Source organism: Pseudophryne corroboree, chromosome 3, assembly GCF_028390025.1.
Source record: "Pseudophryne corroboree isolate aPseCor3 chromosome 3, aPseCor3.hap2, whole genome shotgun sequence".
NCBI lineage: Eukaryota > Metazoa > Chordata > Amphibia > Anura > Myobatrachidae > Pseudophryne > Pseudophryne corroboree.
Window position 1 is genome coordinate 70,023,129 of NC_086446.1, and position 144,179 is coordinate 70,167,307.

Genomic DNA, 144,179 nt, shown 5'->3' on the forward strand with positions numbered 1-144,179 from the left:
TTCTCTGTTCACTTTGTGTTTATTTTGTTACCCTATCACCTTCTGTGTACGTAATGTCATATTCCCCAGTCTGTCTGTGAGTTCATTTGTTTTGCATCCCTATCCGTTCAGACACCAGTACATTCCTGCAGGCACTGGTGTGCATAACAGTTCAAACACCAGTACATTCCTGCAGGCACTGGTGTGCATAACAGTTCAGACACCAGTACATTCCTGCAGGCACTGGTGTGCATAACAAGGAACAAGTTGACGTTTGCGAGATGCTGCTTCTGTTGCCGCTGTTGTTGTTGCTGCGAGAGGCCATACATCTAATTAACACAGAAATTTGTTAAAAACCAGCGCTCCTCAAAGGTAAGGAAAACCAAGAGTATAGAGACTTCATCCTGATCAGCAGTCAGGTGTTCTCACACTTATGGAAAAACACTCACTTTAGTATTCAATCTCACTTTCCCATAAAGGTATCTTTAGTGGAAAAACTGCTGGCTGCTCGTCTGGAATGTTAAGCTTACAAAGTGAAATTTACATTAAAATTCTGTCTCGAGTTCGTTGAGCGGTATCTTTAAGCCTCCCACACTTGCAGATATGTAGAGGACAGATAGGAGTCAGGAGTTTTTTCACAAAATGAGATGATTTAATATTCCAATAAAAATGATACAAATTCAATTAAAAAAACGGATTCAGGCCCATATCCTCGGAACGGCAGGTGACACAGCCAAAGTCCTGTATAATCTCCTATTCAGGTAAGATTTAAAGGTGTCGTCACACACGTCCTGTAATGGGTACGGAGTCCGTCACTTGGTTAGCTTCAACTTGTTTCGGGGTTCGCTCACCCCTTCTTGATAAAGGGTACTTACTGGGTACGCGGCAGTCACTACAGAAGTGGACAGTGGTACTTTCCAGCGGAGAAGCAGTTGGTGAAAGAACTCGGAGAACTTTCATTGTTTGCTTGCATTGTCCATTTGGTGTTTGTGTTTAAAAAGTCCACAATGGGAGCCAAATGCACAAGTGAGAAACGTTCGGCAGCCAGGGTTCAGGCTGAAAGTCAAGGGCTAAAAGGGTCCGCTGGTTACATAAAGTGTGGGAAATAGGGTCCATACACAGAGGTTTTTTGTGATGAATGGGTACGAATGATTGCTGATGATAGGGCATAATTTCCAAAGGTTGGTAGTTTTGAACCAGAGGTGCTGCAGAATGTTAGAAATAGGATATGTCTGATCAAATCCAAGAAACACAGGATCAGACATAACGACTGTTTAAACATATGGCAACAAGAGGGAGAAATGCAAAGGGAACTTGCTGGTATAGCAAAGTCCAAACCAGACAGGAATGTGAATGCGAGTGCACCACCACCGCCATATGTCGATGGAGAGAAGGCTGCTACAACCAATAGCATACCAGGAAATGATAGGAATTCACTTAGTAATTGTATTAACCCTAACCCATGCAAACTGTACCCTGTCCTAAATTCTATCAAGGATTATGGTTCAGAGGAGGACGATGAGCCTAGCATGATCTCAGCCCTCAGGCAACCACCATGCAGGAAACTCAGGTGGGCCCAGCCCAACCGGTAAGAGCAGTGGCTATGTCTTCCACTGGAGGGATGGGTGAGATCATAGCCACCGGTAAGTATGGGACTGTTCATTATGCAGAGACAATAGCTCCCCGCACTGAGACAAACAAGAGTAAGGTGGTTGGGTTAAACCCTGTATGGGTAATAGCAGTTCCCAATGGAAGAACTGATAACCAGGGAGTAACCCCCATCAAGAATATTGCCATGTATTACCTGTGGTCCAGGTCTGAACTGCGGTCAATCATGTCAGAATTCCCCGATCCCAGGAGAGATTTAATCAGATGCCAGAAGTTTTTAAAGACCTGGGCAATGCCCATGAACCCACAAACAAAGATTGGCGGACAGTGTTAAGAGTGTGCCTACCCCCTAATATTGACACCAAAAAATTCATAACAGATTGTAAGATAGAGACAGACAGTCCTCTGACTGATGAATACAATCAGGAGAATGTGAGACAGATTAATATACAACTAGTATTGTATTTTCCCACAGTTGCAAAGTGGAATAAGATTTTCACAATTAAACAGAAAGAAAGTGACCTGGCATCTGAATATTTCCATAGAGCGTTACAAGATATGGCTAAATACACTGGGACAGAGGATATAAAGAATGATGCAAATCACCGGGAGGTGGCTGTCTCTGTTTTAATGGATGGGCTCAAAGAGGCATTGAAAGTCAGAGTACAGACTTCTATGCCGAATTGGAGGGGGATTACGGTAGATGCCCTGAGAGAATCCCCTATTAAACATGGAATATCATCAAACACAAAGAATCGCAAGCGGAAAGGTTGATGGTGGTAAGTATACAGGCACTTGGAGGGATGACCAACCAACCGAAACCCTAGACCTTTGAAGAGAACTGGAGAAGGTCAATAAAACGTTACATTTGACAGATGGAGGGACATTTTGCTAGAGATTGTAGGAACACAGGGACACATAGTAAGTATAGACCCCCTAGACAAGAACATGAGCCACATTATCAGACACATAGGCGGGATCAGGGAACATATAGAAGGAATTACGAACCACACAGGGGGGAAACAAGGAGGTACCCACCAAGGAAGGACTGGCAAACCTCCGAAACCTCACACATATCTCCCTCACACATAGTAGCTGCCAATGCTCTGCTGGAAAGCCCAAATCTAAAATAGAGGTCAGGTCACACCTGTATTCTGCAGCCAGTGAAACTGACTGCTGGCCTTGGAGATGAACCTGAGGTCATGGTCAATGTAGCTGGCACACCACAACCTTTCCTTGTAGATACAGGGGTGGCCAGATCTGTATTAAACTCTTAAATAGGTATAATGACCATGGGCAAAACGATATCGGCAATGGGAGTAATGGGAAAAGTGCAGCAGTATCCTTTGACTAACCCTGCAGAGGTTAAGATAAGGCCCTTGCATACCAAACATTCTTTCTTGTTGGCTGCATCGGCTCCGACTAATCTACTTGGCAGAGATTTATTATGTAAAATACGGTGTGTCATATATTGTACCCCTGAGGGTGTGTTTTTAGATATCCCTGAGAACCATGCGCAGGAAGTACAAAATATGTTAGACACCCCTCAAAGGATAGTGTTGCAGTCTGCCATTCTAGATACATGTCCATAAACAGGTAAAGGAAATGATCTCACAAATACCGGGTTGCCTTTGGACCAAAGATGGACAGGACACTGGATTGATGGCAAATGTAGCCCCAGTAGTAGTGCAAATTAAAGATGGCAGGATAGCTCCAAAAATCCCCCAGTACCCTCTGAAACCAGAGTTGGAATTAGGAGTATACCCTGTCAAAGAACGGCTGCTACAGCAGCACAGCCAATAGTCCCATCTTCCCTGTGAAAAAGAGTCGGGGAGGAGTTACAGGCTAGTGCAGGATTTAAGGGGAATAAATAAAATAGTCAACAGCCAATTCCCCGTAGTGCCCAATCCAGCTGTCATCCTCATGCAGATTCCCTCCACCTCTAAGTACTTCACTGTGATTGACCCCTGCTCTGCTTTCTTTTCTGTTCCTTTTCACCCTGACAGTCAGTACCTTTTTGCTTTTACCCACAGGGGAGTACAGTACACCTGGACCCGTATCCTCCAAGGTTTCATTGACAGCCCAAGTATTTTCTCCCAGGCCCTACAAGACTGTTTGCAATCCTTTCAACCTGAGAATGGGTCAGTGCTGATACAATATGTTGATGACTTGTTATGCTCTGATTCATTTGAGTCGTCCTTGGCAGACACCAAACAACTTCTGTTTCACCTCTCCCAGGCAGGACACAAGGTTTCTAAGGATAAATACAGTTGTGCCGGACAAGGGTTAAATACTTGGGACACTGCTTGACACAAGGACTAAGACACCTGACCAAAGACAGGATACAGGCCTTCCGTGACGTGACTCTACTGCAAACTCAGCAACAAATTCGCACATTTCTAGGAATGTGTGGGTATTGTTGGAATTGGATTCCAGGGTTCTCTATTCTGGCACTGCAACTGCAAGAAATGGTCTCTTCAAGCAAACCAGAACGGGTCTCTCATACTGAGGAGTCCGAACTGGCATTTGAGAGACTAAAAGAGTGCTTGTCTCAAGCACCAGCATTGGGGATGCCAGATTATTAGCAGGGGTCCTAACACAGAAACATGGTGATGCCAGCAGGCTGGTAGCCTACTACAGTGCACAGCTGGACACTGTAGCATGGTCTCTCCCCACTTGCCTATGAAGTGTTGCCGCCATAGCTTTGTTGGTAAGTAAGAGTGGAGACGTAGTGCTAGGACATGACCTGACAATCCATACACCTCACGCAGTATCAGCCTTGCTAAACTCCGCCCAAACCAGACATGTCTCATCCGCTCGGTTTACAAAATGGGAACTATCACTGATGGCCCCTGTACACATCACCATAAAAAGGTGTAGCACACTAAATCCTGCAACTTATTTTCCAAGTGTGCCTTGTCATGCACAAAGGGTGGAGGATGAGAATAATGGTGAAGGAGGACTTAGTACAGACACTGATACGCATGATTGTATGGAATACTTGAACCAAACCTTCACTGTGAGACCTGACATCAGTGACAACCCACTAGAAGACGTAGACTTTACCTTCTACATGGATGGTAGTTGTCAAAGACAGATGGACTCAGGAGACCTGTGCACTGGATATGCAGTTGTAGATGACAAATATATCATAGAAGCTGGACCCCTTGGTCCACCTCACTCAGCACAAGTCGCTGGGCTGGTAGCACTGACCAGAGCATGTGAGTTGGCAAAAGGTAAGACAGCTAATATATACTAGAACTCTAGTTATGCTTTTGGAGTAGTGCATCATTTTGGGGCCCTGTGGCGGCTCAGAAATTTCATGATGGCAGCTGGCACACCTGTGGCGCATGCGTCACACATTAAAAGACTGCTGATGGCCATACAGGAACCTGACAGAGTGGCTGTTATCAAGTGTAAAACACACACCTACAACCAAGACCCAATTTCACTTGGTAACAGCCGGGCGGACGAAGCTGCTAAATCAGCAGCAAGCACCACCACACAACTGATGACATTCAACACAGTAACACAGTAAATACACAACAGTCAATTGAAATGCAAGATTTGTGTTCCCTACAGGAGAAGGCAGTCTGGAAGGCGAAGGGATATGGTCAGGAGTCCTCAGGACTCTGGAGAGATGGACAAGGTGAGCCAGTGGCTCCCAGAGCGTATCTCCCAAGCCTAGCTGAGGCAGCACATGGTCTGACTCATCTGGGCAAGGATGGTATGTGCAAATTGCTAAGAGTTTACTGGAGTGCACCAGGGTTCTCTTCTCAGGCAAGCAAGAAAGCAATGACATGTCTTACTTGCTTGAGGAAGAATACTGGTAAGACAATACCGATGGAGCCATCCCATATCCCTCCTACAGACGGACTTTTCCAGGTAATACAAATCAACTTTATACAGCTACCACCCTGTAGGAATTTGAAATATGTACTAGTAAGCACTGATGTCTTCTCAAACTGAGTAGAGTCATTCCCTGCCACCACAAATACTGCTGTGTTTACAGCAAATATAATTGTGCAGGAAATTATGTGTAGGTATTATATCCCTCAGATTATTGAGAGTGATAGGGGTACCCATTTTAAAGGGGAGGTCTTTCAGGTCATGTGCAAACTTATGGGTATTAATAGTAAGCTACATACTCCCTACCGGCCACAGGCCAGTGCAAATGTGGAGAGAATGAATAGCACTATTGAGAACAAGCTGAACAAAGTAATGGCTGAAACTGGACTGTTGTGGCCGGAGGCACTGCCACTAGTATTGTACAGCATCAGAACCACTCCCAGGTCACCGCTTAACCTATCACCCTTTGAAATTTGGTCTTAAACCAAACAGAATGCTGGGTCTGCTCACAAGTACAGAGTAAATCAGGATTAGTGCCATACCCATTAACAGTTTATGAGGTACTTGAATTGCATGGGGGGACACCGGTGGACAGAAAATACAATATATCTAGGCCCCCTAGCCTAAAGCTCCACCAGTACCACGTAGATAGATCACTACTGTGTTTCAACGTAACCAATTTCCGGAAACCAGGAAATTGGGAAGTGACTTGGAACAATCAGACAATGACCTTTTCTCTATGAACTAATACGTGGGATAGCCGCAAGTGGGAGGTATTTCCAATGCAAGTATACACGTGGAATTAAAACCATGTGGTCTGGAAAAGTGTCACAGGGATATTGTACGCACATCATCCAGCCAGATACTTGTGTCAAACAGATGGAAAAACTTTGGACAGGTTTCTTTGTAAGGATTATCTGTGATATGATACTGATGCATTTTGTCCCCTATGTTCTCCCCGATGATGCTTATTTCATATATGGAAGGAAGGCGTACAAGTGGCTTACTCCGAGCTCTGAAGGGTTGAGTTACATAGGCAGAGTACTACCAGAACTCCAGAAGTCATGACCATTGCACATGACAAAATGAAAGACATTCACCACAGCGCTCTGCCTCCTTATACTCACATTCACCGCAAACACATTTTCAAGAGACACCTCATAGACAGGAGAGAGCACGCAGCCTCCAATTTGATTCATGAATCCACCGGGATTCAGATTCTTCTTGCATTAGATATCACCCATACTGCCAGAGGAATCATAAATTATAGGTATATCCATGCGCTAGTGAACTTGATAGATAATATCACTGAGATGTATGACGACACCTTCAGGTATACGGGTAGGGAACTATAGGCCTACAAAAAGGAACTGGTCCAACACCGGATGGTCTTAAATTACATCACAGCCATAACAGGTGAGTATTGTGTTATCCTAGCAACTCAATATGGTGTGAAGTGCTGCACGTATATTACGAACAGTACTGAGGACCCAACGGAGATCATTGATCAAAAGATGGAGGAGATCTTGCAGTTGAAATGAGAGTTTAGAAGGGGACACAATCTCACTTTAGCGGCTGTGAGTAATTAATTGACTGGATGGGCCTCATGGTTGAACCCACTCAAATGGATCTCTGGGTTAGGAAAGTGGGCACAAGGAATGGTTGCAAATGTGGGGAAGTTTCTCCTCTGTATCCTGGGTGTTCTCATAATTATCAGCCTTATATTTACATTGTTCGGATTTTGATGCGGCGAAAAAGGCATAATACAAATTTGATGAGTCTAAGGAGTGTCGTAAATGTGATAAAGATACCTTTATAAGTGGAACTTATCTTCATAGATTGTGAGTTTGGTACGCACTAATGTGTAGATTCCGGACGCAGATGAGCATATCCACAATTTTTAATGGAACATTTTACACTATGATTTTGTATCTTCTGTTTTTTTTCTCATATATGAATGGTGACCCAATTGGGAGGAACAAGATATACATCACTGTTGAGAAAAACAGAAGATTTCGTCATTCAAGAATAATATGGACATATGTATCAAATATTGTAAATTTTTTGTGTGAATCCACATTCAGCGCCTGACTTTGGGAATTTGTTGTTTTTGTACTCTATAGGTTGAATGTCATCCCACACCCAAACAGTGGTCCCTTGACCGGTGAGTGCATAAAGAGGTTGTCTCATCCTCCTCCCTGTCTTCCCCAACCATAGTCAATGGCTGATTTGTGAAATAAGTATATACGCGTGTCTAGGTTACCAATTATGCGTTTTGACATATTTTCTTTTGTTAGTAATTTATGACAGTTATTGTTTACTGTCAAAGGGTGGACTGTCGAAGTCGAAAATATTACACACACACTCCACGTGCAAACACCATACAGAGTGGCCTCTGTGCGTGTGCATTCTCACCGTGCGTATGCATACACGCACGCTACATACATTGGTTTCCGAGCCTTGCGTATTGGCGCTTGGTATGGGTATATATGGTAGCATATGCATTCGCACAGAAAAGCTACAAAGACATATTCAATATTCAATTCATATAGTGCACAATTTACACATAGTCTCTACATACATTGCCAGCAAGTTACATTTACTCAAAGGGTAGAACAATAGAGCTATTCAGCTTTACAGGATGTGAGGGGACAGAGCAAGGTTAGAACTTAGTGTTTGGTATCCAGATGTGCAGTATTGTGAGATCTACATTCCAGTTGTTCAATGCAGTTAATTGCATGTTTCTGCACATAGATATGCGCAGAATTTTAATATTCATAAATACTGTAAATACTATACTCTTGATATTCGGCGGGAACCCGGTGGCAGAGACCTGCAAACACACCTGGACCAAGCATCGCCCCCTCATTCTAACCAACCTATGACCACTGATGTACTGTAAATTACCTGCCCCATGGCCTATGGAAGAAGAGCTTACATTTCGCATTGTATTGTATTTGGACCCATTGTATAAAAGAAAGGCTTCCTGACCAGGCTCAGGCTATTCTCTGAAGGTCATCTTGCTAAGACTGACTGAGTCCTGGGTCCAGGAGCACTCGCGAACAAACGTATGTACTATTGGTTGTAGCTCTTCTCTGTAATATTGTTGTATCTTTTATCTGTATCTTTTGAGTAAATATTGTTGATGCGTTGGACCACAACATAATATTTAACTACTGGTGTCGCATTCCATTCTTGTTTGGGGAATAAGGTGTATTAAGTCAGACGTGTCACAGCATTATGCGCACAGCGTGCAGGCGTGTTTACGCAACATGCATACACATTGTAGCGGTTATTGTTTACGTTATGCAGTCGCAGCGGCCCAAACCACAGTGTGATTAGATATTGCTTTTCCTTGTTAGTAAATCAAACTTCACAGGACGCTCAGACGCTGCCCAGCTTCCTCCTTCCTGCTCCCCCTGCGCAGCATGAGGTCACACTGCACCGCCAGCCGTGCACTGAGGGAGTGCAGGAAGAGATCCCCACCTGCCCGTCCTCGGTATACGGATAGTAATGTGTGCGGGGCGGGTGGCTGAGGCGGGGTGGGGCGAGTGGGCGGCCACACACTTAAAAACCAATCCCGAGATTGGCCATTTTTCATTCCCGATACCCGGAATTGAAAAAATGGCCCGGAATTGGCTTCCCTAACAGCTACCTATTTGTCCTGCATCACGGAGTGATCTACTAAGGTGCGGATGTTGTATAGAGTTTTGGAAGTCAACTGAGTGCTGGAAGTACATTGCTTGTATGTATATATATATATATATATATATATATGTACTGTCCTTTGTACGGCGCTGCGAAACACATGTGGCGCCTTATAAATAAACTGTAATAATAATAAAATATATATATATATACATATATATATATATATATATATATATATATATATTAGTGATGTGCACCGGAAATTTTTCGGGTATTGTGTATTGGTTTTGGGTTTGGTTCGGCGGCCGTGTTTTGGGTTCGAACGCGTTTTGGCAAAACCTCACCGAATTTTTTTTGTCGGATTCGGGTGTGTTTTGGATTCGGGTGTTTTTTTCAAAAAACACAAAAAAACAGCTTAAATCATAGAATTTGGGGGTCATTTTGATCCCATAGTATTATTAACCTCAATAACCATAATTTCCACTCATTTTCAGTCTATTCTGAACACCTCACACCTCACAATATTATTTTTAGTCCTAAAATTTGCACCGAGGTAGCTGTGTGACTAAGATAAGCGACCCAAGTGGCCGACACAAACACCTGGCCCATCTAGGAGCGGCACTGCAGTGTCACGCAGGATGGCCCTTCAAAAAAATACTCCCCAAACAGCACATGATGCAAAGAAAAAAATAGGCGCAATGAGGTAGCTGTGTGACTAAGCTCTGCGACCCAAGTGGCTGACACAAACACCTGGCCCATCTAGGAGTGGCACTGCAGTGTCAGACAGTATGGCCCTTCAAAAAAATACTCCCCAAACAGCATATGACGCAAAGAAAAAAAGAGGCGCAATGAGGTAGCTGTGTGAGTAAGCTAAGCAACGCTAGTGGCCGACACAAACACCTGGCCCATCTAGGAGTGGCACTGCAGTGTCACGCAGGATGGCCCTTCAAAAAACTACTCCCCAAACAGCACATGACGCAAAGAAAAAAAGAGGCGCAATGAGGTAGCTGTGTGACTAAGCTAAGCGACCCTAGTGGCCGACACAAACACCTGGCCCATCTAGGAGTGGCACTGCAGTGTCACGCAGGATGACCCTTCAAAAAAATACTCCCCAAACAGCACATGACGTAAAGAAAAAAAGAGGCGCAATGAGGTAGCTGTGTGACTTAGCTCAGCGACCCAAGTGGCCGACACAAACACCTGGCCCATCTAGGAGTGGCACTGCAGTGTCAGACAGGATGGCCCTTCAAAAAAATACTCCCCAAACAGCACATGACGCAAAGAAAAAAAGAGGCGCAATGAGGTAGCTGTGTGACTAAGCTAAGCGACCCTAGTGGCCGACACAAACACCTGGCCCATCTAGGAGTGTCACTGCAGTGTCACGCAGGATGGCCCTTCAAAAAAATACTCCCCAAACAGCACATGACGCAAAGAAAAAAAGAGGCGCAATGAGGTAGCTGTGTGACTAAGCTAAGCGACCCTAGTGGCCGACACAAACACCTGGCCCATCTAGGAGTGGCACTGCAGTGTCACGCAGGATGGCCCTTCAAAAAAATACTCCCCAAACAGCACATGACGCAAAGAAAAATGAAAGAAAAAAGAGGTGCAAGATGGAATTATCCTTGGGCCTTCCCACCCACCCTTATGTTGTATAAACAGGTGTTAGGGTCTTCTGCCCTGTGCTGCCACGTCGTCATGGCAACCGGGAGGCAAGTGCTAGCGGAGTAACCTGAGCGCAGCTGATACTCCGGTTCGGGTCTTTTGCTATGCAGTGGTTACAGGCTCTGTGCACGGCAGGGGATCCGGTGCTGGTTTTTGTGCTCACAATCTGTGAGGTCCGAGTGGGGCGTGGACAGCACCTGCTTTATAAACCCTCCTCTCAGGTTAGGCAGATGCTGCTGAATCTTTGTTGGTTAGTCAGTTCCTGAAAGTTAGCTAGTACTGTGTAACTTTGTATTTGCTTGTTGTTTACTGCAAATAGGCCTTTGGATTTGGTACTACACTCTGCCAATCCAGACCTAGCAGTAAGACTGGAGTCAGTCGTTTAAAGCAGTAAGACTGGAGTCAGTCGTTTAACCTGCTGGGGTTCTTTTGCTACTCTGTGAACCTAGCAAGTTTGCGGCTGTATTCTCAGACTTGCCTGCCAAAATCCTCTCTCACTGTGCAAGGTGTCCAGGTGTCAGTTTAGTGGCAGTAAGCTGAACCGGTGCACTGAAAGTGAGGACAAGGATTGTGCAGACTCTCCTTGTGTCTATTATTCCATGTTAGACCAAGGAGTTTACTGCCACACCCGTTGGTAACCCTTTAGGGTTTTGCTGTTGCCCTTAGCAACAGCATTTCGGGTTCTCTACGTATTAAATCACAACATCTCGCTTCTTTCCATCTGAGCATTCCTAATACTAGGGAGACACCCAGTTTCTTAGCCGTTGGGCTTCTCTGTTCACTTTGTGTTTATTTTGTTACCCTTTCACCTTCTGTGTATGTTATGTCATAATCCCCAGTCTGTCTGTGAGTTCATTTGTTTTGCATCCCTCTCCGTTCAGACACCAGTACATTCCTGCTGGCACTGGTGTGCATAACAACAGGACATGCACACTTTAACGAACCCATCATTTCAGCGACAGGGTCTGCCACACGACTGTGACTGAAATGACTGGTTGGTTTGGGCCCCCACCAAAAAAGAAGCAATTAATCTCTCCTTGCACAAACTGGCTCTACAGAGGCAAGATGTCCACCTCATCATCATCGTCCGATTCATCACCCCTTTCACTGTGTACATCCCCCTACTCACAGATTATTAATTCGTCCACACTGGAATCCACCATCTCAGGTCCCTGTGTACTTTCTGGAGGCAATTGCTGCTGGTGAATGTCTCCACGGAGGAATTGATTATAATTCATTTTAATGAACATCATCTTCTCCACATTTTCTGGAAGTAACCTCGTACGCCGATTGCTGACAAGGTGAGTGGCGGCACTAAACACTGTTTCGGAGTACACACAGGAGGGAGGGCAACTTAGGTAGAATAAAGCCAGTTTGTGCAAGGGCCTCCAAATTGCCTCTTTTTCCTGCCAGTATACGTACGGATTGTCTGACGTGCCTACTTGGATGCGGTCACTCATATAATCCTCCACCATTCTTTCAATGGTGAGAGAATCATATGCAGTGACAGTAGACAACATGTCAGTAATCGTTGGCAGGTCCTTCAGTCCGGACCAGATGTCAGCATCAGCAGTCACTCCAGACTGCCCTGCATCACCGCCAGTGAGTGGGCTCGGAATTCTGAGCCTTTTCCTCGCACCCCCAGTTGCGGGAGAATGTGGAGGAGGAGATGTTGATGGGTCGTGTTCCGCTTGACTTGACAATTTTCTCACCAGCAGGTCTTTGAACCTCTGCAGACTTGTGTCTGCCGGAAAGAGAGATCCAACGTAGGTTTTAAATCTAGGATCGAGCACGGTGGCCAAAATGTAGTGCTCTGATTTCAACAGATTGACCACCCGTGAATCCTGGTTAAGCGAATGAAGGGCTCCATCCACAAGTCCCACATGCCTAGCGGAATCGCTCTGTTTTAGCTCCTCCTTCAATGCCTCCAGCTTCTTCTGAAAAAGCCTGATGAGGGGAATGACCTGACTCAGGCTGGCAGTGTCTGAACTGACTTCACGTGTGGCAAGTTCAAAAGGTTGCAGAACCTTGCACAACGTTGAAATCATTCTCCACTGCGCTTGAGACAGGTGCATTCTACCTCCTTTGCCTATATCGTGGGCAGATGTATAGGCTTGAATGGCCTTTTGCTGCTCCTCCATCCTCTGAAGCATATAGAGGGTTGAATTCCACCTCGTTACCACCTCTTGCTTCAGATGATGGCAGGGCATGTTCAGGTGTTTTTGGTGGTGCTCCAGTCTTCTGTACGCGGTGTCTGTACGCCGAAAGTGGCCCGCAATTCTTCTGGCCACCGACAGCATCTCTTGCACGCCCCTGTCGTTTTTTAAATAATTCTGCACCACCAAATTCAAGGTGTGTGCAAAACATGGGACGTGCTGGAATTTGCCCAGATGTAATGCACGCACAATATTGCTGGCGTTGTCCGATGCCACAAATCCCCATGAGAGTCCAATTGGGTTAAGCCATTCTGCGATGATCTTCCTCAGTTGCCGTAAGACGTTTTCAGCTGTGTGCGTATTCTGGAAAGCGGTGATACAAAGCGTAGCCTGCCTAGGAACGAGTTGGCGTTTGCGAGATGCTGCTACTGGTGCCGCCGCTGCTGTTCTTGCAGCGAGAGGCAATACATCTACCCAGTGGGCTGTCACAGTCATATAGTCCTGAGTCTGTCCTGCTCCACTTGTCCACATGTCCGTGGTTAAGTGGACATTGGGTACAACTGCATTTTTTAGGACACTGGTGAGTCTTTTTCTGACATCCGTGTACATTCTCGGTATCGCCTGCCTAGAGAAGTGGAACCTAGATGGTATTTGGTAACGGGGGCACACTACCTCAAGCAATTCTCTAGTTCCCTGTGAACTAACGGTGGATACTGGACGCACGTCTAACACCAACATAGTTGTCAAGGCCTGAGTTATCCGCTTTGCAACAGGATGACTGCTGTGATATTTCATCTTCCTCGCAAAGGACTGTTGGACAGTCAATTGCTTACTGGAAGTAGTAAAAGTGGTCTTCCGACTTCCCCTCTGGGATGACGATCGACTCCCAGCAGCAACAACAGCAACGCCAGCAGCAGTAGGCATTACACTCAAGGATGCATCGGAGGAATCCCAGGCAGGAGAGGACTCGTCAGACTTGCCAGTGACATGGCCTGCAGTACTATTGGCTTTCCTGGGTAAGGAGGAAATTGACACTGAGGGAGTTGGTGGTGTGGTTTGCGGGAGCTTGGTTACAAGAGAAAGGGATTTACTGGTCAGTGGACTGCTTCCGCTGTCGCTTAAAGTTTTTGAACTTGTCACTGACTTATTATGAATGCGCTGCAGGTGACGTATAAGGGAGGATGTTCCGAGGTGGTTAACGTCCTTACCCCTACTTATTACAGCTTGACAAAGGCAACACACGGCTTGACACCAGTTGTCCGCATTTCTGTTGAAATAATTCCACACTGAAGAGCTGATTTTTTTGGTATTTTGACTAGGCATGTCAATGGCCATATTCCTCCCACGGACAACAGGTGTCTCCCCGGGTGCCTGACTTAAACAAACCACATCACCATCAGAATCCTCCTTGTCAATTTCCTCCCCAGCGCCAGCAACACCCATATCCTCATCCTGGTGTACTTCAACACTGACATCTTCAATTTGACTATCAGGAACTGGACTGCGGGTGCTCCTTCCAGCACTTGCAGGGGGCGTGCAAATGGTGGAAGGCGCAAGCTCTTCCCGTCCAGTGTTGGGAAGGTCAGGCATCGCAACCGACACAATTGGACTCTCCTTGGGGATTTGTGATTTCGAAGAACGCACAGTTCTTTGCTGTGCTTTTGCCAGCTTAAGTCTTTTCTTTTTTCTAGCAAGAGGATGAGTGCTTTCATCCTCATGTGAAGCTGAACCACTAGCCATGAACATAGGCCAGGGCCTCAGCCGTTCCTTGCCACTCCGTGTCGTAAATGGCATATTGGCAAGTTTACGCTTCTCCTCAGATGCTTTTAATTTTGATTGGGTCATTTTACTGATCTTTTGTGTTTTGAATTTTACATGCTCTGTACTATGACATTGGGCATCGGCCTTGGCAGACGACGTTGATGGCATTTCATCGTCTCGGCCATAACTAGTGGCAGCAGCTTCAGCACGAGGTGGAAGTGGATCTTGATCTTTCCCTATTTTTTTTAACCTCCACATTTTTTGTTCTCCATATTTTAATGCGCACAACTAAAAGCCACCACAGGTATACAATGTAGATGGATGGATAGTATAGTATTATATTACTTATGGACTACGAGTGCACTGACGACACAGAGGTAGGTACAGCCGTGGTCTACCGTACTGCTATATATATATATATATATAATATACTGTATTGTCAAAGTCAGAAAAATATCACTATGCACACTGCCATATTTGCACCTCATACATGTCCGCTCTGCGCATGCGTACACTCTCCCGTGCGTGCGCATACCCGCTGTTACGTGCACCCGCAGGTGCACGGTATGCGTATTTACGGTAGAGTTTATGTGTTCGTAGCGGGCGACTCAATCGTTACATATTTTAACTATATAATGTATTTTGTAGATCATGGTCCCTTTGATAGATTCTGAAAGTTTAGTTAATGTAGCATGTTCCTGGACAAAGAGATCCCTCTTTGTTTGATACGAAGGGTCCGACACGGGTCATACAGTGGTGTTTAGTATCCATCTGAAGAGTATTTAATTAGCAATATTCCGGTGTTGGTTTGGAGCGGATTAATCGCTCGTGCGAATAGTTATGGACATAAGAAGTTTATGTCCATTTACTATTATTTACACTTACTTATCCATGCGGCGGAAAACCTAGTTTCCCACCCACCTGAGCAGTTGGAAGTAGACACAGCCCACCTGTATGAATCAACCTATGACCTTTTGTTATAATGCGAAGACGAATTCCTGTGTCCAATGAACAATGAGATTGTAGAGACCATTGAATTGTATTGTGTGTGGGGCATAAATAGACAAGCCGATCATATCCAGCTCACTCTCTTCAACGGTTCTCATTGCTGATAATCGGGAGCTGGATATCGAGGCGCATGCGATCGTTCCCCTTGTGCGTAAGTTTTCTCCGCAATCATATTGTCTTTATTGTTATTGTGAGCCATTTCTCTCTCTCTCTCTCTCTCTTCTCCTTTCTCTCTCATTTTCCCTTAAACGTAATTGTATTGTATTTCCTGTGTAGTTATCTGGTTAGTTAGTCTATGTTATATTGTAGTGTATGACTTGTACTGTATTATTCTTTTTGCAAGTATAACATTCATATAAGGCGTTAGACCCTAAGCACGGTATCTGTGTATTTCTTATAGTGTTAAGTATTCTCAGAGCGTCGGTGACGCTCGAACAGCTTTTAAGTTAATAAGGTTACACTGTGTTGCATTTACACTATATCACTACACTAAGGTTTTACTGCATATTACATTGTTTATGGTTTAGATATAAAGGTTTAACATTGTGAGCGTCTGCGCCGCTGGTGATCTCCTCGTGGTCCCGAGCGTCCGCTACGCTATAGCGAATCATTACGTTAGACGGCAGCCAATAGCGTGCCTGCCTGTGTTCTCTTGGCCGTGAGCGAACGTGGCGCTTGAGCGTCTCGACTACGGCTAAGCGATTGTTACGCAACGTGCGTACCCGTACGGTACTCCATACGTAAATAGCGTATAGTGTTCTTAGACCTCTTAAAGGATATAAATAAGATAAATATTTAGCTTTAGCAATTGGCTGCTCGTCCAGTCCTTCACATATCTCTGCTAGGTAATTTCAGCAGACATTATCCATCAGCAAAGGGCGGGAGATCATATTCCTCATAGTGCTGTTTGGATAAACATCTGCTTCGCTTAGTAAAGGGTGCTGAGGGAATCCGGAACCGGAGGTAAGAACAATACAATAGTGTCTTTTAAAACTGTTTATTTCTGTCTTGCATACACACGAACGCATATATCTGCATTTCTTTTTCATTCGTGTATTTTCATATATCACTCTCCTGTTTGCCATTTTATAATTGATAAACGTGCTAAGAGAGATTTGTCGCTATTTAATAGTTAAAGTGTAAAAGTAATACATTAAGGGATAAATTGCAAAGCTCACACGCAGCTCTACCTAAAGGTACAAGGAGAGATTGGTGTGGTGCTCGGTAGACGATCGAGGATCATCTACATTGATAAACGTGTTAGTTGTGTTACGGTGGACATTTGCTTTGTGTACACGTGTCTCTAACAAAGGGCTGAGACTCGCGTACGCAAAGGCCGACGCACGCAGCGTAAATTACGCAACGGAGCGTCCGGGTACGCCCACGTAACTCAAATCACACGATAAGTGTTATTTTAGCAGGCGAAGAGGTGGCAACGCGATAAATAGCGCAAATCTATTTTAGTGTCCGAAATTTAGATTAACAGATCCTTCTCCAAATTTACAACACATCTGGTCTAAAGAAAAATTTCTGCGCAGAAATAGAAATAGAAACAAAAGTGTACATGTGGTGAGTGAGTGTGTTATATACAATTTTGAGGTTGAACCACAGGAAGTCGGGTTCCCGCAGGGTACATACGTGTAAGTGACGTACATGGTGGCTAGGGAGGCATCCCTTGTTAAACATAAATCAGAGCATTAGAGCATAGCAGACCAGGAGGTCATACTGTAGCACAGACCAGGAGGTTCAGAACAGACCAGGAGGTCCAGGTACAGCAGACAAGGAAGTCCGCTATAAATAGAGAAAAGAGCACAACCCCGGGGGTTGATGCAGAACCCATATAGGTCATAAAGCTCTTGCTGAAGGAATTCGCAGCCGAAATTTTCGATTCCGTTGGTCGCTCCGTACATAAGATTAGTTGCTTATGTACTGAACGATTGTACCGCACGTAATTGTGTGCATTAGTAAACCTGACCAGTACCATTTGCGTACCATTAAGGGTCATAAACGCTATTTGTACATTCTGACGTGATTTGTGTAATTTTTTATTTTTCTAAAGGGAAGTTCGCTGGTCACTCAGGAATTGTCCAACAACCAATAGTTACTGGAAAGAGTAAGTGTTCTGCGGATAACCCTCGCATGTTCCAGTAAATAGAGGTTCAGGTCAGGGGCCCTGGGTCGAGTACGCCAGCACTAAGGCAGTGTGTAGGTCGTATTGGTCGGCGTGGGCGAGTGAGTGGGGTACTCGGTAAACCGCCACCGTTGGCCTATCGTGAACATTTTGGTTTGTTTGTAAGGGTTCGCTAAGTGCAACGCCTGCAAGTTATGGGGGCCAATTGTTCAGGTAGGGGACGATCAACCTCGGTTCGGGTTGATTCAGTGAACCGACCAATTGGGTCGGCAAGGTATGTAATGTGTGAAAAATACGGTTCACACACAGAGGTTTTATGTGATGAATGGGAGAGAATGACTGTACATGACGGGGAGAAATTCCCAAGAGTAGGCAGCTTCAGCCCAGTAGTGTTACAAAATTTAAGAAGGAGGATATGTCTCATTAAATCAGCAAAGAAACGAATCAAACATTATGATTATTTGCAGTTATGGCAACAGGAGGGTGAAATACAGAGAGGCTTGGCTCAGGCGGCGGGATCTAACCCTATCAGGAAACTGATAGCCACTGCCCCACCGCCACCATATATATCAGGAGAGAAATTGGTTGCGGAGAATGACGCACTAGGGTGTAACAAACAAACACTTAGCAACTGTGTAAATGTTAATAAGTTAACCAATGCAAGTATTAACCCGTGCAAGTTGTACCCTGTTTTGAACTTTCCCCAGGAGTGTGATCAAGAGGACGAATCGGCAACAATATCAGCGCTCTCTCTAGCAGCCACCATAGCAGAGACAACAGTAGGCACGGCTCCACCCCCGAGATTAGTAACAAAAGCCCCTAGCGGAGGGATAGGTGAGGTCGTATCAACGGGTAAGTACGGCACCATACACTATGCTGAAACTATTTCACCACAGGCTGTAGAATCTACACAGAATGAGATTGCTAGAATTAATCCTGTTAGGGTAATAGCAGTACCAAATGGGAAAACGGACACTTCAGGAGCCACTCCTATTAGGAACATTGCCATGTACAGCCCGTTTTCCCGAATGGAATTAAGAACCATAGTGTCTGAATTCCCTGACCCTAGGAAAGATCTGGTTGCTAGCCAAAAATACATCAGAGACCTAGGTAACACTTTAGAGCCCAATAACAAAGATTGGCAGATATTGCTGAGGGCTTGTTTACCCTCCAATGTCGACGCAGCTCAATTTTTAGCTGACTGTGGATTAGATCAGGATGTACCTCTTACAGATGTGTACAACAAAGATAATGTAAAAAGAATAAGCTTACAGTTAAAGGAGTATTTCCCAGCGGTAGTTAAATGGAACAAGATATTCTCCATTAAACAAAAGGAGTCAGAAACAGCTGCAGAGTATTTTCACAGGGCATTATTAGAGATGGCGAAATACACAGGCATAGAGGACATTAAAACAAACATAAACCATCGAGAAGTAGCAGTATCTGTACTAATGGATGGTTTAAAAGAGGCATTAAAGACCAGGGTACATACCACGCAACCATGTTGGCGAGGTCTGTCGGTGGCTACTTTGAGAGAGGCTGCTATTGATCACGACCGGAATATCACCAGACACAGGGAACTACAAGGTGATAAATTAATGGCCGTAAGTATACAGGCCCTGACCACAAGGCAGCCTTTGTATAAATCACCAAACCCTGTGGGTAAGTCAAATGTGGTAACCTGTTATGTTTGTCACAGAGAGGGACACTTTGCACGAGACTGTAGATCAAGAAATATACAAAAATCTTATCAACCCCCTAGAAAACGACACAACACACGACATTGGGATCAGGGTCCACAGAGACGGAGTTATGAGCCACATACAGGGGAAACAAAAAGATATCCCCCAAAAGGAGGCTGGCAAGCTTCTGACAGTTCCCAGTTAACCCCTTCACAAATAGTTGCTGCCAGCGGGATTCAGGGAGGTCACCATACCCAATAGGGGTGTGGCCATACCTGTAATCTGCAGCCAGTAAAATTGATTGCAAGTCTTGGAAGTGAACCCGAAATTGCAATTGATGTAGCTGGTAAAACCTTAAACTTTCTTGTAGATACGGGGGCGGCCAAATCAGTGATAAATTCGACAGTGGGCATGAGAACCACTGGTAAGACAATTCCAGCCATGGGAGTAACAGGAGTAGTCCAGCATTACCCTGTTAGCAAACCAGCCGAGATTACAATAGGGCCTTTACATACCAAGCATTCCTTTTTGCTGGCTGCATCGGCACCGACTAATCTCCTGGGAAGAGACTTATTGTGTAAAATGGGGTGCGTCATTTATTGTACTCCTGAAGGTGTATTCTTGGACATACCTGAGAATCACGCTCAGGAAGTGCGAGACATGTTAGACTCCCCATCAAAATTAATGTCACATACCATTATGACAAATAGGACTCCATCCCAAGTAGAAGAAATGACATCTCAGATACCAGAGTCACTTTGGACTAAAGATGGACAGGACACTGGATTAATGGCAAACGTAGCTCCGGTAGTTGTACAAGTAAAAGATGGTAGGATAGCTCCAAAAATCCCACAGTACCCTCTGAAGCCAGAGGTGGAGTTAGGAGTGTATCCCGTAATAGAGCGCTTGCTACAACAGGGCATTCTGGTAAGAACGTCCAGCACTGCCAATAGTCCCATCTTCCCTGTTAAAAAGAGTGGGGGGAGGGGTTACCGGCTAGTGCAGGATCTAAGGGGGATTAACAAAATAGTTGAGAGTCAGTTCCCCGTAGTGCCAAATCCAGCTGTCATCCTTATGCAAATCCCTCCCACTGCGAAATTTTTCACTGTTATTGACCTCTGCTCCGCTTTCTTTTTGGTACCTCTGCACCCTGACAGCCAATATTTGTTCGCATTTACATACAGAGGAGTCCAATACACATGGACTCGATTACCACAAGGTTTCATAGATAGTCCAAGTATATTTTCCCAGGCTTTGCATGATTGTTTACAGTCTTTCCAACCAGAGAGTGGATCAGTACTGATACAGTATGTGGATGATTTACTGCTGTGTTCAGATTCACTGGAAGCGTCCCTGAAGGATACGAAACAGCTCCTGTTTCATCTTTCAGACACAGGACACAAGGTTTCCAAAGACAAGTTGCAATTATGCCAAACTAAAGTAAAATATTTGGAACACTGCCTAACACAAGGACTGAGACACCTGACCGCTGATAGAATCCAAGCAATTAGAGACATGACTCTGCCACAAACTCAGCAACAGATCAGAACATTTTTAAGAATGTGTGGGTATTGCCGTAACTGGATCCCAGGATTTTCCATTCTAGCGTTACCTTTGCAGGAGATGGTCTCCTCAAACAAATCGGATCGGATTTCGCATACAGACGAGTCCGAAATGGCATTTGAGAGATTTAAACAGTGCCAAACGCAGGCACCAGCATTAGGTATGCCAGACTATGGGAAACCCTTTGAGCTGTACGGAACAGAAAGTGCTGGTTGCGCGGCAGGCGTCCTAACCCAAAAGCACGGTGATGCCAGCAGGCCGGTAGCATACTACAGCGCTCAGCTAGACACGGTAGCGCGATCCCTCCCCACATGCTTGCGAAGCGTTGCTGCGATAGCATTGCTAGTAACGAAAAGCGAAGATGTAGTGCTAGGTCACAACCTCACAATTCATACACCACATGCAGTGTCAGCCTTGCTAAATTCTGCCCAAACCAGGCACGTCTCATCAGCGCGGTTTACAAGATGGGAATTGGCACTAATGGCCCCCATAAACATCACCATAAAGAGATGCAGTGCATTAAATCCTGCAACATATCTCCCAGGTGTGCCTGGACAGGCACAAAGGGTGGAGGATGAGAGTGGTGGGGAGGGAGGATTTAATACAAAGGAAGACACACATGATTGTATGGAATATTTAACCCAAAATTTCACGGCAAGGCCTGACATCAGTGACAACCCACTGGAAGATGTAGATCTGACTTTCTACATGGACGGTAGTTGTCACAGACAGTCAGACTCGGGAGACTTGTGTACTGCATACGCAGTCGTAGACGACCAAGGCACCATAGAAGCGGAACCGCTAGGCCCACCTCACTCAGCCCAGGTTGCTGAACTGGTCGCCCTAACCAGAGCATGTAAATTGGCTAAGGGCAAATCAGCCAACATCTACACCGACTCTAGATACGCCTTCGGGGTAGTCCATGATTTCGGAGCCCTATGGCGCCTCAGAAATTTCATGACGGCAGCTGGTACACCGGTAGCGCATGCAGCTCACATCAAAAGGCTTATAACAGCGATACAGGAACCCGACAGAGTGGCTGTTATCAAGTGTAAAGCACACACATATAGCCAGGACCCAGTATCACTTGGTAACAGCCGAGCAGACGAAGCTGCTAAGTTAGCAGCTGGTACCCCCAGACAGACAGACACCACACAACTGATGGTATTTAATACCATCAACACACAGAAGCTGTGTGAAATGCAAAATTTGTGTCCCACACAGGAAAAGGCAGTTTGGAAGGCAAAGGGATATGGCCAGGAGTCCTCAGGACTCTGGACGGATGGACAAGGTAAACCAGTGGCCCCCAGAGCATATCTTCCATGTTTAGCTGAAGCAGCTCACGGGCTGACTCATCTGGGCAAGGAAGGAATGTGCAAGTTGGTAAGAGCATATTGGTGCGCCCCAGGATTTTCATCTCATGCAAGTAAGAGAGCAATGTCATGCCTTACCTGTTTGAGGAAGAATATCGGAAAGGCAATACCAACAGAACCATCTCATATCCCACCTACAGGCGGTCCTTTTCAGGTAATACAGATTGACTTTATTCAATTACCCCCTTGTCGAAATTTGAAATATGTACTTGTTTGTATAGATGTATTCTCAAATTGGGTCGAAGCATTTCCTGCGGCCACAAATACCGCTATGTTTACTGCTAAGAAAATTGTGCAGGAATTTGTGTGCAGATATGGTATCCCTAGAATAATCGAAAGTGATAGGGGTACCCATTTTACAGGTGATGTCTTTCAAGGAATGTGTAAGTTGATGGGAATTGATAGCAAGCTGCACACTCCATACCGTCCACAGGCGAGTGCGAAGGTGGAAAGAGTGAACAGCACTATTAAAAATAAACTGAGCAAAGTTATGGCAGAGACAGGATTGACATGGCCAGAAGCTTTACCCATTGTACTGTACAGCATCAGAACCACTCCCAGGTCCCCTCTTAATCTGTCCCCCTTTGAAATCTTGTTTGGTCGACAACCGCATGTTATGATTAACCCTCAGGATGATTTGAAGTGTAACAATGAAGTGACTGTGAAATACTTGATTAACATGAGTAAACAGCTAAGGAATCAAAATGATAATTTGAAGTTAGTGATTCCTGATTTACCAGATAGTAATTGTCATGACATTGAACCTGGGGATTATGTAATGATACGGAATTTTCTACGCTCAGGTTGCCTTATTGACAGATGGGAAGGACCATACCAAGTCTTATTGACTAGCACTACAGCATTGAAGGTTGCCGAGAGAGAGACTTGGGTTCATTCGTCCCACTGTAAGAAGGTTGCTGATCCAGAGAGGTCCCGTGATAAGGAACAGACGGTAGAGGAAGTTGTATCACTGGAGTGTCTGTTCCAGGAGGACTGAGGCGGCACCTGAGCATTGAAAATCACAAGATCAAAAGCAGTTGTCGATCCCCTGTTCCCTTTTATTGTTTTTCTCCAACTTCCCATCCCATCTCCCTCAATTATTTCTTTCCCCCTTCTCATTCTTCTCCGTTTCCTCCTATAAGATGGACTTGCCCCAAGAGACTGTGATCCGGATTTTCCTGTTGACCATGATGTTGACCAGAGCAGTCTGTTCCGGCGAGAGTACCATGGAGGTCGGGAGAGGTTTTGGAATGGGTTCTGATGACAAAGATGGAGGCGTAGTTTTCCAAGAACAACTTAACCAACAAGTAAAGGCGAGTATCAGAAAACGATCCGATAGCATTGACAATAGAAGGAATTGTGAAGGATTGTTAGCTGAAGAAAACTGTATCTGTAGGCTCTGTGACAATGTAGTTGAGGATGGGTGCATTAAGAAATGCCAATCCAGTTTTAATATCCATATGGACCGGCATCCATTGAGTGACTATCACTCCTTAGTGGGTAGTGTGTTAAATCAAACAGATTGTTGGGTATGCTCTCAAGTACCTCAAGGTCATAGCAAATCAGGGCTAGTACCATTTCCTTTAACGGTAGGGGAGGTACTTGAGCTAAAGGGTGGGAGACCGGTGGACAGGAGGTTTAATATCTCCAGTCCTCCTAGTTTGAAGCTCCACCAATATCATGTGGATAGATCCCTAATATGTTTTAACATTACCAATCCCCGAAAGCCGGGAAATTGGGAAGTGACATGGAGTAACCAAACCATGACCTTTTCATATAGAGCAGATAGAATGCCGACAGATACAGAACTTATACGCCACATAGCCAGTAGAGAAAAATCTTTCCGATATAGGTATACCCTAGGAAGTAGGATTACGAGAGTTGGAGAGGTATCACCAGGATACTGCGCACATATCGTACAAACTGATACGTGTACTAAACAGATGGGAGCATTAGGGTTAGGAGATTTCACATGGAAGATGTGTAATATGGTTATGTCCTACTCCGTCCCATATGTCCTCCCCGATGATGCATATTTCATATGCGGGAGGAAGGCGTATAAGTGGCTTGCCCCAAACTCTGAAGGATTGTGTTATATTGGAAAAGTACTGCCTGAAGTAATGACTGTATCACATGCCAAAATGAAAGATATACACCGTGGTGCCCAAGCTCCTTATACTCACACCTACTACGCGCACGTAGTTAAAAGGCAACTGACAGAAAGGACAGAGCATCCGGCCTCTGATCTGATCCATGAATCCACCGGGATTCAGGTCCTGCTGGCGTTAGATTTCACTCGCACCGCTCGAGGAGTGATGAACTATAGATACATATCTGCGCTTGCCAATTTGTTAGACAATATCACGGAAATGTATGATGACACGTTTAGGTATACTGGAAGAGAACTTCAAGCTTATAAAACAGAACTGGTCCAGCATAGAATGGTTCTTAATTATCTCACAGCAGTGACAGGTGGATATTGTGTCACACTGGCTACGCAGTACGGCGTGAAATGTTGCACATATATTACGAATAGCACCGAGGACCCGGTCGAGGTCATAGACCAAAAGATGGACGATATTCTCCAATTAAAGTGGGAATTTCGCAGGAGACACAATCTCACTCTTGCTGCTGTGGGTAATGAGCTGACTGGTTGGGTGTCATGGTTGAACCCGCGAAATTGGTTCTCTGGTTTAGGAGAATGGGCTCAAGGAGTCATAATGGATGTTGGGAAGTTTCTTCTATGTATCTTAGGTGTTGTCATATCGATTGGTTTGATATTTATGCGGTCAGGCTTTAATGAAGTGCAAACGCCGTACCAGGGTAATGAGTCTGAGGAGTGAGGAAACTGTAATTCCAATGGATTTGATTTATGACCCAACGGTAGAAACAATGATGTGATGAAAATGCGATTATACGGTCCGTTTCTTTCACCTGTTTTTCCGGTTTTTCCAAGGTAAAAAGCCCCACTTTTGACGAGGAATTTGATGATCCTGTATACAGACGACGGATGGATTAAAGAAGAAGTTTTGACAACCTTATACACAGATATTTGATAAACTATGCCATAGACCCCCAGTTTCCCTAGAAATTTTAAAATTACGCTAGCCCAACACTTTTGTAAGTCTATGGACATTGACAAAGCTTTTTGCTCGCACCTTATGGGCAAAAGCACAAAGAAGACTGCATTCAACAGACACCGAACAAGACTTCAACCAACAAATGCTCATTAACCTGACATAGAATACCACTGCATTTACCATAAGTGTTCTTTATCTTCATTTCTACAAACCTCAGGTAATGACACACATAGTCGATAGGGAATACAGGCACAGATATCAGCAATCACATACCTCCCCCATTCATGTATCATCAACTAAAATGTGCTCCCCCATTTTGTTGCAACCACAGCCGAAAAGAGCTCGGTAGAGTTTGACAGCCCATCCACAGACCCTTAATACGGGATAAGAAGGAATTCAAATGTATACTTCGCAATACCTCGAAGCTTGATGTACAACACGTACGGCACGATGATACATGACCCCCCAAACATGGATTCATACACACATGCTTCCACTATCTCACTAGGTCATACCCTTTTCACACCTTCTTCTCTCCTCCCTTACCCAACCATGGAAATGTATTTACACCTGACATATATTTTTCTCTTTTTGAAATGTTTTAGGAAGTGGCAGTTATTGTTGACTGCCAAAGGGTGGACTGTCAAAGTCAGAAAAATATCACTATGCACACTGCCATATTTGCACCTCATACATGTCCGCTCTGCGCATGCGTACACTCTCCCGTGCGTGCGCATACCCGCTGTTACGTGCACCCGCAGGTGCACGGTATGCGTATTTACGGTAGAGTTTATGTGTTCGTAGCGGGCGACTCAATCGTTACATATTTTAACTATATAATATATTTTGTAGATCATAGTCCCTTTGATAGATTCTGAAAGTTTAGTTAATGTAGCATGTTCCTGGACAAAGAGATCCCTCTTTGTTTGATACGAAGGGTCCGACATGGGTCATACAGTGGTGTTTAGTATCCATCGGAAGAGTATTTAATTAGCAATATTCCGGTGTTGGTTTGGAGCGGATTAATCGCTCGTGCGAATAGTTATGGACATAAGAAGTTTATGTCCATTTACTATTATTTACACTTACTTATCCATGCGGTGGGAAACCTAGTTTCCCACCCACCTGAGCAGTTGGAAGTAGACACAGCCCACCTGTATGAATCAACCTATGACCTTTTGTTATAATGCGAAGACGAATTCCTGTGTCCAATGAACAATGAGATTGTAGGGACCATTGAATTGTATTGTGTGTGGGACATAAATAGACAAGCCGATCATATCCAGCTCACTCTCTTCAACGGTTCTCATTGCTGATAATCGGGAGCTGGATATCGAGGCGCATGCGATCGTTCCCCTTGTGCGTAAGTTTTCTCCGCAATCATATTGTCTTTATTGTTATTGTGAGCCATTTCTCTCTCTCTCTCTCTCTTCTCCTTTCTCTCTCATTTTCTCTTAAACGTAATTGTATTGTATTTCCTGTGTAGTTATCTGGTTAGTTAGTCTATGTTATATTGTAGTGTATGACTTGTACTGTATTATTCTTTTTGCAAGTATAACATTCATATAAGGCGTTAGACCCTAAGCACGGTATCTGTGTATTTCTTATAGTGTTAAGTATTCTCAGAGCGTCGGTGACGCTCGAACAACTTTTAAGTTAATAAGGTTACACTGTGTTGCATTTACACTATATCACTACACTAAGGTTTTACTGCATATTACATTGTTTATGGTTTAGATATAAAGGTTTAACATTGTGAGCGTCTGCGCCGCTGGTGATCTCCTCGTGGTCCCGAGCGTCCGCTACGCTATAGCGAATCATTACGTTAGACGGCAGCCAATAGCGTGCCTGCCTGTGTTCTCTTGGCCGTGAGCGAACGTGGCGCTTGAGCGTCTCGACTACGGCTAAGCGATTGTTACGCAACGTGCGTACCCGTACGGTACTCCATACGTAAATAGCGTATAGTGTTCTTAGACCTCTTAAAGGATTTAAATAAGATAAATATTTAGCTTTATCAGTATAATAATAACGGACCTGGTGGACACTGTCAGCAGACTGCTAAACTAGTATGAAGAAAAAAAAAGCCACCACAGGTATACAATGTAGATGGATGGATAGTATAGTATTATATTACTTATGGACGACAAGTGCACTGATGACACAGAGGTAGGTACAGCCGTGGCCTACCGTACTGCTATATATATATATATATATAATATACTGTATAATAATAATAACGGACCTGGTGGACACTGTCAGCAGACTGCTAAACTAGTATGAAGAAAAAAAAACCACCACAGGTATACAATGTAGATGGATGGATAGTATATTATTATATTACTTATGGACGATGAGTGCACTGACGACACAGAGGTAGGTACAGCCGTGCCTTACCGTACTGCTATATATATATATATATATATATAATATACTGTATAATAATAACGGACCTGGTGGACACTGTCACGACTGCTAAACTAGTATGAAGAAAAAAAAACCCACCACAGGTATACAATGTAGATGGATGGATAGTATAGTATTATATTACTTATGGACGACGAGTGCACTGACGACACAGAGGTAGGTACAGCCGTGGCCTACCGTACTGCTATATATATATATATATATATATATATATATAATATACTGTATAATAATAACGGACCTGGTGGACACTGTCAGCAGACTGCTAAACTAGTATGAAGAAGAAAAAAAACACCACAGGAGTGTTTTTCAGGCAGACAAACGTATACTGGACTGGTGGTCACTGTCAGCAAAACTGTGCACTGTACTCCTGCTATAACTGCTCCCCAGTCCCCACAATTAGGCAGTGTGAGCAGTGCACTCAGCACAGATATATCATGCAGCAGTGCAGCACACTGAGTGAGCACAGATATGGTGGAGCATTTTTTTCAGGCAGAGAAACAACGGATTAAACTCACTGGTGGTACCCTGCACTGTACTCCCTAACAGCTGCTCCCCATCCCCAATCCTCCCCAAAATTATAACTAAGTCACTCAGTCTTTTCTACTATAACGGAGAGGACGCCAGCCACGTTCTCTCCCTAACAATCTCAATGCACGTGTGAAAATGGCGGCGACGCGCGGCTCCTTATATAGAATCCGAATCTCGCGAGAATCCAACAGCGGGATGATGACGTTTGGGCACGCTCGGGTTAACCGAGCAAGGCGGGAGGATCTGAGTCGCTCGGACCCGTGAAAAAAAAAGGTGAAGTTCGGGCGCTCATCACTAATATATATATACATATATATATATATATATATATATATATATATATATAGATGGGTCCAGCAGGGGATTAAGTCAGTCGGCCCAGTCTCAGTTAATCCTATTAAAGGTCAAGATAAACATGGACCCTTGCTGCAACGCCATCTTGCCAGTTCGCTTTCCCGTTCCAGCGCAGATACTGTACATGAGGGTCCGGCGGTAGATACATGAGGAGGGCCGACAACGATGTTGTGACTGTGGCCTTTCAGCAGTGCGGAGTTGTGCGCTATGACAGCCGCGGCCCTGGCCATGTGATCCCTCTGCTCCATCAGGGAGGACTGGCGCTCACAGATGACATCGTTGCAGGGGGAAGTGGTGCTCGGACCCTGTAGTGCCAGTGGCGGCGGGGGAACTCCCTGGAAATGCTGGGTTACCGCGATTGTGGGTCGGGGATGGAAGCTCTGGGAGCATGCGACCATCCTGGCACCCACCACACCTGTTTTCAGTAATGGGTGGTGGCAGGCCACATGCGGCCCGGGCCCTCCACTCTTTCTCAGAGCATCCGGACCTGGGACGGTTGTGCCCCCAGCACCCCCTTGGTGCACATGTGTATTTACTGGTTGACACATTTTCCACTGTTGGAACTAATTATTTAAATTGTTAAACTGTGGAGATCTAGAAAACATGCACTGCTATGGGTCTCTGAGGACTGGAGTTGGGAAACTCTGCCTTAGATATTCTAGTCCAGTCAAGAGAAATCCAGTTGAACTGGAAAAGGGTTCTTCTTTATCCAGCATCTACTTCTGTGGACTTGATGTTTAAGACTTGGTGGGCACCCTAATGACTCCATGTCTGCCGCCTAATGGAACAAAGCCGCAGGTAACGGGAGATAATATTATTAAATAGCCGATTACCGCTACACTCCAGCATTGGCCTCATCGTAGGGTACCCTGACTTCATTGACTGCGGCAGTGGCAACTGAAAAGTGAGTGGGTGAGATGTACTAAACGGAAATTGCTGTAAACTCCCATTTACCGCATTTTCCTGATGTACTTAGCCCTGCCCGGCAGGTGAGCACAGCGGTGGGGTTCGCCAGCTTTTGCTGGCGATACCCCATAGAGGACTATGGGCTTCTCTCTGCAGCGCTGTGTGAGGGATCCGATGGTATCCCTCCCAGCATGCCTCGCACCCACCCAATTCACTCTGGCTCCCGGGGCCAAATCATGGAATTCAGGCAGCCGCTGCGCATCGCGGAGGACAGCTTTTATCGGAAAAGCTGTCCGCCGTAATGCTGATCGCATATGTAAGTACATATGCGATCAGCATCGTGGCGATGTGCGGCGATGTGCATTAGTACATCCCGGCCCATAGTGTGCTGGCAGAGCTGGCTCTTGGCATAGGCAAACTAGGCAACTGCCTAGGGCATTTGACGTGCCTAGGGGCACAAGCAGCTTCTGCTGATTAAAATGATATGTGGCATTGCTATATTCTGTGTGTACCATTTCATATGCAGATACAGCCACAGTCGCACACAGTATATAGGCATGCAGCATATCATTTTAATCAGCAGAAGCTGCTTGTGCATCCTAACCACATATAATAATAAGATACATTATCACAAAATGCACCTGCCGTTAGCAGAGTTGCCAGCTGACTCACGCCAGGCATCTCCTGCTGCATGGTGCACTGAGGCAAGATTTTTGAGGACACATCTGTATCCAAGCAGAGGCAGAGGTCACAGTGTTAGTGGCCATGTGAGTGCTGTGTTTGTTTGTGTGAGTGGGTAGGTTGTGTAATAGTGTTCGGCATATGTGTAGGGGTCAATAAGTGTGTCATATGTATAAATGCATTAATAATGTGCAGCATATGTGTAAGGGGCACTATGTGTATAAGGGCATTAATAATGTGTGGCATATGTGTAAGGGACATTATATGTATAGGGGCATTAATAAAGGTTGGCATAATGTGTAAGGGGCATTACTGTGTAGTATTATGTGTATAAATGCATTACTAATGTGTGGCATTATGTGTATTTGATGCTCTACTGTGTGGTGTAACATATAGAAATGGCACTACTGTGTGGCCTAATGTGAATAAAGAGCAATACCTGTATGTTGTGGTGTAATGTGCATAAGAAACAATTCAATGTGATGTTATGTGAAAAAGGGAGTAACGTTTATAAGGTAAGTGGTACTACTGTGTGATGTAACATGAATTACGGACACTATCACATGATAACTTGTAAATAAAATTGCAGTACTGTGTGTCATAATTGGAATTGGGGGAACAATTGTGTGGCCATGCCCCTTGCCAGCAAAAACACATCCCTTTTTGGGCTGTGCGCCAAATGTGCGCACTGTTCCTGTTTAAAATATAGGGATTGGGAACACCAAAATAAGGAATGCTATGGGTGAGGGTTGATGGTGCTGAGAAAGGGGTGCAGGGTTAGAGGTGGATCCAGCAGTGGTGCTAGGGGGCACCAGCCAAAATCTTGCCTAGGGCATCATTTTGGTTAGGGCCAGCTCTGTGTGCAGGCACGTTTCTTATCCAGTGCAGACCTCACTAACAGGCCCATTAATCATTGTATATTTGCGGCTTAATCCCAGAAAAAAATAGTATTTCTCTTACGTCCCAGAGGATGCTGGGGACGACATCAAGACCATGGGGTATAGAAGGGATTTGCAGGAGACATGAGCACTCTAAAGACTTTTCAATGGGTGTGAACTGGCTCCTCTCTCTATGACCCTCCTCCAGACCTCAGTTTTAGAAATGTGCCCAGGTCGACTGGATGCACTCTGAGGAGTGCTACTGAGTTTCTCTGAAAACACTTATGTTAGGTTTTTTATTTTCAGGGAGATCTGGCATCAGACTCCCTGCTTCGTGGGACTGAGGGGGCAGAAGCAGAACCAACTTCCTCAGAGTTTCATGGCTCTGCTTCTGGCTGACAGGACACCATTAGCTACTGAAGGGAACTGAACGCTAGCCATGTCTAGATGCTCACTCCCACAGCACGCCGTCACCCCCCTCACAGAGCTAGAAGTCAGAAGAAAGGTGAGTATGACAAGAATGATCTTCAATCAAGTAAGTGACGGCTGAGGTGCGGTGCTGCTTGCGGGAGCGCAACGCGCCATTGCTGCCCACACACACAGGCACTGCAGGGTGCAGGGCGCTGGGGGGGGGGACATACTGTGTTCACAGGCAATACTGGCGCTGGGTTTGTGAACTGGCTGCTCCTATCCTGTGCCCCTCTGACAGATTTTACTGTGGGTATGTCCCCAAAATAAGTCCCAGCGTGTCTGTGAGTGTGGTGTACACGTATGAGGCATGTCTGAGGCAGGGAGTTCCCCCCCAGAGGAAGCCATTTTAGGGAAACAGAGTTGTAATGTGGTGGTGCTACCGGCACACCAAGAGCCTGCATGGGTGAAAGAGCTACGTGACAGTATTCATCTGATTAACCGTAGACTGGATAAGTCTGAATCTAAGGCTGCATGCTGGAGAAAATCTGTGGAAGATGTGATTTTTCAGGATGCTGTTATTCCTTATGCGGGCGGCCTTTCTGGGTCACATAAGAGACCATTTGCAAATGTTGTAAACACTGATACCGACACAGATTCTGATTCTTGTGTCGACAATAATGAATCCAGAGACATAGATCATAAATTGGCAAAAAGTATACAATATATGATTGTGGCTATAAGGGACGTGTTGGAGGTTACAGAAAGCACTCCTGTACCTCAGGAGAAAGCTTATTTATGTAAGGAAAATAAATCCAAAGTCACGTTCCCTCCACATGAACTAAATGCTCTGTTTGAAGGGATGTGGGTGAATCCTGATAAAAAAATTCGTATTCCCAAAAGAATTCACATAGCTTATCCTTTCCCGGTTGAAGACAGGAAAAAATGGGAGTCACCCCCTGTGTTAGACAGTGCACTTTCCAGTTTGACAAAGAAGGTAATTGTCCCTGCTCCTGGAACGGCTTCTCTTAAAGAGCCGGCAGACCGCAAAATGGAAACGACATTGAAATCCATTTATGTTGCCAATGGTACACTGCTCAGGCCCACTATTTCATGCGCATGGGTGAGTCGCGCTATTGAAAAATGGTCAGAAAGCGTGTCATCAGAATTTGACACGATTGATAAAGATGAGATACTCCTTAAGTTAGGGAATATCAAGGACGCTGCCGCCTACATGCTGGAAGCAATGAAGGATATTGGACTCTTGAGTTCACAAGCCGCTACCATGGCAGTATCGGCTAGGCGGGCGTTATGGATTCGCCAATGGAACGCGGATGCAGATTCCAAAAGAAACATGGAGGCTCTCCCATATAAAGGTGAGGCCTTATTTGGCGATGGCCTGGATACGTTAGTCTCGGCGGCTACCGCAGGTAAGTCAACATTTTTGCCCCCTGCGCCTGCACCGGTAAAAAAGACCTATCACCTGCAAATGCAGTCCTTTCGGCCCAATAAACACTAAAAGACGAGAGGTTCCCCCTTCTTTGCAGGTAGGGGAAGGGGAAAGAAGCCCACACTGGCTCCAGGTTCCCAAGAGCAAAAGTCTACCCCTAATTTTGACAAATACCCAGCATGACACTGGAACTCCCTTGCGGGAGGCTGCTCCGGTGGGGGCACGTCTCAAACTCCTCAGCTAGGATTGGATTCTGTCTGGCCTGGACCCCTGGGTGTTGCAAATAGTATCCCAGGGATACAAACTAGAGTTTCAAGACGTTCCCACATGCCGATTCTTCAAATCGACCATGCCAGCTTCTCCGCCAGAGAGAGAAGCAGTAACAGCGGCAATCCAAAAATTATGTCAAGACCAGGTCATAGTCCTGGTACCATTGTCACAACAAGGGTGGGGTTTTTATTCAAGCCTCTATGTTGTTCCGAAGCCGGACGCCTCGGTCAAACCGATCCTAAATCTAAAATATCTGAATTTCTTCATGAAAAGGTTCAAGTTCAAGATGGAATCACTTCGGGTGGTGATTGCCAGTCTGGAGGAGGGGGACTATTTGGTGTCGGTGGACATAAAGGATGCTTACCTGCATGTTCCCATTTATCCTCCTCATCAGGTTTATCTGAGATTCGTGATTCAGGATTGCCATTACCAATTCCAGTTGTTACCTTTCGGTCTCTTCACGGCGCCGAGGGTATTCACCAAGGTGATGGCGGAGGTGATGGTCCTCCTTCGTCAGAAAGGAGTCAATATAATCCCTTATCTGGATGACCTCCTGATAAAAGCGAGATCCAGGGAGCAATTATTACAAAACATATCCCTCTCCCTGTCAATACTCTAACAACACGGGTGGATCATAAATTATCCAAACTCATGGTTGGAACCGATGACAAGGTTGTCTTTCCTCGGGATGATTCTGGACAGAGAAGTTCAGAGAGTATTCCGCTGGAAAAGTCTCTGGAAATCCAGAAAATGGTAAAACAGATAGTCGGTTGTTGGGGAAGATGGTGGCGGCCTACGAGGCCATACAGTTTGGCAGGTTCCATGCCAGAGTATTCCAGTGGGACCTGTTGGACAAGTGGTCGGGGTCACACCTACACATGCACAGAAAGATAATCCTGTCATCAAAAACTAGGATTTTGCTCCTGTGGTGGTTGCACAGCTCTCACCTGCTAAAGGGACGCAGGTTCGGGATTCAGGACTGGTTCCTAGTAACCACGGATGCAAGTCTCCGAGGCTGGGGAGCAGTCTCTCAGGGAGAAAACTTCCAGGAACATTGGTCACAACAGGAAGCCTGCCTTCACATGAACGTTCTGGAGCTAGGAGACATTTACAACGGCCTTCAACAAGCGGTACATCTTCTTCAAGACAGTCCCGTGCAGATCCAGGCAGACAATGTAACAGCAGTCGCATACATAAACAGGCACGGCGGAACGAAAAGCAGAGCGGCAATGGCAGAGGCGACAAAAAAACTCAGCTGGGCAGAAAAACATCTACAAGCTCTGTCGGAAATATTCATTCCGGGAGTAGACAACTGGGAAGCAGACTTCCTCAGCAGACACGATCTCCATCCAGGAGAGTGGGGCCTCCACCAAGAAGTCTTCGCAGAGGTGACAAGTCTTTGGGGAGTTCCTCAAATAGACATGATGGCGTCTCGTCTCAACAAGAAGCTTCAGAGATACTGTTCCAGGTCGAGAGACCCTCAAGCAGTAGCAGTAGATGCACTGTGGATCCATCAGTGTATGTTTTCCCTCCACTTCCGCTGATCCCAAAAGTACTCTGGATCATAAGAAAGACAAGGGTTCGAGCAATCTTCATTGACCCAGACTGGCCAAGAAGGGCTTGCTACCCAGATCTTCAGAAGTTACTCATAGGAGATCCTCGGCCTATTCCTCCTCAGGAGAACCTGCTGCAGCAGGGGCCATGTGTGTACCAAGACTTACAGCGGCTACGTTTGACGGCATGGCTGTTGAGCGCTGTATCCTAGCCAGGAAGGGTATTCCTAAGGAGGTCATCCCCACCCATATTCAGGCCAGAAAGGGAGGAAGGACGTGTTGTCCGAAAAGCTTTAGGTGCTGGTGAGACCAATTCCAGGGATCAACATCACTATATCCACCATTTACCAGACGAGGTGAAAGAATCCCGGGCTTTCGGTCTCTGAACCCCAATACAATCTGGGACGGACAATATTGCACTAGACTTCGTTGTTCTTCTTTTTTGAGTTTGAGAACTTGTTTCTTGGTCGCTGAACCCTGATTTGGGACGACTAATAGAAGGGGACCTGACATCTGTGACGATCCCTACCCATTGATTGTGGTGACAGGCTTGTTTTTATGATTTCAATGTGAGTTCAATTAAATACACTCTGCTCATTTGATCAGACAATATTGCACCAGATCTGTCATTTCTTCTCTTTGAGATTAAGAATTCATCATCCATACTGAGGAGAATTGACCCACTACATGATAAAAGAAGTTGTGGACCTATTTCAAATAATTGGAGTAAGGACTTTTTGAAAAACACTTTTTTGAAAAATATCTTTTTCTGATATGCGCCATTGTGAGAAAGAATATCTATATACAGAAAGGGAGTAACGTCAAAACATTACCACCGTATTTGGAGAAAATATGTGTCTTGGTGTGAATCCAAGAAAGCTCCTACGGAAGAGTTTCACTTAGGACGTTTTCTCCATTTTTTGCAGGATGGTGTGGAGACGGGCCTACGATTGGGATCAATCAAGGTCCAGATTTCGGCCTTGTCAGTTTACTTCCAAAAACAATTGGCCTCTTTTCCAGAGGGTCAGACCTTCGTGAAAGGGGTTCTGCACATCCAGCCTCCATTCAGTGGCACCATGGGACCATAACGTGGTATTGCAGTTCCTTCAATCGGATTGGTTTGAGCCTCTACAAAAGATAGAGTTGAAGTTTCTCACTTGGAAAGTGGTGATGCTTTTGGCTTTGGCATCCACAAGGCGGGTGTCTGAATTGGGGTCCTTGTCTCACAAGAGCTCTTACCTGATTTTCCATGAAGATAGGGCAGAGTTGCGAACTCGCCAACATTTTCTTCCGAAAGTGGTTTCTGCTTTTCACATAAACCAACTTATTGTGGTGCCAGTAGTTACTGACACATTCACTGATTCAAAGTCTCTAGATGTGGTTAGAGCTTTGAAAATCTATGTTGCGAGAACAGCTCGTATACGGAAAACAGAGGCTCTGTTTGTCCTGTATGATCACAACAAGATTGGCTGTCCTGCTTCCAAGCAGACTATTGCACGTCGAATTAGAAATATGATTCAGCAAGCTCATACTACGGCTGGCTTGCCGTTACCGACGTTGGTAATAAAGGCCCACTCCACTAGGAAGATGGTCTCATCCCGAGCAGCTACTTGGTCAGGGTCAAACACATTTGCTAAGTACTACAAGTTTGACGCCTTGGCCGATGAGGACCTAAAGTTTGGTCAATCGATGCTGCAGGGTCATCCGCACTCTCCCGCCCGTACTGGAGCTTTGGTATAGACCCCATGGTCTTGATGTCATCCCCAGCTTCCTCTAGGACGTATGAGAAAATAGGATTTTGATAACCTACCGGTAAATCCTTTTCTCCTAGTCCGTAGAGGATGCTGGGCGCCCGTTCCAGTTCGTACTTTACCTGCAGTTTAGTTATTACAGTTACACAAGCTGTGTTATCTTGGTTTCAGCATGTTGCTGCAATTAGTTCATGCCTGTTGGAGTGTGTTATGTTGAATGCCATGTGTGCGGCATTGTTGAGGGTGTGAGTTGGTAGATATCTCACCACTAGTTAAGTAATTCCTTTCCTCGAAATGTCAGTCTCCCTGGGCACAGTTCCTACAACTATAGTCTGGAGGAGGGGCATAGAGGGAGGAGCCAGTTCACACCCAATGAAAAGTCTTTAGAGTGGCCATGTCTCCTGCGGATCCCGTCTAAACCCCATGGTCTTGATGTCATCCCCAGCATCCTCTACGGTCTAGGAGAAAAGGATTTACCAGTAGGTTATCAAAATCCTATTTATTTACATATCCCCTGAAGTAACGTAGGAGGGATCACAGCAGATATGTCCGATACTTGCTATGATCCATCCATTCCTGCTGGCAGTCGCATTCACGATAGGTTTCTATGCTGCCAGATTTACCGGATTGGCCGCTGCAGCTGCCACCATCTGAAGATGGGCTACGGGCTACACACCGCAGATGTAGTTCCCAAGGAACCCTCCACAGAAATGGCAGCTGTGCATGTGGTCAGTGGGACCGCACATGCGCAGGAGTGCCGGCAGCTCATTAAGCACATTGCAAGGACGGGGTCCTTTCAGAGTCCCTGTCCCTGCGGGTGCCCGATGATACATCCCACCATTATAATCACATACTGTAATACGATTCTGCGCACTAATATTGCATCTGGGTCGCATTGAATATGTGATTAAAGATAAATGGGCCCCTAAGGATATTGAGGTAATCATTGTAGATAATCAGCTGATCAGGACTGTATATAGGCCCTCATTCCGAGTTGTTCGCTCGCAAGCTGCTTTTAGCAGCTTTGCACACGCTAAGCCGCCGCCTACTGGGAGTAAATCTTAGCTTATCAAAATTACTCGGCATCTGCGATCAGTTCCGTGCTTGTCGTTCCTGGTTTGACGTCACAAACACACCCAGCGTTCGCCCAGACACTCCTCCGTTTCTCCGGCCACTCCCGCGTTTTTCCCAGAAACGGTAGCGTTTTTTCACACACTCCCATAAAACGGCCAGTTTCCGCCCAGAAACACCCACTTCCTGTCAATCACATTACGATCATCAGAACGAAGAAAAAACCTCGTAATGCGGTGAGTAAAATACCTAACTGCATAGCAAATTTACTTGGCGCAGTCGCACTGCGGGCATTGCGCATGCGCATTAGCGACTAATCGCTCTGTTGCGAAAAAAAAATAACAAGCGAACAACTCGGAATGAACCCCATAATGTGCTGGTCAGTCACTCATGCTGTCTTCATACTATACTCGGCAGCCCAGGATTCTGTTCCCACTCTATGGACACCTACGAGTGGGAATAGTCCTTGTTGGTCGGCATGCAGACCGTCGGGATTGCGAGGGGGCGGGACATAGGGGGAGGTATTGGGACTGGCGGTCTCCTGACCGCCGGTCACATAACTACATTCTTCAAAGGAAGAGAATTATTAGAACTCGAGGACATACACTGAGACTGGAGGTGGGGGCAAGGTTCAGGGGAAATGTAAAGAAAAAATACTTCACAGAAAGGGTAGTGGATAAGTGGAATAGCCTCCCATCAGAGGTGGTAGAGGCTAAGACTGTAGAGCAGTGTAAACATGCTTGGGATAGGCGTATGAATATCCTTACAAATAATTAAGGTTTAAAAAGGGTTGAGATTACCGAAAGGATAAAAAAGGGGCAGACTAGATGGGCCAAGTGGTTCTTATCTGCCGTCACATTCTATGTCTCTATGTCTCTATGTTACATCCCGGTCATGCATCCTTTACAGCATAACTACTTATTTGGGACAACAATTATTTTTAATGAAGCTATTTTATGGGTATGGGTCGGTGGGTCGACACAACTTACGCCGACAGTCATTTGGTAGACCACTATAGGTCAACATGCATTAGGTCAACAGGGTCACTAGGTCAACAGGTCAAAAGGTCGAGATGAGTTTTTTTACTTTTTTGGGTGTCGTTTTCTTCATAAAGTGACAGGGAACCCCAACTAGTACACCGTGTCCCCTCGCTTCGCTCGCCATGTTTCGGGTAAGGTGCCTCGCTCCGCTACCGCTGCACCCGGCACAGGTTACCATTCCCAGTTGTAGTCCACGTGGATCGTAAAGTATGAAAAAGTCCAAAAATTTAAAAATACCCCAAATGACAGCGCATTAGCCCCCAGTGTCGTATATAGTATCCGCCAGTGTCTAGAGCATTGTCCATCTGGTATATAATAAGCATACTGTATATTGCATTTAAGTTCTAACCTATCATCTTGTGAGCTGAATATTTTGTGTACACGTGTGAAAAGATGACAGTCTCTGGTCTTACACCCTCCTTCCTTTTGGTAAATGTAATTGTATTTATTTATCCTTTCCCCACATCAAATACAGCTACTATTACTGCTTCATCCCATGGAAACAATGACTCCGAGGTGCACGCAGATTATGTGCCACTGCGATTTCTCACAGATTCTCAAGTGCCAAAATATGCAAATGCCAGTGTAAGCATACCGCTTGTGCACCACCGTGCAACGGACTGAGCACACTGCCACGCCCACTTTGCATATCTGAGCAATGGTGAACTACTCACCAGACGATTCACTTTCTCCATCATCACTGATGGAAATCCTGCAACATGACCCACTCCATTAGGTACAAAATGCTCTGTTCCTGGACTTCCTTTCCAGTGGCGGTTCAAGAGGTGGGGCTGCAGCATAGTCCAAAATTCAGATAGGGGAGCCACACCAACTGACACCCAAACTGCCAAACATTGCCTGCCGCGGCTTATTGGCAGTTGGTGTCGTCCTTCCTATGTACTGTTTCCCACAGCTGCATTCTATCATATACAGTAAGTGACGTATGTGGACTTACAGTTCAAATAATCTTTTATCTTAAATGTTTCGCTATTCGTATAAGATGTAAATTCTGTAGTGTTCTTATGGGGCAGGTGTACATGTTTTACACGTCTGTATCCCACATACATGCAATCCTTCCGGTTTCTTGGGAATCCATGTACATTTAGTCATCCTCTTGTTGAAAATGACTTTTACTAATTTCTCTTTTATACCTAAATCGTGGGTCACAGCTGGGAGCCTGACACGGAAGCTACCCGGCTGCGACCCTCGTCAGCCCCCTTTTCCACCGAAGTCACCAGCCTGGCATATTGTCGGATTGGTGACATTGATGGTGACGCGACAGGGGTAGCGCTTGAAAATCACATGATCTCAAAGCACCGCCCATCCATTAATTGTAAACGGGAAACCAGGTCGTGCGATCCGGCTCCCGTTTTCACTGCACAGTTTGCCGGGTTGTTCAACCCCACAAACTACCCGAGTTGGAATACCAGGTCACTCAATCCGGATTATTCCAACTCTGCCCTTTTACACCGAGCAGCAACACGGGTTATGCACGCTCATGTGCAATAACCCGTGTAATATGCTGGCGGTGTAAAAGGGGTATTATTGTGACTGTACATGATTAGATTTCCTAAAGATAACCGTACCGTTAAGGTCCACATTTTCCCTAAGAACATTATGTAATCTCAATAATGAGGAATTTTTCTTAATAATAGATTTCATTTTATATGCACAACTATTGTACTTTGTGGGAAATAATGCAGATTTTGGGTGATTGGTAACACTTTAACCCCTTTGATCATACTGTATTCTATTATTTGAGCAGTTGTTTGTAACATTGTCCATTTCATCTACTTCTTTAAAGGTCCTTTGGAATAACTCCATAAGATACCCGTGTTCCAAAAAGGACTTATATAATTAATTATATATATAAGTGGGAATAAAAGTCATTTGTCGGGATCGCGGCTGGTGGCCTTTCACCGGCTGTCAGGGTTCCGGCGTCAGTCTCCTGTCCCTACAGCCAATATAGTAACTGCATCCCGAGAGTGTGCATTGTGATTGATTGTGCAATATGGCTGAGAGTGTGTATTGTTACTGGGGCTGTGATAGTGTCATGTGACTGTGCAGTGTGGCTGGGGATGTGCAATCTGTATAGACATGAGCAATGTAACTGTGGCCAGAAGCATAGAGATGGCAGAGCTTAGAAGGAACTTGACAGTTGCCAGGTCACATGATGAGCAGAGCCTGGGTGGGGCTTACAGACAGTATGACATCACGTGGAATAGCAGCCTCTCCCCTCTCAGCTGTGCCATTCATTCACCAACCAGAGCCTGGTCCAGCTATCAATCAAACCTGCCAGCACAGGTGGGTCTATGAAGAGTATTGTAATGTCAATAAGAAGCAATGTGGTTTATTGTGAATAAGCAACAAAACGGTGCGGTGTAATGTGAATAAGGAGCAATACGGTGTAGTGTAATGTGAATAAACAGCAATATGGTATAGTGTAATGTGATTAAGGAGTGATACGGTGCAGTGCAATGTGAATAAGGAGCAATACGGTGTAGTGTTATGTAAATAAGGCAGAGGTTCCCAAACTGTGTGCCATGGCTCCCAGGGGTGCCTCGGGACACTTGCAGGGGTGCCCTGGGTTGGTGGTCCAGGACCAATTCAAATTATTCATGGTCAATATAATAGGCAAAACCAGTGCTGGTGGCTGCCAGTCATAAAATATGTGGCCAAACAGAAGCAAATCTTGTCCCTCACCACACAACTGACCCTAAGGATGACATATAAACGCAATCTACTTAATGTAATATTGCTTTCTAAATTTCTCAATAAGAAATTTTTGGCCTAGGGGTGCCGTGGAAAAAATTCTGATATTCTAAGGCGCTGTGATTCAAAAAAGTTTGGAAACCAGTGAAATAAGGAGCAATATGGTGTAGTTTAATGTAAATAAGGAGTGATACGGTGTAGTATAATGTGAATAAGGAGCCATATAGTATAGTGTAATGTGAATAAGGAGTGATATGGTCTAGTGTGATGTGAATACGGAGCAATATTGTACAGTGTAATGTGAGTAAGGAGTGATACGGTGCAGTGTTATGTGAATAAAAAGTGATACAGTGTAGTGTAATGTGAATAAGGAGCGATACGGTGTAGTGTAATATGAATAAGTTGCGATACGGTGCAGTGTAATGTGAATAAGGAGTAATATGGTACAGTGTAATGTGAATAAGGAGTAATATGGTGCAGTGCAATGTGAATAAGGAGTAATATGGTACAGTGTAATGGGTAATGGGTAATGGGAATAAGGAGCAATATGGTCTAGTGTAATGTGATTAAGGAGTGATACGGTGTAGTGTAATGTGAGTAAGGAGCGATACGGTGTAGTGTAATATGAATAAGTTGCGATACGGTGCAGTGTAATGTGAAAAAGGAGTAATGTGGTGCAGTGTAATGTGAATAGGGAGTAATATGGTACAGTGTAATGGGAATAAGGAGCAATACGGTCTAGTGTAAAGTGATTAAGGAGGGATATGGTATAGTGTAATGTGAATAAGGAGCAATACGGTATAGTGTAAGGTAAATAAGGAGCAATATGATGTAGTGTAATGTAAATAAGGAGTGATATGGTGTAGTGTAATGTTAATAAGGAACGATACAGTGTAGTGTAATGTGAATAAGGAACGATACGGTGCAGTGTAATGTGAATAATGAGCAATACAGTATAGTGTAAAGTGAATAAGGAGCAATACGGTGTAGTGTAATGTGAATAAACAGCAATACGGTCTAGTGTTATGTGACTAAAAAGTGATACAGTGTAGTGTAATGTGAATATGGAGTGATACAGTGCATTGTAATGTGAATAAGGAGTCATATGTTGTAGTGTAATGTGAACAAGGAGTGATACGGTGCAGTGTTATGTGAATAAAAAGTGATACAGTGTAGTGTAATGTGAATAAGAAGTGATACGGTGTAGTGTAATGTGAATAAGGAGTGATACGGTGTAGTGTAATGTAAATAAGAAGTGATACGGTGTAGTGTAATGTAAATAAGGAGTGATACGGTGTAGTGTTATGTGAATAAGGAGTGATACGTTGTAGTGTAATGTGAATAAGGAGTGATACAGTGTAGTGTAATGTGAATAAGGAGTGATACAGTGTAGTGTAATGTGAATAAGGAGTGATACGGTGTAGTGTAATGTAAATAAGGAGTGATACGTTGTAGTGTAATGTGAATAAGGAGTGATACAGTGTAGTGTAATGTGAATAAGGAGTGATACGTTGTAGTGTAATGTGAATAAGGAGTGATACGTTGTAGTGTAATGTGAATAAGGAGTGATACGTTGTAGTGTAATGTGAATAAGGAGTGATATGGTGTAGTGTAATGTGGATAAGGGGGGTTATTCCGACCTGTTCGCACGCAGCGGTTCTTTGCTGCGGTGTGAACGGGTCTGGAATGCGCATGCGTGGCGTGCACATTGCACATGCGCGACGTTGTCCGGTGACAGAGGTCGCCGGGCAACAACGCATACAGAGAAGAAAGCGGTCGCAGTGGCGACCGCAAGAAGATTGACAGCGGAGAGTCGTTCCGAGGCGGATACTCTCCACTGGAGATAAATGGGAATCTCAGTTTCTCTTACGTCCTAGAGGATGCTGGGGACTCCGTAAGGACCATGGGTTATAGACGGGCTCCGCAGGAGATATGGGCAACTAAAAGAACTTTCTAGTATGGTGTGCACTGGCTCCTCCCTCTATGCCCCTCCTCCAGACCTCAGTTAGATCTTGTGCCCAGAGGAGATAGGGTGCATTACAGGAGCTCTCTGTTATGATTCTAATACTCAGGTCTGGGGTGATCTTATACGATGGGACCTGAATACCAGAACGTAATGCTGGGAAAGGGGAAAGGAATGGGAATAGCCCCTGGCACCCTATCTCCGTTGTCTCGCCCGTGCTGTCAGTACACTCTTGCGAGACTATGGTTGTTTGAGCCCATGGCAGCCGCGTTTGAAGGGCGGATTACGTCTGCCCAACTCCGAGGCCCCCCGGTTCTTAATGAGAGACAAAGAGTGAACTGAGACAGGGTGAGAACAAGGGGCCCTCTAACTAAACAACAAGGCCAGGGGCTACTAACAAACCTAAAACTAAAGCATGCACGGATTTCCACCAGGGAAAAGAACAACCAAAATACTCAACTTGTCCACTCTCCTACACGGCACCGCCGAGTACCGGAGAGGACTGTGGAAGCGGATACCTCCGCAAATGCTCCAAAATCAGAAAACAATATAAAGCGGCCTAGGCCGCAACACGCGGCAGAGCCACCACTCACGAAACCAAGCGAGCTCCTCTAACGACTGTCACGGGAGAATGAGGACCAGAAGAACTCCTTGGAATGAGACACCAAACACCAAGACTTAGGGACTCAGAGAACTGGAAGGACCGGGCACAGCAGACCAGGAACAGACGTTCACCAAACATGAGCAGCATGCAGGAAGCTATCACCGGCGTCTGTGTGAGGCACTGAGAAGGCATTTAGCAGGGAGTCCTCCAATCAGAGTCCAGAGCCTAATTACAATAAATGTCGTGCAGCTGCCCTGCTGCACGACCAGAGAACATGTGTGCACACTTAATTAATCCACTCTGCAACGGGGAACGCAGTCCGCCCGTGGCGTCCCCGTTGCTAGGGTCACGGCGGCTCGACGTCATAGCGTTGCTAGGGACCCGGCGGCTCAGCGCGCATGGCGTCCTAGCGTTGCTAGGGACCCGGCGGCTCAGCGCGCTCGCCGTCCCTAATTGCTAGGCGCCGGGCAGGGAGGGAACACGGACCGCGGCGCCTAACACTCTCCTGAGTTTTCTGTAAAAAGAATTTTGTTAGGCATTTTATTTTCAGGGAGCTCTGCTGGCAACAGACTCACTGCATCGTGGGACTGATGGGAGAGAAGCAGACCCACTTCTTAAGAGTTAAGGGCTCTGCTTCTTAGGCTACTGGACACCATTAGCTCCAGAGGGAGTCAGAACACAGGTCTCACCCTGGGGTTCGTCCCGGAGCTGCACCGCCATCCTCCTCACAGATGCCGGAAAAAAGAAGCCGGGTGAGTATAACAGATCATAAGAAGACGTCAGGCAGCAGAAGACTTCAGATCTTCATGAGGTAAGCGCGCAGCAGGTAGCTGCGCGCCATTGCTCCCACATTTACACACACACATGGCACTGATGGGTGCAAAGCGTGGGGGGGGGGGCCCTGGGCAGCAATAAACCTCGTTTTTAGGCAAGAAGCATGTAGTTAGGCTGCGGGGCAGTAAACTACGAATCCCTGCCATTTTTTTTCAAAATCTCGAGCGGGACCGAAGCCCACCGCGCGAGGGGGCGGAGCTTGATCCCTCAGCACTAACCAGCGCCATTTTCTCCACAGAGGCTGCAGAGAACGCTGGCTCCCCGGACTCTCCCCTTCTGAGCATCAAAGGGCTGAAAATAAGAGAGGGGGGCACATATTAAAGCGCAGTGAGTGGGGAATTCTGTATACATTTATATGTAAAAGCTCTATCTGGTTTTTTTTTCCATGGGTCAGTTGGGGCTGGTGTGTGCTGGCATACTCTCTCTCTCTGTCTCTCCAGAGGGCCTTCTTTGGGGAATTGTCCCCTTATAGTTATATCCCAGTGTGTGTGGGGGGTGTCGGTACGTGTGTCGGCATGTCTGAAACAGAAGGCTTATCCAAAGAGGAGGAGGAACAGATGAGTGGTGTGTCTCAGTCGGCGGTGCCGACTCAGGATTGGATGAATATGTGGCATATGTTAAATGCTAGTGTAGCTTCACTGCATGAAAGACTGGACAAAGCAGAGTCCAGAGCATCGGCAGGTAATCAATCTACAGATTGTGCCAACTCACATGACCCGTCGGGGTCTCAGAAACGTCCCTTCTCACAAATAAGGGACACAGATACCGACACGGACTCTGATTCCAGTGTCGACTATGATGAAGCAAGGTTGCACCCCAGGGTGACAGAAAGTATTCAGTGCATGATTATTGCAATAAAAGATGTGTTACATATCACTGATGAGCCCTCGGTGCCTGACACGAGGATACACATGTTTAAGGGAAAGAAAAAGGTTATAAACTTTCCTCCTTCCCATGAGATTAATGAGTTATGTGAAAAAGCTTGGGAAGCTCCAGATAAGAAACTGCAGATTCCCAAAAGGGTTCTTATGGCGTATCCTTTCTCTACACAGGACAGGGTACGTTGGGAATCCTCTCCCACAGTGGACAAAGCCTTAACACGCCTTTCCAAAAAGGTGGCGCTACCACCCCTGACACAGCGGCCCTCAAGGACCCTGCGGACCGCAGGCAAGAGACTACACTAAAGTCTATCTACACTCATACTGGCACTTTGCTTAGATCGGCAATTGCGTCGGCATGGGTATGTAGTGCAGTAGCAGCTTGGACAGATACACTGTCAGCTGACCTTGATACCCTTGATAGGAATACAATTTTGTTAACATTAGCTCATATTAATAAGGACGCAGTCTTATATATGAGGGACGCTCAAAGAGACATTGGTTTACTGGGTTCAAGAGCTAATGCTATGGCTATTTCGACAAGAAGAGCCTTGTGGATCCGCCAATGGACGGGGGATGCAGACTCAAAAAGGCATATGGAGGTTTTACCTTACAAAGGTGATGTATTGTTTGGGGACGGCCTCGCGGACCTGATCTCTACAGCTACCGCTGGGAAGTCGACCTTTTTACCTTTTGTTCCCCAACAGCAAAAGAAACCCCCACAATATCAAATGCAGTCCTTTCGGTCGCATAGATCCAGAAGAGGTCGGGGCTCCTCTTTCCTCGCCAGAGGTAAGGGTAGAAGCAAGAGGACACCTGCTGCAGCTGGTTCCCAAGAGCAGAAGTCCTCCCCGGCTTATGCTAAGTCCACCGCATGACGCTGGAGCTCCCCTGCGGGAGTCCGCTCAGGTGGGGGCACGCCTTCGACTATTCAGCCAAGTTTGGGTTCAGTCAGACGTGGACCCTTGGGTGATAGAAATAGTCTCCCAGGGCTACAAGCTGGAATTCGAAGAGGTGCCCCCACGCCGATTTTTCAAGTCGGCCTTACCAGCTTCTACTCCAGAGCGGGAAGTAGTGCTAACTGCAATTCAAACGCTGTCTCAACAGTGAGTGATTATCAGGGTTCCCCTGAGCCAACTGGGAAAAGGGTATTATTCAACCCTTTTTGTGGTCCTGAAGCCGGATGGTTCGGTCAGGCCCATTCTAAACCTAAAATCCCTGAACCTGTACCTGAAAAGATTCAAATTCAAGATGGAATCGCTCCGAGCGGTGATAGCCTGCCTGGAAGGGGGGGATTTTATGGTGTCACTGGACATAAAGGATGCTTACCTTCATGTCCCTATATATCCCTCTCATCAGGAGTACCTGAGATTCGCGGTACAGGATTGTCATTACCAGTTTCAGACGTTGCCGTTTGGGCTGTCCACGGCCCCGAGGATTTTCACCAAGATAATGGCGGAAATGATGGTGGTCCTGCGCAAGCGAGGAGTCACAATAATCCCATACTTGGACGATCTCCTGATAAAAGCAAGATCAAGAGAGCAATTACTGGAGAACGTGGCACTCTCTCAGAGAGTGCTTTAGCAACATGGGTGGATTCTCAATCTACCAAAGTCACAGTTGGTTCCGACAACTCGACTAGCCTTCCTTGGCATGATACTGGACACGGAACAAAAGAAAGTTTTCCTCCCGTTGGAAAAAGTCCAGGACCTCTAGAACATGGTCCGAGAACTACTGAAGCCGAAAAGAGTGTCAGCTCATCAATGCACTCGGGTTCTGGGGAAAATGGTGGCAACTTACGAGGCCATTTCCTTCAGCAGGTTCCATGCAAGGACGTTTCAATGGGATCTTCTGGACAAATGGTCCAGGTCCCATCTACAATTACATCAAAAAATAACACTGTCCCCCAGGGCCAGGGTGTCTCTTCTATGGTGGCTGCAAAGTGCTCACCTTCTAGAGGGTCGCAGGTTCGGCATTCAGGACTGAATCCTGGTAACCACAGACGCGAGCCTCCGAGGATGGGGAGCAGTCACCCAAGGAAGAAATTTTCAGGGACTATGGTCAGACCAGGAGTCCTGTCTACACGTCAACGTGTTGGAGCTAAGGGCCATATACAACGCCCTTCGACAAGCGGAGATTCTTTTTCGCAACCTACCGATTCTGATTCAATCAGACAATGTCACAGCAGTAGCTCATGTGAACCGCCAAGGCGGGACAAGAAGCAGAGTCGCGATGGAGGAAGCCACCAGGATTCTTCGCTGGGCGGAAAATCACGTAAGCGCTCTGTCAGCTGTCTTCATTCCGGGAGTGGACAACTGGGAAGCAGACTTCCTCAGCAGACACGATCCCCATCCAGGAGAGTGGGGACTTCATCAAGAAGTCTTTGCAGAGATAACGGATCTCTGGGGAGTTCCTCAAATGGACATGATGGCGTCACGCGTCAACAAGAAGCTTCGGAGGTATTTTGCCAGGTTCCTGGACTCTCAGGCAATAGCAGTAGACGCTCTGGTAACACCATGGGTATTCCAGTTGGTCTACGTGTTTCCTCCTCTTCCTCTCATCACAAAAGTGTTGAGGATCATAAATCGAAAAAGAGTACAAACAATACTCATTGTTCCAGACTGGCCTCGAAGGGCCTGGTACTCAGATCTTCAGGAGATGCTCACGGAAGATCCCTGGTCTCTTCCTCTAAGGGAAGACCTGTTACAGCAGGGGCCCTGCATGTTCCAAGACTTACCGCGGTTACGTTTGACGGCATGGCGGTTGAAAGCCGGATCCTAGCGGAGAAGGGTATTCTGGAGGAGGTCATACCTACTCTAATAAAGGCTAGTAACTAGGTGATAAAGCTGAATCTATTTATCGTATAAATTACCCTTTAAGAGGTCTAAGAACACTGTACGCTGACTACGTAAGAAGTACCGTAAGGGTACGCTACTTGCGTAACTATCGCTCAGGCGTAGGCGAGACACTCAAGCGTCGCGTTCGCTCACGGCCCAGAGATCACAGACTGGCACACTATTGGCTACAGACAAACGTAATGATTCGCTATGGCGTAGCGGACGCTCGAGACCACGAGGAGATCACCAGCGGCGCAGACGCTCACAACGCTATACCTTGATATCTATACCTTTAACAATGAGATACACAGTATACCTTTATGTAGAGACAATGTGTAAGTGCAACCTGGTGTAACCTGATTAACTACAAAGCTGCTTGAACGTCACCGACGCTCTGTGAACACTTAACACTATGAGAAAATACACAGATACTTGTTTAGGGTCCAAAGCCTATTAAATGTATTATAACTAATATACTTGTAAAAAGGAATCACAGTACAAATGATACACTACAATATAACAGAGACTTCCTAACCAAATAACTACACTATAAATACAATTCAATACAATACAATCTAATCAAGGGAAAATACGAGAGAAAGAGTAGAGAAAGAGAGAGAGAGATGAGAGAAATGGCTCACAGTAAGACAATATGATCACGGAGAAAAACTTACGCACAAGGGTAACGATCGCAAGCGCTTCTGGACATCCAGCTTCCCGATTATCAGCAATGAGAACCGTTTGATGAGAAGTGAAAGCTGGATGCCACAGGCCCGTCTTTTATGCTCCACACACAATGCAATCCAATGGTCCCTACAATCTTGTCGTCCATTGGACACAGGAATTCGGCTTCGCATCATAACAAAAGGTCATAGGTTGATTCATACAGGTGGGTTGTGACGATTTCAAACAGCTCAGGTGGGTGGGACACTGGGTTTCCCGCCGCATACCTGAGTAAGAGTAAATAATAGTAATGGACATAAACTCCTTATGTCCATAACTATTCGCACGAGCGATTAATACGCTCCAAACCAACACCGGAATATTGCTATTTAAATACTCTTCCGATGGGTACCAAACACTGCTGTATGACTCCTGTTAGACCCTTCCTACAATACAAAGAGGGATCCCTCCGTTCAGGGACATTCTATATTAACCAAACTTTCAGAATCTATCAAAAGGACCATGATCTATAAACTACGTTAATTGTGGAAATATGTAACGATTGGGTCGCACGCTACGACTACATACTCTTTACCGTAAATACGCATACCGATGCGAGCGGGTGCACGCATCAGCGGGTATGCGCTATCACGGGAAAGCGCACGCATGCGCAGCGCGGACCAGTGTGAGGTGCAAATATGGCAGTGTGCATAGGGATATTTTTCTGACTTTGACAGTCCACCCTTTGGCAGTCAACTATAACTGCCACTTCCTGAAAACATTTTAAAAAGAGAAAAATATATGTTAGGGGTTAATTCATTTCCATGGTTGGGTAGGGGAGGAGAGAGGAGTAGGTGTGAAGAGGGTATGACCTAGTGAGATAGCAGAAGCATGTGTGTATGAGTCCATGTTTGGGGGGGGTCATGTATCATCGTGCCGTACGTGTTGTAAATCAAGCTTCGAGGTATTGCGAAGTATACATTTGAATTCCTTCTTATCCTGTGGTACAGGTCTGTGGATGGGCTGTCAAACTTTACCGAGCTCCTTTCGGATTTTGAACAAAATGGGGAGCACATTTTAGTTGATGATACATGAATGGGGGAATATGTGATTGCTGATATCTGTGCCTGTATTCCCTATACTATGTGTGTTATTACCTGAGGGTTGTAGAGATGAAGATGAAGAACACTTATGGAAAATGCAATGATATTCTATGTCAGGTAAATCTGTTGTTGAAGTTTTGTTCGGTATCAGTTGAAAGTCGTCTTCTTTGCGCTGTTTTGCTCATTAAGCGTGAGCAATAAGCTTTGTCAATGCCATTAGATTTACAAAAAATGTTGGGCTAGCGTGAGTTTAAAAATACTAGGGAAACTGGGGATCCATGGCAAAGTTCATCAAGTGTCCATTTATCAAGTGGTCAAAACTCTTTCTTTGGTCCATCCGTTGTCTGTATAGCGTCTCGTCAGCTTCCTCGTCCAAGGGGGTCTTTTTATCTTGGAGAAAAGCAGAAAAACAGGTGAAAGAAACGGACCGTATAATCGCATTTTCATCACATCCTGGTTTCTATCATTGGGTCATAAATCAAATCCAGGTTAATTACAGTTTCCTCACTCCTCAAACTCATCACTCTTGTACTTTGTTTGCACCTCATTAAAGCCTGCCCGCATCTAAATATCAATCCAATAGATATAACAACACCTAAAATACATAGGAGAAACTTTCCAACATCCATTATGACTCCTTGAGCCCAGTCTCCTAAACCGGAGAACCAATTTCGCGGGTTCAACCATGACACCCAACCAGTCAGCTCATTACCTACAGCAGCAAGAGTGAGATTGTGTTTTCGGCGAAATTCCCACTTCAATTGGAGAATATCGTCCATCTTTTGGTCTATGACCTCTACCGGATCCTCGGTGCTATTCGTGATGTACGTGCAACACTTCACGCCGTACTGTGTTGCCAATGTAACACAATATCCGCCTGTCACTGCTGTGAGGTAATTAAGAACCATTCTATGCTGTACCAGTTCTGTTTTATAAGCTTGGAGTTCTCTTCCAGTGTATCTAAACGTGTCATCATACATTTCAGTGATATTATCTAACAAATTGGCGAGTGCGGAAATGTATCTATAATTCATCACTCCTCGAGCGGTGCGAGTGAAATCTAACGCCACCAGAACCTGAATCCCGGTGGATTCATGGATCAGATCAGAGGCCAGATGCTCTAACCTTTCTGACAGTTGTCTTTTAACGAGGTGCTCGTAATGAGTGTGAGTATAAGGAGTTTGGGCACCACGGTGTATGTCTTTCATTTTATCATGAGTTACAGTCATTACTTCAGGCAATACTCTTCCAATATAACACAATCCTTCAGAGTTTGGGGCAAGCCACTTGTACGCCTTTCTCCCGCATATGAAATATGCATCATCGGGGAGAACATATGGGACGGAGTAGGACATTACCATATTACACACCTTCCAGGTGAAATCTCCTAGCCCTAATTCTTCCATCTGCTTAATGCACGTATCAGGTTGTACGATATGTGCACAGTATCCTGGTGATACTTCTCCAACTCTAGTAATCCTATTTCCTAAGGTATATCTATACCTGAAAGATTTTCCTCTACTGGCTATGTGGCGTACAAGCTCTGTATCTGTAGGCATTCTATCTGCTCTATGCGAGAAGGTCATGGTCAGGTTGCTCCATGACACTTCCCAATTTCCCGGCTGTCGGGGATTGGAGATGTTGAAACATAAGAGGGACCTATCCACATGGTATTGGTGGAGCTTCAAACTAGGAGGGCTGGAGATATTAAACCTCCTGTCCACCGGTCTCCCACCATTTAACTCAAGTACCTCCCCTATCGTTAAAGGAAATGGTACTAGCCCTGATTTGCTATGACCCTGAGGTACTTGAGAGCATACCCAACAATCTGTTTTGTTTAACACATTACCCACTAAGGAGTGATAGTCACTCAATGGATGCCGGTCCATATGGATATTAAAACTGGATTGGCATTTCTTTATGCACCCATCTTCAATGACATTGTTACAAAGCCTGCAGATACAGTTTTCTTCAGCTAACAATCCGTCACAATTTCTTCTATGATCAATGCTATCGGATCGCTTTCTGATACTCGCCTTTGCTTGTTGGTTAGGTTGATCTTGGAAAACTACGCCTCCATCATCATAATCGGAACCCATTCCAGAACCTCTCTCGACCTCCATGGTACTTTCGCCGGAACAGACTGCTCTAGTCAACATCATGGTTAACAGGAAAATCCGGATCACAGTCTCTTGGGGCAAGTCCATCTTTGAGGAGGAAATGGAGAAAAATGAGAAGGGGGAAAAAGAACTTTCAAGGGAGAGGGGATGGGAAGTGGAAAAAAACAATAAAAGGGATTGGGGAGTCGACAACTGCTTTCGGTCTTCAAGGCTCAGGTGCCGCCTCAGTCCTCCTGGAACAGACACTCCAGTGATACAACCTCTACCGTCTGTTCCTTATCACGGGACTTCTCTGGATCAGCAACCTTCTTGCAGTGGGATGAATGGACCCAAGTCTCTCTCTCAGCAACCTTCAATGCTGTGGTGCTAGTCAATAAGACCTGGTATGGTCCTTCCCATCTATCAATAAGACAACCTGAGCGTAGAAAATTTCGTATCATTACATAATCCCCAGGTTCAATGTCATGACAATTACTATCAGGTAGATCAGGAATCACCAACTTCAGATTTTCATTTTGGTTCCTCAACTGTTTACTCATGTTAATTAAGTACTTTACAGTTACTTCATTGTTACATTTCAAATCATCCTGAGGGTTAATCATGACATGCGGTTGTCGACCAAACAAGATTTCAAAGGGGGACAGATTAAGAGGGGACCTGGGAGTGGTTCTGATACTGTACAATACAATGGGTAAAGCTTCTGGCCATGTCAATCCTGTTTCTGCCATCACTTTACTCAATTTATTTTTAATCGTGCTGTTCACTCTTTCGACCTTCGCACTCGCCTGTGGACGGTACGGAGTGTGCAGCTTGCTATCAATTCCCATCAACTTACACATTCCTTGAAAGACATCACCTGTAAAATGGGTACCCCTATCACTTTCGATTATTCTAGGGATACCATATCTACATACAAATTCCTGCACAATTTTCTTAGCTGTAAACATAGCGGTATTTGTAGCCGCTGGAAATGCTTCGACCCAATTCGAGAAAACATCTATACAAACAAGTACATATTTCAAATTCCGACATGGGGGTAATTGAATGAAGTCAATTTGTATTACCTGAAAAGGGCCGCCGGCAGGTGGGATATGGGATGGTTCTGTAGGTATTGCCTTTCCAATATTCTTTCTCAGACAGGTAAGGCATGACATTGCTCTTTTACTCGCATGAGAGGAGAATCCTGGGGCGCACCAGTATGCTCTTACCAATTTGCACATCCCCTCCTTGCCTAGATGAGTCAGCCCGTGAGCTGCTTCAGCCAGACATGGAAGATATGTCCTGGGGGCCACTGGTTTACCATGTCCATCCGTCCAGAGCCCTGAGGACTCCTGGCCATATCCCTTTGCCTTCCAGACTGCTCTTTCCTGTGCGGAACACAAATTCTGCATTTCACACAACTTCTGTGTGTTGATGGTATTGAATACCATCAGTTGTGTGGTGTCTGTCGGTATGGGGGTAGCAGCTGCTAACTTAGCAGCTTCGTCTGCTCGGCTGTTACCAAGTGATACTGGGTCTTGACTATATGTATGTGCTTTACATTTGATAACAGCCACTCTGTCGGGTTCCTGTATCGCTGTTAGAAGCCTTTTTATGTGAGCTGCATGCGCTATCGGTGTACCAGCTGCCGTCATGAAATTTCTGAGGCGCCATAGGGCTCCGAAATCATGGACTACCCCGAATGCGTATCTAGAATCGGTGTAGATATTGGCTGACTTACCCTTAGCCAATTCACATGCTCTGGTTAGGGCGACCAGTTCAGCAACCTGGGCTGAGTGAGGTGGGCCTAGCGGTTCCGCTTCTATGGTGTCTTGGTCATCTACGACTGCGTATCCAGTACACAAGTCTCCCGAGTCTGACTGTCTGTGACAACTACCGTCCGTGTAGAACGTGAGTTCTGCATCTTCCAGTGGATTGTCACTGATGTCAGGCCTTGCGGTAAAATTGTGGGTCAAATATTCCATACAATCATGTGTATCTTCCTTTGTATTAAATCCTCCTTCCCCAGCACTCTCACCTTCCACCCTTTGTGCCTGACCAGACACACCTGGGAGATATGTTGCAGGATTTAATGCACTGCATCTCCTTATAGTGATGTTTACTGGGGCCATTAGTGCCAATTCCCATCTTGTAAACCTCGCTGATGAGACGTGTCTGGTTTGGGCAGAATTCAATAAGGCTGACACTGCATGTGGTGTATGGATTGTGAGGTTGTGGCCTAGCACAACATCTTCGCTTTTTGTTACTAGCAATGCTATTGCAGCAACGCTTCGCAAGCATGTGGGGAGGGATCGCGCTACCGTGTCTAGCTGAGCGCTGTAGTATGCAACTGGCCTGCTGGCATCACCGTGTTTTTGGGTTAGTACACCTGCTGCGCAACCAGCACTTTCTGTTCCGTATAGTTCAAAGGGTTTTCCATAGTCTGGCATACCTAGTGCTGGCGCCTGCGTTAGGCACTGTTTGAGTCTCTCAAATGCTGTTTCGGATTCGTCGGTATGCGAAATCCTATCAGGTTTGTTTGAGGAGACCATTTCCTGCAAAGGTAACGCCAATATGGAAAACCCTGGGATCCAATTACGGCAATACCCACACATTCCTAAAAACGTTCTGATCTGTTGCTGGGTTTGTGGTAGAGTCATGTCTCTAATTGCTTGGATTCTATCAGTGGTCAGGTGTCTCAGTCCTTGTGTTAGACAGTGTCCCAAATATTTTACCTTAGTTTGGCATAATTGCAACTTGTCTTTGGAAACCTTATGTCCTGTGTCTGAAAGATGAAACAGGAGCTGTTTCGTATCCTTCAGGGATGCTTCCAATGAATCAGAACACAGTAGTAAATCATCCACATACTGTATCAATACTGATCCACTCTCTGGTTGGAACGACTGTAAACAATCATGCAAAGCCTGAGAAAATATACTTGGACTATCTATGAAACCTTGGGGTAATCGAGTCCACGTGTATTGGACTCCCCTGTATGTGAATGCAAACAAATATTGGCTGTCAGGGTGCAGAGGTACCGAAAAGAAAGCGGAGCAGAGGTCAATAACAGTGAAAAATTTGGCAGTGGGAGGGATTTGCATTAGGATGACAGCTGGATTTGGCACTACGGGGAACTGACTCTCAACTATTTTGTTAATCCCCCTTAGATCCTGCACTAGCCTGTAACCCCTCCCCCCACTCTTCTTAACAGGGAAGATGGGACTATTGGCAGTGCTGGACGTTCTTACCAGAATGCCCTGTTGTAGCAAGCGCTCTATTACTGGGAAAACTCCTAACTCCACCTCTGGCTTCAGAGGATACTGTGGGATTTTTGGAGCTATCCTACCATCTTTTACTTGTACCACTACTGGAGCTACGTTTGCCATTAATCCAGTGTCCTGTCCGTCTTTTGTCCAAAGTGACTCTGGTATCTGGGAAGTCATCTCTTCTACTTGGGATGGATTCCTATTTGTCCTAATGGAATGTGACATTAATTTTGATGGGGAGTCTAACATGTCTCGTACTTCCTGAGCGTGATTCTCAGGTATGTCCAAGAATACACCTTCAGAAGTACAATAAATGACGCACCCCATTTTACATAGTAAGTCTCTTCCCAGGAGATTGGTTGGTGCCGATGCAGCCAGCAAAAAGGAATGCTTGGTATGCAAAGGCCCTATTGTAATCTCGGCTGGTTTGCTAACAGGGTAGTGCTGGACTACTCCTGTTACTCCCATGGCTGGAATTGTCCTACCAGTGGTTCTCATGCCCACTGTCGAATTTATCACTGACTTGGCCGCCCCTGTGTCTACAAGAAAGTTTAAAGTTTTACCAGCTACATTGATTGCAATCTCTGGTTCACTTCCAAGACTGGCAATCAATTTAACTGGCTGCAGATTACAGGTATGGCCACACCCCTATTGGGTATGTTGACCTCCCTGAATCCCGTTGGCAGCAACTACTTGTGAGGGAGTTAGCTGGGAACTACCAGAGGCATGCCAATCTCTGTTCGGGGGGTATCTTTTTGTTTCCCCTGTATGTGGCTCAAAACTCCGCCTCTGTGGACCCTGCTCCCAATGTCTTGTGTTGTGTCGTTGTCTAGGGGGTTGAAAAGATCTTTGTACACTCTTTATTCTACAGTCTCGTGCATAGTGTCCCTGTCTGTTACAGGAATAACAAGTTATTTCAGTTGACTTACTTACAGGATTCGATGGTACATACGCAGGCTGCTTTGTGGTCAGCGCCTGTATACTTACTGACATTAACTTGTCACTTTGCGATTCTCTGTGCCTGGTGATGTTTCTGTCGTGATCAATAGCAGCCTCTCTCAAAGTGGACACTGACAGACCTCGCCAACATGGTTGCGTGGTCTGTACCCTAGCCTTTAATGTTTCCTTTAAACCATCCATCAGTACAGATACTGCTACTTCTTGATGGTTTGGGTTGGTCCTAATGTCTTCTATACCAGTGTATTTTGCCATTTCTAATAGTGCCCGGTGAAAATATTCTGCTGCCGTTTCGGACTCTTTTTGTCTAATGGAGAATATTTTGTTCCATTTAACAACGGCTGGGAAATACTCCTTTAGTTGTAAATTTATCCTTTTTACGTTATCTTTGTTATACACATCTGAAAGCGGTACATCTTTATCTAGTCCACAATCAGCCAAAAATTGAACCGAGTCGACATTTGAAGGCAAACAAGCTCTTAGCAGTATCTGCCAATCTTTGTTGTTGGGCTCTACAGTGTTCCCTAGATCCCTGATGTATTTTTGGCTAGCAACTAAGTCTTTCCTGGGGTCAGGAAATTCGGACACTATGGTTCTTAATTCCATTCGGGAAAATGGTGTGTACATGGCAATGTTCCTTATGGGAGTGGCTCCTGATACATCTGTTTTCCCATTGGGAACTGCTATTACTCTAACAGGGTTAACTCTAACAACCTCATTCTGTGTAGATTCTACAACTTGTGGTGAAATTGTTTCGGTATAATGCATGGTGCCGTACTTACCCGTTGACACGACCTCACCTATCCCTCCGCTAGGGGCCTTCGCTAATCTCGTGGGTGGTGCAGTTCCTACTGTGGTTTCTGATATGGTGGCCGCTAGAGAGAGCGCTGAAATTGTTGCCGAATCGTCTTCTTGATCATACTCCTGAGGAAAGTTCAGAACAGGGTACAACTTGCACGGGTTAATAATTGCATGGGTTACTTGGTTAACATCATTAACATTTACAGGGTTGCTAAGAGTTTGCGTTTTACACCCCAGTGCGTTTTTCTCCGCAATCAACTTCTCTCCTGCAATGTATGGTGGAGGCGGGGCTGTGGCTATCAGTTTCCTGACTGCCCCAGATCCCGCCGCCAGAGCCAAACCTCTCTGTATCTCACCTTCCTGTTGCCATAACTGTAAATAATCATGATGCTGGATTCGTCTCTTTGTTGATTTTATGAGACATATCCTCCTCCTTAAATTTTGTAACACTTCTGGACTGAAGCTACCTATTCTTGGGAATTTCTCCCTGTCTTGTACAGTCATTCTCTCCCATTCATCACATAAAACCTCTGTGTGACTTCCGTATTTCTCACACATGATGTACCTTGCCGACCCGACTGGTCGGTTCTCTGAATCAACCCGAACCGAGGTTGATCGCCCCCTACCTGAACAACTGGCCCCCATAATCTGCAGGTGTTGCTTACTACTCCTTTGATCTTTATATCACGGTCTTCAGCGAACCCTTACAGCAAACCAAATTATTCAAAATAGGCCGGCGGTGGCGGTTTACCGAGTACCCCACTCACTCGCCCACCTCGACCAATACGACCTGATCACACCGATATGGTGCTGGCGTACTCGATACAGGGCCCTACCAAAAACCTTCTGTTTACTGGAACATGTGAGGGTTACCCGCAGGACACTTACTCTTTCCAGTAAAGGTGGGGCTGTTAGATAGTTCCTGAGTGACCAGCGAACTTCCCTTCAAAAATAAAAAATTACACAAATCACGTCAGAATGTACAACTAGCGTTTATGACTTTTGTACGCAAAATGATACTAGTCAGGTTTACTAATGCACACAATGACGTGCGGTACAATCGTTCAGTACATAAGCACTACCTGTTATGTACTGAGAGATCAATGGAATCGAAAATTTCGGCTGCGAATTCCTTCAGCCAGAGCTTATATGGCCTATATGGGTTCTGCACCAACCCCCGGGGTTGTGCCTCTTACCTTTATAGCGGACTTCTTTGTCTCCTTATGACCTCCTGGTCTGTTATGACCTCCTGGTCTGACCTCCTGGTCTTGTTCTATACTGGTCCGCTATACTCTAATGCTCAAATATTTTATTTAACCAAGGATGCCTCCCTAGCCACCGTATATGTCACTTACACGTATGTCCCTTACGAGTACCCGATTTCTTTTTGGTTCAACCTCTTATGTGATAAAAAAAACACACTCACTCAACACATGTACACTTTCGTTTCTATATCTATTTCTGCGCAGAAATTTTCTTTAGCCCAGCTGTGTTACCAATTAGGAGCAGGATCTGTTAAACTAAATTTCAGATTTTCCAAAAATAGACTTGCGTTATTTATCGCCTCTTGCGCTATTTACCGCTTAGCGCTAACTATCGCCTTTGCGTTAATTATCGCTTTGCGCTAAAATTTCAACTTTTCGTGATTTGAGCTACGTGGGCGTAACCGGACGCTCCGTTGCGTAATGTACGCTGCGTGCGTCGGCCTTTGGATTGCGTACGCTAGTCTTTGTTAGAGACACGTGTACGCAATGCAAAGATCCACCGTAACACAATATACTTTTATCAATGTAGACGATCCCTGATCATCTACCGCGTACCCCACTGGCTTTGCCTTATCTCCCAGGCAAACCTGTGTGTTTCTCTACACTTTTAACTATTACCTCTATTCTTAAACTATAAAATAACAGCAAGTCTCTTTTAGCACTTTTCTATCAACTATAAAATTGGCAAACGGGATAGTGATATACGAAAAATGAAAAAAAAAAAGTATGCGTGCGTGTGTACGCAAGACAGAAGACAAATAAACAGTTTTAAAAGACACAAGCGTTTTGTTCTTACCTCCGGTTCCCGGATTCCTTCAGCACTCTTTATCTAAGCGAAGCAGACGCTTATCCCGTCAGCACTGCAAGACAACCTCCCACCCTTTGCTGGGGGATAATGTCTGCTGATCTACCTAGTGCAGATATGTGAAGGACAGGACGAGCCGCCAATTGATAAAGCTGAATCTATTTATCGTATAAATTACCCTTTAAGAGGTCTAAGAACACTGTACGCTGACTACGTAAGAAGTACCGTAAGGGTACGCTACTTGCGTAACGATCGCTCAGGCGTAGGCGAGACACTCAAGCGTCGCGTTCGCTCACGGCCCAGAGATCACAGACTGGCACACTATTGGCTACAGACAAACGTAATGATTCGCTATGGCGTAGCGGACGCTCGAGACCACGAGGAGATCACCAGCGGCGCAGACGCTCACAACGCTATACCTTGATATCTATACCTTTAACAATGAGATACACAGTATACCTTTATGTAGAGACAATGTGTAAGTGCAACCTGGTGTAACCTGATTAACTACAAAGCTGCTTGAACGTCACCGACGCTCTGTGAACACTTAACACTATGAGAAAATACACAGATACTTGTTTAGGGTCCAAAGCCTATTAAATGTATTATAACTAATATACTTGTAAAAAGGAATCACAGTACAAATGATACACTACAATATAACAGAGACTTCCTAACCAAATAACTACACTATAAATACAATTCAATACAATACAATCTAATCAAGGGAAAATACGAGAGAAAGAGTAGAGAAAGAGAGAGAGAGATGAGAGAAATGGCTCACAGTAAGACAATATGATCACGGAAAAAACTTACGCACAAGGGTAACGATCGCAAGCGCTTCTGGACATCCAGCTTCCCGATTATCAGCAATGAGAACCGTTTGATGAGAAGTGAAAGCTGGATGCCACAGGCCCGTCTTTTATGCTCCACACACAATGCAATCCAATGGTCCCTACAATCTTGTCGTCCATTGGACACAGGAATTCGGCTTCGCATCATAACAAAAGGTCATAGGTTGATTCATACAGGTGGGTTGTGACGATTTCAAACAGCTCAGGTGGGTGGGACACTGGGTTTCCCGCCGCATACCTGAGTAAGAGTAAATAATAGTAATGGACATAAACTCCTTATGTCCATAACTATTCGCACGAGCGATTAATACGCTCCAAACCAACACCGGAATATTGCTATTTAAATACTCTTCCGATGGGTACCAAACACTGCTGTATGACTCCTGTTAGACCCTTCCTACAATACAAAGAGGGATCCCTCCGTTCAGGGACATTCTATATTAACCAAACTTTCAGAATCTATCAAAAGGACCATGATCTATAAACTACGTTAATTGTGGAAATATGTAACGATTGGGTCGCACGCTACGACTACATACTCTTTACCGTAAATACGCATACCGATGCGAGCGGGTGCACGCATCAGCGGGTATGCGCTATCACGGGAAAGTGCACGCATGCGCAGCGCGGACCAGTGTGAGGTGCAAATATGGCAGTGTGCATAGGGATATTTTTCTGACTTTGACATAGGTGACGTAAAACATTATCACCGTATCTGGCGGAAATATGTCTCTTGGTGTGAAACCAAGAATGCTCCTATGGAAGATTTCCATCTGGGTCGTTTTCTCCACTTCCTACAGACAGGAGTGGATATGGGCCTAAAGTTAGGCTCTGTTAAAGCACAGATTTCGGCCTTGTCAATATCCATTCAGAAAGAATTGGCTTCTCTCCCAGAAGTCCAGACATTTGTAAAAGGAGTACTATACATCCAGCCTCCTTTTGTGCCCCCGGTGGCACCATGGGACCTGAACGTGGTGTTGCAGTTCCTTAAATCACACTGGTTTGAACCCCTTAAAACGGTGGAGTTGAAATTTCTCACCTGGAAGGTGGTCATGTTGTTAGCCTTGGCATCTGCGAGGCGTGTGTCAGAATTGGCGGCCTTGTCTTACAAGGGCCCTTACTTGATTTTTCACGTAGATAAAGCGGAATTGAGGACTCGTCCTCAATTTTTACCCAAGGTGGTGTCTTAATTTCATATGAACCAACCTATTGTGGTGCCTGTGGCTACGAGTGACTTGGAGGATTCCATGTCCCTGGATGTAGTCAGGGCCTTAAAAATGTATGTAGCCAGGACGGCTAGTATTAGGAAAACAGATGCATTTTTTGTCCTGTATGCTGCCAACAAGATTGGCGCGTCTGCTTCGAAGCAGACTATTGCTCGCTGGATCTGTAACACGATTCCGCATGCTTATGTTATGGCTGGATTGCCATTACCGCATTCAGTAAAGGCCCATTCCACCAGGAAGGTGGGCTCTTCTTGAGCGGCTGCCCGGGGCGTCTCGGCATTACAACTCTGCCGAGCAGCAACTTGGTCGGGGTCAAACACTTTTGCTAAATTCTACAAGTTTGATACCCTGGCTGATGAGGACCTAGCATTTGCTCAGTTGGTGCTGCAGAGCCATCCACACTCTCCCGCCCGATTGGGAGCTTTGGTATAAACCCCATGGTCCTTACGGAGTCCCCAGCATTCTCTAGGACAGGGGTGGGGAACCTTTTTTCTACCAAGGGCCATTTGGATATTTATAAAAATCCTTCAGGGGCCATACAAGAATTATCAACTTAAAAATGAACCTGCCCCCAGTAGTTATGCCCCCAGTCAGTAGTTATGCCACCAGTAGATATACACCCAGTCAGCAGTTATGCCCCCAGTAGATATCCCCCCAGTCAGTTGTTATGCCCCAGCAGATATGCCCCCAGTAAGTATGCCCCCAGTCAGTTGTTATGCCCCATTAGATATGCCCCGTCACTTGTTATGCCCCATTAGATATGCCACCAGTCAGGTGTTATGCCCCATTAGATATGCCCCCTAGGAGCGACGCTTACACTTACACACACACATTAAAAGAAAAAAAAAAACAATACTCACCAGCCCCGCTCCTGCTTCCGGACCGTTGCCCTCCGCCTGGGCGCTCGCTCCTCAGAACTATGGGAGAGAAGTCATGACATCTCTCCCATAACACCGCACAGCAGCACACGCACACTGCCAGAGCCGGAAGCCAGAGCTCAGGAGTGAGCGTACCTGCCTCCGGCTGCTACTGAGGGTTAGAAGCCAGGCGTCCACTAGTAACAAAATCTCAGCGGGCGCCTGGCTAGGTGAGCCTGGCCGGGCCGGATCAAGTGGCTCTGCGGGCCTTATAAGGCCCTCGGGCCTGAGGTTCCCCACCCCTGCTCTAGGACGTAAGAGAAAATAAGATTTTAAACCTACCGGTAAATCTTTTTCTCCTAGTCCGTAGAGGATGCTGGGCGCCCGTCCCAGTGCGGAAAATCTGCAAGACTTGTATATAGTTATTGCTTACATAAGGGTTATGTTACAGTTAGACTCGGTCTTGGACCGGTACTGTTGTTTGTTCATACTGTTAACTGGTTATGTGTATTCCAGGCAGGGCCGGACTGGCCATCTGGCACTTCTGGCAAATGCCAGAAGGGCCGATGGCCACGTGGGCTGGTCCAGCGGTCACTGAGACACTCAGTCCGGCGGCAGCATGTCTCAGCTGCGAGGAGAGGAGAGCGCCCGCCAGCGCGGCTGTGTCTGGCGCGGCGTATAGCGGACTTCAAACCAGTCGCCGGTTCCTGAGCCAATCAAAGCTCGCGGACTGGCAGCCAATCAGAAGCCGCAGGTCCGCGAGCTCTGATTGGCTCACGAACCGGCGGCTGGTTTGAACGAAGTCCGCTATACGCCTCAGCGCCAGACACAGCCGCGCTGGCGGGCGCTCTGCTCTCTTGACTCACCCCCGTCCCTCACAGCCCGGAGGAGCAGCAGCAGCAGCAATAGCAGTGCAGCAGCGGTAAGCAGCTGCAGCACTGGCTGCTGTGGGGACAATTGTATACCTGGCACTGTGGGGGCAATTGGCTGGCACTGTGGGGCATTTGTATACCTGGCACTGTGGGGGCAATTGTTTACCTGGCACTGTGGGGGCATTTGTATACCTGGCACTGTGGGGGCATTTGTATACCTGGCACTGTGGGGGCAATTGTTTACCTGGCACTGTGGGGGCATTTGTATACCTGGCACTGTGGGGGCATTTGTATACCTGGCACTGTGGGGGCAATTGTTGACCTGGCACTGTGGGGGCATTTGTATACCTGGCACTGTAGGGGCATTTGTATACCTGGCACTGTGGGGGCATTTGTATACCTGGCACTGTGGGGGCATTTGTATACCTGGCACTGTGGGGGCAATTGTATACCTGGCACTGTGGGGGCAATTGTGGATCTGGCACTGCACTATTGGGGGCATATAATGTAAATTTCGGCTCATATGGGTGCTATAATGTGAATTTTGGCTCATACTGGGTGCTATAATGTGAATTTTGGCTCATACAGTGTGGTATAATGTGAAAGAAGCACCAGTACTAGATAGTATAAGGGGTCCTACTATTGTGGTGCATAATGCGTATAAAGGGTGTATGGTATGGTAAACTACACTGAAGGCCACGCCCCCTTTTGCGTGGCCATGCCCCCTTTTCAGGCGCGCACTTATTTACAAACTTCACATTTCCATACCCCCACTTAAAAATTTCCACTTCAACCACTGGTTGTGTGTATTTTAATAGAAAATGATGTACGCTTGTATGTTGTTAGAATATGAATTATATTTGTAAGAGCATAGACTAATAAGTGGGAGGAGTCAGGAATAGTAAGGGGAGGAGTCACAGATGTGGGCCTGTGTGCTTAAAAAATGCCAGGGCCTATTTTTAGTCCCAGTCCGGCCCTGATTCCAGGTTATATGGTATGATTGGTGTGGGCTGGAATGAATCTTGCCCTTAGACTAACAAAATCCTTTCCTCGTGTTGTCCATCTCCTCTGGGCACAGGTCTCTAACTGAGGTCTGGAGGAGGGGCATAGAGGGAGGAGCCAGTGCACACCATACTAGAAAGTTCTTTTAGGTGCCCATATCTCCTGCGGAGCCCGTCTATACCCCATGGTCCTTACGGAGTCCCCAGCATCCTCTACGGACTAGGAGAAAAAGATTTACCGGTAGGTTTAAAATCTTATTTTTACCATTATTTATTTATGCTAGTGTTTCAGGCACTTTATAAATATGTTTAGATTAGAATATCAAAGTCTTTTACATGGTGGAGTTTTTCTTGTTCTGCCTTTTTCTGCATTTCCAAAGGATCATTGTTTTCAATCCAAAATATGAGCTGGACTGGACAGATATATATATAGATATATATATATATATATATATATATATATATATAAATAGATATATATATATAGAGAGAGAGAGAGAGAGACAGAGATATAGATATACATATATATATATATATATATATATATATATAGATATAGATATATATATATATATATATATGGAAACTATAATTATGATCTCTTGGAGACGGTTGCCCCCTACAACCGGAAACTGAACACTGCCATTGAGAGATGTCCACTCCTTGGCAATGTGACCCTGTCCCGGAGATGACGTATCGGGACTTAGAAGGTAACCTGGCAAAAGTGCCCTGACAAGATGTGATGTATAAGGTAACCAATCAGGTGCACTGTACAGAGTATCAAGTAGCCATGATTGGTGCAGGGATGTGCCACACTGAGAGGAAGCCCTGTTTAGGCAGGTGTGTTGGTATAGTGAAATGACCTATACTGACAGATGATTGGTTAGATTTGGTATGAAATTCTGTGAAGGAGATGAGGATAGCACACTGGGCTAGATGCATCGTCGCTTGGAGAGTGATAAAATGGAGAGAGAAAAAGCAGCCAATCAGCAATCAGCTCCTAACTGCCATGTCACATGCTGTGTTTGAAAACAATGACAGTTGGGAGCTGACTGGCTGCTACTTTCTCTCTCTCCATTGTATCACTCTCCATCACTCTCTATCACTCTTCACTATTACTGGCCTTGAAAAAGATCCCAGAATGTGAGTGAAACGCGGTGACATTTGTGTGGACTAAGTATACAGGAGATGGTTGAAGGGTTAAATCTCCTCTGTCATTGTGCATTGTGTAAATATTGTTTCTCTTTCTTTTGCCTTGGATTTAGCTTGCATTGCATAAAATGAATATAGCTCCACCCATAGTTTGTTGGGAACTGTGTGAAATCACCACCCCTAGATGAAGTACTAGGCTGTATCCTACATCCCCCCATGTAGCCTGTTTTATCCCTCCTATGCAGTAAAGTTAAACCAATAAAGTATTTACTTTTGCCTACCCCTCCCTGGACATTCCAATCCCTCCCTAGACAATGATGCCTTATATACCATTGTTATGAACAATAAACGCAGAGTGATTCTTAACTACATGGTGTCGTGTATTATCTGTAACGTTAAGGATTGCTCTCACTGACGTCAGTGGCCATCAAATCGAGGTAATCAAAGAGAGGTAGGGATCCTTTCAGCTGGGAGCTCTATGTCCGGGATTCAGTGATCGTCCCTGAATGGTAAAAATAGAGAATTTATTGTCTGACTTTGCCATACAGGATTGCGGTCATACACTGAAGCTGAATCCGTGTCAGTGTTCCGGGAACACGTGACAAGGTAATATTTAAGTCCGGGACTTAATATTACGAAGTTTTATGTAAAAACATAAAACAGGTATCAGGGATACCATATAATCTTTAATGTCTGGGACTTAAAGATACGTCTGAGAAAAGCGCAATTCTCCAAAGACGTTAGTATCTGGGATACTTAAAAAAAAATAGACCTGGGGTCTATACGTAACGTAGAAAATACCCCGATTTGATCGCCTATATATTCTTGTATGTTTGTAGTGTGATAAGTTCTTATGTTTGGTCCAGACGGCTGGTAAGTTTTCGTCTGCCAGATATCTTTACTCAAAACACTTTTCTTGCTTCCTGTTTAAATCGCTGTATTTTTCTGACATCTTGTACGAAGGTAAGCGTACCCGTCAAAAGATTTCATGTTCTCACTATACAGATAATATTGTGATATTGTCAATGACTAATTAACTGGTGTTAGCTAATGCATGCATAGAAAGTTTTTGTAAATTGCATTTTTTTTTTGTTGTGAAATTGCATAGAAAGTCTTTTTGTTGTGAAATTGTATAGAAGGTTTTTTTTTAAACTGCATTTTTGTTGTGATATTGCATAGACAGTTGTTATAAGTTGTTGTAGAAATTGCGTAGAAAGCTGGTGTAGATTGTATTCTTTACTATGGGAGGGGGTCAGAGTAAGACAGTCATTTATCCTCCACCTTTACCAGGGGAGACATGTAAGGAATATGTTGCCCGTAACTCCACCACAGATTATTATTTAGTTAACCCTTGGGTGGATAACTTAGCAGGATGGACAGAGAAAGTTGGCAGCCCCAGTCCATTCCCCCGTGACGGTATTAATTATCCCTTTTATATGGACATGGTCAAAGGTCTTTGTCTGGAAGACAAGGAAGCCTGGCCATGGTATGATCATGACCCACAATGGGACATGACATATATGCGTGCTGGAGGAGAGCAATGGCTCACGATAGCACCTCATTGGTATGACAAGAATATCAAGCAGAAACAGCGTAGAATAAAATCTGTAACTTCCAGACTGCATAAAGCTGAGGAATTTAGAAGCAACAAGTTTCTGAAAAATTCTTCTCCCCCGCCTTACACTCCCCTATATCCCTCCTTAAAAGACACAGATCTTTTAGCTGCAATTGCCTTGTCACGAATGCCAATGCAAGGAGGAGGGGGAGGAGGAGGAGGGGAAGGAGGCTCAGGAGGCTCTGAAGGAGAAATAGCCCCCCCTGACAGTACCCTCCACATAGATGTAACCAAGCTTGAAACTACAGTCCAGACTCCTAACAGACAAACCGCCTCCCGCCGCAACGCTGACTTAACTATTGCTACTGACAACCCTCTCACCCCCTCCACAACGCGATCCGGCACAGGTTTCCTCGGTGTCGCCACCCAGCACCTGCCCTTTATGACAGTAGGGGATCAGTTGTTAAAGAAACCCATTGAAATAGAGGATTTAGACAGAATTGTTAAGAACTGTCCCAAACCCACTGTTGCACCTGACGGCTGCATAGCTTACTTGAAAAAGGCTTGCACAGGACGCAGCTATACTCAAGAAGATATGAAGCTGATCATAGATGGGGTTATAGACCATTACAACGGGTGGGATTGGAAAAAGATTCCCACCATAAACACTCCTACCACCCTTAACGATGCCGTTCGCTACCCTCTCAATACTGGGGACGGTGTAACGGAGATGTGGAAGGAAATTGAGACCCATATGAAAGAGATTTTTAAAACCCGGGCTTCTCTTCCCATTGCCGTAGCATGTAAACAAAAGCCCACTGAAACTGTCACTGAGTTTTGGAAGAGGTTTAAAAAGTGTTGGTCTGAAGATGCAGGTCTTACTCTTGTAGATACAGACCATTTACTAATTTCTACCTTTGTAAATAACTTGTTGCCATCTGTTATGGTCCCTGTTAAGCAAGGTGTTTCTTCCTGGACCTCTGATAATATTAAGGAATTTGAAAAGCACTTATATGAAAAGGAAGCTGCAGGATGCTTTGATGTTAAAAAACCCTTGCAGAATGCCCCAACTCATAATTACCAAAATCAGAGAAACCGGGGAGATAGACGCCAGCAGCACTTTACTGGCCCACCCCGCAATCCAGCCCGATATCAAAACCCAAACCCACAAGCCAGGCCACCCCACCCCCCTGACTCTGCCAGCAGGAAACAAACCTCCTGCTTCAACTGTGGAAGGGACGATCACTGGGCAAGGGATTGCCCTTGTCCCCCACAAAACCACCGACAGCCCCAAGCTCCGGCTCCCTCCCGGGATCATCCCCGACAGTCACACAACAACCCCTTTCAGGATCATGTCCGATTCCGAGTTGACTGGCAGGACCCCTCCCACTGACGGGGCCCGGAGGAGGGTATCCCAGCCTTTGCCCAGCTCACCAGACACTGGAAGGACCCACCGCTACTAACCTTGATTATAGGAAAGAGAGCAATCCCTTTCCTGGTAGATAGCGGGGCAACTACTAGTGTTTTGTGTGTCGACCTGTACGATGGTCATTTGGTAAAGACTGCTCCTTCAATGGGAATCAATGGGATACCCACAGATGCTTACCTGACAGATGCCCTTAGTGTCAGAACCACGGGAGGCACATATATGGGTAAACACAATTTCACTGTAATACCTGAATGTCCAATTAATCTTCTGGGAAGGGATCTTCTTAGCAGGCTCGAAATCTCCATTCTCCCTTCACCCACTGGCAGTGGCCTGGAGGTTGAGTCCCCACACCTACCGGTGTGGGAAGCAACAGACATTACACCTGATTTTGACAAAGTAAACCCTGCTCTATGGTCGGAGGGTCCCTATGACACTGGCCTCATTCCTTGCACACCATATAGAGCAACCCTGAAACCTGACACACAACCTGTCTATCAAAAGCAATACCCCTTGTCACAAGAGAAGATTGAAGGTCTTAGACCAATGATACAACAGTTTCTCCAACAAGGCATTCTCAGACACGTAATTTCACCTTACTGCACACCAGTCAACCCAGTTGCTAAGTCAGATGGCAGTGTAAGGTTTGTACAAGACCTTAGGGCAATTAACCAACTCATTGTGCCTATAGCACCCATTGTACCTGACATTAACTCACTCATTTCAGCTATCCCTGCAGATGCTGCATTTTTTTCGGTAATTGATTTAAAAAATGCATTTTTTAGCATTCCAGTGGATGCACAGACACAGTTACTTTTTGCCTTTTCTTTTGAGGGCAAGCAACTCACCTGGTGTCGTTTACCCCAGGGCTTCATTGACGCACCTGTTGTGTATAGCATTGTACTCCAGGCCACATTGGGGCCCTGGCACCCTCACCATGGTTCAGTCCTGCTACAGTATGCAGATGATCTGCTGCTCTGTAGTCAAACTGAGGAGGCCTGCCGGGAGGATGGTATATCACTGTTAAACTGGCTCTGTGAATGTGGACACAAGGTGTCCAAAACAAAAATGCAATGGTGTAAGAAGCATGTGGATTACTTAGGTTTTGTGCTCACTCAGGGGGAAAGGAAAGTCAGTCCACAGCGCATTCAGTCTGTATTGGGCCTGGTCACCCCAACTACCCAGAAAGAACTGCTGTCTTTTCTGGGTATGGTAAATTACTGCAGACAGTGGATATCTGATTGTTCCTATTATGATAACATCTTGAGACAAGCCACACTGAAAGACAAACCTAACACTGTACAATGGTCACAAGAAATGTTAACTGCATATGAAAGCTTAAAGTGTATGTTAATGAAAAGTCCGGCACTTGGCCTCCCCAACTATGTACTACCTTTTCATTTGTTTGCAAGGGACAATTGTAAAACCATGGCGGGGGTGCTCACACAGTTTCATGGAGGAAAGTTGCGCCCAGTGGCATTTTTTTCCAAAGTAATGCCTGTCACAGTGCAAGGTATGCCTGCTTGCCTCAGGGCACTTGCAGCCTGTGCAATGGTAACTGAAATGGCCACCACACTCACCCTAGGCCACACAACAATACTTCACACCACTCATGATGTTCTAACCATTTTAAAAGGGTTACACACACAACACATGTCAGCTCAGCGCCTCAGTGGATATGAGGTTCTCCTTTTGAACAACCCCTCACTCACCATTAAGTATGCCACCAACTCTTCAGGTCCTGCACCCATTCTCAACGCTCTACTGGGGCTCAAAGGTCCTGAAGACCACCCTCCTGAACCCCATGACTGCTCAGCTTCCATTGAGTCAGAAACATCCCCCAGACTGGACATGTCCCCTGTCCCTGTCCCCGACGCGGATGTCATTTTTGTAGATGGTTCCTGTAGCAGACCCAATGACACCACGTACCAAGCGGGTTATGCTATTGTCACTCTCCCTGACATTATTCTGGAAGCACAGCCCATTCCTTACCAGTCAGCACAGGCTGCAGAGCTCATTGCTCTCACAAGGGCTTGTCACCTTTACCGGAATAAACCAGTCACCATCTACACTGACTCCAAATACGGGTACGGCGTCGTGCATGACCATGGGGTCATTTGGCGACGCCGTGGTTTCCTTGGAGCTGATGGAAAAGGCATATCACATGCCCAACTCATCTCTGACCTTCTGCATGCCATAACCCTGCCCTCTGACATTGCAATCCTCCATTGCAGGGCACACACGGGGGGGAAGGATGCAGTCTCCCTTGGAAATGCTCTTGCTGACTCTGCTGCCAAACATGCGGCCTCACAGCCCATCACTCAGGCCCACATGTCCATCATGACCCCCCCAGCTCTCGACAACCACTACCTGATCACCCAGTTACAGGCCTCAGCCTCCAATGCCGACCTAGCTGACTGGACTTACCCAGTTTTGCAGAAGAATCCTAAAACAGGATTAATCTGCAAAGAGGGGAAACCTTGTATACCCCAGTCCAGTGCACCCTTGTTTATTGCCCACTACCATGGCATAGGACACCACAGTAAGGCAACAACTACCTTACTCTTACGTAATGATTTCTATGTCACGGATGCCAAGTCATTAGTAGATCAGTATGTCAGTAGATGCATCACTTGTCTGCGAAACAACCCCAACAACCCTGACAAGGCAAAACATCAGCATCTTGAATACCCCACCACACCCTTTACACACCTGCAAATTGACTTCACCCATATCCCAGGTATTGGTAAACAGGAGTATGCCCTGGTCATTGTAGACATGTTCTCTCGATGGCCAGAGGTATTCCCCACTAAATCTGAGGATGCAAAGACAGTTGCTAGGATCCTAACTCAGGAAATCATCCCCAGATGGGGGTGCCCATTGCAAATCAATAGTGATAAAGGCTCCGCCTTTACAGCAAAAATTACACAGGCCTTGGTAAAGGCCCTGCAGGTGGAATGGAAATTCCACATCCCGTATCACCCGCAGAGTTCAGGGGTCGTAGAACGCATGAATAGGACCCTCAAAGACAAGCTTAGGAAGGCCACAGGGGGTACCTTCCATAAATGGAAGAAGGTCCTTCCTATTATCCTAGCAGAGATCAGAATGACCCCACAAAAGACTCTGGGTTACTCCCCATTTGAAATACTAATGGGTAGGCCTTTTCCTACACCCTGGGCTAAGAAACCACTAGTAATACAGGAAGGAGATCTAGAACTCATCAGAGAAGAGTATGTCAGGTCCCTGATAACAAAACTGAATGAAATTGAACATGAGGTTGTTTGTAAAAACCCTTTGAATCCACAGGAACCTACACACCCCTTTAAAGTCGGAGACAGAGTCGTGGTGAAGGTGCTCCCCAGGAACAAGAGCCCAGGAGACTTCACCTATGGTCCAGAGACAGAGGTCGTAGCAGTTACCCGAACAGCAGTCCTGACAGAGGAAAGTCCTACCTGGATCCATGCATCCCGAGTAAAAAAGGTTCCTAGACCAGACCTAGAGAGGGAAGCAAGTGATTCCAGTGAGGTACGAACCGGGGCAGACAGCCCTGACCTCCCACCTAGCGAAGAAAGAAGAACAGAAGAAGATGAGGAACCTGTCCCCTATCTTTATCCTGGGGACTATCTCGATAGCCCTACTGGCCCTCATTCACCTCACAATATGTGAAATCGACATCACACAAACAGATGGGGTCCCCACCTTGTGGTACAATTCCTCCAATACACACGTAGCCACATACATCCTTGATTATTTCATGTTCCCTAAACTTGCTGACAACAAACATTTCATACAGCAGAAAAGGAAATCAGGAATGTCTGAGACAGTATATATTTGTGTTACTGACGAATGGTACTATGACATTAGATATTATGGATCTAATTGTAATTCCTGGGAAGCTGTGGGGTGGAATACAGGAACAGATTGGGGATATCGCCCATCAGCTGCCAGAAACAGATATGGTCAACATCTGAACCTACTTCAAAGATTGTCTATTCATAAAATGGAAGAGGGCCCAGACTCATATCGGTTCAGGCTAAACATAGTGCATCCCAGCAACCGGGATAATGCAACTTATGTAGTTGGTATATGGTGGCAAGCAGGATACTATAGTGCAAGACAAAGGTTTTATTTATGGGATATGTACAAAAACCCAAAATATCAGCCCAAAATTGACCCCCAAAATAAACCCTTAAAACCCCATATTTCCACTTTTAAGGATATGGTTGCCATTAATGACCCTACTTTTAAAGACACTTTAGCCATTGAAACTGGTTTCTCTGACATTAATTTCTGGTTAGAATGGATGAAGTATAGTGCTAGCAAACATAATAAAAGTAACTGTTATGTCTGTGGCAAATCTAGGCCCCACCTAGGTACAGTGCCCCTTAATATACCCCTAGAACAGGAACATTGTTTTTTCAGCCTTTTTAATGACACCAAAACAAATGACAGTCAGTGCGAAATGTGGAAAAGGGAATATCCCATATTGTCAAAAAATCCCAACCCAGGAAGCACCATAACCATATATCCTGGAAACTATACCTGTTATACATCTAACACTACCACAGGTAGAAATTTAAAAACCTTCCCACCAGGGTACTGTGCAAATAAAAGAACAACTGTTTTAGTTAACCAAACTAGATCACTAGGTGACATTTATTATATATGTGGGGATATGAAGCTTAGAACTAAATTAGACACACCATGGTATGGTGAGTGTGCCCTAGCCAAAGTCATAATGCCACTCCTAATGATCACCGATGACCCCACTCCTCCCTCTAATACACCTGCTAATCGAAAGAAAAGAGCACTCCCAGGAGGTAGCTTTGACCCACACGTATACATTGATGCTATAGGGGTCCCAAGAGGTGTTCCAAATGAGTTCAAAGCTAGAGATGAGGTGGCTGCGGGTTTTGAGTCATTGTTTCCTATAGTAACTGTAAATAAAAACGTAGCCTGGATTAATTATATATATTATAACCAACAAAGATTTGTTAATGATACCAAAGATGCTCTTAAAGGTATAGCTGAACAGCTAGAAGCCACTTCCCAAATGACCTTCCAAAATAGAATGGCTCTTGACATGATTCTAGCAGAAAAAGGCGGTACATGTGTTTACATTAGTAAGGTGGAAGGCTGTTGTACATATATTCCTGACAACACTGGTCCTAATGGTAAGGTTACTTTAGCCATAAACAAATTAGAAACCTTATCCATAGAACTTAAGAAAAATTCGGGTGTTGATAACCCATGGAGCCAATATTTTGGGTGGATTGAAAACTGGAAACAGGCTCTTGTGCAAATAAGTATATTCATAATAATAACTTTAATCTTTATAGGTCTCATAGTTTATTGTGTGATTCCCTGTGGAAAGAAACTCACATCTAAAGGTATTGACACAGTCTTGATGTATTATGATGTTACCACTAGCCCCATCACCTCCTCTGATAGCAAAGGCCCCGATGATTATGTTCAATATCTAAAAAATTGGAGAAACAAAAAGGGGGCTCTACAGAAGAATCATGTCGTATAACAATCATGATTCTAAGAGGGGATTGAAGGGTTAAATCTCCTCTGTCATTGTGCATTGTGTAAATATTGTTTCTCTTTCTTTTGCCTTGGATTTAGCTTGCATTGCATAAAATGAATATAGCTCCACCCATAGTTTGTTGGGAACTGTGTGAAATCACCACCCCTAGATGAAGTACTAGGCTGTATCCTACATCCCCCCATGTAGCCTGTTTTATCCCTCCTATGCAGTAAAGTTAAACCAATAAAGTATTTACTTTTGCCTACCCCTCCCTGGACATTCCAATCCCTCCCTAGACAATGATGCCTTATATACCATTGTTATGAACAATAAACGCAGAGTGATTCTTAACTACATGGTGTCGTGTATTATCTGTAACGTTAAGGATTGCTCTCACTGACGTCAGTGGCCATCAAATCGAGGTAATCAAAGAGAGGTAGGGATCCTTTCAATGGTGAAGGATTCTGGAGCCATTGCCTGTCTGGGAGCTATGCCGTGGTTGTGATCCGGGACACCTGCTGGTATTTCTTTATCTATCTATACAGAGAGCTCATTTACATTGGTTCTCATGCACAGTCGGCAATTGTACCTTTATTCACGCCATCTTGTGGAATGCTTATCTTTTATATATGTTTTTTTATTCCTTTATTCTTTTTAACAAAAAACTGCATGTTTAGATTAAAATGTACTGCACTATGGACCCTATTCAGTATGGATCATCGTATATGAGATGTAATCGCATACGGGCGGTTTATGGGCCAGTGTGCATGCGTAGCACTTGTTCTGCGCATACGCAGCCCGGGAGATGCGGACACATCTCAGTGATGTGAATGCCTCTGCCTGATTGACAGAGGCAGTTGCGGGTGGCAAAGCAGCATTGGGGGGGAGGGAAGGGGGGGGGAGTGGGGGGAGGCTGTGTGCCCTTGCCCTGTACTAATTTAGCAATACTGCAATTGAAGCTGAATAAGTTCCAAAATACGTTTTTGTCTCTCACCTATTTTATACCTCTGATATAATGTCTTGTGGGAGAGTGTGAAGAAGGAGAGAGTAACAGGCTCCATATGCTCTGACAAACCCACAATCGCACTGTGGTCGGAGATGAGGAGGTGTCCTTATACTATAAGGGGTGTATCACTCTATTATTTATATATATTTATACATAAAACAAAAGGATGGAGACCGAAACTGGTGCCAGGGGGTCCCTTGTGGCCCCTATATCTAGTGCCTAGTCTAACAAACAACAGGACGGAGCCTGAAACTGGTGCCAAGGGGTCACCTGTTACCCCTGCGTCTAAAGCCCAGTCTAACAAACAACAGGCCGAAGACTGAAACTGGTGCCAGGGGGTCCCTTGTGGCCCCTACCTCTAGTGCCCAGTCTAACAAATAATAGGCAGAAGCCTGAAACTGGTGCAAGGGGGTCACCTGTGACCCCTGTGTCAAGTGTCTAGTCTAACAAACAACAGGACGGAGTCTGAAACTGGTGCCAGGGGTCCTTTGTGGCCCCTACGTCTAGTGCCCAGTCTAACAAATAATAGGCCGGAGCCTGAAACTGGTGCCAGGGGGTCACCTGTGACCCCTGTGTCTAGTGCCCAGTATAAGAAACAACAGGTTGGGCCCAAAACTGGTGCCAGGAGGTCCCTTGCGACCCCTACGTCCACTGCCCAGTCTAAGAAACAGCAGGCCGGGGTTTGGAACTGATGCCATCTGGTCCTTTGTGGCCCCTACAACTAGTGCCCAGTTTAACAAACAACAGGCCGGAGACGGAAACTGGTTCAAAGGGGTCACCTGTTACCCCTGTGTCTAATGCCCAGTCTAACAAACAAAAGGCCGAAGCCTGAAACTGATGCCAGGGTGTCCTTTGTGGCCCCTACGTCTAGTGCCCAGTCTAACAAATAATAGGCTGGAGCCTGAAACTGGTGCCAGGGGGTCACCTGTGACCCCTACGTCTAGTGCCCAGTCTAACAAATAATAGGCAGAAGCCTGAAACTGCTGCCAGGGGGTCACCTGCGACCCCTGTGTCTAGTGCCCAGTCTAAGAAACAACAGGCCAGAGCCTGAAACTGGTGCCAGGGGGTCCCTTGTGGCCCCTACATCTAGTGCCCAGTCTAACAAATAATAGGCCGGAACCTGAAACTGGTGCCAGGGGGTCCCTTGGGGCCCCTAAGTCTGGTGCCCAGTCTAACAAATAATAGGCCGGAGCCTGAAACTGGTGCAAGGGGGTCACCTGTGACCCCAGTGTCTAGTGCCCAGTCTAAGAAACAACAGGTCGGGCCCAAAACTGGTGCCAGGGGGTCACCTGCGACCCCTGCGTCTAGAGCCCAGTCTAACAAACAACAGGCCGGAGCCTGAAACTGGTGCCAGGAGGTCCCTTGCGACCCCTTTTGTCCAGTGCCCAATCTAAGAAACAGCAGGCCGGGGTTTGGAACTGGAGCCAGGGGGTCACCTTAGGCCCCTACATCTAGTGCCCAGTCTAACAAACAACAGGCCTGAGCAGGAAATTGGTGCCAGGGGGTCACATGCGACCCTGATCTCTAGTGCCCAATCTAACAAACAAAAGGCCGGAGCCTGAAACTGGTGCCAGGGGGTCCCTTTCGACCTCTACGTATAGTGCCCAGTCTAACTAACAACATGCCTGAGTACGAAACTGGTGCCAGGGGGTCACCTGCGGCCACTATATCTAGTGCCCAGTCTAACAAACAACAGTCCGGAGCCTGAAACTGGTGCCAAGGGGTCACCTGTTACCCCTGCGTCTAAAGCCCAGTCTAACAAACAACAGGCCGAAGATTGAAACTGGTGCCAGGGGTCCCTTGTGACCCCTACGTCTAGTGCCCACTGCCCAGTCTAACAAATAATAGGCAGAAGCCTGAAACTGGTGCCAAGGGGTAACCTGCGACCCCTGTGTCTAGTGCCCAGTCTAAGAAACAACAGGACAGAGCCCGAAACTGGTGCCAGGGGGTCCTTTGTGGCCCCTACATCTAGTGCCCAGTCTAACAAATAATAGGCCGGAACCTGAAACTGGTGCCAGGGGGTCCCTTTCGACCTCTACGTATAGTGCCCAGTCTAACTAACAACATGCCTGAGTACGAAACTGGTGCCAGGGGGTCACCTGCGGCCCCTATATCTAGTGCCCAGTCTAACAAACAACAGGCCGAAGACTGAAACTGGTGCCAGGAGATCTTTTCGACCCCTACGTCAAGTGCCCAGTCTAAGAAACACCAGGCCGGTGTTTGTATCTATTGGCTGGGGGTCACTGTAGGCCCCTACACATAGTGCCCAGTCTAACTAAAACAACAGACCTGAGCAGGAAATTGGTGCCAGGGGGTCACATGCAACCCTGATCTCTAGTGCCCAATCTAACAAACAAAAGGCCGGAGCCTGAAACTGGTGCCAGGGGGTCCCTTTCGACTTCTACGTATAGTGCCCAGTCTAACTAACAACATGCCTGAGTACGAAACTGGTGCCAGGGGGTCACCTGCGACCCCTATGTCTAGTGCCCAGTCTAAAAAACAAAAGCCTGGCGACCGAAACTGGTGCCAGGGGGTCCCTTGTGGCCCCTACGTCTAGTGCCCAGTCTAACAAATAATAGGCCGGAGCCTGAAACTGGTGCAAGGGGTTCACCTGTTACCCCTGTGTCTAAAGCCCAGTCTAAAAACAACAGGCCGGAGCCTGAAACTGGTGCCAGGGGGTCCTTTGTGGCACCTACGTCTAGTGCCCAGTCTAACAAATAATAGCCCGGAGCCTGAAACTGGTGCCAGAGGGTCACCTGTGACCCCTGTGTCTAGTGCCCAGTCTAAGAAACAACAGGTCGGGCCCAAAACTGGTGCTAGGGGATCACCTGCGACCCCTGCGTCTAGAGCCCAGTCTAACAAACAACAGGCCGGAGCCTGAAACTGGTGCCAGGAGGTCCCTTGCGACCCCTATGTCCAGTGCCCAGTCTAAGAAACAGCAGGCCGGGGTTTGGAACTGGAGCCAGGGGGTCACCTGTGACCCCTACGTCTAGTGCCCAGTCTAACAAATAATAGGCAGAAGCCTGAAACTGGTGCCAGGGGGTCCCTTGTGGCCCCTACATCTAGTGCCCAGTCTAACAAATAATAGGCCGGAACCTGAAACTGGTGCCAGGGGGTCCCTGGTGACCCCTAAGTCTAGTGCCCAGTCTAACAATTAATAGGCCGGAGCCTGAAACTGGTGCAAGGGGGTCACCTGTGACCCCAGTGTCTAGTGCCCAGTCTAAGAAACAACAGGTCGGGCCCAAAACTGGTGCCAGGGGGTCACCTGCAACCCCTGCGTCTAGAGCCCAGTCTAACAAACAACAGGCCGGAGCCTGAAACTGGTGCCAGGAGGTCCCTTGCGACCCCTATGTCCAGTGCCCAGTCTAAGAAACAGCAGGCCGGGGTTTGGAACTGGAGCCAGGGGGTCACCTTATGCCCCTACATCTAGTGCCCAGTCTAACAAACAACAGGCCTGAGCAGGAAATTAGTGCCAGGGGGTCACATGCGACCCTGATCTCCAGTGCCCAATCTAACAAACAAAAGGCCGGAGCCTGAAACTGGTGCCAGGGGGTCCCTTTCGACCTCTACGTATAGTGCCCAGTCTAACTAACAACATACCTGAGTACGAAACTGGTGCCAGGGGGTCACCTGCGGCCCCTATATCTAGTGCCCAGTCTTACAAACAACAGGCCGGAGCCTGAAACTGGTGCCAATGGGTCACCTGTTACCCCTGCGTCTAAAGCCAAGACTTACAAACAACAGGCCGAAGACTGAAACTGGTGCCAGGGGGTCCCTTGTTGCCCCTACGTCTAGTGCCCAGTCTAACAAATAATAGGCAGAAGCCTGAAACTGGTGCCAGGGGGTCACCTGCGACCCCTATGTCTAGTGCCCAGTCTAAGAAACAACAGGCCAGAGCCCGAAACTGGTGCCAGGGGGTCCATTGTGGCCCCTACATCTAGTGCCCAGTCTAACAAATAATAGGCCGGAACCTGAAACTGGTGCCAGGGGGTCCCTTTCGACCTCTACGTATAGTGCCCAGTCTAACTAACAACATGCCTGAGTACGAAACTGGTGCCAGGGGGTCACCTGCGGCCCCTATATCTAGTGCCCAGTCTTACAAACAACAGGCCGGAGCCTGAAACTGGTGCCAATGGGTCACCTGTTACCCCTGCGTCTAAAGCCCAGTCTAACAAACAACAGGCCGAAGACTGAAACTGGTGCCAGGGGGTCCCTTGTGGCCCCTACGTCTAGTGCCCAGTCTAACAAATAATAGGCAGAAGCCTGAAACTGGTGCCAGGGGGTCACCTGCGACCCCTATGTCTAGTGCCCAGTCTAAGAAACAACAGGCCAGAGCCCGAAACTGGTGCCAGGGGGTCCATTGTGGCCCCTACATCTAGTGCCCAGTCTAACAAATAATAGGCCGGAACCTGAAACTGGTGCCAGGGGGTCCCTTTCGACCTCTACGTATAGTGCCCAGACTAACTAACAACATGCCTGAGTACGAAGCTGGTGCCAGGGGGTCACCTGCGGCCCCTATATCTAGTGCCCAGTCTAACAAACAACAGGCCGGAGCCTGAAACTGGTGCCAAGGGGTCACCTGTTACCCCTGCGTCTAAAGCGCAGTCTAACAAACAACAGGCCGAAGACTGAAACTGGTGCCAGGTGGTCCCTTGTGGCCCCTACGTCTAGTGCCCAGTCTAACAAATAATAGGCAGAAGCCTGAAACTGGTGCAAGGGGGTCACTTTCGACCTCTACGTATAGTGCCCAGTCTAACTAACAACATGCCTGAGTACGAAACTGGTGCCAGGGGGTCACCTGCGGCCCCTATATCTAGTGCCCAGTCTTACAAACAACAGGCCGGAGCCTGAAACTGGTGCCAATGGGTCACCTGTTACCCCTGCGTCTAAAGCCCAGTCTAACAAACAACAGGCCGAAGACTGAAACTGGTGCCAGGGGGTCCCTTGTGGCCCCTACGTCTAGTGCCCAGTCTAACAAATAATAGGCAGAAGCCTGAAACTGGTGCCAGGGGGTCACCTGCGACCCCTATGTCTAGTGCCCAGTCTAAGAAACAACAGGCCAGAGCCCGAAACTGGTGCCAGGGGGTCCATTGTGGCCCCTACATCTAGTGCCCAGTCTAACAAATAATAGGCCGGAACCTGAAACTGGTGCCAGGGGGTCCCTTTCGACCTCTACGTATAGTGCCCAGACTAACTAACAACATGCCTGAGTACGAAGCTGGTGCCAGGGGGTCACCTGCGGCCCCTATATCTAGTGCCCAGTCTAACAAACAACAGGCCGGAGCCTGAAACTGGTGCCAAGGGGTCACCTGTTACCCCTGCGTCTAAAGCGCAGTCTAACAAACAACAGGCCGAAGACTGAAACTGGTGCCAGGTGGTCCCTTGTGGCCCCTACGTCTAGTGCCCAGTCTAACAAATAATAGGCAGAAGCCTGAAACTGGTGCAAGGGGGTCACCTGTGACCCCTGTGTCTAGTGCCTAGTCTAACAAACAACAGGACGGAGCCTGAAACTGGTGCCAGGGGTCCTTTGTGGCCCTTACGTCTAGTGCCCAGTCTAACAAATAATAGGCCGGAGCCTGAAACTGGTGCCAGGGGGTCACCTGTGACCCCTGTGTCTAGTGCCCAGTATAAGAAACAACAGGTTGGGCCCAAAACTGGTGCCAGGAGGTCCCTTGCGACCCCTACGTCCACTGCCCAGTCTAAGAAACAGCAGGCCGGGGTTTGGAACTGATGCCATTTGGTCCTTTGTGGCCCCTACTAAGAGTGCCCAGTTTAACAAACAACAGACCGGAGCCGGAAACTGGTTCAAAGGGGTCACCTGTTACCCCTGTGTCTAAAGCCCAGTCTAACAAACAAAAGGCCGAAGCCTGAAACTGGTGCCAGGGGGTCCTTTGTGGCCCCTACGTCTAGTGCCCAGTCTAACAAATAATAGGCTGGAGCCTGAAACTGGTGCCAGGGGGTCACCTGTGACCCCTACGTCTAGTGCCCAGTCTAACAAATAATAGGCAGAAGCCTGAAACTGCTGCCAGGGGGTCATCTGCGACCCCTGTGTCTAGTGCCCAGTCTAAGAAACAACAGGCCAGAGCCTGAAACTGGTGCAAGGGGGTCCCTTGTGGCCCCTACATCTAGTGCCCAGTCTAACAAATAATAGGCCGGAACCTGAAACTGGTGCCAGGGGGTCCCTTGGGGCCCCTAAGTCTGGTGCCCAGTCTAACAAATAATAGGCCGGAGCCTGAAACTGGTGCAAGGGGGTCACCTGTGACCCCAGTGTCTAGTGCCCAGTCTAAGAAACAACAGGTCGGGCCCAAAACTGGTGCCAGGGCGTCACCTGCGACCCCTGCGTCTAGAGCCCAGTCTAACAAACAACAGGCCGGAGCCTGAAACTGGTGCCAGGAGGTCCCTTGCGACCCCTTTGTCCAGTGCCCAGTCTAAGAAACAGCAGGCCGGGGTATGGAACTGGTGCCAGGGGGTCACCTTAGGCCCCTACATCTAGTGCCCAGTCTAACAAACAACAGGCCTGAGCAGGAAATTGGTGCCAGGGGGTCACATGCGACCCTGATCTCTAGTGCCCAATCTAACAAACAAAAGGTTGGAGCCTGAAATTGGAGCCAGGGGGTCCCTTTCGACCTCTACGTATAGTGCCCAGTCTTACTAACAACATGCCTGAGTACGAAACTGGTGCCAGGGGGTCACCTGCGACCCCTGCGTCTAGAGCCCAATCTAACAAACAAAAGGCCGGAGCCTGAAACTGGTGCCAGGGGGTCACTTTCGACCTCTACGTATAGTGCCCAGTCTAACTAACAACATGCCTGAGTACGAAACTGGTGCCAGGGGGTCACCTTAGACCCCTGCGTCTAGAGCCTAGTCTAACAAACAACAGGCCGGAGCCTGAAACTGGTGCCAGGAGGTCCCTTGCGACCCCTACGTCCAGTGCCCAGTCTAAGAAACAGCAGGCCGGGGTTTGGAACTGGTGCCAGGGGGTCACCTTAGGCCCCTACATCTAGTGCCCAGTCTAACAAACAACAGGCCTGAGCAGGAAATTGGTGCCAGGGGGTCACATGCGACCCTGATCTCTAGTGCCCAATCTAACAAACAAAAGGCCGGAGCCTGAAACTGGTGCCAGGGGGTCCTTTTTCGACCTCTACGTATAGTGCCCAGTCTAACTAACAACATGCCTGAGTATGAAACTGGGCCCCTATATCTAGTGCCCAGTCTAACAAACAACAGGTCGGAGCCTGAAACTGGTGCCAAGGGGTCACCTGTTACCCCTGCGTCTAAAGCCCAGTCTAACAAACAACAGGCCGAAGACTGAAACTGGTGCCAGGGGGTCCCTTGCGGCCCCTACGTCTAGTGCCCAGTCTAACAAATAATAGGCAGAAGCCTGAAACTGGTGCCAGGGGGTCACCTGCGACCCCTGTGTCTAGTGCCCAGTCTAAGAAACAACAGGCCAGAGCCCGAAACTGGTACCAGGGGGTCCCTTGTGGCCCCTACATCTAGTGCCCAGTCTAACAAATAATAGGCCGGAACCTGAAACTGGTGCCAGGGGGTCCCTTTCGACCTCTACGTATAGTGCCCAGTCTAACTAACAACATGCCTGAGTACGAAACTGGTGCCAGGGGGTCACCTGCGGCCCCTATATCTAGTGCCCAGTCTTACAAACAACAGGCCGGAGCCTGAAACTGGTGCCAATGGGTCACCTGTTACCCCTGCGTCTAAAGCCCAGTCTAACAAACAACAGGCCGAAGACTGAAACTGGTGCCAGGGGGTCCCTTGTTGCCCCTACGTCTAGTGCCCAGTCTAACAAATAATAGGCAGAAGCCTGAAACTGGTGCCAGGGGGTCACCTGCGACCCCTATGTCTAGTGCCCAGTCTAAGAAACAACAGGCCAGAGCCCGAAACTGGTGCCAGGGGGTCCATTGTGGCCCCTACATCTAGTGCCCAGTCTAACAAATAATAGGCCGGAACCTGAAACTGGTGCCAGGGGGTGCCTTTCGACCTCTACGTATAGTGCCCAGACTAACTAACAACATGCCTGAGTACGAAGCTGGTGCCAGGGGGTCACCTGCGGCCCCTATATCTAGTGCCCAGTCTAACAAACAACAGGCCGGAGCCTGAAACTGGTGCCAAGGGGTCACCTGTTACCCCTGCGTCTAAAGCGCAGTCTAACAAACAACAGGCCGAAGACTGAAACTGGTGCCAGGTGGTCCCTTGTGGCCCCTATGTCTAGTGCCCAGTCTAACAAATAATAGGCAGAAGCCTGAAACTGGTGCAAGGGGGTCACCTGTGACCCCTGTGTCTAGTGCCTAGTCTAACAAACAACAGGACGGAGCCTGAAACTGGTGCCAGGGGTCCTTTGTGGCCCTTACGTCTAGTGCCCAGTCTAACAAATAATAGGCCGGAGCCTGATACTGGTGCCAGGGGGTCACCTGTGACCCCTGTGTCTAGTGCCCAGTATAAGAAACAACAGGTTGGGCCCAAAACTGGTGCCAGGAGGTCCCTTGCGACCCCTACGTCCACTGCCCAGTCTAAGAAACAGCAGGCCGGGGTTTGGAACTGATGCCATTTGGTCCTTTGTGGCCCCTACTAAGAGTGCCCAGTTTAACAAACAACAGACCGGAGCCGGAAACTGGTTCAAAGGGGTCACCTGTTACCCCTGTGTCTAAAGCCCAGTCTAACAAACAAAAGGCCGAAGCCTGAAACTGGTGCCAGGGGGTCCTTTGTGGCCCCTACGTCTAGTGCCCAGTCTAACAAATAATAGGCTGGAGCCTGAAACTGGTGCCAGGGGGTCACCTGTGACCCCTACGTCTAGTGCCCAGTCTAACAAATAATAGGCAGAAGCCTGAAACTGCTGCCAGGGGGTCATCTGCGACCCCTGTGTCTAGTGCCCAGTCTAAGAAACAACAGGCCAGAGCCTGAAACTGGTGCAAGGGGGTCCCTTGTGGCCCCTACATCTAGTGCCCAGTCTAACAAATAATAGGCCGGAACCTGAAACTGGTGCCAGGGGGTCCCTTGGGGCCCCTAAGTCTGGTGCCCAGTCTAACAAATAATAGGCCGGAGCCTGAAACTGGTGCAAGGGGGTCACCTGTGACCCCAGTGTCTAGTGCCCAGTCTAAGAAACAACAGGTCGGGCCCAAAACTGGTGCCAGGGCGTCACCTGCGACCCCTGCGTCTAGAGCCCAGTCTAACAAACAACAGGCCGGAGCCTGAAACTGGTGCCAGGAGGTCCCTTGCGACCCCTTTGTCCAGTGCCCAGTCTAAGAAACAGCAGGCCGGGGTATGGAACTGGTGCCAGGGGGTCACCTTAGGCCCCTACATCTAGTGCCCAGTCTAACAAACAACATGCCTGAGTATGAAACTGGTGCCAGGGGGTCACCTGCGGCCCCTATATCTAGTGCCCAGTCTAACAAACAACAGGCCGGAGCCTGAAACTGGTGCCAAGGGGTCACCTGTTACCCCTGCGTCTAAAGCCCAGTCTTACAAACAACAGGCTGAAGACTGAAACTGGTGCCAGGGGGTCCCTTGTGGCCCCTACGTCTAGTGCCCAGTCTAACAAATAATAGGCAGAAGCCTGAAACTGGTGACAGGGGATCACCTGCGACCCCTGTGTCTAGTGCCCAGTCTAAGAAACAACAGGCCAGAGCCCGAAACTGGTGCCAGAGGGTCCATTGTGGCCCCTACATCTAGTGCCCAGTCTAACAAATAATAGGCCGGAGCCTGAAACTGGTGCAAGGGGGTCACCTGTGACCCCAGTGTCTAGTGCCCAGTCTAAGAAACAACAGGTCAGCCCAAAACTGGTGCCAGGGGGTCACCTGCGACCCCTGCGTCTAGAGCACAGTCTAACAAACAAAAGGCCGGAGCCTGAAACTGGTGCCAGGGGGTCACTTTCGACCTCTACGTATAGTGCCCAGTCTAACTAACAACATACCTGAGTACGAAACTGGTGCCAGGGGGTCACCTTAGACCCCTGCGTCTAGAGCCCAGTCTAACAAACAACAGGCCGGTGCCTGAAACTGGTGCCAGGAGGTCCCTTGCGACCCCTACGTCCAGTGCCCAGTCTAAGAAACAGTAGGCCAGGGTTTGGAACTGGTGCCAGGGGGTCACCTTAGGCCCCTCCATCTAGTGCCCAGTCTAACAAACAACAGGCCTGAGCAGGAAATTGGTGCCAGGGGGTCACATGCGACCCTGATCTCTAGTGCCCAATCTAACAAACAAAAGGCCGGAGCCTGAAACTGGTGCCAGGGGGTCCCTTTCGACCTCTACGTATAGTGCCCAGTCTAACTAACAACATGCCTGAGTACGAAACTGGTGCCAGGGGGGTCACCTGCGGCCCCTATATCTAGTGCCCAGTCTAACAAACAATAGGCCGGAGCCTGAAACTGGTGCCAAGGGGTCACCTGTTACCCCAGCGTCTAAAGCCCAGTCTAACAAACAACAGGCCGAAGACTGAAACTGGTGCCAGGGGGTCCCTTGTGGCCCCTACGTCTAGTGCCCAGTCTAACAAATAATAGGCAGAAGCCTGAAACTGGTACAGGGGGTCACCTGCGACCCCTGTGTCTAGTGCCCAGTCTAAGAAACAACAGGCCAGAGCCCGAAACTGGTGCCAGGGGGTCCCTTGTGGCCCCTACGTCTAGTGCCCAGTCTAACAAATAATAGGCAGAAGCCTGAAACTGGTGACAGGGGGTCACCTGCGACCCCTGTGTCTAGTGCCCAGTCTAAGAAACAACAGGCCAGAGCCTGAATCTGGTGCCAGGGGGTCCCTTGTGGCCCCTACATCTAGTGCCCAGTCTAACAAATAATAGGCCGGAACCTGAATCTGGTGCCAGGGGGTCCCTTTCGACCTCTACGTATAGTGCCCAGTCTAACTAATAACATGCCTGAGTACGAAACTGGTGCCAGGGGGTCAACTGTGGCCCCTATATCTAGTGCCCAGTCTAACAAACAACAGGCCAAAGCCTGAAACTGGTGCCAGGAGGTCCCTTGCGACCCCTACGTCCAGTGCCCATTCTAAGAAACAGCAGGCCGGGGTTTGGAACTGGTGCCAGGGGGTCACCTTAGGCCCCTACATCTATTGCCCAGTCTAACAAACAACAGGCCTGAGCAGGAAATTGGTGCCAGGGGGTCACATGCGACCCTGATCTCTAGTGCCCAATCTAACAAACAAAAGGCCGGAGCCTGAAACTGGTGCCAGGGGGTCCCTTTGGAGCTCTACGTATAGTGCCCAGTCTAACTAACAACATGCCTGAGTACGAAACTGGTGCCAGGGGGTCACCTGCGGCCCCTATATCTAGTGCCCAGTCTAACAAACAACAGGTCGGAGCCTGAAACTGGTGCCAAGGGGTCACCTGTTACCCCTGCGTCTAAAGCCCAGTCTAACAAACAACAGGCCGAAGACTGAAACTGGTGCCAGGGGGTCACTTGCGGCCCCTACGTCTAGTGCCCAGTCTAACAAATAATAGGCAGAAGCCTGAAACTGGTGCCAGGGGGTCACCTGCGACCCCTGTGTCTAGTGCCCAGTCTAAGAAACAACAGGCCAGAGCCCGAAACTGGTGCCAGGGGGTCCCTTGTGGCCCCTACATCTAGTGCCCAGTCTAACAAATAATAGGCCGGAACCTGAAACTGGTGCCAGGGGGTCCCTTGTGGCCCCTAAGTCTAGTGCCCTGTCTAACAAATAATAGGCCGGAGCCTGAAACTGGTGCAAGGGGGTCACCTGTGACCCCAGTGTCTAGTGCCCAGTCTAAGAAACAACAGGTCGGGCTCAAAAATGGTGCCAGGGGGTCACCAGCGACCCCTGCGTCTAGAGCCCAGTCTAACAAACAACAGGCCGGAGCCTGAAACTGGTGCCAGGAGGTCCCTTGCAACCCCTATGTCCAGTGCCCAGTCTAAGAAACAGCAGGCCGGGGTTTGGAACTGGTGCCAGGGGATCACCTTAGGCCCCTACATCTAGTGCCCAGTCTAACAAACAACAGGCCTGAGCAGGAAATTGGTGCCAGGGGGTCACATGCGACCCTGATCTCTAGTACCCAATCTAACAAACAAAAGGACGTAGCATGAAACTGGTGCCAGGGGGTCCCTTTCGACCTCTACGTATAGTGCCCAGTCTAACTAACAACATATCTGAGTACGAAACTGGTGCCAGGGGGTCACCTGCGACCACTGCGTCTAGAGCCCAGTCTAACAAACAACAGGCCGGTGCCTGAAACTGGTGCTAGGAGGTCCTTTGCGACCCCTACGTCCAGTGCCCAGATTAAGAAACAGCAGGCCGGGGTTTGGAACTGGTGCCAGGGGGTCACCTTAGGCCCCTCCATCTAGTGCCCAGTCTAACAAACAACAGGCCTGAGCAGGAAATTGGTGCCAGGGGGTCACATGCGACCCTGATCTCTAGTGCCCAATCTAACAAACAAAAGGCCGGAGCCTTAAACTGGTGCCAGGGGGTCCCTTTCGACCTCTACGTATAGTGCCCAGTCTAACTAACAACATGCCTGAGTACGAAACTGGTGCCAGGGGGTCACCTGCGGCCCCTATATCTTGTGCCCAGTCTAACAAACAACAGGCCGGAGCCTGAAACTGGTGCCAAGGGGTCACCTGTTACCCCTGCGTCTAAAGCCCAGTCTAACAAACAACAGGCCGAAGACTGAAACTGGTGCCAGGGGGTCCCTTGTGGCCCCTACGTCTAGTGCCCAGTCTAACAAATAATAGGCAGAAGCCTGAAACTGGTGACAGGGGGTCACCTGCGACCCCTGTGTCTAGTGCCCAGTCTAAGAAACAACAGGCCAGAGCCCGAAACTGGTGCCAGAGGGTCCATTGTGGCCCCTACATCTAGTGCCCAGTCTAACAAATAATAGGCCGGAGCCTGAAACTGGTGCAAGGGGGTCACCTGTGACCCCAGTGTCTAGTGCCCAGTCTAAGAAACAACAGGTCAGCCCAAAACTGGTGCCAGGGGGTCACCTGCGACCCCTGCGTCTAGAGCACAGTCTAACAAACAACAGGCCGGAGCCTGAAACTGGTGCCAGGAGGTCCCTTGCGACCCCTACGTCCAGTGCCAGTCTAACAAACAGCAGGCCGGGGTTTGGAACTGGTGCCAGGGGGTCACCTTAGGCCCCTACATCTAGTGCCCAGTCTAATAAATAATAGGCAGAAGCCTGAAACTGGTGCCAGGGGGTCACCTGCGACCCCTTTGTCTAGTGCCCAGTCTAAGAAACAACCGGCCAGAGCCCGAAACTGGTGCCAGGGGGTCCCTTGTGGCCCCTACATCTAGTGCCCAGTCTAACAAATAATAGGCCGGAACCTGAAACTGGTGCCAGGGGGTCCCTTTCGACCTCTACGTATAGTGCCCAGTCTAACAACATGCCTGAGTACGAAACTGGTGCCAGGGGGTCAACAGCGGCCCCTATATCTAGTGCCCAGTCTAACAAACAACAGGCCGGAGTCTGAAATTGGTGCCAAGGGGTCACCTGTTACCCCTGCGTCTAAAGCCCAGTCTAACAAACAACAGGCCGAAGACTGAAACTGGTGCGAGGGGGTCCCTTGTGGCCCCTACGTCTAGTGCCCAGTCTAACAAATAATAGGCTGGAGCCTGAAACTTGTGCAAGGGGGTCACCTGTGACCCCAGTGTCTAGTGCCCAGTCTAAGAAACAACAGGTCGGGCCCAAAACTGGTGCCAGGGGGTCACCTGCGACCCCTGCGTCTAGAGCCCAGTCTAACAAACAACAGGCCGGAGCCTGAAACTGGAGCCAGGAGGTCCCTTGCGACCCCTACGTCCAGTGCCCAGTCTAAGAAACAGCAGGCCGGGGTTTGGAACTGGTGCCAGGGGGTCACCTTAGGCCCCTCCATCTAGTGCCCAGTCTAACAAACAACAGGCCTGAGCAGGAAATTGGTGCCAGGGGGTCACATGCGACCCTGATCTCTAGTGCCCAATCTAACAAACAAAAGGCCGGAGCCTGAAACTGGTGCCAGGGGGTCCCTTTCGACCTCTACGTATAGTGCCCAGTCTAACTAACAACATGCCTGAGTACGAAACTGGTGCCAGGGGGTCACCTGCGGCCCCTATATCTAGTGCCCAGTCTAACAAACAACAGGCCGGAGCCTGAAACTGGTGCCAAGGGGTCACCTGTTACCCCTGCGTCTAAAGCCCAGTCTAACAAACAACATGCCGAAGACTGAAACTGGTGCCAGTGGGTCCCTTGTGGCCCCTACGTCTAGTGCCCAGTCTAACAAATAATAGGCAGAAGCCTGAAATTGGTGACAGGGGGTCACCTGCAACCCCTGTGTCTAGTGCCCAGTCTAAGAAACAACAGGCCAGAGCCCGAAACTGGTGCCAGGGGGTCCCTTGTGGCCCCTACATCTAGTGCCCAGTCTAACAAATAATAGACCGGAACCTGAAACTGGTGCCAGGGGGTCCCTTGTGGCCCCTACGTCTAGTGCCCAGTCTAACAAATGATAGGCCGGAGCCTGAAACTGGTGAAAGGGGGTCACCTGCGACCCCTGTGTCTAGTGCCCAGTCTAAGAAACAACAGGCCAGAGCCCGAAACTGGTGCCAGGGGGTCCCTTGTGGCCCCTACATCTAGTGCCCAGTCTAACAAATAATAGGCCGGAACCTGAAACTAGTGCCAGGGGGTCCCTTGTGGCCCCTAAGTCTAGTGCCCAGTCTAACCAATAATAGGCCGGAGCCTGAAACTGGTGCAAGGGGGTCACCTGTGACCCCAGTGTCTAGTGCCCAGTCTAAGAAACAACAGGTCGGGCTCAAAAATGGTGCCAGGGGGTCACCAGCGACCCCTGCGTCTAGAGCCCAGTCTAACAAACAACAGGCCGGAGCCTGAAACTGGTGCCAGGAGGTCTCTTGCGACCCCTACGTCCAGTGCCCAGTCTAAGAAACAGCAGGCCGGGGTTTGGAACTGGTGCCAGGGGGTCACCTTAGGCCCCTACATCTAGTGCCCAGTCTAACAAACAACAGGCCTGAGCAGGAAATTGGTGCCAGGGGGTCACATGCGACCCTGATCTCTAGTACCCAATCTAACAAACAAAAGGCCGTAGCATGAAACTGGTGCCAGGGGGTCCCTTTCGACCTCTACGTATAGTGCCCAGTCTAACTAACAACATATCTGAGTACGAAACTGGTGCCAGGGGGTCACCTGCGACCACTGCGTCTAGAGCCCAGTCTAACAAACAACAGGCCGGTGCCTGAAACTGGTGCCAGGAGGTCCTTTGCGACCCCTACGTCCAGTGCCCAGTCTAAGAAACAGCAGGCCGGGGTTTGGAACTGGTGCCAGGGGGTCACCTTAGGCCCCTCCATCTAGTGCCCAGTCTAACAAACAACAGGCCTGAGCAGGAAATTGGTGCCAGGGGGTCACATGCGACCCTGATCTCTAGTGCCCAATCTAACAAACAAAAGGCCGGAGCCTTAAACTGGTGCCAGGGGGTCCCTTTCGACCTCTACGTATAGTGCCCAGTCTAACTAACAACATGCCTGAGTATGAAACTGGTGCCAGGGGGTCACCTGCGGCCCCTATATCTAGTGCCCAGTCTAACAAACAACAGGCCGGAGCCTGAAACTGGTGCCAAGGGGTCACCTGTTACCCCTGCGTCTAAAGCCCAGTCTTACAAACAACAGGCCGAAGACTGAAACTGGTGCCAGGGGGTCCCTTGTGGCCCCTACGTCTAGTGCCCAGTCTAACAAATAATAGGCAGAAGCCTGAAACTGGTGACAGGGGATCACCTGCGACCCCTGTGTCTAGTGCCCAGTCTAAGAAACAACAGGCCAGAGCCCGAAACTGGTGCCAGAGGGTCCATTGTGGCCCCTACATCTAGTGCCCAGTCTAACAAATAATAGGCCGGAGCCTGAAACTGGTGACAGGGGGTCACCTGTGACCCCAGTGTCTAGTGCCCAGTCTAAGAAACAACAGGTCAGCCCAAAACTGGTGCCAGGGGGTCACCTGCGACCCCTGCGTCTAGAGCACAGTCTAACAAACAAAAGGCCGGAGCCTGAAACTGGTGCCAGGGGGTCACTTTCGACCTCTACGTATAGTGCCCAGTCTAACTAACAACATACCTGAGTACGAAACTGGTGCCAGGGGGTCACCTTAGACCCCTGCGTCTAGAGCCCAGTCTAACAAACAACAGGCCGGTGCCTGAAACTGGTGCCAGGAGGTCCCTTGCGACCCCTACGTCCAGTGCCCAGTCTAAGAAACAGCAGGCCAGGGTTTGGAACTGGTGCCAGGGGGTCACCTTAGGCCCCTCCATCTAGTGCCCAGTCTAACAAACAACAGGCCTGAGCAGGAAATTGGTGCCAGGGGGTCACATGCGACCCTGATCTCTAGTGCCCAATCTAACAAACAAAAGGCCGGAGCCTGAAACTGGTGCCAGGGGGTCCCTTTCGACCTCTACGTATAGTGCCCAGTCTAACTAACAACATGCCTGAGTACGAAACTGGTGCCAGGGGGGTCACCTGCGGCCCCTATATCTAGTGCCCAGTCTAACAAACAATAGGCCGGAGCCTGAAACTGGTGCCAAGGGGTCACCTGTTACCCCAGCGTCTAAAGCCCAGTCTAACAAACAACAGGCCGAAGACTGAAACTGGTGCCAGGGGGTCCCTTGTAGCCCCTACGTCTAGTGCCCAGTCTAACAAATAATAGGCAGAAGCCTGAAACTGGTGACAGGGGGTCACCTGCGACCCCTGTGTCTAGTGCCCAGTCTAAGAAACAACAGGCCAGAGCCCGAAACTGGTGCCAGGGGGTCCCTTGTGGCCCCTACGTCTAGTGCCCAGTCTAACAAATAATAGGCAGAAGCCTGAAACTGGTGACAGGGGGTCACCTGCGACCCCTGTGTCTAGTGCCCAGTCTAAGAAACAACAGGCCAGAGCCTGAATCTGGTGCCAGGGGGTCCCTTGTGGCCCCTACATCTAGTGCCCAGTCTAACAAATAATAGGCCGGAACCTGAATCTGGTGCCAGGGGGTCCCTTTCGACCTCTACGTATAGTGCCCAGTCTAACTAATAACATGCCTGAGTACGAAACTGGTGCCAGGGGGTCAACTGTGGCCCCTATATCTAGTGCCCAGTCTAACAAACAACAGGCCAAAGCCTGAAACTGGTGCCAGGAGGTCCCTTGCGACCCCTACGTCCAGTGCCCATTCTAAGAAACAGCAGGCCGGGGTTTGGAACTGGTGCCAGGGGGTCACCTTAGGCCCCTACATCTATTGCCCAGTCTAACAAACAACAGGCCTGAGCAGGAAATTGGTGCCAGGGGGTCACATGCGACCCTGATCTCTAGTGCCCAATCTAACAAACAAAAGGCCGGAGCCTGAAACTGGTGCCAGGGGGTCCCTTTGGAGCTCTACGTATAGTGCCCAGTCTAACTAACAACATGCCTGAGTACGAAACTGGTGCCAGGGGGTCACCTGCGGCCCCTATATCTAGTGCCCAGTCTAACAAACAACAGGTCGGAGCCTGAAACTGGTGCCAAGGGGTCACCTGTTACCCCTGCGTCTAAAGCCCAGTCTAACAAACAACAGGCCGAAGACTGAAACTGGTGCCAGGGGGTCACTTGCGGCCCCTACGTCTAGTGCCCAGTCTAACAAATAATAGGCAGAAGCCTGAAACTGGTGCCAGGGGGTCACCTGCGACCCCTGTGTCTAGTGCCCAGTCTAAGAAACAACAGGCCAGAGCCCGAAACTGGTGCCAGGGGGTCCCTTGTGGCCCCTACATCTAGTGCCCAGTCTAACAAATAATAGGCCGGAACCTGAAACTGGTGCCAGGGGGTCCCTTGTGGCCCCTAAGTCTAGTGCCCTGTCTAACAAATAATAGGCCGGAGCCTGAAACTGGTGCAAGGGGGTCACCTGTGACCCCAGTGTCTAGTGCCCAGTCTAAGAAACAACAGGTCGGGCTCAAAAATGGTGCCAGGGGGTCACCAGCGACCCCTGCGTCTAGAGCCCAGTCTAACAAACAACAGGCCGGAGCCTGAAACTGGTGCCAGGAGGTCCCTTGCAACCCCTATGTCCAGTGCCCAGTCTAAGAAACAGCAGGCCGGGGTTTGGAACTGGTGCCAGGGGATCACCTTAGGCCCCTACATCTAGTGCCCAGTCTAACAAACAACAGGCCTGAGCAGGAAATTGGTGCCAGGGGGTCACATGCGACCCTGATCTCTAGTACCCAATCTAACAAACAAAAGGACGTAGCATGAAACTGGTGCCAGGGGGTCCCTTTCGACCTCTACGTATAGTGCCCAGTCTAACTAACAACATATCTGAGTACGAAACTGGTGCCAGGGGGTCACCTGCGACCACTGCGTCTAGAGCCCAGTGTAACAAACAACAGGCCGTGGCCTGAAACTGGTGCTAGGAGGTCCTTTGCGACCCCTACGTCCAGTGCCCAGATTAAGAAACAGCAGGCCGGGGTTTGGAACTGGTGCCAGGGGGTCACCTTAGGCCCCTCCATCTAGTGCCCAGTCTAACAAACAACAGGCCTGAGCAGGAAATTGGTGCCAGGGGGTCACATGCGACCCTGATCTCTAGTGCCCAATCTAACAAACAAAAGGCCGGAGCCTTAAACTGGTGCCAGGGGGTCCCTTTCGACCTCTACGTATAGTGCCCAGTCTAACTAACAACATGCCTGAGTACGAAACTGGTGCCAGGGGGTCACCTGCGGCCCCTATATCTAGTGCCCAGTCTAACAAACAACAGGCCGGAGCCTGAAACTGGTGCCAAGGGGTCACCTGTTACCCCTGCGTCTAAAGCCCAGTCTAACAAACAACAGGCCGAAGACTGAAACTGGTGCCAGGGGGTCCCTTGTGGCCCCTACGTCTAGTGCCCAGTCTAACAAATAATAGGCAGAAGCCTGAAACTGGTGACAGGGGGTCACCTGCGACCCCTGTGTCTAGTGCCCAGTCTAAGAAACAACAGGCCAGAGCCCGAAACTGGTGCCAGAGGGTCCATTGTGGCCCCTACATCTAGTGCCCAGTCTAACAAATAATAGGCCGGAGCCTGAAACTGGTGCAAGGGGGTCACCTGTGACCCCAGTGTCTAGTGCCCAGTCTAAGAAACAACAGGTCAGCCCAAAACTGGTGCCAGGGGGTCACCTGCGACCCCTGCGTCTAGAGCACAGTCTAACAAACAACAGGCCGGAGCCTGAAACTGGTGCCAGGAGGTCCCTTGCGACCCCTACGTCCAGTGCCAGTCTAACAAACAGCAGGCCGGGGTTTGGAACTGGTGCCAGGGGGTCACCTTAGGCCCCTACATCTAGTGCCCAGTCTAATAAATAATAGGCAGAAGCCTGAAACTGGTGCCAGGGGGTCACCTGCGACCCCTTTGTCTAGTGCCCAGTCTAAGAAACAACCGGCCAGAGCCCGAAACTGGTGCCAGGGGGTCCCTTGTGGCCCCTACATCTAGTGCCCAGTCTAACAAATAATAGGCCGGAACCTGAAACTGGTGCCAGGGGGTCCCTTTCGACCTCTACGTATAGTGCCCAGTCTAACAACATGCCTGAGTACGAAACTGGTGCCAGGGGGTCAACAGCGGCCCCTATATCTAGTGCCCAGTCTAACAAACAACAGGCCGGAGTCTGAAATTGGTGCCAAGGGGTCACCTGTTACCCCTGCGTCTAAAGCCCAGTCTAACAAACAACAGGCCGAAGACTGAAACTGGTGCGAGGGGGTCCCTTGTGGCCCCTACGTCTAGTGCCCAGTCTAACAAATAATAGGCTGGAGCCTGAAACTTGTGCAAGGGGGTCACCTGTGACCCCAGTGTCTAGTGCCCAGTCTAAGAAACAACAGGTCGGGCCCAAAACTGGTGCCAGGGGGTCACCTGCGACCCCTGCGTCTAGAGCCCAGTCTAACAAACAACAGGCCGGAGCCTGAAACTGGAGCCAGGAGGTCCCTTGCGACCCCTACGTCCAGTGCCCAGTCTAAGAAACAGCAGGCCGGGGTTTGGAACTGGTGCCAGGGGGTCACCTTAGGCCCCTCCATCTAGTGCCCAGTCTAACAAACAACAGGCCTGAGCAGGAAATTGGTGCCAGGGGGTCACATGCGACCCTGATCTCTAGTGCCCAATCTAACAAACAAAAGGCCGGAGCCTGAAACTGGTGCCAGGGGGTCCCTTTCGACCTCTACGTATAGTGCCCAGTCTAACTAACAACATGCCTGAGTACGAAACTGGTGCCAGGGGGTCACCTGCGGCCCCTATATCTAGTGCCCAGTCTAACAAACAACAGGCCGGAGCCTGAAACTGGTGCCAAGGGGTCACCTGTTACCCCTGCGTCTAAAGCCCAGTCTAACAAACAACATGCCGAAGACTGAAACTGGTGCCAGTGGGTCCCTTGTGGCCCCTACGTCTAGTGCCCAGTCTAACAAATAATAGGCAGAAGCCTGAAACTGGTGACAGGGGGTCACCTGCAACCCCTGTGTCTAGTGCCCAGTCTAAGAAACAACAGGCCAGAGCCCGAAACTGGTGCCAGGGGGTCCCTTGTGGCCCCTACATCTAGTGCCCAGTCTAACAAATAATAGGCCGGAACCTGAAACTGGTGCCAGGGGGTCCCTTGTGGCCCCTACGTCTAGTGCCCAGTCTAACAAATGATAGGCCGGAGCCTGAAACTGGTGAAAGGGGGTCACCTGCGACCCCTGTGTCTAGTGCCCAGTCTAAGAAACAACAGGCCAGAGCCCGAAACTGGTGCCAGGGGGTCCCTTGTGGCCCCTACATCTAGTGCCCAGTCTAACAAATAATAGGCCGGAACCTGAAACTAGTGCCAGGGGGTCCCTTGTGGCCCCTAAGTCTAGTGCCCAGTCTAACCAATAATAGGCCGGAGCCTGAAACTGGTGCAAGGGGGTCACCTGTGACCCCAGTGTCTAGTGCCCAGTCTAAGAAACAACAGGTCGGGCCCAAAACTGGTGCCAGGGGGTCACCTGCGACCCCTGCGTCTAGAGCCCAGTCTAACAAACAACAGGCCGGAGCCTGAAACTGGTGCCAGTAGGTCCCTTGCGACCCCTACGTCCAGTGCCCGGTCTAAGAAACAGCAGGCCGGGGTTTGGAACTGGTGCCAGGGGGTCACCTTAGGCCCCTACATCTAGTGCCCAGTCTAACAAACAACAGGCCTGAGCAGGAAATTGGTGCCAGGGGGTCACATGCGACCCTAATCTCTAGTGCTCAATCTAACAAACAAAAGACCGGAGCCTGAAACTGGTGCCAGGGGGTCCCTTTCGACCTCTACGTATAGTGCCCAGTCTAACTAACAACATGCCTGAGTACGAAACTGGTGCCAGGGGGTCACCTGCGGCCCCTATATCTAGTGCCCAGTCTAACAAACAACAGGCCGGAGCCTGAAACTGGTGCCAAGGGGTCACCTGTTACCCCAGCGTCTAAAGCCCAGTCTAACAAACAACAGGCCGAAGACTGAAACTGGTGCCAGGGGGTCCCTTGTGGCCCCTACGTCTAGTGCCCAGTCTAACAAATAATAGGCAGAAGCCTGAAACTGGTGACAGGGGGTCACCTGCGACCCCTGTGTCTAGTGCCCAGTCTAAGAAACAACAGGCCAGAGCCCGAAACTGGTGCTAGGGGGTCCCTTGTGGCCCCTACATCTAGTGCCCAGTCTAACAAATAATAGGCCGGAACCTGAAACTGGTGCCAGGGGGTCCCTTTCGACCTCTACGTATAGTGCCCAGTCTAACTAACAACATGCCTGAGTACGAAACTGGTGCCAGGGGGTCACCTGCGGCCCCTATATCTAGTGCCCAGTCTAACAAACAACAGGCCGGAGCCTGAAACTGGTGCCAAGGGGTCACCTGTTACCCCTGCGTCTAAAGCCCAGTCTAACAAACAACAGGCCGAAGACTGAAACTGGTGCCAGGGGGTCCCTTGTGGCCCCTACGTCTAGTGCCCAGTCTAACAAATAATAGGCAGAAGCCTGAAACTGGTGACAGGGGGTCACCTGCGACCCCTGTGTCTAGTGCCCAGTCTAAGAAACAACAGGCCAGAGCCCGAAACTGGTGCCAGAGGGTCCATTGTGGCCCCTACATCTAGTGCCCAGTCTAACAAATAATAGGCCGGAGCCTGAAACTGGTGCAAGGGGGTCACCTGTGACCCCAGTGTCTAGTGCCCAGTCTAAGAAACAACAGGTCAGCCCAAAACTGGTGCCAGGGGGTCACCTGCGACCCCTGCGTCTAGAGCACAGTCTAACAAACAACAGGCCGGAGCCTGAAACTGGTGCCAGGAGGTCCCTTGCGACCCCTACGTCCAGTGCCAGTCTAACAAACAGCAGGCCGGGGTTTGGAACTGGTGCCAGGGGGTCACCTTAGGCCCCTACATCTAGTGCCCAGTCTAATAAATAATAGGCAGAAGCCTGAAACTGGTGCCAGGGGGTCACCTGCGACCCCTTTGTCTAGTGCCCAGTCTAAGAAACAACCGGCCAGAGCCCGAAACTGGTGCCAAGGGGTCCCTTGTGGCCCCTACATCTAGTGCCCAGTCTAACAAATAATAGGCCGGAACATGAAACTAGTGCCAGGGGGTCCCTTTCGACCTCTACGTATAGTGCCCAGTCTAACAACATGCCTGAGTACGAAACTGGTGCCAGGGGGTCACCAGCGGCCCCTATATCTAGTGCCCAGTCTAACAAACAACAGGCCGGAGTCTGAAATTGGTGCCAAGGGGTCACCTGTTACCCCTGCGTCTAAAGCCCAGTCTAACAAACAACAGGCCGAAGACTGAAACTGGTGCGAGGGGGTCCCTTGTGGCCCCTACGTCTAGTGCCCAGTCTAACAAATAATAGGCTGGAGCCTGAAACTGGTGCAAGGGGGTCACCTGTGACCCCAGTGTCTAGTGCCCAGTCTAAGAAACAACAGGTCGGGCCCAAAACTGGTGCCAGGGGGTCACCTGCGACCCCTGCGTCTAGAGCCCAGTCTAACAAACAACAGGCCGGAGCCTGAAACTGGAGCCAGGAGGTCCCTTGCGACCCCTACGTCCAGTGCCCAGTCTAAGAAACAGCAGGCCGGGGTTTGGAACTGGTGCCAGGGGGTCACCTTAGGCCCCTCCATCTAGTGCCCAGTCTAACAAACAACAGGCCTGAGCAGGAAATTGGTGCCAGGGGGTCACATGCGACCCTGATCTCTAGTGCCCAATCTAACAAACAAAAGGCCGGAGCCTGAAACTGGTGCCAGGGGGTACCTTTCGACCTCTACGTATAGTGCCCAGTCTAACTAACAACATGCCTGAGTACGAAACTGGTGCCAGGGGGTCACCTGCGGCCCCTATATCTAGTGCCCAGTCTAACAAACAACAGGCCGGAGCCTGAAACTGGTGCCAAGGGGTCACCTGTTACCCCTGCGTCTAAAGCCCAGTCTAACAAACAACATGCCGAAGACTGAAACTGGTGCCAGTGGGTCCCTTGTGGCCCCTACGTCTAGTGCCCAGTCTAACAAATAATAAGCAGAAGCCTGAAACTGGTGACAGGGGGTCACCTGCGACCCCTGTGTCTAGTGCCCAGTCTAACAAATAATAGGCAGAAGCCTGAAACTGGTGACAGGGGGTCACCTGCGACCCCTGTGTCTAGTGCCCAGTCTAAGAAACAACAGGCCAGAGCCCGAAACTGGTGCCAGGGGGTCCCTTATGGCCCCTACATCTAGTGCCCAGTCTAACAAATAATAGGCCGGAACCTGAAACTGGTGCCAGGGGGTCCCTTGTGGCCCCTACGTCTAGTGCCCAGTCTAACAAATAATAGGCCGGAGCCTGAAACTGGTGAAAGGGGGTCACCTGCGACCCCTGTGTCTAGTGCCCAGTCTAAGAAACAACAGGCCAGAGCCCGAAACTGGTGCCAGGGGGTCCCTTGTGGCCCCTACATCTAGTGCCCAGTCAAACAAATAATAGGCCGGAACCTGAAACTAGTGCCAGGGGGTCCCTTGTGGCCCCTAAGTCTAGTGCCCAGTCTAACCAATAATAGGCCGGAGCCTGAAACTGGTGCAAGGGGGTCACCTGTGACCCCAGTGTCTAGTGCCCAGTCTAAGAAACAACAGGTCGGGCCCAAAACTGGTGCCAGGGGGTCACCTGCGACCCCTGCGTCTAGAGCCCAGTCTAACAAACAACAGGCCGGAGCCTGAAACTGGTGCCAGGAGGTCCCTTGCGACCCCTACGTCCAGTGCCCGGTCTAAGAAACAGCAGGCCGGGGTTTGGAACTGGTGCCAGGGGGTCACCTTAGGCCCCTACATCTAGTGCCCAGTCTAACAAACAACAGGCCTGAGCAGGAAATTGGTGCCAGGGGGTCACATGCGACCCTAATCTCTAGTGCCCAATCTAACAAACAAAAGACCGGAGCCTGAAACTGGTGCCAGGGGGTCCCTTTCGACCTCTACGTATAGTGCCCAGTCTAACTAACAACATGCCTGAGTACGAAACTGGTGCCAGGGGGTCACCTGCGGCCCCTATATCTAGTGCCCAGTCTAACAAACAACAGGCCGGAGCCTGAAACTGGTGCCAAGGGGTCACCTGTTACCCCAGCGTCTAAAGTCCAGTCTAACAAACAACAGGCCGAAGACTGAAACTGGTGCCAGGGGGTCCCTTGTGGCCCCTACGTCTAGTGCCCAGTCTAACAAATAATAGGCAGAAGCCTGAAACTGGTGACAGGGGGTCACCTGCGACCCCTGTGTCTAGTGCCCAGTCTAAGAAACAACAGGCCAGAGCCCGAAACTGGTGCCAGGGGGTCCCTTGTGGCCCCTACATCTAGTTCCCAGTCTAACAAATAATAGGCCGGAACCTGAAACTGGTGCCAGGGGGTCCCTTGTGGCCCCTAAGTCTAGTGCCCAGTCTAACAAATAATAGGCCGGAGCCTGAAACTGGTGCAAGGGGGTCACCTGTGACCCCAGTGTCTAGTGCCCAGTCTAAGAAACAACAGGTCGGGCCCAAAACTGGTGCCAGGGGGTCACCTGCGACCCCTGCGTCTAGAGCCCAATCTAACAAACAAAAGGCCGGAGCCTGAAACTGGTGCCAGGGGGTCACTTTCGACCTCTACGTATAGTGCCCAGTCTAACTAACAACATGCCTGAGTACGAAACTGGTGCCAGGGGGTCACCTTAGACCCCTGCGTCTAGAGCCCAGTCTAACAAACAACAGGCCGGTGCCTGAAACTGGTGCCAGGAGGTCCCTTGCGACCCCTACGTCCAGTGCCCAGTCTAAGAAACAGCAGGCCGGGGTTTGGAACTGGTGCCAGGGGGTCAGCTTAGGCCCCTCCATGTAGTGCCCAGTCTAACAAACAACAGGCCTGAGCAGGAAATTGGTGCCAGGGGGTCACATGCGACCCTGATCTCTAGTGCCCAATCTAACAAACAAAAGGCCGGAGCCTGAAACTGGTGCCAGGGGGTCCCTTTCGACCTCTACGTATAGTGCCCAGTCTAACTAACAACATGCCTGAGTATGAAACTGGGCCCCTATATCTAGTGCCCAGTCTAACAAACAACAGGCCGGAGCCTGAAACTGGTGCCAAGGGGTCACCTGTTTCCCCTGCGTCTAAAGCCCAGTCTAACAAACAACAGGCCGAAGACTGAAACTGGTGCCAGGGGGTCCCTTGTGGCCCCTACGTCTAGTGCCCAGTCTAATAAATAATAGGCCGGAACCTGAAACTGGTGCCAGGGGGTTCCTTGTGGCCCCTAAGTCTAGTGCCCAGTCTAACAAATAATAGGCCGGAGCCTGAAACTGGTGCAAGGGGGTCACCTGTGACCCCTGTTTCTAGTGCCCAGTCTAACAAACAACAGGCCGGAGCCTGAAACTGGTGCCAGGAGGTCCCTTGCGACCCCTACGTCCAGTGCCCAGTCTAAGAAACAGCAGGCCGGGGTTTGGAACTGGTGCCAGGGGGTCACCTTAGGCCCCTACATCTAGTGCCCAGTCTAACAAACAGGCCTGAGCAGGAAATTGGTGCCAGGGGGTCACATGCGACCCTGATCTCTAGTGCCCAATCTAACAAACAAAAGGCCGGAGCCTGAAACTGGTGCAAGGGGGTCCCTTTCGACCTCTACGTATAGTGCCCAGTCTAACTAACAACATGCCTGAGTACGAAACTGGTGCCAGGGGGTCACCTGCGGCCCCTATATCTAGTGCCCAGTCTAACAAACAACAGGCCGAAGACTGAAACTGGTGCCAGGGGGTCCCTTGTGGCCCCTATGTCTAGTGCCCAGTCTAACAAATAATAGGCAGAAGCCTGAAACTGGTGACAGGGGGTCACCTGCGACCCCTGTGTCTAGTGCCCAGTCTAAGAAACAACAGGCCAGAGCCCGAAACTGGTGCCAGGGGGTCCCTTGTGGCCCCTACATCTAGTGCCCAGTCTAACAAATAATAGGCCGGAACCTGAAACTGGTGCCAGGGGGTCCCTTGTGGCCCCTAAGTCTAGTACCCAGTCTAACAAATAATAGGCCGGAGCCTGAAACTGGTGCAAGGGGGTCACCTGTGACCCCAGTGTCTAGTGCCCAGTCTAAGAAACAACAGGTCGGGCCCAAAACTGGTGCCAGGGGGTCACCTGCGACCCCTGCGTTTAGAGCCCAATCTAACAAACAAAAGGCCGGAGCCTGAAACTGGTGCCAGGGGGTCACCTTAGACCCCTGCGTCTAGAGCCCAGTCTAACAAACAACAGGCCGGTGCCTGAAACTGGTGCCAGGAGGTCCCTTGCGACCCCTACGTCCAGTGCCCAGTCTAAGAAACAGCAGGCCGGGGTTTGGAACTGGTGCCAGGGGGTCACCTTAGGCCCCTCCATCTAGTGCCCAGTCTAACAAACAACAGGCCTGAGCAGGAAATTGGTGCCAGGGGGTCACATACGACCCTGATCTCTAGTGCCCAATCTAACAAACAATAGGCCGGAGCCTGAAACTGGTGCCAGGGGGTCCCTTTCGACCTCTACGTATAGTGCGCAGTCTAACTAACAACATGCCTGAGTATGAAACTGGGCCCCTATATCTAGTGCCCAGTCTAACAAACAACAGGCCGGAGCCTGAAACTGGTGCCAAGGGGTCACCTGTTACCCCTGCGTCTAAAGCCCAGTCTAACAAACAACAGGCCGAAGACTGAAACTGGTGCCAGGGGGTCCCTTGTGGCCCCTACGTCTAGTGCCTAGTCTAACAAATAATAGGCAGAAGCCTGAAACTGGTGACAGGGCGTCACCTGCGACCCCTGTGTCTAGTGCCCAGTCTAAGAAACAACAGGCCAGAGCCCGAAACTGGTGCCAGGGGTCCCTTGTGGCCCCTTCATCTAGTGCCCAGTCTAACAAATAATAGGCCGGAACCTGAATCTGGTGCCAGGGGGTCCCTTGTGGCCCCTAAGTCTAGTGCCCAGTCTAACAAATAATAGGCCGGAGCCTGAAACTGGTGCAAGGGGGTCACCTGTTACCCCTGCGTCTAAAGCCCAGTCTAACAAACAACAGGCCGAAGACTGAAACTGGTGCCAGGGGATCCCTTGTGGCCCCTACGTCTAGTGCCCAGTCTAACAAATAATAGGCAGAAGCCTGAAACTGGTGCCAGGGGGTCACCTGCGGCCCCTGTGTCTAGTGCCCAGTCTAAGAAACAACAGGCCAGAGCCCGAAACTGGTTCCAGGGGGTCCCTTTTGGCCCCTACATCTAGTGCCCAGTCTAACAAATAATAGGCCGGAACCTGAAACTGGTGCCAGGGGGTTCCTTGTGGCCCCTAAGTCTAGTGCCCAGTCTAACAAATAATAGGCCGGAGCCTGAAACTGGTGCCAAGGGGTCACCTGTTACCCCTGCGTCTAAAGCCCAGTCTAACAAACAACAGGTAAAAGACTAAAACTGGTGCCAGCCAGGGGGTCCCTTGTGGCCCCTACGTCTAGTGCCCAGTCTAACAAATAATAGGCAGAAGCCTGAAACTGGTGCCAGGGGGTCACCTGCGACCCCTGTGTCTAGTGCCCAGTCTAAGAAACAACAGGCCAGGGGATCCCTTGTGGCCCCTACATCTAGTGCCCAGTCTAACAAATAATAGGCCGGAACCTGAAACTGGTGCCAGGGGGTCCCTTGTGGCCCCTAAGTCTAGTGCCCAGTCTAACAAATAATAGGCCGGAGCCTGAAACTGGTGCAACCCCAGTGTCTAGTGCCCAGTCTAAGAAACAACAGGTCGGGCCCAAAACTGGTGCCAGGGGGTCACCTGCGACCCCTGCGTCTAGAGCCCAGTCTAACAAACAACAGGCCGGAGCCTGAAACTGGTGCCAGGAGGTCCCTTGCGACCCCTACGTCCAGTGCCCAGTCTAAGAAACAGCAGGCCGGGGTTTGGAACTGGTGCCAGGGGGTCACCTTAGGCCCCTACATCTAGTGCCCAGTCTAACAAACAACAGGCCTGAGCAGGAAATTGGTGCCTGGGGGTCACATGCGACCCTGATCTCTAGTGCCCAATCTAACAAACAAAAGGCCGGAGCCTGAAACTGGTGCCGGGGGTCCCTTTCGACCTCTACGTATAGTGCCCAGTCTAACTAACAACATGCCTGAGTACGAAACTGGTACCAGGGGGTCCCTTGTGGCCCCTAAGTCTAGTGCCCAGTCTAACAAATAATAGGCCGGAGCCTGAAACTGGTGCAAGGGGGTCACCTGTTACCCCTGCGTCTAAAGCCCAGTCTAACAAACAACAGGCCGAAGACTGAAACTGGTGCCAGGGGATACCTTGTGGCCCCTACGTCTAGTGCCCAGTCTAACAAATAATAGGCAGAAGTCTGAAACTGGTGCCAGGGGGTCACCTGCGGCCCCTGTGTCTAGTGCCCAGTCTAAGAAACAACAGGCCAGAGCCCGAAACTGGTTCCAGGGGGTCCCTTTTGGCCCCTACATCTAGTGCCCAGTCTAACAAATAATAGGCCGGAACCTGAAACTGGTGCCAGGGGGTTCCTTGTGGCCCCTAAGTCTAGTGCCCAGTCTAACAAATAATAGGCCGGAGCCTGAAACTGGTGCCAGGGGGTCCCTTTCGACCTCTACGTATAGTGCCCAGTCTAACTAACAACATGCCTGAGTACGAAACTGGTTCCAGGGGGTCACATGCGGCTCCTATATCTAGTGCCCAGTCTAATAAACAACAGGCCGGAGCCTGAAACTGGTGCCAAGGGGTCACCTGTTACTCCTGCGTCTAAAGCCCAGTCTAACAAACAACAGGCCGAAGACTGAAACTGGTGCCAGGGGGTCCCTTGTGGCCCCTACATCTAGTGCCCAGTCTAACAAATAATAGGCCGGAACCTGAAACTGGTGCCAGGGGGTCCCTTTTGGCCCCTAAGTCTAGTGCCCAGTCTAACAAATAATAGGCCGGAGCCTGAAACTGGTGCAAGGGGGTCACCTGTGACCCCAGTGTCTAGTGCCCAGTCTAAAAAAACAACAGGTCGGGCCCAAAACTGGTGCCAGGGGGTCACCTGCGACCCCTGCGTCTAGAGCCCAGTCTAACAAACAACAGGCCGGAGCCTGAAACTGGTGCCGGGGGTCCCTTTCGACCTCTACGTATAGTGCCCAGTCTAACTAACAACATGCCTGAGTACGAAACTGGTGCCAGGGGGTCACCTGCGGCCCCTATATCTAAAGCCCAGTCTAACAATCAACAGGCAGAAGACTGAAACTGGTGCCAGGGGATCCCTTGTGGCCCCTACGTCTAGTGCCCAGTCTAACAAATAATAGGCAGAAGCCTGAAATTGGTGACAGGGGTCATCTGCGACCCCTGTGTCTAGTGCCCAGTCTAAGAAACAACAGGCCAGAGCCCGAAACTGGTGCCAGGGGGTCCCTTGTGGCCCCTACATCTAGTGCCCAGTCTAACAAATAATAGGCCGGAACCTGAAACTGGTGCCAGGGGGTCCCTTGTGGCCCCTAAGTCTAGTGCCCAGTCTAACAAATAATAGGCCGGAGCCTGAAACTGGTGCAAGGGGGTCACCTGTGACCCCAGTGTCTAGTGCCCAGTCTATGAAACAACAGGTCGGGCCCAAAACTGGTGCCAGGGGGTCACCTGCGACCCCTGCGTCTAGTGCCCAGTCTAACAAACAACAGGCCGGAGCCTGAAACTGGTGCCAGGAGGTCCCTTGCGACCCCTACGTCCAGTGCCCAGTCTAAGAAACAGCAGGCCGGGGTTTGGAACTGGTGCCAGGGGGTCACCTTAGGCCCCTACATGTAGTGCCCAGTCTAACTAACAACATGCCTGAGTACGAAACTGGTTCCAGGGGGTCACCTGCGGCCCCTATATCTAGTGCCCAGTCTAACAAACAACAGGCCGGAGCCTGAAACTGGTGTCAAGGGGTCACCTGTTACCCCTGCGTCTAAAGCCCAGTCTAACAAACAACAGGCCGAAGACTGAAACTGGTGCCAGGGGATCCCTTGTGGCCCCTACGTCTAGTGCCCAGTCTAACAAATAATAGGCAGAAGCCTGAAACTGGTGCCAGGGGGTCACCTGCGGCCCCTGTGTCTAGTGCCCAGTCTAAGAAACAACAGGCCAGAGCCCGAAACTGGTTCCAGGGGGTCCCTTTTGGCCCCTACATCTAGTGCCCAGTCTAACAAATAATAGGCCGGAACCTGAAACTGGTGCCAGGGGGTTCCTTGTGGCCCCTAAGTCTAGTGCCCAGTCTAACAAATAATAGGCCGGAGCCTGAAACTGGTGCCAAGGGGTCACCTGTTACCCCTGCGTCTAAAGCCCAGTCTAACAAACAACAGGCCAAAGACTAAAACTGGTGCCAGGGGGTCCCTTGTGGCCCCTACGTCTAGTGCCCAGTCTAACAAATAATAGGCAGAAGCCTGAAACTGGTGCCAGGGGGTCACCTGCGACCCCTGTGTCTAGTGCCCAGTCTAAGAAACAACAGGCCAGGGGATCCCTTGTGGCCCCTACATCTAGTGCCCAGTCTAACAAATAATAGGCCGGAACCTGAAACTGGTGCCAGGGGGTCCCTTGTGGCCCCTAAGTCTAGTGCCCAGTCTAACAAATAATAGGCCGGAGCCTGAAACTGGTGCAACCCCAGTGTCTAGTGCCCAGTCTAAGAAACAACAGGTCGGGCCCAAAACTGGTGCCAGGGGGTCACCTGCGACCCCTGCGTCTAGAGCCCAGTCTAACAAACAACAGACCGGAGCCTGAAACTGGTGCCAGGAGGTCCCTTGCGACCCCTACGTCCAGTGCCCAGTCTAAGAAACAGCAGGCCGGGGTTTGGAACTGGTGCATGGGGGTCACCTTAGGCCCCTACATCTAGTGCCCAGTCTAACAAACAACAGGCCTGAGCAGGAAATTGGTGCCTGGGGGTCACATGCGACCCTGATCTCTAGTGCCCAATCTAACAAACAAAAGGCCGGAGCCTGAAACTGGTGCCGGGGGTCCCTTTCGACCTCTACGTATAGTGCCCAGTCTAACTAACAACATGCCTGAGTACGAAACTGGTACCAGGGGGTCACCTGCGGCCCCTATATCTAGTGCCCAGTCTAACAAACAACAGGCCTGGAGCATGAAACTGGTGCCAAGGGGTCACCTGTTACCCCTGCGTCTAAAGCCCAGTCTAACAATCAACAGGCAGAAGACTGAAACTGGTGCCAGGGGATCCCTTGTGGCCCCTACGTCTAGTGCCCAGTCTAACAAATAATAGGCAGAAGCCTGAAACTGGTGACAGGGGTCACCTGCGACCCCTGTGTCTAGTGCCCAGTCTAAGAAACAACAGGCCAGAGCCCGAAACTGGTGCCAGGGGGTCCCTTGTGGCCCCTACATCTAGTGCCCAGTCTAAAAAATAATAGGCCGGAACCTGAAACTGGTGCCAGGGGGTCCCTTGTGGCCCCTAAGTCTAGTGCCCAGTCTAACAAATAATAGGCCGGAGCCTGAAACTGGTGCAAGGGGGTCACCTGTTACCCCTGCGTCTAAAGCCCAGTCTAACAAACAACAGGCCGAAGACTGAAACTGGTGCCAGGGGATACCTTGTGGCCCCTACGTCTAGTGCCCAGTCTAACAAATAATAGGCAGAAGTCTGAAACTGGTGCCAGGGGGTCACCTGCGGCCCCTGTGTCTAGTGCCCAGTCTAAGAAACAACAGGCCAGAGCCCGAAACTGGTTCCAGGGGGTCCCTTTTGGCCCCTACATCTAGTGCCCAGTCTAACAAATAATAGGCCGGAACCTGAAACTGGTGCCAGGGGGTTCCTTGTGGCCCCTAAGTCTAGTGCCCAGTCTAACAAATAATAGGCCGGAGCCTGAAACTGGTGCCAGGGGGTCCCTTTCGACCTCTACGTATAGTGCCCAGTCTAACTAACAACATGCCTGAGTACGAAACTGGTGCCAGGGGGTCACATGCGGCTCCTATATCTAGTGCCCAGTCTAATAAACAACAGGCCGGAGCCTGAAACTGGTGCCAAGGGGTCACCTGTTACTCCTGCGTCTAAAGCCCAGTCTAACAAACAACAGGCCGAAGACTGAAACTGGTGCCAGGGGGTCCCTTGTGGCCCCTACATCTAGTGCCCAGTCTAACAAATAATAGGCCGGAACCTGAAACTGGTGCCAGGGGGTCCCTTGTGGCCCCTAAGTCTAGTGCCCAGTCTAACAAATAATAGGCCGGAGCCTGAAACTGGTGCAAGGGGGTCACCTGTGACCCCAGTGTCTAGTGCCCAGTCTAAAAAAACAACAGGTCGGGCCCAAAACTGGTGCCAGGGGGTCACCTGCGACCCCTGCGTCTAGAGCCCAGTCTAACAAACAACAGGCCGGAGCCTGAAACTGGTGCCGGGGGTCCCTTTCGACCTCTACGTATAGTGCCCAGTCTAACTAACAACATGCCTGAGTACAAAACTGGTGCCAGGGGGTCACCTGCGGCCCCTATATCTAAAGCCCAGTCTAACAATCAACAGGCAGAAGACTGAAACTGGTGCCAGGGGATCCCTTGTGGCCCCTACGTCTAGTGCCCAGTCTAACAAATAATAGGCAGAAGCCTGAAATTGGTGACAGGGGTCATCTGCGACCCCTGTGTCTAGTGCCCAGTCTAAGAAACAACAGGCCAGAGCCCGAAACTGGTGCCAGGGGGTCCCTTGTGGCCCCTACATCTAGTGCCCAGTCTAACAAATAATAGGCCGGAACCTGAAACTGGTGCCAGGGGGTCCCTTGTGGCCCCTAAGTCTAGTGCCCAGTCTAACAAATAATAGGCCGGAGCCTGAAACTGGTGCAAGGGGGTCACCTGTGACCCCAGTGTCTAGTGCCCAGTCTATGAAACAACAGGTCGGGCCCAAAACTGGTGCCAGGGGGTCACCTGCGACCCCTGCGTCTAGTGCCCAGTCTAACAAACAACAGGCCGGAGCCTGAAACTGGTGCCAGGAGGTCCCTTGCGACCCCTACGTCCAGTGCCCAGTCTAAGAAACAGCAGGCCGGGGTTTGGAACTGGTGCCAGGGGGTCACCTTAGGCCCCTACATGTAGTGCCCAGTCTAACAAACAACAGGCCTGAGCAGGAAATTGGTGCCAGGGGGTCACATGCGACCCTGATCTCTAGTGCCCAATCTAACAAACAAAAGGCCGGAGCCTGAACCTGGTGCCAGGGGGTCCCTTTCGACCTCTACGTATAGTGCCCAGTCTAACTAACAACATGCCTGAGTACGAAACTGGTTCCAGGGGGTCACCTGCGGCCCCTATATCTAGTGCCCAGTCTAACAAACAACAGGCCGGAGCCTGAAACTGGTGTCAAGGGGTCACCTGTTACCCCTGCGTCTAAAGCCCAGTCTAACAAACAACAGGCCGAAAACTGAAACTGGTGCCAGGGGGTCCCTTGTGGCCCTTACGTCTAGTGCCCAGTCTAACAAATAATAGGCAGAAGCCTGAAACTGGTGCCAGGGGGTCACCTGCGACCCCTGTGTCTAGTGCCCAGTCTAAGAAACAACAGGCCAGAGCCCGAAACTGGTGCCAGGGGGTCCCTTGTGGCCCCTACATCTAGTGCCCAGTCTAACAAATAATATGCCGTAACCTGAAACTGGTGCCAGGGGGTCACCTGCGACCCCTGCGTCTAGAGCCCAGTCTAACAAACAACAGGCCGGAGCCTGAAACTGGTGCCAGGAGGTCCCTTGCGACCCCTACGTCCAGTGCCCAGTCTAAGAAACAGCAGGCCGGGGTTTGGAACTGGTGCCAGGGGGTCACCTTAGGCCCCTACATCTAGTGCCCAGTCTAACAAACAACAGGCCTGAGCAGGAAATTGGTGCCAGGGGGTCACATGCGACCCTGATCTCTAGTGCCCAATCTAACAAACAAAAGGCCGGAGCCTGAACCTGGTGCCAGGGGGTACCTTTCGACCTCTACGTATAGTGCCCCGTCTAACTAACAACATGCCTGAGTACGAAACTGGTTCCAGGGGGTCACCTGCGGCCCCTATATCTAGTGCCCAGTCTAACAAACAACAGGCCGGAGCCTGAAACTGGTGCCAAGGGGTCACCTGTTACCCCTGCGTCTAAAGCCCAGTCTAACAAACAACAGGCCGGAGACTAAAACTGGAGCCAGGGGGTCCCTTGTGGCTCCTACGTCTAGTGCCCAGTCTAACAAATAATAGGCAGAAGCCTGAAACTGGTGCCATGGGGTCACCTGCGACCCCTGTGTCTAGTGCCCAGTCTAAGAAACAACAGGCCAGAGCCCGAAACTGGTGCCAGGGGGTCCCTTGTGGCCCCTACATCTAGTGCCCAGTCTAACAAATAATAGGCCGGAACCTGAAACTGGTGCCAGGGGGTCCCTTGTGGTCCCTAAGTCTAGTGCCCAGTCTAACAAATAATAGGCCGGAGCCTGAAACTGGTGCAAGGGGATCACCTGTGACCCCTGTGTCTAGTGCCCAGTCTAAGAAACAACAGGTCAAGCCCAAAACTGGTGCCAGGGGGTCACCTGCGACCCCTGCGTCTAGAGCCCAGTCTAACAAACAACAGGCCGGAGCCTGAAACTGGTGCCAGGAGGTCCCTTGCGACCCCTACGTCCAGTGCCCAGTCTAAGAAACAGCAGGCCGGGGTTTGGAACTGGTGCCAGGGGGTCACCTTAGGCCCCTACACCTAGTGCCCAGTCTAACAAACAACAGGCCTGAGCAGGAAATTGGTGCCAGGGGGTCACATGCGACCCTGATCTCTAGTACCCAATCTAACAAACAAAAGGCCGGAGCCTGAAACTGGTGCCAGGGGGTCCCTTTCGACCTCTACGTATAGTGCCCAGTCTAACTAACAACATGCCTGAGTACGAAACTGGTGCCAGGGGGTCACCTGCGGCCCCTATGTCTAGGGCCCAGTCTAAAAAACAAAAGGCTGGAGACCGAAACTGGTGCCAGCTGTCCCTTGTGGCCCCTACAACTAGTGCCCAGTCTAACAAACAACAGGCCGGAGCCTGAAACTGGTTCCAAGGTGTCACCTGTTACCCTGTGTCTGTTGCCCAGTCTAAAAAACAAAAGGCTGGAAGCCGAAACTGGTGTCAGGGTGTCCCTTGTGGTCCCTACATCTAGTGCCCAGTCTAACAAATAATAGGCCGGAACCTGAAACTGGTGCCAGGGGGTCCCTTGTGGCCCCTAAGTCTAGTGCCCAGTCTAACAAATAATAGGCCAGAGCCTGAAACTGGTGCAAGGGGGTCACCTGTGACCCCAGTGTCTAGTGCCCAGTCTAAGAAACAACAGGCCAGAGCCCGAAACTGGTGCCAGGGGGTCCCTTGTGGCCCCTACATCTAATGCCCAGTCTAACAAATAATAGGCCGGAACCTGAAACTGGTGCAAGGGGGTCCCTTGTGGCCCCTAAGTCTAGTGCCCAGTCTAACAAATAAAAGGCCGGAGCCTGAAACTGGTGCAAGGGGGTCACCTGTGACCCCAGTGTCTAGTGCCCAGTCTAAGAAACAACAGGTCGGGCCCAAAACTGGTGCCAGGGGGTCACCTGCGACCCCAGCGTCTAGAGCCCAGTCTAACAAACAACAGGCCGGAGCCTGAAACTGGTGCCAGGAGGTCCCTTGCGACCCCTACGTCCAGTGCCCAGTCTAAGAAACAGCAGGCCGGGGTTTGGAACTGGTGCCAGGGGGTCACCTTAGGCCCCTACATGTAGTGCCCAGTCTAACAAACAACAGGCCTGAGCAGGAAATTGGTGCCAGGGGGTCACATGCGACCCTGATCTCTAGTGCCCAATCTAACAAACAAAAGGCCGGAGCCTGAACCTGGTGCCAGGGGGTCCCTTTCGACCTCTACGTATAGTGCCCAGTCTAACTAACAACATGCCTGAGTACGAAACTGGTTCCAGGGGGTCACCTGCGGCCCCTATATCTAGTGCCCAGTCTAACAAACAACAGGCCGGAGCCTGAAACTGGTGTCAAGGGGTCACCTGTTACCCCTGCGTCTAAAGCCCAGTCTAACAAACAACAGGCCGAAAACTGAAACTGGTGCCAGGGGGTCCCTTGTGGCCCTTACGTCTAGTGCCCAGTCTAACAAATAATAGGCAGAAGCCTGAAACTGGTGCCAGGGGGTCACCTGCGACCCCTGTGTCTAGTGCCCAGTCTAAGAAACAACAGGCCAGAGCCCGAAACTGGTGCCAGGGGGTCCCTTGTGGCCCCTACATCTAGTGCCCAGTCTAACAAATAATATGCCGTAACCTGAAACTGGTGCCAGGGGGTCACCTGCGACCCCTGCGTCTAGAGCCCAGTCTAACAAACAACAGGCCGGAGCCTGAAACTGGTGCCAGGAGGTCCCTTGCGACCCCTACGTCCAGTGCCCAGTCTAAGAAACAGCAGGCCGGGGTTTGGAACTGGTGCCAGGGGGTCACCTTAGGCCCCTACATCTAGTGCCCAGTCTAACAAACAACAGGCCTGAGCAGGAAATTGGTGCCAGGGGGTCACATGCGACCCTGATCTCTAGTGCCCAATCTAACAAACAAAAGGCCGGAGCCTGAACCTGGTGCCAGGGGGTACCTTTAGACCTCTACGTATAGTGCCCCGTCTAACTAACAACATGCCTGAGTACGAAACTGGTTCCAGGGGGTCACCTGCGGCCCCTATATCTAGTGCCCAGTCTAACAAACAACAGGCCGGAGCCTGAAACTGGTGCCAAGGGGTCACCTGTTACCCCTGCGTCTAAAGCCCAGTCTAACAAACAACAGGCCAAAGACTAAAACTGGAGCCAGGGGGTCCCTTGTGGCCCCTACGTCTAGTGCCCAGTCTAACAAATAATAGGCAGAAGCCTGAAACTGGTGCCATGGGGTCACCTGCGACCCCTGTGTCTAGTGCCCAGTCTAAGAAACAACAGGCCAGAGCCCGAAACTGGTGCCAGGGGGTCCCTTGTGGCCCCTACATCTAGTGCCCAGTCTAACAAATAATAGGCCGGAACCTGAAACTGGTGCCAGGGGGTCCCTTGTGGCCCCTAAGTCTAGTGCCCAGTCTAACAAATAATAGGCCGGAGCCTGAAACTGGTGCAAGGGGATCACCTGTGACCCCTGTGTCTAGTGCCCAGTCTAAGAAACAACAGGTCAAGCCCAAAACTGGTGCCAGGGGGTCACCTGCGACCCCTGCGTCTAGAGCCCAGTCTAACAAACAACAGGCCGGAGCCTGAAACTGGTGCCAGGAGGTCCCTTGCGACCCCTACGTCCAGTGCCCAGTCTAAGAAACAGCAGGCCGGGGTTTGGAACTGGTGCCAGGGGGTCACCTTAGGCCCCTACACCTAGTGCCCAGTCTAACAAACAACAGGCCTGAGCAGGAAATTGGTGCCAGGGGGTCACATGCGACCCTGATCTCTAGTACCCAATCTAACAAACAAAAGGCCGGAGCCTGAAACTGGTGCCAGGGGGTCCCTTTCGACCTCTACGTATAGTGCCCAGTCTAACTAACAACATGCCTGAGTACGAAACTGGTGCCAGGGGGTCACCTGCGGCCCCTATGTCTAGGGCCCAGTCTAAAAAACAAAAGGCTGGAGACCGAAACTGGTGCCAGCTGTCCCTTGTGGCCCCTACAACTAGTGCCCAGTCTAACAAACAACAGGCCGGAGCCTGAAACTGGTTCCAAGGTGTCACCTGTTACCCTGTGTCTGTTGCCCAGTCTAAAAAACAAAAGGCTGGAAGCCGAAACTGGTGTCAGGGTGTCCCTTGTGGTCCCTACATCTAGTGCCCAGTCTAACAAATAATAGGCCGGAACCTGAAACTGGTGCCAGGGGGTCCCTTGTGGCCCCTAAGTCTAGTGCCCAGTCTAACAAATAATAGGCCAGAGCCTGAAACTGGTGCAAGGGGGTCACCTGTGACCCCAGTGTCTAGTGCCCAGTCTAAGAAACAACAGGCCAGAGCCCGAAACTGGTGCCAGGGGGTCCCTTGTGGCCCCTACATCTAATGCCCAGTCTAACAAATAATAGGCCGGAACCTGAAACTGGTGCCAGGGGGTCCCTTGTGGCCCCTAAGTCTAGTGCCCAGTCTAACAAATAAAAGGCCGGAGCCTGAAACTGGTGCAAGGGGGTCACCTGTGACCCCAGTGTCTAGTGCCCAGTCTAAGAAACAACAGGTCGGGCCCAAAACTGGTGCCAGGGGGTCACCTGCGACCCCAGCGTCTAGAGCCCAGTCTAACAAACAACAGGCCGGAGCCTGAAACTGGTGCCAGGAGGTCCCTTGCGACCCCTACGTCCAGTGCCCAGTCTAAGAAACAGCAGGCCGGGGTTTGGAACTGGTGTCAGGGGGTCTCCTTAGGCCCCTACATGTAGTGCCCAGTCTAACAAACAACAGGCCTGAGCAGGAAATTGGTGCCAGGGGGTCACATGCGACCCTGATCTCTAGTGCCCAATCTAACAAACAAAGGCCGGAGTCTGAAACTGGTGCCAGGGGGTCCCTTTCGACCTCTACGTATAGTGCCCAGTCTTACTAACAACATGCCTGAGTACAAAACTGGTGCCAGGGGGTCACCTGCGGCCCCTATATCTAGTGCCCATTCTAACAAACAACAGGCCGGAGCCTGAAACTGGTGCCAAGGGGTCACCTGTTACCCCTGCGTCTAAAGCCCAGTCTAACAAACAACAGGCCGAAGACTGAAACTGGTGCCAGGGGGTCCCTTGTGGCCCCTAAGTCTAGTGCCCAGTCTAACAAATAATAGGCCGGAGCCTGAAACTGGTGCAAGGGGGTCACCTGTGACCCCAGTGTCTAGTGCCCAGTCTAAGAAACAACAGGTCGGGCCCAAAACTGGTGCCAGGGGGTCACCTGCGACCCCTGCGTCTAGAGCCCAGTCTAACAAACAACAGGCCGGAGCCTGAAACTGGTGCCAGGAGGTCCCTTGCGACCACTACGTCCAGTGCCCAGTCTAAGAAACAGCAGGCCGGGGTTTGGAACTGGTGCCAGGGGGTCACCTTAGGCCCCTCCATCTAGTGCCCAGTCTAACAAACAACAGGCCTGAGCAGGAAATTGGTGCCAGGGGGTCACATGCGACCCTGATCTCTAGTGCCCAATCTAACAAACAAAAGGCCGGAGCCTGAAACTGGTGCCAGGGGGTCCCTTTTGACCTCTACGTATAGTGCCCAGTCTAACTAACAACATGCCTGAGTACGAAACTGGTGCCAGGGGGTCACCTGCGGCCCCTATATCTAGTGCCCAGTCTAACAAACAACAGGCCAGAGCCTGAGACTGGTGCCAAGGGGTCACCTGTTACCCCTGCGTCTAAAGCCCAGTCTAACAATCAACAGGCCGAAGACTGAAACTGGTGCCAGGGGATCCCTTGTGGCCCCTACGTCTAGTGCCCAGTCTAACAAATAATAGGCAGAAGCCTGAAACTGGTGACAGGGGTTACCTGCGACCCCTGTGTCTAGTGCCCAGTCTAAGAAACAACAGGCCAGAGCCCGAAACTGGTGCCAGGGGGTCCCTTGTGGCCCCTACATCTAGTGCCCAGTCTAACAAATAATAGGCCGGAACCTGAAACTGGTGCCAGGGGGTCCCTTGTGGCCCCTAAGTCTAGTGCCCAGTCTAACAAATAATAGGCCGGAGCCTGAAACTGGTGCAAGGGGGTATCCTGTGACCCCAGTGTCTAGTGCCCAGTCTAAGAAACAACAGGTCGGGCCCAAAACTGGTGCCAGGGGGTCACCTGCGACCCCTGCGTCTAGAGCCCAGTATAACAAACAACAGGCCGGAGCCTGAAACTGGTGCCAGGACGTCCCTTGCGACCCCTACGTCCAGTGCCCAGTCTAAGAAACAGCAGGCCGGGGTTTGGAACTGGTGCCAGGGGGTCACCTTAGGCCCCTACACCTAGTGCCCAGTCTAACAAACAACAGGCCTGAGCAGGAAATTGGTGCCAGGGGGTCACATGCGACCCTGATCTCTAGTACCCAATCTAACAAACAAAAGGCCGGAGCCTGAACCTGGTGCCAGGGGGTCCCTTTCGACCTCTACGTATAGTGCCCCGTCTAACTAACAACATGCCTGAGTACGAAACTGGTTCCAGGGGGTCACCTGCGGCCCCTATATCTAGTGCCCAGTCTAAAAAACAACAGGCCGGAGCCTGAAACTGGTGTCAAGGGGTCACCTGTTACCCCAGCGTCTAAAGCCCAGTCTAACAAACAACAGGCCAAAGACTAAAACTGGTGCCAGGGGGTCCCTTGTGGCCCCTACGTCTAGTGCCCAGTCTAACAAATAATAGGCAGAAGCCTGAAACTGGTGCCAGGGGGTCACCTGCGACCCCTGTGTCTAGTGCCCAGTCTAAGAAACAACAGGCCAGGGGATCCCTTGTGGCCCCTACATCTAGTGCCCAGTCTAACAAATAATAGGCCGGAACCTGAAACTGGTGCCAGGGGGTCCCTTGTGGCCCCTAAGTCTAGTGCCTAGTCTAACAAATAATTGGCCGGAGCCTGAAACTGGTGCAAGGGGGTCACCTGTGACCCCAGTGTCTAGTGCCCAGTCTAAGAAACAACAGGCCAGAGCCCGAAACTGGTGCCAGGGGGTCCTTTGTGGCCCCTACATCTAATGCCCAGTCTAACAAATAATAGGCCGGAACCTGAAACTGGTGCCAGGGGGTCCCTTGTGGCCCCTAAGTCTAGTGCCCAGTCTAACAAATAATAGGCCGGAGCCTGAAACTGGTGCAAGGGGTCACCTGTGACCCCAGTGTCTAGTGCCCAGTCTAAGAAAAAACAGGCCAGAGCCCGAAACTGGTGCAAGGGGGTCCCTTGTGGCCCCTACATCTAATGCCCAGTCTAACAAATAATAGGCCGGAACCTGAAACTGGTGCCAGGGGGTCCCTTGTGGCCCCTAAGTCTAGTGCCCAGTCTAACAAATAATAGGCCGGAGCCTGAAACTGGTGCAAGGGGGTCACCTGTGACCCCAGTGTCTAGTGCCCAGTCTAAGAAACAACAGGTCGGGCCCAAAACTGGTGCCAGGGGGTCACCTGCGACCCCTGCGTCTAGAGCCCAGTCTAACAAACAACAGGCCGGAGCCTGAAACTGGTGCCAGGAGGTCCCTTGCGACCCCTACGTCCAGTGCCCAGTCTAAGAAACAGCAGGCCGGGGTTTGGAACTGGTGCCAGGGGGTCACCTTAGGCCCCTACATCTAGTGCCCAGTCTAACAAACAACAGGCCTGAGCAGGAAATTGGTGCCAGGGGGTCACATGCGACCCTGATCTCTAGTGCCCAATCTAACAAACAAAGGCCGGAGTCTGAAACTGGTGCCAGGGGGTCCCTTTCGACCTCTACGTATAGTGCCCAGTCTAACTAACAACATGCCTGAGTACGAAACTGGTGCCAGGGGGTCACCTGCGGCCCCTATATCTAGTGCCCATTCTAACAAACAACAGGCCGGAGCCTGAAACTGGTGCCAAGGGGTCACCTGTTACCCCTGCGTCTAAAGCCCAGTCTAACAAACAACAGGCCGAAGACTGAAACTGGTGCCAGGGGATCCCTTGTGGCCCCTATGTCTAGTGCCCAGTCTAACAAATAATAGGCAGAAGCCTGAAACTGGTGACAGGGGGTCACCTGCGACCCCTGTGTCTAGTGCCCAGTCTAAGAAACAACAGGCCAGAGCCCGAAACTGGTGCCAGGGGGTCCCTTGTAGCCCCTACATCTAGTGCCCAGTCTAACAAATAATAGGCCGCAACCTGAAACTGGTGCCAGGGGTCCCTTGTGGCCCCTAAGTCTAGTGCCCAGTCTAACAAATAATAGGCCGGAGCCTGAAACTGGTGCAAGGGGGTCACCTGTGACCCCAGTGTCTAGTGCCCAGTCTAAGAAACAACAGGTCGGGCCCAAAACTGGTGCCAGGGGGTCACCTGCGACCCCTGCGTCTAAAGCCCAGTCTAACAAACAACAGGCCGGAGCCTGAAACTGGTGCCAGGAGGTCCCTTGCGACCCCTACGTCCAGTGCCCAGTCTAAGAAACAGCAGGCCGGGGTTTGGAACTGGTGCCAGGGGGTCACCTTAGGCCCCTACATCTAGTGCCCAGTCTAACAAACAACAGGCCTGAGCAGGAAATTGGTGCCAGGGGGTCACATGCGACCCTGATCTCTAGTGCCCAATCTAACAGACAAAAGGTCGGAGCCTGAAACTGGTGCCAGGGGGTCCCTTTCGACCTCTACGTATAGTGCCCAGTCTAACTAACAACATGCCTGAGTACGAAACTGGTTCCAGGGGGTCACCTGCGGCCGCTATATCTAGTGCCCAGTCTAACAAACAACAGGCCGGAGCCTGAAACTGGTGCCAAGGGGTCACCTGTTACCCCTGCGTCTAAAGCCCAGTCTAACAAACAACAGGCCAAAGACTGAAACTGGTGCCAGGGGGTCCCTTGTGGCCCCTACGTCTAGTGCCCAGCCTAACAAATAATAGGCCGGAACCTGAAACTGGTGCCAGGGGGTCCCTTGTGGCCCCTAAGTCTAGTGCCCAGTCTAACAAATAATAGGCCGGAGTCTGAAACTGGTGCAAGGGGGTCACCTGTGACCCCTGTGTCTAGTGCCTAGTCTAAGAAACAACAGGCCGGAGCCTGAAACTGGTGCCAGGAGGTCCCTTGCGACCCCTACGTCCAGTGCCCAGTCTAAGAAACAGCAGGCCGGGGTTTGGGACTGGTGCCAGGGGGTCACCTTAGGCCCCTACATCTAGTGCCCAGTCTAACAAACAACAGGCCTGAGCAGGAAATTGGTGCTAGGGGGTCACATGCGACCCCTATGTCTAATGCCCAGTCTAAAAAACAAAAGGCTGGAGACCGAAACTGGTGCCTGGTGGTCCCTTGTGGCCCCTACAACTAGTGCCCAGCCTAAAAAACAACAAGCCGGAGCCGGAAACTGGTTCAAAGGGGTCACCTGTTACCCCTGTGTCTATAGCCCAGTCTAACAAACAACAGGCCGGAGTCTGAAACTGGTGCCAGGGGGTCCTTTGTGGCCCCTACGTCTAGTGCCCAGTCTAACACATAATAGGCCGGAGCCCTAAACTGATGCCAGGGGGTCACATGTGACCCCTGTGTTTAGTGCCCAGTCTGAGGAACAACAGGTCGGGCCACAAACTGGTGCCAGGGGGTCACCTGTTACCCCTGTGTCTAAAGCCCAGTCTAACAAACAACAGGCCGGAGCCTGAAACTGGTGCCAGTGGGTCCTTTGTGGCCCCTACGTCTAGTGCCCAGTCTAACCAAAAATAGGCCGGAGCTTGAAACTGGTGCTAGGGGTTCACCTGTGACCCCTGTGTCTAGTGCCCAGTCTTTGAAACAACAGGTCGGGTCCAAAACTGGTGCCAAGGGGCCCTTGTGGCCCCTACGTCTAGTGCCCAGTCTAACAAATAATAGGCTGGAGCCTGAAACTTGTGCAAGGGGGTCATCTGCGACCCCTGTGTCTAGTGTCCAGTCTAAGAAACAACAGGTCGGGCCCAAAACTGGTGCCAGGCGGTCACCTGTGACCCCTGCGTCTAGAGCCCAGTCTAACATACAACAGGCCGGGGCCTGAAACTGGTGCCAGGGGGTCACCTGTTACCCCTGTGTCTAAAGCCCAGTCTAACAAACAACAGGCCGGAGCCTGAAACTGGTGCCAGGGGGTCCTTTGTGGCCCTTACGTCTAGTGCCCAGTCTAACAAATAATAGGCCGGAGCCCTAAACTGATGCCAGGGGGTCACATGTGACCCCTGTGTTTAGTGCCCAGTCTGAGGAACAACAGGTCGGGCCACAAACTGGTGCCAGGGGGTCACCTGTTACCCCTGTGTCTAAAGCCCAGTCTAACAAACAACAGGCCGGAGCCTGAAACTGGTGCCAGTGGGTCCTTTGTGGCCCCTACGTCTAGTGCCCAGTCTAACCAAAAATAGGCCGGAGCTTGAAACTGGTGCTAGGGGTTCACCTGTGACCCCTGTGTCTAGTGCCCAGTCTTTGAAACAACAGGTCGGGCCCAAAACTGGTGCCAAGGGGCCCTTGTGGCCCCTACGTCTAGTGCCCAGTCTAACAAATAATAGGCTGGAGCCTGAAACTTGTGCAAGGGGGTCATCTGCGACCCCTGTGTCTAGTGTCCAGTCTAAGAAACAACAGGTCGGGCCCAAAACTGGTGCCAGGCGGTCACCTCTGACCCCTGCGTCTAGAGCCCAGTCTAACATACAACAGGCCGGGGCCTGAAACTGGTGCCAGGGGGTCCCTTTCGACCTCTACGTCTAGAGCCCAGTCTAACAAACAACAGGCCGGAGCCTGAAACTGGTGCCAGGCGGTCCCTTGCGACCCCTACATAAAAGTGCCCAGTCTAAGAAACACCATGCCGAGGTTTGTATCTATTAGTAGGGGGTCACCTTAGGCCCCTCCATATAGTGCCCAGTCTAACAAACAACAGGCCTGAGCAGGAAATTGGTGCCAGGGGGTCACATGCGACCCTGATCTCTAGTGCCCAATCTAACAAACAAAAGGCCGGAGCCTGAAACTGGTGCCAGGGGGTCCCTTTCGACCTCTACGTATAGTGCCCAGTCTAACTAACAACATGCCTGAGTACGAAACTGGTTCCAGGGGGTCACCTGCGGCCCCTATATCTAGTGCCCAGTCTAACAAACAACAGGCCGGAGCCTGAAACTGGTGCCAAGGGGTCACCTGTTACCCCTGCGTCTAAAGCCCAGTCTAACAAACAACAGGCCAAAGACTGAAACTGGTGCCAGGGGGTCCCTTGTGGCCCCTACGTTTAGTGCCCAGTCTAACAAATAATAGGCAGAAGCCTGAAACTGGTGCCAGGGGGTCACCTGCGACCCCTGTGTCTAGTGCCCAGTCTAAGAAACAACAGGCCAGAGCCCGAAACTGGTGCCAGGGGGTCCCTTGTGGCCCTTACATCTAGTGCCCAGTCTAACAAATAATAGGCCGGAACCTGAAACTGGTGCCAGGGGGTCCCTTGTGGCCCCTTAGTCTAGTGCCCAATCTAACAAATAATAGGCCGGAGCCTGAAACTGGTGTAAGAGGGTCACCTGTGACCCCTGTGTCTAGTGCCCAGTCTAAGAAACAGGTCGGGCCCAAAACTGGTGCCAGGGGGTCACCTGCGACCCCTGCGTCTAGAGCCCAGTCTAACAAACAACAGGCCGGAGCCTGAAACGGGTGCCAGGAGGTCCCTTGCGACCCCTACGTCCAGTGCCCAGTCTAAGAAACAGCAGGCCGGGGTTTGGAACTGGTGCCAGGGGGTCACCTTAGGCCCCTACATCTAGTGCCCAGTCTAACAAACAACAGGCCTGAGCAGGAAATTGGTGCCAGTGGGTCACATGCGACCCTGATCTCTAGTGCCCAATCTAACAAACAAAAGGCCGGAGCCTGAAACTGGTGCCAGGGGGTCCCTTTCGACCTCTACGTATAGTGCCCAGTCTAACTAACAACATGACTGCGTACGAAACTTGTGCCAGGGGGTCACCTGCGGCCCCTATATCTAGTGCCCAGTCTAACAAACAACAGGCCGAAGACTGAAACTGGTGCCAGGGGGTCCCTTGTGGCCCATACGTCTAGTGCCCAGTCTAACAAATAATAGGCAGAAGCCTGAAACTGGTGCCAGGGGGTCACCTGCGACCCCTGTGTCTAGTGCCCAGTCTAAGAAACAACAGGCCAGAGCCCGAAACTGGTGCCAGGGGGTCCCTTGTGGACCCTACATCTAGTGCCCAGTCTAACAAATAATAGGCCGGAACCTGAAACTGGTGCCAGGGGGTCACCTGTGACCCCTGTGTCTAGTGCCCAGTCTAAGAAACAACAGGTCGGGCCCAAAACTGGTGCCAGGGGGTCACCTGCGACCCCTGCGTCTAGAGCCCAGTCTAACAAACAACAGGCCGGAGCCTGAAACTGGTGCCAGGAGGTCCCTTGCGACCCCTACGTCCAGTGCCCAGTCTAAGAAACAGCAGGCCGGGGTTTGGAACTGGTGCCAGGGGGTCACCTTAGGCCCCTCCATCTAGTGGCCAGTCTAACAAACAACAGGCCTGAGCAGGAAATTGGTGCCAGGGGGTCACATGCGACCCCTATGTCTAATACCCAGTCTAAAAAACAAAAGGCTGGAGACCGAAACTGGTGCCTGGTGGTCCCTTGTGGCCCCTACAACTAGTGCCCAGTCTAAAAAACAACGAGCCGGAGCCGGAAACTGGTTCAAAGGGGTCACCTGTTACCCCTGTGTCTAAAGCCCAGTCTAACAAACAACAGGCCGGAGTCTGAAACTGGTGCCAGGGGGTCCTTTGTGGCCCCTACGTCTAGTGCCCAGTCTAACAAATAATAGGCCGGAGCCCTAAACTGATGCCAGGGGGTCACATGTGACCCCTGTGTTTAGTGCCCAGTCTGAGGAACAACAGGTCGGGCCACAAACTGGTGCCAGGGGGTCACCTGTTACCCCTATGTCTAAAGCCCAGTCTAACAAACAACAGGCCGGAGCCTGAAACTGGTGCCAGGGGATCCTTTGTGGTCCCTACGTCTAGTGCCCAGTCTAACCAAAAATAGGCCAGAGCTTAAAACTGGTGCCAGGGGGTCACCTGTGACCCCTGTGTCTAGTGCCCAGTCTTTGAATCAACAGGTCGGGCCCAAAACTGGTGCCAGGGGGTCACCTGCCACCCCTGCATGTAGAGCCCAGTTTAACAAACAACAGGCTGGAGCTTGAAACTGGTGCCAGGAGGTCCCTTGCGACCCCTACGTCTAGTGCCCAGTCTAAGAAACACCAGGCCGGGGTTTGGAACTGGTGCCATAGGGTCACATTAGACCCCTACATCTAGTGCCCAGTCTAACAATCAAAAGGCCTGAGCAGGAAATTGCTGCCAGGGGGTCACATGCGACCCTGATCTCTAGGGCCCAGTCTAAAAAACAAAAGGCTGGAGACCAAAACTGGTGCCAGGGGGTCCCTTGTGGCCCCTACAACTAGTGCCCAGTGTAATAAACAACAGGCCGGAGCCTGAAACTGGTTCCAAAGTGTCACCTGTTACCCCTGTGTCTAATGCCAAGTTTAAAAAACAAAAGGCTGGAGGCCGAAACTGGTGCCAGGGTGTCCCTTGTGGCCCCTACAACTAGTGCCCAGTCTAACAAACAACAGGCCGGAGCCCGAAACTGGTTCCAAGGGGCCCTTGTGGCCCCTACGTCTAGTGCCCAGTCTAACAAATAAAAGACTGGAGCCTGAAACTTGTGCAAGGGGGTCATCTGCGACCCCTGTGTCTAGTGTCCAGTCTAAGAAACAACAGGTCGGGCCCAAAACTGGTGCCAGGCGGTCACCTGTGACCCCTGCGTCTAGAGCCCAGTCTAACAAACAACAGGCCGGGGCCTGAAACTGGTGCCAGGGGGTCCCTTTCGACCTCTACGTCTACAGCCCAGTCTAACAAACAACAGGCCGGAGCCTGAAACTGGTGCCAGGCGGTCCCTTGCGACCCCTACATAAAAGTGCCCAGTCTAAGAAACACCATGCCGAGGTTTGTATCTATTAGTAGGGGGTCACCTTAGGCCCCTCCATCTAGTGCCCAGTCTAACAAACAACAGGCCTGAGCAGGAAATTGGTGCCAGGGGATCACATGCGACCCTGATCTCTAGTGCCCAATCTAACAAACAAAAGGCCGGAGTCTGAAACTGGTGACAGGGGGTCCCTTTCGACCTCTACGTATAGTGCCCAGTCTAACTAACAACATGCCTGAGTACGAAACTGGTTCCAGGGGGTCACCTGCGGCCCCTATATCTAGTGCCCAGTCTAACAAACAACAGGCCGGAGCCTGAAACTGGTGCCAAGGGGTCACCTGTTACCCCTGCGTCTAAAGCCCAGTCTAACAAACAACAGGCCAAAGACTGAAACTGGTGCCAGGGGGTCCCTTGTGGCCCCTACGTCTAGTGCCCAGTCTAACAAATAATAGGCAGAAGCCTGAAACTGGTGCCAGGGGGTCACCTGCGACCCCTGTGTCTAGTGCCCAGTCTAAGAAACAACAGGCCAGAGCCCGAAACTGGTGCCAGGGGGTCCCTTGTGGCCCTTACATCTAGTGCCCAGTCTAACAAATAATAGGCCGGAACCTGAAACTGGTGCCAAGGGGTCCCTTGTGGCCCCTAAGTCTAGTGCTCAGTCTAACAAATAATAGGCCGGAGCCTGAAACTGGTGTAAGGGGGTCACCTGTGACCCCTGTGTCTAGTGCCCAGTCTAAGAAACAACAGGTCGGGCCCAAAACTGGTGCCAGGGGGATACCTGCGACCCCTGCGTCTAGAGCCCAGTCTAACAAACAACAGGCCGGAGCCTGAAACTGGTGCCAGGAGGTCCCTTGCGACCCCTTCGTCCAGTGCCCAGTCTAAGAAACAGCAGGCCGGGGTTTGGAACTGGTGCCAGGGGGTCACCTTAGGCCCCTACATCTAGTGCCCAGTCTAACAAACAACAGGCCTGAGCAGGAAATTGGTGCCAGTGGGTCACATGCGACCCTGATCTCTAGTGCCCAATCTAACAAACAAAAGGCCGGAGCCTGAAACTGGTGCCAGGGGGTCCCTTTCGACCTCTACGTATAGTGCCCAGTCTAACTAACAACATGCCTGCGTACGAAACTGGTGCCAGGGGGTCACCTGCGGCCCCTATATCTAGTGCCCAGTCTAACAAACAACAGGCCGAAGACTGAAACTGGTGCCAGGGGGTCCCTTGTGGCCCATACGTCTAGTGCCCAGTCTAACAAATAATAGGCAGAAGCCTGAAACTGGTGCCAGGGGGTCACCTGTGACCCCTGTGTCTAGTGCCCAGTCTAAGAAACAACAGGCCAGAACCCGAAACTGGTGCCAGGGGGTCCCTTGTGGACCCTACATCTAGTGCCCAGTCTAACAAATAATAGGCCGGAACCTGAAACTGGTGCCAGGGGGTCACCTGTGACCCCTGTGTCTAGTGCCCAGTCTAAGAAACAACAGGTCGGGCCCAAAACTGGTGCCAGGGGGTCACCTGCGACCCCTGCGTCTAGAGCCCAGTCTAACAAACAACAGGCCGGAGCCTGAAACTGGTGCCAGGAGGTCCCTTGCGACCCCTACGTCCAGTGCCCAGTCTAAGAAACAGCAGACCGGGGTTTGGAACTGGTGCCAGGGGGTCACCTTAGGCCCCTTCATCTAGTGGCCAGTCTAACAAACAACAGGCCTGAGCAGGAAATTGGTGCCAGGGGGTCACATGCGACCCCTATGTCTAATACCCAGTCTAAAAAACAAAAGGCTGGAGACCGAAACTGGTGCCTGGTGGTCCCTTGTGGCCCCTACAACTAGTGCCCAGTCTAAAAAACAACGAGCCGGAGCCGGAAACTGGTTCAAAGGGGTCACCTGTTACCCCTGTGTCTAAAGCCCAGTCTAACAAACAACAGGCCGGAGTCTGAAACTGGTGCCAGGGGGTCCTTTGTGGCCCCTACGTCTAGTGCCCAGTCTAACAAATAATAGGCCGGAGCCCTAAACTGATGCCAGGGAGTCACATGTTCCCCTGTGTTTAGTGCCCAGTCTGAGGAACAACAGGTCGGGCCACAAACTGGTGCCAGGGGGATACCTGAGAACCCTGCGTCTAGAGCCCAGTCTAACAAACAACAGGCCGGAGCCTGAAACTGGTGCCAGGAGGTCCCTTGTGACCCCTTCGTCCAGTGCCCAGTCTAAGAAACAGCAGGCCGGGGTTTGGAACTGGTGCCAGGGGGTCACCTTAGGCCCCTACATCTAGTGCCCAGTCTAACAAACAACAGGCCTGAGCAGGAAATTGGTGCCAGTGGGTCACATGCGACCCTGATCTCTAGTGCCCAATCTAACAAACAAAAGGCCGGAGCCTGAAACTGGTGCCAGGGGGTCCCTTTCGACCTCTACGTATAGTGCCCAGTCTAACTAACAACATGCCTGCGTACGAAACTGGTGCCAGGGGGTCACCTGCGGCCCCTATATCTAGTGCCCAGTCTAACAAACAACAGGCCGAAGACTGAAACTGGTGCCAGGGGGTCCCTTGTGGCCCATACGTCTAGTGCCCAGTCTAACAAATAATAGGCAGAAGCCTGAAACTGGTGCCAGGGGGTCACCTGTGACCCCTGTGTCTAGTGCCCAGTCTAAGAAACAACAGGCCAGAGCCCGAAACTGGTGCCAGGGGGTCCCTTGTGGACCCTACATCTAGTGCCCAGTCTAACAAATAATAGGCCGGAACCTGAAACTGGTGCCAGGGGGTCACCTGTGACCCCTGTGTCTAGTGCCCAGTCTTTGAAACAACAGGTCGGGCCCAAAACTGGTGCCAGGGGGTCACCTGCCACCCCTGCATGTAGAGCCCAGTTTAACAAACAACAGGCTGGAGCCTGAAACTGGTGCCAGGAGGTCCCTTGCGACCCCTACGTCTAGTGCCCAGTCTAAGAAACACCAGGCCGGGGTTTGGAACTGGTGCCATAGGGTCACATTAGACCCCTACATCTAGTGCCCAGTCTAACAATCAAAAGGCCTGAGCAGGAAATTGCTGCCAGGGGGTGACATGCGACCCTGATCTCTAGGGCCCAGTCTAAATAACAAAAGGCTGGAGATCAAAACTGGTGCCAGGGGGTCCCTTGTGGCCCCTACAACTAGTGCCCAGTCTAACAAACAACAGGCCGGAGCCTGAAACTGGTTCCAAAGTGTCACCTGTTACCCCTGTGTCTAATGCCAAGTCTAAAAAACAAAAGGCTGGAGGCCGAAACTGGTGCCAGGGTGTCCCTTGTGGCCCCTACAACTAGTGCCCAGTCTAACAAACAACAGGCCGAAGCCCGAAACTGGTTCCAAGGGGCCCTTGTGGCCCCTACGTCTAGTGCCCAGTCTAACAAATAATAGGCTGGAGCCTGAAACTTGTGCAAGGGGGTCATCTGCGACCCCTGTGTCTAGTGTCCAGTCTAACAAACAACAGGCCGGGGCCTGAAACTGGTGCCAGGGGGTCCCTTTCGACCTCTACGTCTAGAGCCCAGTCTAACAAACAACAGGCCGGAGCCTGAAACTGGTGCCAGGCGGTCCCTTGCGACCCCTACATAAAAGTGCCCAGTCTAAGAAACACCATGCCGAGGTTTGTATCTATTAGTAGGGGGTCACCGTAGGCCCCTACACATAGTGCCTAGTCTAACAAATAACAGGCCAAAGCACGAAATTGGTGCCAGGGGGTCACATGCGACCCTGATCTCTAGTGCCCAATCTAACAAACAAAAGGCCGGAGCCTGAAACTGGTGCCAGGGGGTCCCTTTCGACCTCTACGTATAGTGCCCAGTCTAACTAACAAAATGCCTGAGTACGAAACTGGTGCCAGGAGGTCACCTGCGACCCCGAGGTCTAGTGCCCAGTCTAAAAAACAAAAGTCTGGAGACCGAAACTGGTGCCAGGTTGTCCCTTGTGGCCCCTACATCTACAGCGTGTCTGCAGTGCTGGGGGCCGCCATGTTGGATCAATTCCCAGTTTGCCAATGGAGTTTAGTTCCTCATCTCTTCCAGCCAATCACGGGCTGTCTGCTCTGGAAAGGGGCGAGCCCAGTCTCAAACCTTGCCAGTGCTTTATGTTTCTGCTTTAGTGCAGGTGTTCTAGCCCTGAGCTCCCCACAGTTCTCATTTGCGGACATTCCAGCATTCTAAGCATATTTTTAAGTCCACTGAATTGTCACTGTGATTTGCCTTCTACTGCACGAACCGCCACTGGTTACCCCAGCTCCGCTGTCTACAGTCCTATCCATAGAGGGAAGACCCCGTGTCCCGTTTGTTCTTCAGCCACGTCTAACAATCATCCACTCTGCAAAACTCCTTCAGTGTTCTTCAGCCACGTCTCCTAATCATCCGTTCTGCAAAAACTCTCTCAGTGGTTTTTCACCCACAAATAACAATCATCCATTCTGCAAAACTACTTCAGTGTTCTTCAGTCATGTCTAACTAACATACATTATACAAACTCTTTCAATAAACTCTGCTCCATGAATATTTTGCATTTGAATTCTTCATCTTTGTTACTCAAATATTTGCTCTTATATGTCTTCTCGTTAATAAAAGTATATGAGAAGAAACTACATTCGTCCTCCTCGTTTTCTCCTTACAGAGGCGTTCACTTCTAAAGCTAGCACACACCCAACGGATTCACAAATTCCGCCGTCTGTGACAGATGGTGAAAAGTATCGCCAGTGACCATACTCCTGCATGTAGTGCATCCTGAGGGGTGTAGTAGTGCTGAACAGGAGACCGCCGGTCAGCTTACCGATGCCGGGATCCCGGCAGCATACCGACGCTGGGATCCCGACGGGGAGGGGCGAGTGCGGCAAGCCCCTTTGCGGGCTCGCTCCGCTCCTCACGCTGTGGGCTCGGTGGCGACCTGCGGTCGCCACGGGTTCTATTCCCACTCTATGGATGTCGTGGACACCCACGAGTGGAAATAGTCCCTGTTGGTCGGCATGCCGACCATCGGGATACTGACCCGTTGGGCTGTTGGAGGAGGTCATGTGACTGTCGGTCAGCTGACCAGCGGTCACGTGAATACCACCCCATCCTGAGCACCTGTAACACCCCTGCTTTTGTGTCTTAAGCAGTAGCGGATCTTGCCACGGGCAAGCAGGACTTTTGCCCGGGGCGCCGCCTTCCGGAGGGCGCCGCACCAGGGCAAGATCCGCTACTGCCCAGCTGCCCTCCGCCACTGCCCGCTGTGACCCGCTGCCCGCTCCCCGCTCCGGAGGGAGCGTCTAGTTCCCTTCATGGAGAGGACCTTTACTGTGCTGTGCGTGATGACGTCATCGCGCACCGCCCAGCAAAGGTCCTCTCCACGAAGGGAACTAGACGCTACGCGGCTAGTTTCTCTTTGTGGAGAGGACCTTTGCTTTTTGGTGCGCAATGACGTCATCGCGCACCGCACTGCGTTTCAGCAGCGCTACTCTGAACAAGAGGCGTAACTGACCACGCCCCCTGCACGAAACCCCACCCCCTACTTCCCGCCCGGGGCGCAAACAGCGCTGGAACCGGCCCTGGTCTTAAGCCATCTAGTAGCTATTTGTTTCAGATACACATCTGGTCGCATCAATAGAGTCTTGATTAAGCAAATAGCTACTAGACTAGACAAAGAGCACACACACTAATACCAGGTCACATCCTTTGTAAATCACCGGACCTAGCAAAATGCAACACTCACAGGAACAGACAAATAATAACTCTGGGATTTCTACACCAGAAAAGTCAGTTCTGTATTAAGGGGGTAATTCCAAGTTGATCGCAGCAGGAATTTTGTTAGCAGTTGGGCAAAACCATGTGCACTGCAGGGGGGGCAGATATAACATGTGCAGAGAGTGTTAGATTTGGGTGGGGTGTGTTCAATCTGCAATCTAATGTGCAGTGTAAAAATAAAGCAGCCAGTATTTACCCTGCACAGAAACAAAATAACCCACCTAAATCTAACTTTCTCTGCACATGTTATATCTGCCTTCCCTGCAGTGCACATGGGCCCTCATTCCGAGTTGTTCGCTCGGTAAAAATCTTCGCATCGCAGCGATTTTCCGCTTAGTGCGCATGCGCAATGTTCGCACTGCGACTGCGCCAAGTAAATTTGCTAAGAAGTTAGGATTTTTACTCACGGCTTTTTCTTCGCTCTGGCGATCGTAATGGGATTGACAGGAAATGGGTGTTACTGGGCGGTAACAGGCCGTTTTATGGGCGTGTAGGAAAAAACGCTACCGTTTCCGGAAAAAATGCAGGAGTGGCCGGAGAAACGGGGGAGTGTCTGGGCGAACGCTGGGTGTGTTTGTGACGTCTACACAGGAATGACAAGCACTGAACTGATCGCAGATGCCGAGTAAGTCTGAAGCTACTCAGAAACTGCTACGAGGTGTGTTATCGCAATATTGCGAATCCGTCGTTCGCAATTTTAAGAAGCTAAGATTCACTCCCAGTAGGCGGCGGCTTAGCGTGAGCAAAACTGCAAAAATCAGCTTGCGAGCGAACAACTCGGAATGACCCCCATGGTTTTGCCCAACTGCTAAAAAATTTCCTGCTGCAATCAACTTGGAATTACCCCCTAAATTTTCTGCATTTACAGTATACACTTTGGGCACTGCACTAGCAAGGCAAATAAGTAAATACAATAAATTACTTTCCATTCTTATGTCAGGGAAAGGAATTAAGGACCTTATTCAGTAAGAATTGCAATTTCTTTTATAAAGCAGTTTCGGCGATCAAATAGTTGCCGCCCAGAAATAGAGAAAAGATGCCCATTGCAGAAATTGCGAATGCATCGCAGTATGCGGGCTGATCGCAGAACCATACGTAATTACCGGAACATCAAAGATTTTTCTTATCTGCGCCAGGCAAGGTTGTCCAAAAATCTTGCAACACAAGAGGCTGGAAGTGGTCATCGCTGACGTCAGAGGCCCTCCTTGAAAACCCCTGGGCATGCCTGCGTTTTTTCACATACACCCATAAAACGGCGGGTGTCCGCCCAGAAACGCCAGCTTCCTGTCAGTTGAGCAGCGTCTGCATTGCGATCACGATGTGTATGCATTTTCTGTTGCAATTTTTACTCACCCATGCGCAATGCGAATACTGCGCATTCGCAGTCGTTTGATAATCGGGCAGATTGCGATTTTGCACATTTTTCAATCCTTACTGAATGAGGTCCTAAGCCAGATACAAAGTATTCCCTTCACTGCCAGAAACACCAGTATCAATCTCCCATTGTACCATGGTCCTTTTTTAGCACTGGGGAATAATATGGATCAAGTATAGAATTGATAAGCGAGGAGATACCCACTTACCTGGCATGGTGGCATCAGATGCGACCACACCAGGCAGTGTTTTATCTGACCTGGGCGCACAGGATGTGACCAGTCAGATAAACAGTGTTTACAGCAGCAGTGAAGGGAAACTTCCCTCCGCTGCTGCTGTCAGAGGGACCGGAAGGTCCCTCTGTCTCCCGACACCCTCCCCTCAATGTTGCCGCGCTGTCAATCACTGCTGATCAGTCAGCAAGGCAGGACCCCCCCACCCAGCGGCTGCAGACAATGGCAGCCGCTGGGAAAGTATAAAACAGCCCCCCTCAAGCCACCCCCAAACCCCCCCTGTGTACCTGGCAGCTGTCTTGGGGGTAAAAAGTAACATTACAATGGTTGCGATGTTACCGATGTTACTGAACTTCCCATAAATAATTTTTTTTTAACTAAAATCATTTTGGACTGGGTTAAATTCATCTTCTTCACCTAATTCACTCATAAAGTAAAAAAAAGTAAATTTCGGAGCGGTTAAGTGGTTAAAAAAAAAGATAATTCTTAGTGCTGAAATAAGGACCAGTATATCATAGAGACTGGTGGAGCTGGTCACAGGGATGAGCCACAAATATGTAGTGTTTGGCCATTATATCAGTCTGACGTTTGCTGAGCTGTGTATAAAAGTATGGAAAGTATAGAAAGCTAAACAGACAGTGGGCCTAATTCAGAGTTGATCGCAGCAGCAAATTGGCAAATGAGCAAAACCATGTGCAGTGCAGGGGGGGGGGGGGCAGATATCAGAGCCGGCCTTAGGCATAGGCAAACTAGTGATAAAGCTAAATATTTATCATATATAATACCCTTTATGAGGTCTAAGAACACTGTACGCTATCTATGTATGAAGTACCGTAAGGGTACGCTAGTTGCGTAACAATCGCTTCGCCGTGATCGAGACGCTCAAGCGTCAAGTTCACTCACGGCCAAGAGATCACAGGCAGGCACGTTATTGGCTGTTGACTAAAGTAATGATTCGCTATAGCGTAGCGAACGCTCGGGACCACGAGGAGATCACCAGCGGCGCTGACGCTCACTATATTAAACCTTTGTATCTAAACCATAAACAGTGTATTGTGCAGTAAAACCTTAGTGTAATGTTAGAGAGTAAATGCAACACAGTATAACCTTATTACCTTAAAAGCTGTTTGAGCGTCACCGACACTCTGAGAATACTTAATACTATAAGAAACACACAGATACCGTGCTCAGGGTCCAACGCCTAAAATATATATTATGAATGCTATACTTGCAAAAGAGTTAAACACAATACAAGTCATACACTACAATATAACATAGACTACCTAACCAGATAACTACACAGGAAATACAATACAATACAATTTAAGGGAAAATGAGAGAGAAAGAGAAGGAGAGAGAGAGAGAGAAATTGAGAGAGATTGGCCCACAATAACAAGAAGATCAATATAGCTGTGGAGAAACACTTACGCACAAAGGGGAAACGATCGCATGAGCCTCGATATCCAGCTCCCGATTATCAGCAATGAGAACCGTTGAAGAGAGTGAACTGGATATGGTCGGCCTGCCTATTTATGCCCCACACACAATACAATTCAATGGTCCCTACAATCTCATTGTTCATTGGACACAGGAATTCGGCTTCGCATTATAACAAAAGGTCATAGGTTGATTCATACAGGTGGGCTGTGACTATTTCCAACTGCTCAGGTGGGAGGGAAACTGGGTTTCCCGCCGCATGGGTAATAAAGTGCAAATAAAGTAAATGTTCATAAACTTCTTATGTCCATAACTATTCGCACGAGCGATTGATCTGCTTCAAACCAACACCGGAATATTTCTAATTAAATATTCTTCCGATGGATACTAAACACCACTGTATTACTCCTGTCTGACCCTTCGTATCAAACAAAGAGGGATTTCTCTGTTCATGAACATTCTATATTAACCAAACTTTCAGAATCTATCAAAGGGACCATGATCTACAAAATACATTATTAGTGAAAATATGTAATGATTGAGTCGCACGCTACGATCGCATAAACTCTACCGTAAATACGCATACCATGCGCCTGCGGGTGCCCGCGACTGTGAGTATGCGCACGTACGGGAGAGCGTACGCATGCGCAGCACGGACCAGTATGAGGTGCAAATATGGCAGTGTGTGTAGAGATATTTTTCTGACTTTGACAGTCCACCCTTTGGCAGTCAATAATAACTGCCACCTTCTAAAACATTTCAAAAGGAGAAAAATATATGTCAGGGGTTAATTCATTTCCATGGTTGGGTAAGGGAGGAGTGAGGAGTAGGTGGGAAGAGGGTATGACCTAGTGAGATAGCAGAAGCATGTGTGTATGAGTCCATGTTTTGGGGGTCATGTATCATCGTGCCGTACGTGTTGTAAATCAAGCTTCGAGGTATTGCGAAGTATACATTTGAATTCCTTCTTATCCCGTGGTACGGGTCTGTGGATGGGCTGTCAAACTTTACCGAGCTCTTTTCGGTTTTGGTTGTAACAAAATGGGGAAGCACATTTTAGTTGATGATACATGAATGGGGGAGATATGTGATTGCTGATATCTGTGCCTGTATTCCCTATCGACTATGTGTGTCATTACCTGAGGGTTGTAGAAATGAAGAAAAGACATAATTACGGTAAATGCGGTGGTATTCTATGTCTGGTTAATGTACAGTCGTCGATTGAGGTTTTGTTCGGTATCAGTTGAAAGTCGTCTTCTTTGCGCTGTTTTGCCCATTAGGTGCGAGCAAAAAGCTTTGTCAATGCCAATAGATTTACAAAAATGTTGGGCTAGCGTGAGTTTAAGAATTCTAGGGAAACTGGGGATCCATGGCAAAGTTCATCAAATGTCCGTATCTAAAGTGGTCAAAACTTCTTCTTTGGTCAATCCGTTGTCTGTATAGTGTCTTGTCAACTTCCTCGTCCAAGGGGGTCTTTTTATCTTGGAGAAAAACAGAAAAACAGGTGAAAGAAACGGACCGTAGAAATCGCATTTTCATCACATCATTGTTTCTACATTTGGGTCATAAATCAAGTCCAGGTTAATTACAGTTTCCTCACTCCTTAAACTCATTACCCTAGTACGATGATTGCACTTCATTAAAGCCTGACCGCATCTAAATATCAATCCAATCGATATGACAACACCTAAGATACATAGGAGAAACTTCCCAACATCCATTATGACTCCTTGAGCCCAGTCTCCTAAACCAGAAAACCAATTTCGCGGGTTCAACCATGACACCCAACCAGTCAGCTCATTACCTACAGCAGCAAGAGTGAGATTGTGTCTCCTGCGAAATTCCCACTTTAATTGGAGAATATCGTCCATCTTTTGGTCTATGACCTCGACCGGATCCTCGGTGCTATTCGTAATATATGTGCAACATTTCACGCCGTATTGTGTTGCCAGTGTGACACAATATCCGCCTGTCACTGCTGTGAGGTAATTGAGAACCATTCTATGCTGTACCAGTTCTGTTTTGTAAGCCTGAAGTTCTCTTCCAGTATACCTAAACGTGTCATCATACATTTCAGTGATATTATCTAACAAATTTGCGAGCGCCGATATGTATTTATAATTCAGCACTCTAGCGGTGCGGGTGAAATCTAACGCGATTAAGAATTTAATCCCGGTGGATTCACTTATCAGATCAGAGCCCGGATGCTCTGTCTTCTCTATCAGGTGCCTTTTAACAACGTGCTCGTAATGGGTGTGAGTATAAGGAGCTTGGGCACCACGGTGTATGTCTTTCATTTTGTCATGTGATACAGTCATTACTTCAGGCAGTACTTTTCCAATATAACACAATCCTTCAGAGTTTGGGGCAAGCCACTTGTACGCCTTTCTCCCGCATATGAAATATGCATCATCGGGGAGAACATATGGGACGGAGTAGGACATAACCATATTACACACCTTCCATGTGAACTCTCCTAACCCTAATTCTTCCATCTGCTTAGTACACGTATCAGGTTGTACGATATGTGCACAGTATCCTGGTGATACCTCTCCAACTTTAGTAATCCTATTTCCTAAGGTATACCTATACCGGAAAGATTTTCCTCTACTGGCTATGTGGCGTACAAGCTCTGTATCTGTAGGCATTCTATCTGCTCTATGCGAAAAGGTCATGGTGTGGTTACTCCATGACACTTCCCAATTTCCCGGTTTTCGGGGATTGGAGATGTTGAAACATAATAGGGACCTATCCACATGGTATTGGTGGAGCTTCAAACTAGGAGGGCTGGAGATATTAAACCTCCGGTCCACCGGTCTCCCACCATTTAACTCAAGTACCTCCTCTATCGTTAAAGGAAATGGTACTAGCCCTGATTTGCTATGACCCTGAGGTACTTGAGAGCATACCCAACAATCTGTTTTGTTTAACACATTACCCACTAAGGAGTGATAGTCACTCAATGGATGCCGGTCCATATGGATATTAAAACTGGATTGGCATTTCTTAATGCACCCATCCTCAATGACATTGTTACAGAGCCTACAGATACAGTTTTCTTCAGCTAACAATCCTTCACAATTCCTTCTATGGTCAATGCTATCGGATCGTTTTCTGATACTCGCCTTTGCTTGTTGATTATGTTGTTCTCGGAAAACTACGCTTCCATCTTTATCATCAGAACCCAATCCAGAACCTCTCTCGACCTCCATGGTACTCTTGCCGGAACAGACTGCTCTGGTCAACATCATGGTTAACAGGAAAATCCGGATCACAGTCTCTTGGGGCAAGTCCATCTTATAGGAGGAAACGGAGAAGAATGAGAAGGGGGGAAAAATAAATTTTAGGGAGAGGGGATGGGAAGTGGAGAAAAACAATAAAAGGGAATGGGGAGTCGACAACAGCTCTTGGTCTTGAGATTTTCACGGCTCAGGTGCCGCCTCAGTCCTCCTGGAACAGACACTCCAGTGATACAACCTCTACCGTCTGTTCCTTATCACGGGACTTCTCTGGATCAGCAACCTTCTTGCAGTGGGATGAATGAACCCAAGTCTCTCTCTCAGCAACCTTCAATGCTGTAGTGCTAGTCAATAAGACCTGGTATGGTCCTTCCCATCTGTCAATAAGGCAACCTGAGCGTAGAAAATTCCGTATCATTACATAATCCCCAGGTTCAATGTCATGACAATTACTATCTGGTAAATCAGGAATCACCAACTTCAGATTATCATTTTGATTCCTTAACTGTTTACTCATGTTAATCAAGTATTTTACAGTTACTTCATTGTTACATTTCAAATCATCCTGAGGGTTAATCATGACATGCGGTTGTCGACCAAACAAGATTTCAAAAGGGGACAGATTAAGAGGGGACCTGGGAGTGGTTCTGATGCTGTACAGTACAATGGGTAAAGCTTCTGGCCATGTCAATCCTGTCTCTGCCATCACTTTACTCAATTTATTTTTAATAGTGCTGTTCACTCTTTCGACCTTCGCACTCGCCTGTGGACGGTACGGAGTGTGCAGCTTGCTATCAATTCCCATCAATTTACACATTCCTTGAAAGACATCACCTGTAAAATGGGTACCCCTATCACTTTCGATAATTCTAGGGATACCATATCTACATACAAATTCCTGCACAATTTTCTTCGCAGTAAACATAGCGGTATTTGTGGCCGCTGGAAATGCTTCAACCCAATTTGAGAAAACATCTATACAAACAAGTACATATTTCAAATTTCGACAAGGGGGTAATTGAATGAAGTCAATCTGTATTACCTGGAAAGGGCCGCCGGCAGGTGGGATATGGGATGGTTCTGTAGGTATTGCCTTTCCAATATTCTTTCTCAAACAGGTAAGGCATGACATTGCTCTTTTACTCGCATGAGAGGAGAATCCTGGGGCGCACCAATATGCTCTTACCAATTTGCACATCCCTTCCTTGCCTAGATGAGTCAGCCCGTGAGCTGCTTCAGCCAGACATGGAAGGTATGTTCTGGGGGCCACTGGTTTACCTTGTCCATCCGTCCAGAGTCCTGAGGACTCCTGGCCATATCCCTTTGCCTTCCAGACTGCCTTTTCCTGTGTGGAACACAAATTTTGCATCTCACACAACTTCTGTGTGTTGATGGTATTAAATACCATCAGTTGTGTGGTGTCTGTCTGTCTGGGGGTAGCAGCTGCTAACTTAGCTGCTTCGTCTGCTCGGCTGTTACCAAGTGATACTGGGTCTTGGCTATATGTATGTGCTTTACATTTGATAACAGCCACTCTGTCGGGTTCCTGTATCGCTGTTAGAAGCCTTTTTATGTGAGCTGCATGCGCTACCGGTGTACCAGCTGCCGTCATGAAATTTCTGAGGCGCCATAGGGCTCCGAAATCATGGACTACCCCGAATGCGTATCTAGAATCGGTGTAGATATTGGCTGATTTGCCCTTAGCCAATTCACATGCTCTGGTTAGGGCGACCAGTTCAGCAACCTGGGCTGAGTGAGGTGGGCCTAGCGGTTCCGCTTCTATGGTGCCTTGGTCATCTACGACTGCGTATCCAGTACACAAGTCTCCCGAGTCTGACTGTCTATGACAACTACCGTCCGTGTAGAACGTAAGTTCTGCATCTTCCAGTGGGTTGTCACTGATGTCAGGCCTTGCGGTAAAATTTTGGGTCAAATATTCTATACAATCATGAGTATCTTCCTTTGTATTAAATCCTCCTTCCCCAGTACTCTCATCCTCCACCCTTTGGGTCTGTCCAGACACACTTGGGAGATATGTTGCAGGATTTAATGCACTGCATCTCCTTATGGTGATGTTTACGGGGGCCATTAGTGCCAATTCCCATCTTGTAAACCGCGCTGATGAGACGTGCCTGGTTTGGGCAGAATTTAACAAGGCTGACACTGCATGCGGTGTATGAATTGTGAGGTTGTGACCTAGCACGACGTCTTCGCTTTTCGTTACTAGCAATGCTATCGCAGCAACGCTTCGCAAGCATGTGGGGAGGGATCGCGCTACCGTGTCTAGCTGAGCGCTGTAGTATGCAACTGGCCTGCTGGCATCACCGTGCTTTTGGGTTAGTACGCCTGCCGCGCAACCAGCACTTTCTGTTCCGTATAGTTCAAAGGGTTTCCCATAGTCTGGCATACCTAGTGCTGGTGCCTGCGTTAGGTACTGTTTAAGTCTCTCAAATGCTGTTTCGGACTCGTCTGTATGCGAAATCCTATCAGGTTTGTTTGAGGAGACCATTTCCTGCAAAGGTAACGCTAAAATGGAAAACCCTGGGATCCAGTTACGGCAATACCCACACATTCCTAAAAATGTTCTGATCTGTTGCTGGGTTTGTGGCAGAGTCATGTCTCTAATTGCTTGAATTCTATCAGCAGTCAGGTGTCTCTGTCCTTGTGTTAAACAGTGTCCCAAATATTTTACCCTAGTTTGGCATAATTGCAACTTGTCTTTGGAAACCTTGTGTCCTGTGTCTGAAAGATGAAACAGGAGCTGTTTCGTATCCTTCAGGGATGCCTCCAATGAATCAGAACACAGTAGTAGATCATCCACGTACTGTATTAATACTGATCCATTCACTGGTTGGAAAGACTGTAAACAATCATGCAAAGCCTGAGAAAATATACTTGGGCTATCTATGAATCCTTGTGGTAATCGAGTCCATGTGTATTGGACTCCTCTGTATGTAAATGCGAACAAATACTGACTGTCAGGGTGCAGAGGTACCGAAAAGAAAGCGGAGCAGAGGTCAATAACAGTGAAAAATTTCGCAGTGGGAGGGAATTGCATTAGGATGACAGCTGGATTTGGCACTACGGGGAACTGACTCTCAACTATTTTGTTAATCCCCCTTAGATCCTGCACTAGCCGGTAACCCCTCCCCCCACTCTTTTTCACAGGGAAGATGGGACTATTAGCAGTGCTGGACGTTCTTACCAGAATGCCCTGTTGTAGCAAGCGCTCTATTACTGGGTAAACTCCTAACTCTACCTTTGGCTTCAGAGGGTACAGTGGGATTTTTGGAGCTATCCTACCATCTTTTACTTGTACAACTACCGGAGCTACGTTTGCCATTAATCCAGTGTCCTGTCCATCTTTTGTCCAAAGTGACTCTGGTATCTGAGATGTCATTTCTTCTACTTGGGAGGGAGTCCTATTTGTCATAGTGGTATGTGACATTAATTTTGATGAGGAGTCTAACATGTCTCGTACTTCCTGAGCGTGATTCTCAGGTATGTCCAAGAATACACCTTCAGGAGTACAATAAATGACGCACCCCATTTTACACAATAAGTCTCTTCCCAGGAGATTGGTCGGTGCCGATGCAGCCAGCAAAAAGGAATGCTTGGTATGTAAAGGCCCTATTGTAATCTCTGCTGGTTTGCTGGACTACTCCTGTTACTCCCACGGCTGGAATTGTCCTACCAGTGGTCCTCATGCCCACTGTCGAATTTATCACTGATTTGGCCGCCCCTGTGTCTACAAGAAAGTTTAATGATTTACCAGCTACATTGATTGCAATTTCTGGTTCACTTCCAAGACTTGCAATCAATTTTACTGGCTGCAGATTACAGGTATGGCCACACCCCTATTGGGTATGGTGACCTCCCTGAATCCCGCTGGCAGCAACTACTTGTGAGGGAGTTAGCTGGGAACTACCAGAGGTTTGCCAATCTCTGTTTGGGGGGTATCTTTTTGTTTCCCCTGCATGTGGCTCATAACTCCGTTTCTGCGGACCTTGCTCCCAATGTCGTGTGTCGTGTCGTTGTCTAGGGGGTTGGTATGAGTTTCGTACATTCTTTACTCTACAATCTCGTGCCATGTGTCCCTGTTTATGACAAGAATAACAAGTAACCACACTTGACTTATCCACAGGGTTTGGTGATACAAACAAAGGCTGCCTTGTGCTCAGGGCCTGTATACTTACGGCCATTAACTTATCACTTTGTTGTTCCCTGTGTCTGGTGATGTTCCTATCGTGATCAATAGCAGCCTCTCTCAAAGTAGCCACAGACAGACCTCGCCAACATGGTTGTGTGGTCTGTACCCTAGTCTTCAATGACTCTTTTAAACCATCCATCAGTACCGATACTGCTACTTCTCGATGGTTTATGTTTGTTTTGATGTCCTCTATGCCTGTGTATTTTGCCATTTCTGATAATGCTCTGTGAAAATACTCTGCAGCTGTCTCTGACTCCTTCTGTTTAATGGAGAATATCTTGTTCCATCTGACTACCGCTGGGAAATATTCTTTTAACTGTAAGTTTATTCTTTTAACATTGTCTTTGTTGTACACATCTGTAAGAGGTACATCCTGATCTAATCCGCAATCAGCTAAAAATTGAGTTGCGTCAACATTGGAGGGTAAACATGCTCTCAGCAATATCTGCCAGTCTTTATTGTTGGGCTCTACAGTGTTACCTAAGTCTCTGATGTATTTTTGACTGGCAACTAAATCTTTTCTAGGGTCAGGGAATTCAGACACGATGGTCCTTAATTCCATTCTGGAAAATGGGCTATACATGGCAATGTTCCTCACAGGGGTGACCCCTGTTGTGTCAGTTTTCCCATTTGGAACAGCTATTACCCTAACAGGATTAACTCTAACAACATCACTCTGTGTGGGTTCTACAGCCTGTGGTGAAATGGCTTCAGCATAGTGTATGGTGCCGTACTTACCTGTAGACACGACCTCACCTATCCCTCCGCTAGGGGCCTTTGTTACTAATCCCGTGGGTGGAGCTGTGCCTACTGTGGTCTCTGCTATGGTGGCTGCTAGAGAGAGCGCTGAAATTGTTGCCGATTCGTCTTCTTGATCACACTCCTGAGGAAAGTTCAAAACAGGGTACAACTTGCACGGGTTAATACTTGTATTGGTTAATTGGTTAACATTATCTTTAACATTTACACAGTTGCTAAGTGTTTGTGTGTTACACCTTAGTGCGTCATTCTCCGCAACCAATTTCTCTCCTGATATGTATGGTGGCGGTGGGGCCGTGGCTATCAGTTTTCTGATTGAGCCAGATCCCGCCGCCTGAGCCAATCCTCTCTGTATGTCACCTTCCTGCTGCCACAACTGCAAATAATCGTAATGTTTGATTCGTCTCTTTGTTGATTTAATGAGACATATCCTTCTCCTTAAATTCGTTAACACTTCTGTGCTGAAGCTACCTACTCTTGGGAATTTCTCCCCGTCATGTACTGTCATTCTCTCCCATTCATCACATAAAGCTTCTGTGTGACTTCCGTATTTCTCACACATTACATACCTTGCCGACCCAATTGGTCGGTTCACTGAATCAACCCGAACCGAGGTTGATCGCCCCCTACCTGAACAAGTGGCCCCCATAGTTCGAAGGTGTTGCTTTATTTAACCAACCCTTACGCAAACCAAATGCCCAAAATAGGCTGACGGTGGCGGTTTACCGAGTACCCCACTCACTCGCCCACGCCGACCAATACGACCTGATCACACCGATATGGTGCTGGCGTACTCGACCTAGGGCCCCTGCGACCTGAACCTCTATTTACTGGAACCTGTGAGGGTGCTCCGAAGAACACTTACTCTTTCCAGTAACTATCGGTTGCTGGATAGTTCCTGAGTGAGCAGCGAACTTCCCTTAAAATAAAAAAAGTTACACAAATCACGTTAGAATGTACAAATAGCGTTTATGACCTTCGTACACAAATAGTACCGGTCAGGTTTACTAATGCACACAATTACGTGCGGTACAATCGTTTAGTACACAAGCAACTAATCTTATGTACTGAGCGACCAGTGGAATCGAAAATTACGGCTGCGAATTCCTTCAGCCAGAGCTTATATGGCCTATATGGGTGTTGCACCAACCCTTTCTTGGTGTTGTGCCTGTGGACTGTATAGCGGACTTCCTTGTCTGCTGTACCTGAACCTGTTGGTCTGCTATGACCTCCTGGTCTGTTACAGTATGACCTCCTGGTCTGCTACACTCTAATGCTCAAATTGTATATTTAACCAGGGATGCCTCCCTAGCCACCATGTACGTCACTTACACGCATGTACCTCACGAGTACTCGACTTTTCTTGTGGTTCAACCTGTAAAATTGTATACAACACACTCACTCACCACATGTACACTTTTGTTTCTATTTCTATTTCTGCGCAGAAATGTCTCTTTAGACCAGATATGTTACAAATTAGGAGAAGGATCTATTAATTTAAATTTGGAATAAAAAAAAAAATTTGCGCGATTTATCGCCTGGCGTTATTTACCGCGTGGCGCTACTTATCGCGTTGAGAGGAGAGAAAAAAAACTTGTGATTTGAGTTACGTGGGCGTACCCGTACGCTCCGTTGCGTAATATACGCTGCGTGCGTCGGCCCTTGGATTGCGTACGCAAGTCTCAGTCTTTTGTTAGAGACACGTGTACGCAAAGCAAAGATCCACCGTAACACAATTTATACGTTTATCAACTATAGAACTGGCAAACAGGAGAGTGACATACGAAAATACACCAATGAAAAGGAAATGCAGATATATATGTGTGCGTGCGTGTGTACGCAAGACAGAAAAATAAACAGTTTTAAAAAGACACTATTGTTTTGTTCTTACCTCCGGTTCCCGGATTCCTTCAGCACCCTTTACTAAGAGAAGCAGACGCTTATCCAAACAGCACTACGAGGAATATGATCTCCCGCCCTTTGCTGCTGGATAATGTCTGCTGAAATTACCTAGTGCAGATATGTGAAGGACAGGGCGAGCCGCCAATTGATAAAGCTAAATATTTATCGTATATAATACCCTTTATGAGGTCTAAGAACACTGTACGCTATTTATGTATGAAGTACCGTAAGGGTACGCTAGTTGCGTAACAATCGCTTCGCCGTGATCGAGACGCTCAAGCGTCAAGTTCACTCACGGCCAAGAGATCACAGGCAGGCACGTTATTGGCTGTTGACTAAAGTAATGATTCGCTATAGCGTAGCGAACGCTCGGGACCACGAGGAGATCACCAGCGGCGCTGACGCTCACTATATTAAACCTTTGTATCTAAACCATAAACAGTGTATTGTGCAGTAAAACCTTAGTGTAATGTTAGAGAGTAAATGCAACACAGTATAACCTTATTACCTTAAAAGCTGTTTGAGCGTCACCGACACTCTGAGAATACTTAATACTATAAGAAACACACAGATACCGTGCTCAGGGTCCAACGCCTAAAATATATATTATGAATGCTATACTTGCAAAAGAGTTAAACACAATACAAGTCATACACTACAATATAACATAGACTACCTAACCAGATAACTACACAGGAAATACAATACAATACAATTTAAGGGAAAATGAGAGAGAAAGAGAAGGAGAGAGAGAGAGAGAAATTGAGAGAGATTGGCCCACAATAACAAGAAGATCAATATAGCTGTGGAGAAACACTTACGCACAAAGGGGAAACGATCGCATGAGCCTCGATATCCAGCTCCCGATTATCAGCAATGAGAACCGTTGAAGAGAGTGAACTGGATATGGTCGGCCTGCCTATTTATGCCCCACACACAATACAATTCAATGGTCCCTACAATCTCATTGTTCATTGGACACAGGAATTCGGCTTCGCATTATAACAAAAGGTCATAGGTTGATTCATACAGGTGGGCTGTGACTATTTCCAACTGCTCAGGTGGGAGGGAAACTGGGTTTCCCGCCGCATGGGTAATAAAGTGCAAATAAAGTAAATGTTCATAAACTTCTTATGTCCATAACTATTCGCACGAGCGATTGATCTGCTTCAAACCAACACCGGAATATTTCTAATTAAATATTCTTCCGATGGATACTAAACACCACTGTATTACTCCTGTCTGACCCTTCGTATCAAACAAAGAGGGATTTCTCTGTTCATGAACATTCTATATTAACCAAACTTTCAGAATCTATCAAAGGGACCATGATCTACAAAATACATTATTAGTGAAAATATGTAATGATTGAGTCGCACGCTACGATCGCATAAACTCTACCGTAAATTAGAGATGAGCGGGTTCGGTTTCTTTGAATCCGAACCCGCACGAACTTCACTTTTTTTTTCACGGGTCCGAGCGACTCGGATCTTCCCGCCTTGCTCGGTTAACCCGAGCGCGCCCGAACGTCATCATGACGCTGTCGGATTCTCGCGAGACTCGGATTCTATATAAGGAGCCGCGCGTCGCCGCCATTTTCACACGTGCATTGAGATTGATAGGGAGAGGACGTGGCTGGCGTCCTCTCCATTTAGATTAGATTTAGAAGAGAGAGAGAGAGAGAGATTGCTGTGATACTGTAGATTAGAAGAGAGTGCAGAGTGCAGACAGAGTTTAGTGACTGACGACCACAGTGACCAGTGATCACCAGAGACAGTGCAGTTGTTTGTTTTATTTAATATATCCGTTCTCTGCCTGAAAAAAACGATACTCAGTCACACAGTGACTCAGTCTGTGTGCACTGCTCAGCCCAGTGTGCTGCACATCAATGTATTGTATATAAAGCTTATAATTGTGGGGGAGACTGGGGAGCACTGCAGGTTGTTATAGCAGGAGCCAGGAGTACATGATAAATAATATTATATTAAAATTAAACAGTGCACACTTTTGCTGCAGGAGTGCCACTGCCAGTGTGACTAGTGGTGACCAGTGCCTGACCACCAGTATATTAGTAGTATTGTATACTATCTCTTTATCAACCAGTCTATATTAGCAGCAGACACAGTACAGTGCGGTAGTTCACGGCTGTGGCTACCTCTGTGTCGGCACTCGGCAGGCAGTCCGTCCATCCATAATTGTATTATATACCACCTAACCGTGGTTTTTTTTTTCTTTCTTTATACCGTCGTCATAGTCATACTAGTTGTTACGAGTATACTACTATCTCTTTATCAACCAGTGTACAGTGCGGTAGTTCACGGCTGTGGCTACCTCTGTGTCGGAACTCGGCAGGCAGTCCGTCCATCCATAATTGTATTATAATATATACCACCTAACCGTGGTTTTTTTTTCGTTCTTTATACCGTCGTCATACTAGTTGTTACGAGTATACTACTATCTCTTTATCAACCAGTGTACAGTGCGGTAGTTCACGGCTGTGGCTACCTCTGTGTCGGAACTCGGCAGGCAGTCCGTCCATCCATAATTGTATTATAATA

The 144,179-nt window shown here is 49.0% G+C and overlaps 1 long non-coding RNA gene across 1 annotated transcript; it reads left to right on the forward strand.

The window, feature by feature from the left end:
• Positions 1-8,439: 8,439 nt before the first annotated feature.
• LOC135054771 (uncharacterized) lies at positions 8,440-74,431 on the forward strand. The gene is made up of 2 exons (XR_010243568.1): positions 8,440-8,504; positions 71,857-74,431. It is a non-coding gene; the product is annotated as an uncharacterized LOC135054771 (long non-coding RNA).
• The last annotated feature ends 69,748 nt before the right edge of the window (positions 74,432-144,179 follow it).